Here is a 144,179-nt window from a genome sequence, read left to right as displayed (position 1 = left end):
ACATGCAATTCCATTATCATTAAACCAGTCTCCAATATTAAGTAATCAAGATTTCCATGCTGCCACATTCAAGAAAAAAAGAGAAAAAAAGACAGTTTCTATAACAGACTATGCATAGTGTAAAATCTGTACATTTTTGCTCTTTTACAGTAAACTAGTATTTGCAATATGAAAGCAGAAGTCTCTACCACACAAACCAGTATTTAAATCCTCCCTCCCTCCCCAACCAACCGACTAACTGACTGACTGACTGCAACAACATCACCCAATCCTACATCTCAACCCTCCTGATGCCTTACAGTCAGAAGCACCAGTATTTATATTCTTGCTAGCCACGCCTTCTATCCTTCATGAACCAATCAGGAGGCAATAGAGGCAAATGCCATTTCCCAAAAGCTACTCATTTCCTCTTGAATTCTGCCACTTAGTGCTACTCATCCCTGCTGTCTGCAACTACTTTTTCTTAAAAGTGTCCAGATGGGAAGCTCCAATTTCAGACAATTTAGGATATTTTTTCTTTCTGGCGAGTGGTGCAGAGCTAGGGTGAAAAGAGGATGGGCCTGAGGACATCTAGAGGTATAGTAATGCTAAGCTGTAAGCCTTATCCTTTTATGAAATCAGTGATAAATTGACCTCACTTTTCTTTCCAGGACAACCATTAATGCAATGTTAGAGTGCTTTTCCCCTGATATTCCTTTAATACCATTTTTCTCTATGATCAAGTTAATTATTTATTAATAGAAACAGAATCCTTAGGAGTACACATTTTAACTGTGGACATCATCTCAAGTAGATTGCTTACAAAATCTGCTGTTTAAACCTACCCTATAGGAATGAAATAACATTTTATCATTTAGTTCCAATTGTTGCTTTCACATTTCCTGTCTAAGATACTTAACTTTGGAAGACTCCATGAGATAACATGTATCTGCCCTTTGTTTGCCTTTCCATTTAATCTCATTAGTACACCAATTGTATTAAATGCTGCTTATAATTATGCATCTAAACATGCTTTAAGTAAACATATTTCTTTGGGTCCATGAAGATTATTAGCATATCATCTGCATTCCTAATTACTGTGGAGGATTTCTTATTAATCTGCACATCTCAAACTGATGTTAATTCTTTACAAACTATCACCAATGGTATTATACAACAGTCCCGAAACTTGACCTCTGAATATGTGGGATTGCTTGATATTTCTATCCCAAAAAGCATTGTTTTTCTGTCCAGTTAGCATGCTAACACCTATACATAGCATCACTTTCTCTTGAAATATATTCATACTGAAAGGGAAGTGTGCTTGTTAGCATAACACCTGAATGAAACTAAGCATCAGACATGCTACTTTGAATCTTCAAAGAATTGGGCTGAATTGTAATTTCATTCCCAGTTCCTTAGTGCTTTTGTACTTGTACCAAATGCTACTTTACAAGGTTATACACAAATTCACATTTTTATGAATTTAAAAGAAATTGTAAATGAACTGTCTGAAAGAAGATAGAATCTAAATATCTGATTAAATTCTTACCAGTAGAAAATACATGGCAAAAAAAAAAAAAATCAGAGTCTCAAATAGAGCCATGGAGATCCTTAGTTAACACTATTATGAGCAAAGAAATACCTCAAAATCTGAATTTTTTAAAGGGGGGCATATGGATTAGTTCATCATGGCTTTCATTAAAATAGCAAATGAATTAAAATTTTTAAATGCTTCAGTTGAGAATATCATTCTTGTCCAAAATCAAATGTCATGAAATGCAATACAGTACTGTACAAATCGATGCCTGGATTACTTAACCAACTACTACTTTTAGGGTGCAAATAGAAGGAGTATGTGATCTTCATGACAATAAAAAATAATTAACATATGGGTAAAAGTTATTCTATTTACCAACCCTGGTACAAAATTGTGTCTACTCTTCAGCTGCTCAATAAAACAAAGCAAAGCAAAGCAGATGATAGTTACGTTCATACATTTTGCTGCAGAGATGTTCTTCAGGGGAAGGTAAAAGGGACAACTTTCATCTCAGGAAAATGTATTTACAAAATTTTTTGGTATTAAGATTACATAATACATAATATTTTTGGTATTAGGACAGTACCTGTTTATCCGTTAAAGTATTTTTGATGAGATAATGAACATCCTTTTCCATATGTAAACTCTTTTAGATTCATGTAAAAGATTCTTAAGTCCTCAAATAGATACTGTTCTCCAGCAGCAAGTTTTCTATCAACTTAATCAGATGTTACAGAAGCCATATTCCAGATGTGTCTGGTAATTTACTAATTACATTTCCATTATTTCAAATAAAAATTAACTCGTATAATGTTATAACTCCATTATATCTAAAACTCATTTGCAAATAACATACATAATCTACAATTTATATTTCAGTAAATTCTAAAGTTTTAAGCTGATGGCTTGCTTACGATGCAAGATATTCAACATAAGTTTCACTGACAGCAGCTGTTGGAAGATATGACTTAAATGATACAAATTTCCCATGGAAAATCCTGTATTAGATTACCAGAAATGTTCCCATTTTATTGCATACACAACATCAGGCTTGCTTGCCCAAGAGATGTTTAAATTGTCCTACAGAAGAACAATAATATTCCTCACAAATCTCTGTCATAAAACCTTTTGGCCATGAAACAGGCTGTCTAATTCCTCCTCTTTTCACTGCTGTTTGAAATGTTATGCTAAGATATCAGATATACATGAAACTGAACACAAAATCCAATGTATTCCATTTTGCAAATTACTTTCCTTATAATCAGTTATGCCATTGTGTATTTACTGAGAACTGATAGTTTGTAGCCTTTGTGTATTTCAAAGCAAGTCCAGTGCTGCTAATTTACTGGAGAGCAAGTGAAGCCGCCACCTCTTCCAAACTTTTCCCACAGGTAGCAAATTATCTTAAGGGTAGCACATCACTGTTAATGGTTTTGGGATCTGGGATGTCAACTGGAAGGAAGGGCAACAGGAATCTCTGCTCTTATGCTTGGATGAACTCCAGCTGTTGCAGCAAACTTTAGGGTCCCCAGGCAGCTGGCAAGAAAGCAGTTCAGAGACTAAACTTAGGACCAGAGTAGCACAAATTCTGATTGAAGCCAACTTCTTTCACAGCCTGCAACTAATTATTTCGACTGCCCACAGCCAGGGACTTTTAAAAGGAAGAGAAAACCTACTGAAGATATCAACTTTCATTTGCCTAAGTTCTGAAAATATGGCTTCTATCCTTCCACTCTCGCCTTAGTTGTGTGGCTTGCCCACATACCACTGATACCATCTCCTCACCTGGGCACTGCTTATGAATGTCAAGTCCATATTTTGATTGTCTCCACCTGCAGCTTACAGGCAAGCAGCCAATTCTTCCATGTGTTTTGAGACCAAGCCAGAGGCTTCTATGCTAATATATATTTGCTTCTGCCTCTGCTGAGCTATATCCTTTGATACTAACACAGTTCTGCATGGACAGCAATGAAGATAAACCACCCTTTGCTGTATTAGCAGGGTGGGGGGAATATTTTCTGTTTCTCCCACTTCTTGAATTATTGGAAGAAAACTGTCCTGAGTCTAAATAGCTGGAAAATGTACCTGTTTTGAGACAGCAAATTGTTGCTTATCTCCATTGTTGCTGCCAGAGGCACATCAATAATAAAGTCTGTGGTCCATCTGGAGCAGTAGTGATGCATTAGTTTTGGCATCACCAATGGGAACCTGTTAAAAATTGAGGGAAGCATAAGGCAATGTGCCTGAGAAGTGGGAGTGAAGTGAGGAGAGCAGAGCAACAGAATACAAATACAGGAGGAGAAGGGGGAGTGCTGAGTGGGAGTGGGAGTGCTCAGAAAGCCAGTTTGGCCAGAAAGCCATCTCCATGCTTCATTGTGAGCCTACGAATACATAATAATTGTCAGTTTTGATTTTTTCTGTTGTGCTCCTCATATACAGATCTCCAAGAAATTGTGGTCCCTTTGCCCAAAGTTGTCTCCCTATTGAGTTAGGCAACACTGCCTACAGGTACAACATCCAGACAAAATACCATCTAAGTACCATCTGGTGTACTTAGAATTCAGCAGAGGCTGATGGCTAGAATGCTAGCCTTCTATATTAGGGAGGAAAACTTGCTTCGGTCTGTTTAACTGCACAAGTTCTTTCATCAAAGTTGTTGGTATGATGACCCAGTTCTAGATTGGTCATCCCATTATTTGTCATTTTTATGCTTCATTTTGGTTATAAGTGCCTGCATTGCATTGGGACAGTGGCTTACATGTGTTTTATTCTGTATTATTCCTGTGCTCTAACTCTATTGGACAGATTATTAAAATATCATAAACGGATCTGTGAGTGACTACAGAGCCCACCACCATTCCACATGTGAGAACCAGATAAACTGACTGGTACTTCAGTACTGGCAGTAGATAAAGCATTTTCATTTGACTTCAAGGTGACATATATAATGAAAGAAATTATATCAGAAGCATTGATTTTTGTTTGCTTTGACATAACTTTGCCAAAGGTATAGGACACCTGGATCATCTCCTCCCCACTACTTTCTTCTTTAGATGTTACAGATACATGACAGGATGGTGGCTGGCCACAACAAATTAGACTAAATTAAAGCAGGAAGCAAGTAGTTGATCACAAACTGTTGCTAGGAAACATGCCTCTATAGGTAGAAAAAAAAATAATTTACACAAGTAGGAGAAGGACAGAGTTCTCAAAACAGAAGTCAAAAAGTAGTTCCATTTGTAGAACAGTAGAGAACCAGTAAGAACTGTCTGAAATAAGTTCTTAGATATCGGAATTAAAAAGGGTCAAAGAAAGAAAGAGAAAGCAGTCATGTGGCCATTTGCATGCTTGTAGCATGGCCACACCTGAAAGAGGTAAATGGATGACTGAGTGAGATGAAGACCAAATTGATGCAGGACATCTGGAAGGAGATATTCTTGGAGACTGACAATCATAGCTGCTAAGAGTGAGTTGTTCAAAGGGGTAGTTTCATAGTGTGGTTCATTGGCAGACATCAATGATAAATATTGGTATCCTGTAGAAGTGATTCCCAGAGTGTAATCTTCTAACAGGTTAAAGTAGTTAATTGTAGGAAGACATTCCCAGAACATAGGACTGACTGATACACCCACAATAAGGGATTTCTAGTGGGTGGGATGACTGTCAGTTCATTCTTCATTCACACCACACCAGACTAAGTTAAAGACACACCCAGTTCCAAGTTGAGCAGGATAGTTTTCACTATTAATATACATACTCCTGGAATCTGCCTCATAATGTCTACACAACAAGATAAAAATAGTTTTTGACATTATTGCTTCTCATTATATTGGTTGATGCTATGGAACCAGAATGTTCACTGGTTTTGGGGGCTTCTTCAGATGATAGCCAAAGTACAGATGATGCAAGGCTAAAAAGAAATGTGAATAAACATCCATGCAAGCATTATGTCATCCCTCCTATATGGCATAGGAAGAGAGATTGGGGGGGGGGGGACTCATATTGCCTCCTCCACTGCATTCTTAGAGTGGTGGTGGTGAAAGAGCCATAAGCTTCAGAACCATTGGTTAGAAGGCATTTTATTGTGGGCATTGCTATTTAAAAACAATGTTTTAAATTTTTTATTTAATTTTATTATCTATTTTTAAAATGTTAACTTAGGAATTTTATGGATTATAACTGGCCTATGATCCTTAGGATAGAGGACAGACTATAAATACTTTAATAATAACCAGACAAATAAAACATGGTAGGGCCAACCTATGAGCATGCATAAAGCAAGACTAGAATAATGATTTGTACATGGGTTTGGTCCTTATCCCATTTTCATGTTTTGGAAAAAAACATGCCTTTTTTGTTAAAGGACCGGGTTTTTTTTTTTTTTGAACATCAATCTCCTGCACTTATTATATACATTGTGCTACATGCATTTCATTCATTCATTCATTCATTCATTCATTCATTCATTCATGCATGCATGCATGCATGCATGCATTCATTCATTCATTCATTCATTCATTCATTCATTCATTCATTCATTCATTCATTCACTCACTCTATATGGCCACCCATCTTATGAAACACAACTGGATGGCTCACAACAATAATAAAAAGCAAATTATTTAGTTTAATAAACAATAGCTGAGAATCAGCTGTTAGCAATCTTCAATATGTCTTGATTAAACACTAGCTTATAGAATCACTTGTGTGCTATGGTTCTTCTTAACTGGGGGCTCAATTCAATTTCTCAACCTACTACTGGGCTATAGAAGGGCTTCTTGTAATGCATCACCGACAGGACTCAAAAAATGTCCTGTTTTTCAATAGTTTTTGAGGTTTGGAGATGGGAGTTTATGGGCAGGAATGGGAGTGTTTTCTCTCCCTAAAACTGCCTGCCACTCCTAATCAACTGAAAATTATTTATTTTGAAAATTAGCCATTTTGCTGCATGATCTTGGAGTGTTTTGGAGGCTTCAGATCAGATGCTGGGAGACCATATCCAGCTATAAGCCATGGATGGGCTACTCATGTATTACAGCTATCATAATGCAGCAGTGCTGAAATTATGAGTGAAAAGAATGTCCTGTCAAGTCATCTGGCACTTGCTTTTCAACATTTTTCAAGTGTAGAACTCCTTGATAGTTATGATAAAAATAAAACTAGTTCCTTTACTCCATGTTGATTTGTGTCTTGCAAATAAACTCTGGGAAATGTTGCAGTTTGGGAGAAGGAGATATTAAAAATAACTTTTCTTTAACATATAGCTAAGATTTCTTAGAACAATTGCTTCCTTTTCAGGCAGAACTTCCACTATTTTTTCAAGTAATGTTTCCCTTACCTTGGGTAAACCAATTTTCATGCATTACTTTCTTCATTGTTTACCCTTTGATTGTAGCAATTAAGTCAAATATGCACAAATGATGTGGCATCAGCAGGGGTGCAAAGAACACAGCTCTTCACCATCAATTTAAGTAATTAATCAGCTTTTATGGAAGGGCCATCTGCATGGCCCAGGAAAATTGTTATCCGCCAACACTATCATGGGAATAAAGGAAATGCTACCTACCTTCCTCTAGTTATTCTTCTCTTAAAGTTATTTGCAACTGTCTTTACAAGACAAGTCCCATCCCATTTTCTGTAATGTGTAGCAGTTCAAAAATTCTAACAATGTCACTACAATGACTTCAATTAATACAAACGATACATTTTTTTATAGCTTTAGGTATTCTAATAATTTCCTGAAATGACAGATGCATTTTTCCCTTCCTTGATGATGAACTGAAAATTTTCCAAAAATAAAACCCCTGATGTACAGTGGTCCAAGGAGTTGTAGGAATAAAATGTTTGGATTTTAAAATTATTATTACTGCAAGGACAATTATAGCATCTGCTTTCTACATCACCTGTAGCACATCCTTGTTCCTTCTAAGTTTAACAATGTGGAAGAGCAGGCTGCTTGAACAACATGGCAGGCCCCTCTGCTCCCTTCCTTCCCTCCCATTTGAGCCTTCTCCCCAGCGTCAGCGTGGCCAGCAGAGTTGCCAATAAACTGCAGGTATGGGAGGAGACGGGTGTTCTGGAGCTCTGCAGCAACCGAATGAAAGAAGGCGTTTTTCCTCCAGAAGGAGCGGATGGTCCAAAGGAGAGGAAAAGGAGTATAAAGGCCCAGCAAGGCAAAGCACAATGTAAAGAAGGTGCAAGAGCTCTACACACTGGCCATTAACAGAAAAAAAAATAAAAAGAAATCTCAGAGACAGAACAGGCTTAAGAAAGAAATGTTGATGCCTACTAGCGACAGTATAGAGCACAGTATATAGGTAATCGTAGTAGAGTAGTACGTAACAGTAATATAGTATATTGAATAGTAATAGTATAGAGTATAATAATGGTCATAGTAATAGTAATTATTATAGTAATAATATGGAGTGTAATAACTGTAATAGTAATTATCCTAGTATTATAGAGAAGGCAATAGAACAGAATATAGGAAGCCCTCACATACCATTTTTATATGTTTGTTTTTACAAAATAAAACATCTCCCCAGAGTCCAGGGTCCAGTGCTTTTGTGTCTCTCAAGTCTGGGTCAATCTAATTGGCTTCGGTTTAAAAAAGAATCTGTGACAAACAGTAATCCTCCCCATAGTTGGGGGGGGGGGATGAGGGGTATGGATCTTCCTAGGAATATCTTTCTTTGCCTCATCTATTCCTATTTAATTTAATTTTAATTGACTAATCAATTTAATTTTAATTGACTAATCAATTGAGAACTATTAGCATTTCAAGAGAGCTAGTCCTAGTGAAGATTAAAAGTGCTAGAATTCCTTGGGGGCATGGCTATGGAGACTAGCAAGGTGAGCACCTTTACTTCATCTATCTATCTATCTATCTATCTATCTATCTATCTATCTATCTATCTATCTATCTATCTATCTATCTATCTATCTATTGCCCTGTGAAAAAGAAAAGAGAAAGAAAGTATACCCTCTTTGAGCAGTTCTCAAAAGTAGGTAAATACAACCTCAGATGAACAACAACACATGACATATTACACCATGTCATCATTTATTTTACAAAAAGAAAGCCAAAATGAAGAAGGACCAGATGATTTTTATTATGTCCTGATACGTAAAACCATAGAACTCAAAGAGGGTGTACTTTCTTTTTCACAAGACTGTATATCTGTATATTAACCTTATATATATATACTGTATATTTCATATATATAAGTACATCTTGACTCCTGGCAACTGCCTGGGCTAGTCCCTGCAGTTTTCTTGGCAAAGTTTTTTCCAAAGTGGCTTGCCCTTCCCTCCTTCCTAGGGCTGAGAGAGAGTGACTGGCCCAAGGTCACCCAGCTGGCTTCGTGCCCAAGGCGGGGCTAGAACTCACCATCTCCCAGTTTCTAGCCTGGTGCCTTAACCACTACACCAAACTGGCTCTCTCACTCCAAAATAAACCATATTATAATTTCCTGAAGCTGGAGACAGTTTATGCTCAGTTTTCAGAAACATTCTTTGAAGCACATAGAAGTACAATGATGAAAATATGGATTTTTTAGGAAGAAGGCAAGGGTTGGGATATGGAATGCCCCAATGTTCATCGAAATCAGGAAGCCCCCACTACTAACAAAAAAGAAATCTACAATTCATGAAACCTTTTGGGAGTTACAGAAATTCACCAGTAACACACTTCCTAAACTACTGTATGTGCTAATTTCATATCTCCAGCCCATTCATTTCACTGTCATTACCATTCATGGAGGTATAAGGCATTTCCAGCTTCCATTATTTCCATTTTTGTGATATCAGTACATTAAATATTACTTGACACTGATAGAATGATCCGAGCTAACTTGCAACGGAATGCAAGTTGGAATGGCCCTGTAATCTGCAAAATGATTTAACAAATCATTTTAGTCATAGTGAATGTGTAGGTGTAGTCCAAAGGTTAGTCTACTGCGCTGATTAACTCTAGGGCTGAAGTCAGGGACTGAGGACGCATGTTTTTTGTATGACTGATATCATTTAAGGAAGGCTGAACAGCACTAACGGAGACACATGCCGAGCGCACTGCGGTAGCTCCCTCTGCTGGCCAAATCAAGAGAAAGACCCTCCAGCAGGAAAATGTACAATCCTGCCTCTATTTAAAATCAGGTCCTATCTCATTTCATGGAGCTGATTTGCCTGTTTTTAAGATCTTTCTGGTTTTATGTTTAGCGCAGTTTTAATCTGTCGTGTGTGTCCATTTCTTTCTGACAGCCTGGAAAAAGAGAATCTCTTACCCAAAACAAAACTGCATTACTTGTCTGTATACCTTTGTGTGAAGGGACATGCCCTATCAGGATATCCTTAAATTGAGCAGAAGTGCCTTGTAAATGGAAAAGATGACCTCATATTTACTTTCCTATTCGTAAATTTTGAGAGCCTGTTTGGTAATAAAATATTTCTATTTCATGACAGTAAAATATTTATATTTAAACAAGGAAGGATACGGTAAACATACTAACCATACAGTTAGAAGGGGTTATTTATGCTAATGCTGGCCACAGCATCTTAAGTCCACCCATCTTAAAGTTGCTGAGGTTGAAAAGCACTGAATTTTAGATTACCGAGTCCAACTCCCTGCTCAGTGCAGAAATCCACGTTAAAACTGGCCAGGCAGATGGTCGTTCAGCTTTGGCTTAAATACAAGCTCCGTCAATGCTTCTGTTGCTGAATTGCTGTTCTGGAACCCCTGAACTAGAATCTACATTTTCTAACTTAAGGTCATGAGCTCACCCTGGCCCAACACAATACAGGTCCTCTGTTTTCTTTGTGTGACACTCGTTCAGGTACTTGTTGGATTTGTCTTTTCTCAGGGGTTAACAGATCCAGTTCCTTTCAATCTTAGTTTAAGTCTCAGCTTCCGATCTTCTGATCTGATCACTTTCTCTACACCTGTTCCAATTTCTCCAAATGTTTCTTAAAACATGTATTTGCCATTTTTTAAACCAGCTGAGTGTACAACAGTACAGACAACTAACGCAGATGCCAGATTCAATGACCGACCTGCAAACAATCCAAAACCAGGAATATAAAGCAACAAGCAATAAGCTCTTTGAGGTATGTATATATATCTCAGTGTGTCTGAGAGAGAAGAGAGTGAGAAAGCAAGATATAGTATAAACGTGATCGTACAGTAAAAAACTGAAATAATTAACTTGTCCTTCTCATTATGAACCAAATTATTCTTATGTTCTTCTCTGAACTGATTGCTCCATCAATTAAAAAAAGGTAGCATCCAATATCTTCTCATGTTAAAGCCAGTACTATTTTATGATCCAGCCCTTCATTTCAAAGGACCTATATCAAAAGAGATGAAATGAACAAAATAGGATGGGGGTGGGGAGCAAAGAGTGGGAGGATGTAGAGAAAAGGCCAGCACTGTTCCCAAGGAGACAAGCGCATTTATTTCCAGATTACTAAATCTAGCCTGCTGTTTCCTTGTTTTCAAATATTGTTTCATTCTCAGAATATTGTGATTAGCATGTTACTCTCTGTATGCATGTCTTCATTAAACCATGGAAATTAGAAAATAACATGACATTTCTCCTGTTCATTTAGTTCGCCAAGCTTTCACTATCAAGGCACATATAAATTCAGCTGTATCTTGCATTCAGCATAATTTCAGAAGTAGTTTTTTGAAACTCCAAATAGCAAAAAGTTGAAGAGTTACAGATGTTGTACCTGGCATGTAGATGTACTTTTGAACCCTGAATCTAGAAATGAGCCTAATCATTTATTGATTAAACATACTGATCATCTTGAGTTCTGAGTCTAGTTTGGGTACATTTTAAGAAGATATACAGACAACCTGGAACAGGTACAAAGAAGGGCAAAGTTGTTAAAGACTGAAAATTCAGTCCTTATAGAGAGATTGAAGGAACTAAATATGTTTGGCCTTGATAAAAGATGGAAGAAGGACAGAAAAGAACTCCTCAAATACCTGAAAGTTTTACTGAATCCTGAACGGTTTTGAGGCTAAGGTAATAACTCAGATCCCTTCTGGGTGTCCTATCTGCTCTGACAAAGGTTGAGGTGGTTTGGTAATGGTCCAGTTGAAATTTCTTTGAGCTATTTTGGCTATATGGCTGTATATCCAACACCATCCAACTGTATATCCAATATCATAATTTGGAGGTGAGGATTATATCAATTCAAGTGAGATCCCAGATTTATGAAACTAATTATTGGTTCAAGTCAATCTTTCCTCAGGAATTGCTGGAGCTTTTACCTCTTCTGGACAACTTCCAGTGCATATAGACATTTCTAAATGAAGATGATTTACTTAAATGTAGGTTTTCTACTCGGTCCTTTTCACTGGGATTTGATAGGCCTAAATTTTGTTTTTGCAAGGATTTAGAGCTACAAAAAGATTGCTGCCTGACCCTTGTTCTCCCATCTGTCCTTAACTTTACTCAAGTTAACTGTAACAGAATGTTTATCTTTACCTGCCTTGTTTTTGAAATGTATTTATGTTGTTGCTGCTTATGTTTTTAGATTTTTCTTTTCTAGGATGAACTTTGTCAAACATTCATCTTAGAATGCAGGATACAAAATAAGGGTCTTATTTATTTATTTTTTTAATCTGTGCTCAGTCGTTACCGACTCTGCAGTGACTGCTTGGACGAGTCCTTTTGCAGTTTTCAAGGCAATTGTTTTTCGGAAGTGGTTTGCCAGAGCCTCCTTCCTAGGGCAGAGCCCAGCAGGCGGGGTTTCCGTTGCTTCACGCCCTTTTCAGGCACGCGCGGTTTTTCGCGCTTACCAGCAACTGCTCCCGACTCCTTTTTGCAAGGCACCGCCAGCATTTTTCCTCCCACCGGAGTGAGAGTCCCCATTTATCTACTCACGTGAGTTTTCGAACTGTTGGGTTTACAGGAACTGGGGAGGAAACAGGAGTTCACCCTGCTAACGCGAAGGCTGGACTCAAACCGCTGAAGTGTCGACCATTTCTGGCCAGCAACTTTCAGCGTCATTAAGCCGCTGCGCCACCGCATCCCCCTAGGGTCTTATTTACTGGAGGGCAGATTCTGTCAGAATGTTAGGAAAACTTTCTAATGGCATGGACAGTTCAATAGTGGAGCCAATGACTGAAAAAGGTGATCAGCCCCCCTTTGCTGGAGCTGCCGGATAAAGGCTGAACCATCATCTGTCAGGAATGCTTTAATCTGGATTCCTGCACTGAGAAAAGGGTAGCCTAGTTAGCATCTTCCAACTGAGTTTATGATAAATATACTAGGAAAAAAAAGACATTAAATGAAAGACCTTCTTCTTAATTTCATTGCTCTGTGTCATGGCATTGGGCTAGCTGAAACTTTGCAAAATAGATCATACAAGAGATTGTAATACTAATGAGGGTTCTGTTGTTTATGAATGACTACCTGCCTAATGTGATCCCCATTTCAGACATTATTTTGAAGCCCAGTAATACAATAATGGTGTGTGTTTGTTTATCACCTTGAAAGGTGGGGGTTATATGAATGCAAATGTCTCCATTTGACCTTGAGTGCAAAATGATTTTTTCCAGATCAGCAGTGCAGGAGCACTGCTAATTTAATGCAATTAAAATATACAGTAAAATTGTGAGAGATTAGAATTAATAGAGTATATCAGTAGCAAGCTGAGAGTTGGATTATGTTTTCAGATTTTCAAAAACATAAAGGATTGGAGAAAATGTCCATTAATAGAATGAAATAGACTATAAAACCCTGTATCGAGTTGAATGTTTAAGTGCAATGGCAGGTGGCTGGTAATTAATCTTGAGATCATACTGCTGAACCTAATTGATAAACTCATCATATTATATGAGTCCATCCAACCTAACAAATTAAATCTCAGAGTCAGCATTAATGAAATATCAGTAGGAAGAAACATTCAGTGGATAGACAGCTTTTAACATAGATTATAATAAGATCTGAATAAGAAGTTATCTGAAAAAAAAATTATAACACAATCCTGTAGACATTTAGTTGGAACAAAATTTAAGCTCTATGGTGCTCACACCCAGAAAAATATGGAACAAAATCTAATGTTTAACAGAACAAAACCTAATGTTACGGAAGTCTATCAAAATCTAATGCTAGCCCTCTGCTAGAGTGATTTCAAACAAAAGAGCCAAACATATGTTTTGAGGTAAGTATATAAATATTAATAATTTTCATTCCATTAATTGTGCTTCAGTTAACTCCTACAGTTGTTAACTAGCCTGAGAGACCCCACTGATACCGTATAATGATTTGTAAATATTCATAGTAATTATTTACCATACATCTAAGCTTAATAATACTGTACCAGGATTACCAATAGAGGTGAATATGTGTAGCTCAGGATTGAACTGTGGAGTCCTTGGGGTTCTCTGAGCTTGGTTCTTTTCTTGCAAATGTTTCATTATCCGGCTAGGTAACATCTTCAGTGCTAAAATGGGATGGGGTTTGCTCTCTATTTATATGCTGTGGCCTGCCTTGCCAGTGCTGGTGGGGGTGGGGGTTTTGTTTTGCTCCTCTGGTTGTTCCTTGATTAGCATATGTTTACTGCTTGATTTTGTGCCTGGTGGTAACCTTTGCTGATCTGGGTGATGATTGCTGGTGATGATTGCTGGTGATTGATTGCTGGCGAGGCGATCTTCTGGTCTTTTGTCTCTTTTGAATAGTATGTAGATGCTGTTAATCTCTATGTGTCTGTTAATTGCTGCCTTGTCTGAATACCAGGCTTCCAAGAATTCTCTTGCATCTTTGGATTTTTTGAATTTTCATCATTCCTTAATCTCACAACACATGGACAGACTTAACCATAGTTTTAACTGGGAAACAGTCAGCATTTTAGACCAAGCTAAATCCAAATATGCAAGAGAATTCTTGGAAGCCTGGTATTCAAAAGAGACAAAAGACCAGAATATGCCTCACCAGCAATCAATCACCAGCAATCATCACCCAAATAAGCAAAGATTACCACCAGGCACACAATCAAGCAGCAAACATATGCCAGTCAAAGAACTACCAGAGGAGCAAAACAAAAAAAACCCACCCCCACCAGCACTGGCAAGGCAGGCCACAGCATATAAATAGAGAGCAAACCCCATCCCATTTTAGCACTGAAGATGTTACCTAGCCGGATAATGAAACATTTGCAAGAAAAGAACCAAGCTCAGAGAACCCCATGTACCAGGACTGTCTGCGCTATGTATCAGTGGAAGGCTCATTTTTAGGGGGATGGATTCCACTGATCCAACCTCCAGGTAGGTATGATAGTGGTCATGGTGTCTCCACGGGAAAGCAAGCAAGAGAAAATCCTGTTTTGGGAGTTAACTCACATAATGTTGTATGGAACTCAGAACATGAATTGTTTACACACTTCGATTTCCTCATGTCAAAAGAATCCTTGATATAAAGCTGTCATTGACAGATAAATACCTGATGAAATGGAGTGTAGTCAATGAACATTTATGACAATATAAATTTGTCTTTAGAATGTTACAATATCCCCCTTACCCTACTGCAACTTTATGGGAACTGAAAACATTGGGCAATTTCCCTCTATATATTGCTACTTCACCCTTCCTCTCTTCTTGTCCATGTGTTGACTGTTGGGTGGAGGGTCCTCGGGGCATCTGCCCATCCTTTTGTACTCCGTAAGATTCCATGTGCAAGGAGGGTGCTATAAGAACAACACATTTGATTGCATGGTTTACCTGCGGCAAAACTTTATTTCATGTGGAGTGGGATAAAATGGCAAACACATACTTTCTGTTCTATGACCTAATTCGTAAACTTTATTTTTCAGGTCCATCATTATCATCATCATCCCGCGTTAATCTACTGCAGGTTATGGATCATAATCTGCTAGTCCAGTGCAGGCTGGTAGATTTAAATTTTTCACCTTCTCAGTCTAGGGCTGAAATTGAGTGACTGGCCCAAAATTACCCAGTGGACTTCAATGCCTAAGAAAGGATAAAAACATGGGTCTCCCCACTCGCAGTCCAGCACCTTAACAACTACACTACACTGGATCTCATATGTATGTATGTATGTGTATGTGTACATACCCACCAAACCCCTCCCCACAGAGTATATATATGAGTGTGTGTGTGTGTGTGTGTGTGTGTGTGTCTATCTATCTATCTATCTATCTATCTATCTATCTATCTATCTATCTATCTATCATCCATCCATCCATCCATCCATCCATCCATCCATCTCTATTCCTTGTTCTATAACATCTTCTACAGCATCCTTTAATAGCTATGGTCAGCCTTTAATATTCTTTTATAGTTATCATCAGTTTAGGTATGACAGTGACTGACTGGCCCAAAATCACTTAGCTGGCTTCTGTGCCTAAGGGAGGACCAGAACCGGATCTCTCGCTCCTAGTCTAGCACCTTTAGCCGCTATATCATAGTGGCTCTCATATATCTAGTATATATACATTAAGTATATCAATCTCATTTCCAAATGGTTATAAGTCATAAAAGACAAGGAATACTATCTTTGCTATGGCTAACATCAAAAGCAGATAGTTGTTCAACTTTATAAACATGCATCTATGTTTTAGTACTTTCTGTTTTTCTTCATTATTTTTAAAGGACATTTAGAAATTGTTATTGTAGTTCAGAACAGAACTTCCTATTTTGTTATCTCTATATTTTAAAGAATTACCAGCAGCAGGATCTCTGGTGGGGCATCAAAATCAGCCATATGATGGATAGAGTGTCACAATGCAAGTCCTGCCCTTTGTGAATGTGAGTTGATGTCATATGAATATCCAAAAGGGGCTGAATTTGCATCTCAATGTTCTGTCTGCCATTTTGCAGATTTTGACCCTCTCCCTAAGGACACCATTGACTGTAGATCAGTAATTATATTTCCTATATTAAATGTTTCACAAGAGGAGTCCTGAGGCAATTTTTTGCCAAAAAGATTCTGCTAAATTTTTCCTTCAGAGAAAATGGGGAAAGCCACAGTACCAGTCTGCAAACTGGAGGAATACATAGGATTAAAAATAGGTGAAATATCATTTTTCTTTGCAGTGCTAATCCTGCCGTTTCTAGCTAAATATGGTATTTGAGAAAACTATTGCCCTGTTCGCCACTGAATTTAGAAAATAAACATCTTTGTTGGGATGCTTTTGAATTTTTATTATTCTTATTATTATTTTTTTTTGGTGTGGTGGGGGAGGCAGTTCATCTGCTTTATTTTGTATGGATCTCCCAATTTCTTTATTTATTAATCATTGCTTCCTTAAAATGACAAAAAAGTCATCTATGGGTTTTTTTCTTGTATGAATACAAAAATTGCACAATGTGAGGACTATTTTTTGCTAGCCCCTAAAAATGCCACAAGTGTTTTTTCTAATTATGCTACCTTCTAAATCTTTCAGCAGAGAGATACCCACACTTAAAAGTTGAGTTTTCCTTTTGTCTCTGGTACTGTTGCTAATGCTAATGCAAATCACAACTGTTTGCAAATCTCTGGCCTGGGGAAAGCCTACTATCTTAATCAAAAATGCAAACCCAGAGACAGCAGTGTGTATTGCAACCAAGGTTATATTCTAGGGACACTACCAAGAGTAAGAAAGCATGAATAAAACAAGGCAAAATACAAAACAGAAGAAGCAATACACATGAAATACCCAGCTAGGAATATTTTTTAAAAGTCAGGAATAATGGGAAATGAATAAACAATTAAAGGTGTGAGCTCATTCATTATCCGGTCAGAGAAAAGAAAATTTAAATTATCTTCAACCAAACTACTTCTGGGATATGTGGTTCAGGAAATACTAACTCCAGAAGCAACAAGACCCCTAAGCTAATTCCCCATCTCTCTCAACCTGACATAATCTAATTTAAATGAAAGGCACAATCTACCCTAAATTCACATTTTGGTGTGGCTTGACTTAAGTTTGAATGAGCTTTCACCTAAAATGTTAGACTACAGAATGTATTTATTAAGCCTCCCATTCGTTTAAAACATTTTGTTGGTCAATTCCTGTCGCAACCAATGGATCAACGTTCGGTTGATTCAAAAAAAAAAAAAAAAGACCTTGTACCTGTGGGAAAAATGCTAGGAAGAAAAAAAAAAACCTCACCTCTCTGTAATTCATTCAAAATGAGGAGAAAACTCCCTCCCAATTTTCACCTAGAGGCATGGGATATTAATTTCATTAGGCAGGATGTTGGATCAATTTCAGAGGTATGCTTGTGCAAATTGAAGTCCTCTTGTACAGGTGGAAAGGCTTCTTTCAATTGGGCATGGGGTTCTTGGATAAGAGAAAACTGAAGTCCAAGAGTTTGCCAGAAATGTTGACTTCAGTTTCCACAGAGTATAGAAACTGAGGCCTAATATGTCTCAAGACCCTCAATTATAGATTGTTCAGATGTGCTGTATCACAAAGCATTGTGAATTATTTGAGGAAGGGTATGAACAATGTCTGTTGAAAGAAAGTATTGTGTAATCTCTTCCAAGTGTCAAGATATTTGCTTGAAATATCTTTTAATAATAATAATAATAATAATAATAATAATAATAGTAATAAAACAACAACATCTGCCTATCCCAGGTCCTTGGGATAGTGCACAGGTGGAAAAAATGCCAAATCCAGCCTAAACATCTGGCTGACTGTGCAACCAACCATCATCATCATCATCATCATCATCATCATCATCATCGGGAACTAAGAGCTGGAAATGAGACGGGGTTAGGGATTCAAGACATTTTTATATGAAAACACAAATAGATCAATCTGCTGTTTTACAGTTTGATGCAGGTAGTTTCTCCCCACCACAAAATTGTTCTAATTATTATGTGAACTCTAATCTGATCTTCAACAAAATGTGTACTAAATGGTTCCAGTATTATAAAGTTAAACTTTGAGGTTAATGTTTGATCTAGAAGACTAAGATATAAATAATTCCTTTTGTTCTAAAAAATAGTTTAGAATAGCAACACTAAGTGCAGATCCATAATATTTAACATTATGTTCAGTTATGAATATACTAACACAAGTCAAAATCTTTTGGGGAGAGTTTTATTTTACTGTATTGCTAAATCATGGTAAAAATAATAATCTGAAAGCACATTTTACTGAGCAGATACAAAAATCATAACAAAACCAGTGAAAATCAGGCCTGTCAATGCTTAGTTTAACATGTATTTAGTGTCATTGATGAAGTAAACCAAGCATGTATCTCACATAGAGTCACTTGTGCGAGGTGGCTGGCTATATAAATGTGATGAATGAATGAATGAATGAATGAATGAATGAATGAATGAATAAATAAATAAATAAATAAATAAAATGTGTTTGAACCTCCCTCCCCCCAATAGCAATTCTGCTATAGAACAGTCAAAGAATGGAAGGGGCCATCAATATGTTATTAAAAATAATAGAATGAGAAAAAATAAATTAAGGATTTACAAAGTGTAAAAATTGCATTAAAATTCACAAAATATTAAAAGAAACCTTTTATTCCACATGTTGGGCTCTAGAATAAGATAGAACATTTTTGGCCTTCTGTATGACAACTGTTCCAGTATTTGACAGGTGCTATCTATCTTTCCCCAGCTGTCTTTCTAGACTAAACCTACCAGCTATTTCTATCTCTATTCATAGGATTTGGTTTCCCTGATGATATTTTTGTCCTTCTCTGACCCTGTTTCAATTTCTGTAATCCTCATTAAAATTACTGCCCATAATGGACATAGTATTTGAGGTAAGGTCTAATCAAAACAGAATAGAATGGAATGATCCTGTGATCAGTCAGTTTTGGAAAGTATACTTTTTTTGATGCAGCCTAAAATCAAATTTGCCTTCTTTGCAACCATATTGCACTGTTTTCTCATATTCAATTTACAATTAACTGTTCCAAGATTTTGATTCTAAGTACTGTTACCAAGCCAGGTATCTAACATCCTGTACCTGCGTATCTAATTTCTGTTCTCTAAATGAAGAACTTTGTACTTCCCTAGGTTAAACTTCATTCATTTACTTTCAGCCCATTTATCCAACCTAACAACATTGTCTTGATTTTTATTTCTGTCTTTAATAGTATTATTGTCCTATCTCATCCAATTTTATATCATCTACATATCTGATAAACATTCCCTCTACTTATTAATCCAAATCATTAATAAAAATATTGAAGAATAGAGAACCCAAGAGAGACCCTTGTGAGGCACCCACTCAAACATCACCAATCTGATGAGGAACCATTGATGAACACTCTTTGAGAAAGATTTTTGAGCCAGATATGTATCAGCATAATTGTTGTACCATTGAGCGCAACTTAACTAACTTCCTAAACAGCATTTGCTGAAGTCAAGTTATATGTTTATAGAATTCCCACAATCTATTAGGTGCTTACAGATGATCTATTTATAATCTGTTCTAGGGTCTTCCAGTATTGATGTCAAGTCAAGTCTGTGGTTTGCTGGAGCTTCCTTTTCCCCATTTTTGAAGGCAGCAACATTTACTATGAAGACATAATTTAGGCAGCAGCTATAATTTAACCATGTTTAACTGCCATTCTCAATCAAACAGCGACACATTAATCATTATTGTGTGCTTGTTTTTCACTGTCTGATACATTGGTAGCATTATTATTTCAGCTCTAATGGCAAATGCATGCAGCTGCTCTGCTGGGCTTCCCTCCCATGCCAAAGCCAGCAGGGTATGATGCCACTCTAAATCTTGCTGCCTGCACAGCAGGGCATGTACCTGGAGCAGATCTGTGTGGTGCTGCTGTCCATAGCTTTAGTACCTGCTATTCCAAGGGCTCAGAAAGGCTATGAAACCCATAACTCAATTAAGCAGAGCAAACAAGCTGATTATAAATGATCAAAAATCTAAAGTGCTGGTATTTTCAAGGAAAGCAAAGCAATTTAGTTAGATAATAAATGGAAATAAAATCAAGCAGGTGCTCACTTTAAATATCTGGGAGTGATTTTCCATGGTCAGGGGACCCGGAAAGCCCGTGAGGAACCCTCAAAGTCCTCCACAGCTATCAAGAGAGTGTCTTACTCCAGAAGAAGGAATTAATAGCAATAGCCTTAAAACTGTTCAAGGCTAAAACCCTTACCCAAATTTTATACAGAGCCCAGGTAAGACTTTACATGAAGAAAAACATATTTGAGCTTTTACAAGCAAAATTTTTAAGGTCCTGTCATGGTATGTGGGAATGACCTTGGAGACAGGAAGAAGAGCTGCAGACTAGGTGATGGTCAGATAAGGGGCAGCTGAGCCCACAGAAGGAAAGGGAGGGGGTGGCAAATGTCTCAGAAGGGACCCTCCCTAGTTTCTTGGACTGTAAAGGTGAGGGGGAAGAGATGTACTTTCAGATTTGCAAGATTCTGTTAATGTAACCTTACAATAAAGATAGAGCTATTCCTCCTGGGTGTGCTTCTTGTCTGGACTACCTCTCAAAGCTGACAAGTCCCTTCATGTAGCCCCAAGGAGTGTCCTCAATGCAGCCCTCAAGCTCGAAATGGGAATGTCCAAAAGAGAAGGAAGGGCATGGAGTTTAGTCTTGATATATTGACTGAAGTATACACTCTTCCCTAATGGCCTGGTTCTGCAAATATTCTTGGACAACCACCCATCTGCATAGTTATCAGCAGTGAACCAGAAACAGAGGTGCTTTGGGCTTGTCATGGATTTGCTCTTAGCATCTGTTTTTGACCAGGCAAGAAAGACAATACTACAAAGGCTGAATGACATCAGGTATCAATCTGAAGGTAGATAAGGTAGCACCCTCTCCCAGGGATCCAGCTTCTGCAGTCAGAGTGGGAGGGGAAATTAGCTCAAGCTTCCTTCAGTTGCCCCAGGTTTTTTCCCAAAGCAGCTAATCTACTTACCCCCAAATCCAAGTACAAGCATGAACACTGTCTCTTCATACCGAATGGTTGTTATAGTGGAGCCCCCAGCAGCAGCAGCAGCAGAACCCTGATTGCACAATGAAACAAACAAGCAAAGGAAACTCCAGAGGAAGCACAAGACCTTACTCTTTCCATTGTATGTAGAAATGGGGCAAGATTGTTCATTTTAGAGATGCGTGATGTTTATGTGGACAAGTTGTCTGCTTGACAAACCTGTATAAAACATGAAGTGAAAGTGGTCGAAGGAGCTTGGGATCCGGTCTCCTTCACAGCCAAAAGAGGACTAAAGGGTGGGAGAAAAGGTCCAGGATTGGAGAGAAGAGGACAATCCCACAGGAAACGTACAGAACCAACTCGAGCCACAACATTATTGACATGAAACATGTCCTTTCAGGTTACCTCTCCAAAGTGCATCAATGTTCATTACCCTACCTGCAGGGAGAGTCTTGAGGCAGGATAACAGAGATGCACAAGATCTGTCTTTCAATTGCCCAGCTATGGGTTGCCTTTGAAACACAGGTGGAGGCAGGGAACCAGTGGGTGGGACATGCTTGCAGTGGCTAAGGGGAGTGTGGCCGAGTGGAAGTTGAACAAATTCATTTTCCTCAAGTAATTTAATCATTTTATTGGAGAATGCCTAGGAATGGTTGCAGTGTTGCCAAGGGCCAATTATAATCAGTTTGAAAGGAAATCAAAAGCACAGAAGCACTCACTGTGCACCTTTTTTTTTTTTTTTGGCACAAAGTAACACCTATTTCTTTTTAAAGTTTTTGTGTGAAATTTGAAAAAAAAATGCTGTATGACTCAGAATCATATATATATATATATATATATATATAGAGAGAGAGAGAGAGAGAGAGAGAGAGAAGATATTCAAAAATATATATATATATATATATATATATATATATATATATATATATTCAAATATTTTTCAAAATCACTATGCATAATATTTAATATAAAATAATTGAAGTGGACAAAACAAGATACAATCAAAGGGCTTTTTGAATTAACAATCTATATTTTGTTTTGTTTTTTGTACCCAGAGGTTCCACTCTATAGGGGTTAGCAGTCTTCACCTCAGAAATTTCTCCAATAAAGCTGTTGGCTTTGATCTTAAGTACAGTGGGGCAAAAAAGTATTTAGTCAGCCACCAATTGTGCAAGTTCTCCCACTTAAAAAGATGAGAGAGGCCTGTAATTTTCATCATAGGTATACCTCAACTATGAGAGACAAAATGAGGAAAAAAATCCAGAAAATCACATTGTCTGATTTTTAAAGAATTGATTTGCAAATCATGGTGGAAAATAAGTATTTGGTCACCTACAAACAAGCAAGATGTCTGGATCTCACAGACGTGTAACTACTTCTTTAAGAGACTCCTCTGTCCTCCACTCGTTACCTGTAGCAATGGCACCTGTTTGACCTTGTTATCAGTATAAAAGACACCTGTCCACAACCTCAAACAGTCACACTCCAAACTCCACTATGGCCAAGACCAAAGAGCTGTCGAAGGACACCAGAAACAAAATTGTAGACCTGCACCAGGCTGGGAAGACTGAATCTGCAATAGGCAAGCAGCTTGGTGTGAAGAAATCAACTGTGGGAGCAAGAATTAGAAAATGGAAGACATACAAGACTACTGATAATCTCCCTCGATCTGGGGCTCCATGCAAGATCTCACCCTGTGGGGTCAAAATGATCACAAGAATGGTGAGCAAAAATCCCAGAACCACATGGGGGGACCTAGTGAATGACCTGCAGAGAGCTGGGACCAAAGTAACAAAGGCTACCATCAGTAACACACTACACTGCCAGGGACTCAAATCCTGCAGTGCCAGACGTGTCCCCCTGCTTAAGCCAGTACATGTCCGGGCCCGTCTGAAGTTTGCTAGAGAGCATTTGGATGATCCAGAAGAGGATTGGGAGAATGTCATATGGTCAGATGAAACCAAAGTAGAATGTTTTGGTCTAAACTCAACTCGTTGTGTTTGGAGGAGAGAGAATGCTGAGTTGCATCCAAAGAACACCATACCTACTGTGAAGCATGGGGGTGGAAACATCATGCTTTGGGGCTGTTTTTCTGCAAAGGGACCAGGACGACTGATCCGTGTAAAGGAAAGAATGAATGGGGCCATGTATCGTGAGATTTTGAGTGAACACCTCCTTCCATCAGCAAGGGCATTGAAGATGAAACGTGGCTGGGTCTTTCAGCATGACAATGATCCCAAACACACCGCCAAGGCAACGAAGGAGTGGCTTCGTAAGAAGCATTTCTAGGTCCTGGAGTGGCCTAGCCAGTCTCCAGATCACAACCCCATGGAAAACCTTTGGAGGGAGTTGAAAGTCCGTGTTGCCCAGCAACAGCCCCAAAACATCACTGCTCTAGAGGAGATCTGCATGGAGGTGTGTGAAAACCTTGTGAAGACTTACAGAAAACGTTTGACCTCTGTCATTGCCAACAAAGGATATATAACAAAGTATTGAGATGAACTTTTGATATGGACCAAATACTTATTTTCCATCATGATTTGCAAATAAATTCTTTAAAAATCAGACAATGTGATTTTCTGGATTTTTTCCCCATTTTGTCTCTCATAGTTGAGGCATACCTATGATGAAAATTACAGGCCTCTCTCATCTTTTTAAGTGGGAGAACTTGCACAATTGGTGGCTGACTAAATATTTTTTTGCCCCACTGTATCTAGGAGAATAATTCCATCCACAGGATGTTTCCATTGGCAGAAGGATGGGATAATTTTAGATTTCCCTCTTTATCCTAAAATAAGTCTAGTGGAACTACAGAATCCTCTTGGACAGTGGAGACAGTACTGACAACCCTGGCAGAAATAATCTTTTCTTTCTATTGGTAAGTTCATCCAACAGAGAGTATTCCCTTCCACTTGAAGTTAATGAATTTTAAGGATTATAGACAGCCACTTCCTGATTTCTAAAATATGAAGGCACACTGTCTTTGTGTCTCCAACATTAACTCAGTGTAAATAAATACAGGTAGTCCTCAAGTTATGATGGTAATCGGGATCAGAATTTCCATAGCTAAGCAATGCAGTCATAAAGTGTGACATCACATGACCCATCGCTTAGTGATGGCAATCCTGGCACTCCCTGTTGCCATCGTTAACTGAATCCCACTGCTTGTTAGGCGAGGACCCACCCTGATCCAAGTCACTCCTGGCTTGATCCCTCCTAGCTCCTAGCCTTGGTAAGGTAAGGGACTCCCTGCATCTCTGCCCTTTAGGCTGCCTTGCACTCCTCTGCCGGCCTTGCCACCCTGTGCTCCGCTCATCCTGACCCTGCCGCTGAGAGTACTGCTGTGCAGGGCAGCCAAAAAGGCAGAGATGGGGGGGAGATAGGCAGGTGGGGGGAGCTGAAGCACCCCTATGGTTGTAATTGTGGGTGGGCTGCCAAGCGCCCAAATTTTCATCATGTGACTGCAGGGGCACTGCAACAGCTGTAACTTTGCGGACCAGGCCTAAGTACCATTCGCTCAGCACTGCCATAACTTCAAACAGTTGCTAAGTGAATGATCATAACTCAAAGACTACCTGTAAACAGTACCTCAGAATATAGTTAGTGTGAAAGTATTTCCTGAAGAGCTCAACATTATTTTAGCATCATCATCTTGCATATGCAGAGCATCTTATATTCAGAAGATGCACTATATTCAGTAAAAGTCATATAAAAGTTTGATCCCTATGGATGTGATCTTTTTGCAAGTGGAAGGACTCTTTGGCATCCAGAAGGCCTTTTATCAAAGAGTACTGATTGGGAAGAACAGGAAATCCAGAGGTGTGCTTCCATTTCCATCTTCCATTTCCATAATGATATGCAGAATGTTGTAGTTCATCATGTAACATGAAAAGTTCTGGCTGAAATCAAAGACTCTCCTAACCCAGCATACTATTTCTCCAGTTCCTGCTGTAGCCAGAATATAAAGGAAATAAACAGGTGTTACCAACTCCCTGTGCCACCTCAACCCTCAAGCTGGTTTAATGCCCTTATTTGTAATATACGTAGTCCTCATTTAGCAACTGCCATGTTTAGCAACTGTTCAGTTATGATGTGATGAAAAAGTAACTTCACCACCAATCCTCGCATTTATGACCTTTGCAGGTCTGTAAAGGAAAGCTGAAGTAAGATCATAAGCAGAGTCACAGTTTCATTTACCAATGTTTAACGACTGAGTTGCCAGTCTCAATTGTGGTTGCTAAATGAGAACTACCTGTAACAGAACTTATGCTAATGCTCATAAAATTTTATGATAGAATTTTTTTCTGCTAGTGAATCTATACATTGAGTTTTGACTCTCTTTTCCTGTTACATCCAATCCTTGCCCTTTCTCACACTGAAATAACTCATTAATATATATTACAATTCAGTATGAAACAGAATCACCATTCTGGTATAGTACACTCAGATTCATCTATTCAAAAGCACACATTAAAACAATGCATTGTTTCTATGCAGATAAAACTCTATTCACATTTGCAACTTGTCCCAACTGAATGGTCTATACCTACTTTCCTATTTTAAAGTAGTCACACTTATTCTTTGAAAAAAGCTTCTGTAGTTGTTAAGGGACAGCTTTGTTCTTTCCCTCTTTCAATCATCAGTAGTCCGAGTTATGTCCATTCACTCAGCAACCATTCAAAGTGGCACTGAAAAAAATGAACTTATAACTAGTCCTCAACGTTCTGGCCATAGCAGTGCACCTGCAGTCACGTGATCAAAATTTGGGCTGGCCCGCATTTACGACCACTTCCCCTGCTGCTGCCCCATCCCCCTCGAGTTGTCTTGCTGCGCAGGAAGCCCTTGGCCAAGTAGCTGCCACGAATTGCCACCAGGCGTCTCAGCCATGTGTGGGGAGGTACTCCTGAAACATCCCTGCCTTTGCTGACGGGAGGATTGCCCTGGCCAGCACTGGTGTACAGCACAGAGGACTTGTAGCCCCAGCCCCTTCCCAATGGGGTAACAGCACCCAGCTGCCTGCCTGCCCACACTCCCTAACATCTGCGGCACTCATCTGCCCACACTCCTTAGCACCTGCCTGCGGCACCCTCTCCCATCCACGCTCCCTAGCGCCTGCTCACTCATGCTCCCTAGCACCCTCCCGCGGCACCTGCCCGGGTCTCCTACCTCTTCCCATGTCACAGTCACGTGAGGTCCTCACTTAATGACCTGCACAGTACTGGGGTTATGATGACATCCGGTACTGCCGGGATTGCTGTCGCTAAGTGATGCGGTCACATGATACTGCACTTTACGACCACATTGTGTAGCAACAGAAACTCTGGTTCCAATTGTCATAATAACTCGAGGACTACCTGTATTTTTTACTTTTAAACTTTTTCCTAAAAGTAATAAAGCTGATTTACAAATTGCCTGAATTAAACATGTTTCTATCATTATATCATGGCATCTTGAGTAGATGGCTTTGCCCTGAAATATCCAATGTGCAATTATCTGGTTCTAGATTTCAGGTCTTTGCATTGAATCACACAATTTTCAGCCATGTATCATTAGCCTATACTCTATGCAGATGCAGAATTGATATATGTTGCATCCTGCCCAAAAATCTATTGTTTTCAATGGAATAAGGAATAATTTGATTTAAAATATGTAAAATGTCTTTGAAGAAAATAGTAACATATTATGAAGGACTTTTATCTACAAAAGTGATACTTGTAATTATCTTTGTACTTTTTTTTAAATCTTGAATTTATTAGGACATAATAGATATCACAAGGCACCCAAATGATTTACCAACGCTTTCATATATATGAAGATATGTATAGTGTTTGAAAGCCACAATAACTTCTGCAATAATAAAGTTATTCAATAAATTGATTTTTTTTCATTATTCAAGTAGAGTTTATACATCACAAAATGATAATTCGTACCTATTACAGGTAAACTGGTGTTTTATATCTTTCCATTTGAAAATTTGTACAAAATTATGACTTTTTACAGAAGATGAAAAGTATTCGTAAAAATATCCAGCACTCAACAAAAATATGAATGTTTTCTTTTTTAAAAGAAAATCACTAGAACAGCATTCTGTTTGATTTGTCAAGTAATTTCACCAGCTGAGTTCTATAAGGCAAGCTGGTTTCGTAAAAGGACTGGCATTCCTCTTTTAAAGTAGCTCTTTAATAAAACTGGTTAAATATTGGGAACTGAAAAAGAATGTATATATTTTTAAGTTTCAAAAGAACTGAAACATTTAAAGATTCAGAAGAGGTACTGAAACATGATTCCATAAGGACTTTCCAAGTGATTGTCTCTTCGCTGAGTTATCATGACATCTTACACTATAAAAAAATGGGAAAACATATCATTAATACTCTTATACTATATTATACATTCTTTGATAGGATATTCAAATCTATCTTAATTAATGTTGTTACTGATGATTAACTGATTCCAAGGGTGCAAGTGTGTACCATCTTGCTCAGTGTTTGAGTTCATAAAAAGGACTGTGGTATCTTGAAAATGAAGGTACTTTTTTGTCATATGACTTTACTTGCACCAGGTGGACTAACATATTTGGCATGGTTATTTAGAACTCTAATGAGCAATTATTGCATTTTCTTTTTACTTAATTATAAAACTGTTGTAGTAAGATGTTCATCAAAGTTAAACATACTGTTTATGAGTCCTCTAAAATGGTGCTGGGAAGTACTAGCCTTCAGCTAGACTTGAAATAAAGGAATGGGACGCATTCCAGTTCAATAAATGAACATGCTTCTCTGTTAGCACAGAATGAAGCTAATTTACAGTTACATACCTGTTGTCTAAGAACAGCCACATTCTCCATCTTCTTGGGAAACATTATGAACTGCAATGAGACTTTCACACTGCTCGCTTTCTTCTGATGTTCTGTAAGATGTTACAGACTTGTGAAAATGTTAAAATATATCCATAATATCATGTTATAAAAACATATCTATATCAATGGGATGAACATTACTTTACATGTCCCATAAGAAATTGTTCAGAACAAACAACACTGGACTTAAAATTCTGTATCAGAGTAATTTTGAGAGCCTCTGTCCTCTCATGTTAGTTATTCAAGTAGGTTCTTTTGAATGACTAAAATCAGAACTCTCCAGACAAAGTGGATGGGAAAGAAGCAAGTAAATTACCCTACCTCTGAATACGATGTTTTCGGCAGATAAATACAAAAACTCTTCTAATTCCCACCATTACTGGATCCCAGTTGTTGTAGTGACATAAAAGTGTTGCAATAAAAAAGGAAAAAAATACAGGGATTGCCCCTGCAAAAAATAACCAAGAAAACTGGACCTGAAATTACAAGAAAGATCAATATGATATTTTATCAAGAGAAAAAGTAGAATAATGGAAAGACAAATATCCTACAAGTTTGGTCAGGAAACAGCTATTTGGAGGGGAGTGGGGGCTATAGGAAAGGAGAAGGGAATGTGAGGGGAATATTTAGCCAGAATTTATTTAGCCAGAATCTTAAGTAAATCTTGGTTATTGGAGTCTACCAATCTGGACTCCAAGTCCCATAATGACATCAGCCTTGGCCATGGTTGATGCTTGTTAGTCACATGCTTCCCCACTCCTCATGCCCTGTTGCTAGGAGAAGAGTGGAAGCATTTTTCATCAGCGTGATGTTGAATTCAGCAAAGAATGGTTTCTCTCAGCTATTTAAAACTCTTTGCAGCTGTATCAGAAGAGCTGAAAGAGTGTAGAAGCATATGGCTCTCCGGTGTGTTTCTGTAATGATGAAATATGGTGTTCATTCAAATGAAATCAAATGCGGAAAACGATGGGGCTGCTTTCCACAAAGGGGGCAACATTTCTTTGATGGTTCTTCTTCTTGATTAGTTACAAATTTCAAGTTCCTAAGCAGCTACACAGATCTTTACAGCTAGAAGTGGCCTGTTTGGCAGTTCATAAACTTTACAGCTTGGATGGGGAAAGGAAAGTGGTAGAAGAGAATAAAGCCCACAAGGTAAAATAATCTCATACCTGGGATGAGAAACATTTCAGGAAGGAACACAATATAAAGTGTGAATTCTTTAATTTAAGAGACAGAACTGTGCGAGTAACTTAAACATCAACCAAGGTTACAGCTGACAGTTAAAACTGGCAGCTGCATTAAATGTTAATATCACACTATATATGAAATCTCTCACTTTAGAGTGAAAATGTCACAATGAGGGCAAATTTTACTAACTTAGAAATAAATACAGAGAACAGATGACATTTCTACTGTTACTGGTAAGATACTTCACTGATCAAGTAATTAAGGCTTTGCTAATTTGTTTTCCTATAGAGTTCCTGGGAACACTCCTAAGGGTGTTGAGGAAATTTTCTCTTTCAAAACACATTCCTATCTAATCATAATTTTTATTTGAAAAGAAAAATCTAAATTCAGTAAAATCTCCCCTACTCTACAAGTATATTTTAAATTCATTTTCATGATGTAACAATTACTGGCTTAAATGAATGGCAACTTCAAATTAGCACTCAAATGACTGTATCTACCATTACACCCTGTTTTATTCTGACCCCTGAAGCAAAATATTGCAAGAGGGGATAACAGTCTATTTAGAAAACTACTTCACTTGAGGAACTTACAATGAACAGCATGAACCTCGATTTGAGGCTTTCTGAAAACAGCGTGCTTGTGTTGCAATGCTTTTGTCACTTGCCCCTTCTTGACCCACCTGCACACACCTGTGCTTTATGAATGGGGAGACAGTTTGGTGTAGTGGTTAAGATGTTGGCCCAAAACCAGGAGACTGAGTTCTAGGCCTCCTGTAAGTATGAAAGCTGGCTGGGTGACTTTGGGCCAGTCATTCTGTCTCAGTCCAAGCCATCTCCCAGGGTTGTTGATGTGGGAAAAATGGGAGGCAGGAGTATTAAGTATGTTCACCACCTTGAGTTATACATAAAAAGGTGGGATAAAATAATAACAATAACAGCATTAAAAGCAATTGATGGACAAGCAAATCCTATTGTCTGCAATTAAATATAATTATTTCCTTTTGTCATAGTATTAGAACCCTTTTTTGTTCATGAAGATTCCATTAGGAATTTTTAAGATTTTTAATTTTAAAATTTTAACTTATTTTAATTTAAAAAAACAGAATTTTTAAAATTTCCATTGAGATTTTTAGTAGTATATACCACTGTCTTCAATAAAATTTACATTACCTTTTGCATGCATATGTCGGCAATTATGGATAGAGGTATTGTAAGGCTCAGGGCAAGTGTTCCTATCAGTGATGAGGTAAGAAAGCAGCCCCTGGAAAAATGTTAAATACAAAGACATGAGTTTAAAAAAAATTAGAGGCACAGAAGCAATTTTCACAAGTGTATACCAGAGTTTGGCAGAATTTATAGGATACTTTGGCTTATTCACACTGGTTAATTTACTGAACAGATCTTTCTAGCCTTACCATGTATTTCTGTTTATCCATTACATATTAACTTAATTTGCATACCACACTAAGCCACAAATATGTCACATCATGGCTTAGTGCAATCTCTCAAAGAAGTCAAAGGACAACCACCCCCTCCATTAAACCTCAAGATTTTCAGATTCAATTAATGAAGTCTAATGTTACACATCTAGAATAACTGATTCCAAAAAAATGTATTTGCTGTCTGTAAGTACTGTTAATATGCATTGCCAGGTTTCAATGCAGGTAGTCCTCATTTAGGGACCACAACTGGACCAGCAACTCGGTTGTTAAATGAAGTGGTCGCTAAGTGAAACCATGACTATGCTTATGATCTTATTTCAGCTTTCCTTTGATTTACAGACCTGCAGAGGTCACAAATGCAAGTATTGGTCATAAAGTTACTTTTTCATCACCATCGTAACTGCAAATGGTTGCTAAATGAGGCAATCGCTAATGAGGGTTACTTGTATATGTATTGCTCATTTGGCTCTATGACGGAAATCCAGGGTCGTGAGAAATAACCATCTTTTGTGCATATTTCTCTACTCTCAATAGTAGGTGGAAAGACCTCCTGATTTATACTTCGATGGGACATGGATAAAGCATTTATCGCCCGCTAGGAAATTAACTTCGTGGTTAGATAGCCATAAGCCTTTGTATTAGGTGAGAGTGTGGGAAAGAGCCTTGGTTTGTATCCCAAACTGTAACTATTGTAAACTCTGTTAAGTTAATCAGGGTGGGATGCTAAATTGTTAACACCTGTGGAGAGGGGTGGAGGCTGATTCTGAAAGGGTATTTAAGATTAGCCCTGGAGGAGAGTAAAGGGGGTGCTGGAGAAGCAAAGTTGACCATGAATTGCTGCTGCTCTGCATCACAACAGATTTCTGGAGAAGCTACAGTTTTAAGTCTTGCCTTGGCTGCAGGAGGGGGGACTTGCTTGTCTTGTCCTCTCGCCGATGAGACATGTTTACGTAAGGCTACTCAGGCAAAGAGGGCTTATACTCCTGCCTTTGTTTTTATATTGACTGTTGGCCCGCATGGGAGGACTTTTAATTTGCAGCTTATTTTATCTAACCCTTTTGGAGCATTGAGTAAAGCCTTGGTCGAAAATGTACTGCTTGCCTCTTGAGTTACTCTGTTGTCACGCTTGCACATAACCAGAAAGAAAAGAACCCAGAGAGAAAACCGGGGGAAATCCGTCATAGGCTCTGAAAAATGTTCTTCAGACTCTATCTCAGGTATGCCAAATTTATACTGTTCTTGTCATTATAGCAATTCGTGTATGAAGATTTTCACCACTTAGTGATTAAATGACAACCTGGTGAAAGACTAAGTCATCTACATGCACAGATAGCAATGTTTATATAGCCTGCTCCTCCAATTGTGGATATCCATAATTTGATTTTAAGGAATTAATTGAAACTAATTAGAAAGTGTTTGTAAGATATGTCTAGATATAACGGATCTGATTAAAAACCATGCACGTGCAGATAGAACACTGGTATTTCCCCTTTCAACTACTCGTCCATAAAGTTCTCCTTCTCTTCTGTTGCCATTCAGCTATGGCCAACTATCTTCTCCCAGCAAAGAATTGGCAAAAGCTGCACATATTAAGCTGATGCAATTTGGCTTCACTTGTGATATGTCTACAGTCTTAGGTTTATTTTCTTATGACTACAAGAGAATGAATGGGGAAAGCACACATTTCATGATCTTACACTAGCATTCTAAGGTAAATTCCAAATGATCACCTAAAATTAATAGCCACTAAGTCTGGGCAAACAGCTAAATGACATGTTGTGCTGGCTACTGAAACCAATGCAATTCACACTGTGCTAAGCAGTGCACTAATCTTTGATGTGTGAACTCAGCCTTAATGGCTTGTAAACCATATTATACCATAATATGTGGATCCAACGGTAAGAGCTTTTTAAAATATGATTTAGCATGATATGTGAAACCACATTCTAGCTTTTAATATTTAATAAGCAACATTGGTTTTGGGGGATGGCAACAGAGGATGAAGGGAATAATGCTCTTCAATGCACAGTACTGTATCGAAATCAATACTTGCTAAACATAGCCTTATTAGTTACATTATGGAAAACCAACTTCATCTATTGGTCCTATAATACCAGACCTATAATACCATGTTAAGAAATCTAATAATCAAAGCAAACAACATACCACAACCAGAGGAATTCAGACAGAACAGTTCCAACAAGCCCATTAATGACTATGCACATTAGGGTTAATTTATTGGGAAATTCAAAGACCTCAAATCCAGTATAATGGAGTAGGAAGAAGCCTGGCCAAAGCAACAGCAAGTTAAACAAGCCAACAAATCCTGCAGAAACAGAATAAACAAACAGATCACATAACAAACGGTTAGTCTTATATCACAAAAGTATATAACTGTAACTGTTTGCAAAACTTAAATTAACAGGTTCAAGATTCAATCCTAGGTTATTTTTTTAAAAAATCTGTTCTTACCAAAAAACATTGGAATATCAAGCTTATCTTCTCTGTCAACTCTTCGTTTGATCATAACTATATAGATTGCATACAGCACAGCTCCCATTAGAGACCAGAGGGACCCTGTAAATAAGAAAGCAAGCCCATAAGGTATTAAGTAAGTCTTCATCACTGTATTAATTAAATGTAATCCATTTGTTTAACAGGCTGTTAAGGTGTATTATTTCACTCAAATAAATCATGTTAAGCAAAAGGAGAAAATTGGTAGCATCTTGCAGCAAATTACTTTACTTTTTTAAAAAAAATATGATTCCTTCCAAATGTGTATTCTTCTGTAATACATTTATTTATACAGAGGAATTTTTGCCTCTCACTCCCTTAAGAGCTCATAATGGCATACAAATGTCACTATAGATTCAGCTATGAAAATTAAATTTATTTTCTACTCATTATGTATTTTTGTCATTGAGTCAAAAATATACAATAGTATGTCCGCAAGCATTTTAATTTATTGTGAAGAATTTTGGAAAACAAATACCTATTGTATCTCTTCCAGCGGATTTCTCAGACCCAGACAAATTCACAAGAACAACACCTCCAATGCTATTTTAAAAATAAAGTGTTATATTCAAGTTAACTTAGTCAAACAGTTTGCATGGAAAGAGTTAACAGTAAAGTTTGATTATAGTTGTCTCAATACCATGTATTGCTTTATTTGAATGATTCTCAAGATTATATAATAAATTAGGAATACGTTTTAAAAAACTCAGGATAAATGATAGCAAGCTTTCTTAAAATTACAAAAAAAAAAAAAGGAAAAGAAAGGAAACAGAACAACACTTTTTACATTATCTTTGTAAGTATAATGCCCTGGAAAGGTAGAAAAGAAGATTATAAATTAGCAAAAGCCATCCCCAAACCCATAATGCCAACAGAAGAAGAAAAAATGTTTTTTTTTCCCTACATGAATATTTCCCATAAATAACAAAATAGGCCTGGGCACAGTCACTTCTGAGGGAGTTCATATAGCATGTGAAACTAACAATGGTTTATTTGAATAGACCATACACCATAAGCCATAAACCATGGTATATGAACCAAAATGACCATAAATTTAAGAGCTGAAGGCTGAACTTAGTTGTTTTGGTTCTGTTTCTATGTGCCACAGAGGACACTGCTCTGGTACTTATTCTGGGGCAGTTTTTTCCTGCTTTGGGGAGGAAACAAAGTAGGAAATAGATATGTTAAGCCTTATATATCCACAATGGGTGCACCTTATTAGTAAGGTTATCACTTCCTTCCACAGCTGCTTATATGAGAGGTCAAACACACAGAACAGAGCTGTGCAAATTTCTGAAGGACTGTTTTCCTTCAATGAAGGTTCAACTGGGACCTGCTTTGCAAACTAATGTGGCCCCCTCCCTTCTAAGAGCCAAGCAAAACTACCATATTGCTTCCCTCTGCTCTGCTTAACAGACCTGCCTCAGCACAGCATTTGCACAGAAGACTCCTCCGGCTTTGAGCAGCCTTTACAAAGCTGGAAGAGCCATACTGCACAGGTACACCAGGGAGTACAGGAAAACACCCAGGTCACACAAAATGCCTCGCTGAAGCAAATTGCATGGTCTCTCTGCTTCCATGAAGAGAATCATATCACCTGCAGGCCAGGAAGCACTGAAGTTTGCCCAACCTAATTTAAAATAAAGTAGAACAAATCTATCTTTTCCCTCACCACTTCTGATAGGTGCCCATCAGTAGATTTAGTGCAAATATGGGGTGAAGGTGAAATGGAGTGAGGTGGAATGTTCCTGGTTGCAAAGTTTCATCTCCTTTGATTCGCTAGAGATTACTGTCCTCAATAAATAACGCCTAGGGTGGGGTGGGGGGTAACATTAATCTATGCTAATGTAAATGCTGCACAAACAAGCCTAGGATTATGCACTCTGCTCCTCTACATTCCTCTTCTGGTGAGATCATGAGGAAGAGATTGGAAGTATTTGCTTTTGCTCCCTGGGACTGGATTCACACCTCATTTTAAATCAATGCAATGGTTTAACATGTTTGTAGCTTAAGTGTGATGGGTAAATCAATTCATTATAGTTTAGCATTGTTTAAATAAGGTCACTGTTGCTTGTCCAACAAGCCATAGTTTTAAAAGTCTGGTTTAGTATGTTTTGTAATGTAATGTAATGCCTACAACCATTATGTCCAAACTGAGATAATGTGTGGTTAGCTTTAACTATGGCTTTTCAGTACACAAGCTAACTTTTGTGTACTGCAATTTGTGTACTGCAATCCTGGCTTGTTTTGGTATAGTTGATAATTCAGTCTAATCATATCCTTGGTTTGGACATGGATACAAAAGGATGTTCGTTGAAAAGAGAAGCAATCACCTCATGGCTAAGCCAAAAAAGAAAGAAATATTACAGAAATATAAAACCATATTCCCATAATGCTAAATTATTATGTTATAATATAAATAATTATATTATTATCCTAACATAATGCTTTGCCAATATTTCACAGACTACAACAGAAATTTGACTATTCCATTTAAAGTGTGCAAAATAGTAAGTGGAGATATTTGCACAAGATAAGAAAAATCACTGTCAGTTTATTAAGTGAAGATATCTATATGACTCTCTCAGTTATGTCTTCAATCAGTTACAAGTATTCTCTCAACATCCAGCTTAACAAAGGTCACAGGGCAGTTTCACTGAATCTGGGTTATAAACATGTAACAGATTAGTCAAACAAACAAACTTGGACCTTAAAGTCAGTTTTGATTCCTGGCAACTGCCTGGACTAGTCCCTGCAGCTTTCTTGGCAAGATTTTCAGAAGTGGCTTGCCCTTGCCTGCTTCCTAGGGCTGAGAGAGAGTGATTGGCCAAGGTCACCCAGCTGGCTTCATGCCTAAGGCAGGACCAGAGCTCATGGTCTTCTGGTTTCTACCCCAGTGCCTTAACCAGTACACCAAACTGGTTCAATTTTTTTACAGACTAGAAACTGACCAAAATATACTTCTATAGAATGAACCCAATGTCAGATTTAAGAAGTTAGATTTTATGGCTAAACTCACATTTCATGTTAAACCAAAACTGAATAGCAAGATGTGAGATCCTAGCCATTATAGCTTGCTTAAAACAAACCATACTTAGGGTGATATGCATGAATGTGATACTGAACGCTTGCAACCAACAAAAATTCATTTAAGTACACATAGATACCTAATTCATGGCCTTCTTTGCACATGATACCAAGCCATATTGTGGTTTACAGACAGTCCTTGCTTATCAACAGCTCATTCAGCGACCATTCAGTGTTATGATGGTGCTGAAAAAAGGAAATTTACGACAGGTCCTTGAAATTGTGGCTGTTGTAGCAACTCCATGGTCACATGATTGCAATTTGAGTGCTTGGCAACTGGTGCACATTTACAATGATTGCAGTGTCCCATGGTCACGTGATTGCCATTTGTGACCTTTGCAGCCGGCTTCCAACAAGCAAAGTCAATGGGGAAGCCAGTGGGAAATCACGAATCATGGTCATTGAGGCGCTTAACAACTGTGGGTGATTCACTTAATTACTGCAGCTGGAAGTGATGTAAGTTGGCACGGTCATCTGATGCTTCATTTTATGGCTGCGTCACTTAGCGATGGGGTTGCTGTTCCCAGTTGTGGTTGGTAAGTAAGGATTACTTGTATTTGGTCTTTATTTGTATATTGTGTGAATTCAACCATCATAGTTTATTCCATAAAACATGGTTAGCATGTTTTGCTATGATAAACCATGGTTTAATATATGTGAATTTATCTGTGATGCCACAGAATAATCTGATTTAAGAAGTTCACTTCGTTATATTAAACTAAGTAGCTTAGGTTGCTCGTAATACAACTGAGACATAGTCCCTTTACTAAAGCAGTGACAACGCAGAAGCGATGTTTCTAGCACTCATTCAGTAAATTACTTCCAGTAATTTTTTCATGTAGCTGTACATGACTAGCTGCATCTAAAAATAGTAACAAAGTCTCCACCACTAAATCCAACTATCTAGAACAACAAGAAAACTCAGGCCTGAGGGGGAGAAGAAAATTGAGGATTAAGGAGTCTATATTCCTACCTTAAAATGACAGCTAACAATTTTGAAAGGGTAAATCTATCTCCACTATTACTTGGAAACACTGCAGCAAGGATTAAGGTAAATAATCCTGTGAAAAGAAAAAATTTAAACTGTTATTTTATTACAAAGTATATCATATGAAGAAAGAATACACTGTGTATGGTCAAATGAAAAATTTAAGACTGAAGATATAATAGTCAAAAGATAATGGATTAGATCCGGACTAAATTAATCTTGGGCCCAACTGAAATTAAAGTGAAAAGTTGGTTACAATTAACATATCTCATTGGATTAAGTAGAATTTAAAAACATTAACAGTGTATAATTTTATTATCAATTAAAATGAAAAACTAATAACATTTCTTTAATCTTAAAATATGTAAAAAAATTGAATGTCTCAGATTTATATGTATTTATTGCAAAAAGAAATGAAGTTAACTTTTATTTAACAAAGCTTTTATATTATGAACATAAATGAAAGATGTTGGCTTTTGAAAAAGTAGTGAAGACTATATTCTTCCAGAATACCTTCTGGAGATTTGTTGAGTGACATCTGGAACTGGATTTGATTTGTTAATTGTTTAACTATTATTTGTTAACAGTTTAATTGTTAATTATTTAATTAATTCATATTTACTGAAATTTATTTTGATCTGCTGATACTGTACTGGTTTGGCTTTATTTTATTGTAGACCACCACGAGTTGATTACAATTTAGCAGCATATAAATCTGATAAATAAACAAACAAACATAATTCTATATATATCTATATGCATTTAACCAGAAATAAATTCCAATTCAATAACACTTAATTCTTGTTAGGCGCATGTATTACTCCACCTTAATATACAACTTTATATAATATACTAATATGTCCAAATTTATGTAAAACAGCAATGTTTTCTTACTATATTGCCGTGTTTCTGTTTCCCAACACTTACTCAACAAAACCAAATACTGCAGAAAATGTAACACGCTACTGAGTATTATACACACACACTACTTTATTACTACTACTACTGTCACAATATGGGAACCAATGTTCAGTAATAATAATCAGTGTCGCTTTTAAATAATACCACTGATGAGCTACTGAATAAGCCTCTACAGTTCTGCTTGTTTAACTTGAACTCTTAATAATGACATGTGCTACCTTACCCCATAGCTGCCTTTTTAAAAAAGAAACCCTTCAACATCACTCTCTCCCTCATTAGAAGTGAAACAAAATAGATAACTGTATTTTTCTTAAATATGCAAAGAGGCAATTTGAATGAAGTATGACAACAGTCTTGGAATACATCTTCATTTCTTACCAGAGGTTGATGACAGAATATTAACTATTGCCACTTGAGTGTCTGAAAGTGCTTCTTGATAAGAGAAATTTGCCAAGAACCACTAGAACATTAAACAGTAGATATTAGTATAAAATTCTATTTCTTATTTGAATAACTGCTTTGAAAGTTAGAAAAAAGCCTAATAAAACATTAAAAAAGATTGTTTAAACAATTTGGCTATAAGAACATACCCACAATAAAATCTACCTATATTAAAAAAGTAGTAGCTGAGCTTACGGTAAAGTACTCTTCTGGTTCCAGAAAGATAAACCCTGCAGAAAGGGTTAACTCTACCTCTTCTGATTAGAAGATAGGACTTAAGACTTCTTCCTGTCCCATGAAGGAAACCCTTCCTTTCATTCACATTGGAGCACTGACTTCAGCTGTTTATAATTCAACTTTTTTTTTTTTTTTTACTACATAATTCCTGCATTGGCATAAGAGTTTGCAACTGACAAGAGGAATGTGAGAAATACAGGAAAGAACCATGTTCATCAGTTATCACATCCTGGTAGTAAACTGTACACTGGTAGTGAGTAACCTTTTAGTTGTTTGTACTGATTCGGTCCCCTTTTGCAGGATGGGACTGTTGGATCCATTTTTCAGTGTCCTGAAGAATAATTTGCAGTTAAGTCCAACAACACTTTCAGTCACCAAAGACGGAGCAGACAGCAAAAGGATATATGTAGCAATATTCTCAGGGAGGAAGAGTAGAAAGTAAAGCACCATCTGTAGAGCCATGTGACCAAAGGTAGCATCTGTTGAGGCAAACTAGTCTATCTGCTAATGTCTAATGAATGTCTAGACTAAAGATTCTCAATTATTCTGTCACTATCCTAACACTGTGAAGAAGGAATACCAACTCATGTGTTTTTACTGCTGCTGCCAGCTTTTCTTGGTGTTATGAGGCTTCCAGCTGTTATGGAGGTTGTTGCTGCTGGTGCTGCTTAGTCCAGGTCCAGCTGCCAAAAGATAATCTCTGTAAGCATCTCCTGGCGATGCCTTAAAACACTGCAATTGATGCTGCCCAGTGCCTTGTTCAATGGGAGGGTGGAAGAGGGTCACTGCAATTGGTGTTATCTGGTGCTTCAAGTTCTGCTTACTTGTGTTCCTCTTTGTTCACAATGCTGCAGGAGGTGGAGAGGGGCCCTCTGTTACTTGGCATCCTCTTTGCTTCTTTCATATTCTTAAATATTCAAGGCCTTTCGGTTATTTGCCTTAAGGAGCATGGGGAGATCTTTAATGCCACTCTGGAGCTCTGCATTTTCCTGGATGCCATCAGTTCTGGTATGTTTCCTGCGCCTGGCTCACAGCCCAGTTGGGTACCTATATGCTTGTGCTGACATCCACTCAGTTGCAATGGTCCTCACCATCTCTTATAGCAGCTGTGAAGAATTCCTTCCTTCCTTCCTTCCTTCCTTCCTTCCTTCCTTCCTTCCTTCCTTCCTTCCTTCCTTCCTTCCTTCCTTCCTTCCTCCCTCCCTCCCTCCCTCCCTCCCTCCCTCCCTCCCTCCCTCCCTCCGCCACTGATTGAAATTGAGAGGAAAAGCCATTTGCTTTTTCTAGGCAAACATTCTGGAAGAACGGAAGGGGTTTCTTTTATGGGATGTCTTTTAACTAGAAGAGGTGGAATAAAGCCTTTCTGATCAACTTCCTCTTCAGTGACTTCGAATGAAAGGATTAGGCAATTATAACACAAACAGTAATATCTGGCTAAGCCTCCCAGCCATGGTGCCCAGGGGGCATGAGTATACCTACTGACACCTGTCTTGGCACTTCTAGCCTCCCTGCCCTTTGTAACTTGTTTTCAATTACATTTTTTTAAAAAAATAGGAAACTGGCATGTGGTGAGCAAAACACCAACCTCCAGCATCATCTTTATTTGCATGTACACTTCTTGGCCCTAAAGGGTCCTGAGAAAATAGGCATCCTTTGAAAATAAGGACAGGTAGCTGCAGCTCATTGCTTTCTTTGTTAGGATGCTGTCCTGCTCAGAAAAATGACAAAGGCAAGGATTGGTAATAAGAAGCGTTAGGAGGCAGAGGAGCTAGAAGGGGTGGCAGTAGCTTTATGCTGAATTGTTATAATGTTGTTTTGTTCCCCATTTGTGAATGGGGAAACTTTCCCTCCACCCCCCAGATATTTTATGGAAATACTAACAATATGTCTACATGGCTGGGAATGCCTGCTGTAAAGTAATGGTAATTGTAAATATACATCTAGATTAGACAGCTATTTTGCTGCTTTTCTGTGAAATGCCCTGAATCATAGCAACCATAAACTGTCTGGAACATGAAAATGCCTACATGTTGGCTTCAAATCAGAGAAAGTTAATTACACATTTCTACAACTGTTCAGTTAAAGTCCAATTAATGGAGTTCAAACCTTTACAACAAATGGGACAAGTTAATCATGGCCAATTTAACAGAAATTAACTTTTTCCCTGGATTAAAGCCACTAAATTTTCATTACATAAAAGATGAAATGTAACTGTTGGAAAACTTAATTTCTCAAGAACTGGAAAAAACACCTGTTCCTTTTTGCAAACTGCTAGACAAATCTTCTGACATCAGAATGAATTTATAGGCAACTTAAATCTGCAGATATATATCACAATTCTAAAATATAGTTATATGGATATTGGGATTATTGAAATTAATGGAATGTACATGCATATCAGTGCCAAATGAATTCTAAAACCTAGAAATATAATAAAGAAATATAATAAATAAAAAAAGAAATTAAAAAATAACCTGACTCAAAATGCCATGCAAGTATAAATGAAAGTAGATCACTTTCTGATAATTAATCTTGGAATTTTGTCACTTTTGTACTAGTGGAGGCAGGGAAATATACCTCCAGGTTTTAATGCCTGATTGATACTAGGAAATTTAAAGCAATGGAATCACGAGTGAATAACAAATAACAAATACTTATTAGTTGAAGTGTTTTTTGTTCTGGGGAATTATTGCAATAGGAGTGAAAACATAAGAGATAGCTGTCTTTTCCCACAATGAATAGAAGCTTTTGCTCATTAAATTGTCACTTCAATTAATTGTCTTTAAACCAATTAGGGGATAACTCTCAAAATTATGCAGTTCCCTAAATGATATGAACAAGGTTAAACAGTTAATTCAATACTGCAAATGATCTATCCTACATTAAACAAATATACTAGAGTTAAAAGACTCTATTTATACCCTGCAACAATTAAAAACAGATGACATACCACAAAGCAAAAGAAAAAGCTGATTTTGGCTACTTGAGGTGCAGTAAGTTTCCCTACAGCTTTTAATATTGAATCCTGCTCTTTAACTGTTGGGTAAGACATACGAGACAGCTTTGCTTCCAATGCATGACTTGCTGGGAGTTGTCGAATCTCCATAATGTTACTGAATCTTACACGAGGTTTTTTGGGAGCTTTAGGTGGGAAAAAAATGGTGCAGGTCATTTTGTGTATTATACTGGAACAGAAAAACAATCAGCAAAGATAAGGCCCAGAGTTCCTCCCCATGTTTCAACAGTTTATATCAGCAGCATGAATTACCTATTATGCAGAAAAGATAATCCGGGACTACAAATTTCACCTTAAGAGGTTTCTGTTTCTACTGATTGTACTTATTATATTTAAAAAACAATCCAGAATTCCTTAATTTTAGAGCAATGGATTTGCTTTCCAACAAGAATGTATTTTTTCATAAATTCGGTCTTTAAAACCTGAATTCATGTATTTAACGTTATATCTTTAATTTTAAGTATGGCATGGTTTCTACACCATCTTGTGGTTAATTCAACACAAGGCTTAGATAACTCACTAAATATATCAAATCTGAAAAATGCTCTTTCTAATTCTAGATTCTTATTTTCTAAAGAAATAGTAGTAGAGCAACAAAGCTTATTTCAGTTTCATGTATATATTCAAATTTAATTCCTTTAAGACAGATAAATAAATATAAAAACCAAAGGTGTCAAATCCATATTGTAATGCCTATGTTATTTAATGGCAATAATGTGTTATGAATGTTTGCACAAATAAAGAAAAGTATTGTTTTGTCAAGTCACCTTGTAATAAATACAAATTGAACTATATTACAGAAATCTATATCTTGCTTTTTCATCAAAAGCAAGCATTTTAAAAGGCTAGCAGTGTAAGCTGCACTATGTTACAGTATTCTCAGTGTATTGTATGCAAAATATTCTGAATTCAAATAATTTCAAATTAGAAATGTTCCATTTGAAATCAAAATAGTTATTCCGCATACAAAACAATCACCTGCAACAGGTACCCCAGATCATTCTAGAAAATGATTATTTTGTATCCAAAATAGTCTTTTGAACTCAAACATTTCCAAACTGGTCAAAAAAGCTCATTTGAACATTAACTTGAAATGGAGTATTTCAGTTCATCAGAGTTTGATTTTAAATGTTTTACATACTCTAGTCCTAAACATCTTCAGAATTACTGTTTCTTCTTAGAATTTCACTAAAGTTTCATTGAAACTTTGGAAGTTGAATTTAGGAACTATTTTGCATATTTCCTATTTCATGAATGTGGCTATCAGTTCCTTATTTCATCATTTGCCTTGTGCAAAAATTAATGTGGTTTCACTATTTGAACTAACATGTCTATTTTTGGTTAAAGCCATTATTTTATTTTTGAATTTATAAGAGATTTCTCATAGTTTACTGCTTATCTGGTTCTTATACTGTTGTATTTAGAATATATATAGGGGCACAAAGTATTTATGTATAAGACAAAAGGCAAATAATTATGGATTTTCATACTTCCAGTATTACATGGACATACAACAGGTGATATAAAAATATAAAATTGTTCTTGAAATTCTGAAATATGTACTTACTTTTTTCAGCATCACTATTAATGCTACTTTTTTCACTTGGCAAATCATGAAACTTTACAGGAACATACAAAGGTTCACTCTGAAATGCAATGTAACAAATTCCCAGTCACGTATCACAGTTATCAAAATAAAATCAAGAGCTCTGTGCAATGTTATGAACAAAAATGTACCCAAGGCTATACAGAAATAAACAAAATTAAAATCCCACTGTTTAAATCAGATGTTTTGGTAAGCATACCCAGAATTTCAAGCACAGCCTTCTCATTTCTATAGTATGCCCCTAGGAGATCCTTCAAGTAGAAAATATGACCTTGTGGTTCTTTATGTAAATTGATAAACTTCCTTGCATGCACAGATACATTTTATGACCATGCAATTGATTATTTAATCCTGGTATGAATATCTTTTTAGAAACAAAATAAATTTATTTTTGGACAATAACATCAAATTGGTATTTAATGTTTTGATTACTACCTTCAGGCTAAATGCAAAAACAGTACCTGTTCACTGAATTAAAAAAACAAAAACAAAAACTTCACTTTTACTAATTGTTTATAAATACTGGGTAGCACCCAGTCATTTCTTAGCAGAAAGTGCTTCTGGTTGTGCAAGATAAGGCAAAGTTTTTTTCTGATCCCCATATATCTACCCAACTCTTTGTGCAAGACCCCACTCTATTCCATAAGAGCCCCCAACTCTCAGTGGCAAGTTGTAAAGAGAAAGGGGATGCAATGAGAGTAGGGAGATTATCCAAAATCAGGTGGTATTAAACTGACAAAAAGGAAAGTTACTACCACTGGATACTACCCATTGAAAAGTTGCAAATTGGGTTTTTTATATTTCTTAATAATCTCTCCTACTGAGTTTCTAAAAATTATTAGATAACATGCATATCAAAGCAGCAATCTCATAACCATTTACCTGGGAGTAAGTACCAATTGAACCCCAGTGGAATTCACTTGAAGCAAGTAATGTATAGATTGCCTTCTCAGTATTTCAAATTAATCTTACATCAGAAGGGCACCATTAACCTGCCCCTGTAGAAGGTCCCTATGCAACCCACCATGGGTTGTATATTCATTCCTATAAGATCCAAGGCAACCTGTAAGAGGATGGAAGGATCACCTTTGGGAAGGTAGATATTATTCCTTTCAGTCCAGGAAAGGGATCAACAATAACAAAGTTACTGTCAGCCCCTTCACTGGAAGGAAAAAGGAGTTTAAAAGCATGGGAGGAAGCTGTATATATATATTTTTTTAAACTATGTGTTTGTGTCTATGTGTGTGAGGAAAAGATACCTGCACTCACATGTGCATAGGCCACCTAGCACATGATGTAACTCTCAGGCTCCAATAGGTTTTGCATCCCTGCCTTAACATAGTCCCTTTCTGGATTTTCAGGCACAGTTAAATAAGAATGTGATAATTAACATAAATTTCAGTGCAAGACAATCCAAAAACAACAACAAAACTCCCAAACACTCCCTATTGAATAAACTTCCACTTTGGTGATATTGGCTGAAGGAGGTAAGGCTAACTATATTAAAACTTCTATTTTGCATTATAAGATGGCATTTCAGCCTACCACCACATTTAACAATAACCAAAATAGCATTATGCAAACAAATGACTGTAGAAATGCTGAATGACAAGACTTACTACTGAAAATCAAACATAATATACCTTTGCAAATCAGAAATGTTTATCATGCCTAATCCACTTTTGTTTAAAACTACAAAATGTCTTATTTCGATCTATTATTATTTTAGTATTAATTTGAAAAAGAAATGAATGGATATTGCCATATGGTAATATAATGCTTAAATGAGAAAACTTACCAAAGAACTATTCACAGTATTGTCAGTTGTACAAGCGGCAAAATAGCTTTCAGCATCTGCAAACTAAGCAGAAATTTAATACCACAAATTCTATTAAAACAATATATCCAGTGCTTTGATTTAAAAAGTATGTTTATGTCAGAGAATATTATCATCATCTTGTACAGCCTTCCTGCTTATCTCTAGCTATTTGGGTGCCAGGTCACTTCACAGCAAAGGATAATCTGAATAATCTGAATAAAATACACATTTATTTTAAGTTGCAAAGTAGAGAGACTAAAGAGGAAGGGAAATTGCCATTTATAGAAAATTCAGTGTAATGTGTGAAAATCTACCTATTCTTCTGACTGAGTTCACAGAGCATAAAGGAGTATAGTTATGGAGCCCCTCCTTGTTTTCATACATAACCAAGATTTGTCAAGAAACTATTTTCTAACTGAGAAAGTTGAGAGAGAGAGCGGGAGGGAGGGAGGGAGGGAGGAAAAAAAACCCCTGAATGAATTATCAGCTTTCACTTTCTCATGGGATATTATGATTAGCACAAGATTGGGTTTACTATATTTTATCAACAGAACTACAAGCATCTTTATAAAGAAAACAACTTTGACAAAATAGTTTTTTAAAAAGACTTTTAGCGTGACATATTTGTAATGGACTAATATCATTTTGAATGGAGGCAGAATATCACAAAAAATATAAACCACATGCCAGCTACTGATTCCAAGGACAGACAGAAAGATAGATATTTCATATCAGTTCCACTAAGAAGCATTACTGCTACTTTTGTTTATGTAATGATTCACTTCAAAATGCTAGACTTATGAAAGCATTATTGCACACACTGAACATTTGGAAGTGATCTTATATTAGTTTATGCAGGCTTTTGTCTCCATTTTGCACTTCGATTTTTTGTATAAAAAACCCACAATACTGATAAAATTGATAAACAGAAAAATACTTACAAAAGCTGCATGCCTTCCACGAAACCCACGTGTGCACTGTTGCCTCCATGGTTTCCAGATGATAAATCCCAAGAGGTAAAGGACAAACATGGATGTTTTTGCAAATGTACTGAAGAATGGTTTTTTATACATAGTAAAAACATACTGCAGAGAAAAGAAGAAAAAAGGCTATCACTGATAAGCAATGTTGCCCTTCGGACATGGAAAAGTGATTTTACAAATGCAGCATTCCTGGATTTGTATTCAGTCTCATTCATGGCAAGGATTTGTGTTGCTCTTCTCCATTCTATAAATTATTAGCATACTTCTGGGCTGGCAAAAATAGATGTATAGATTTATTAAAGATTCTAACATACGATGGTATGCAGTTTTGCTACTTATCCTTTGCAAGGTTATCTGTTGTAGTTGAAATTCAAAGAGAGTGGACAAACCTGATGGATCACATTTTATGACAGCCTCTTGAATAGGTGAAACATCTTGCAGGACAACTGATAGGACACCTTATTCCTAGTACATGGACTTGGGAAGAAATTATTGTGGATAACCCATTTATCTATGTGATCACTAAGAGTGGACAATGACTTGAAGGCACATAATCAATCAATCAATCAATCAATTGGTAAACAGGGAAAGAATTTGCATTCTGCTGCCAAAATGTTAAAAAAATAAAATAAAATAAAATAAAATAACTTGGAATATTTTCCCTATCATGGGAGGGGAAAGTGTGGCTTTTTTTTAGGACAGGAGGAACTTACCCTCTATCTAGAGATGGATGCACTAGCATGAAAATTGCTTTTACTTCAACAATAGCTGAACACTTTCAGTTTCATTAAAAGGAAGCAGGCACAACAATAACTTGCTATCTAGTTTTGTGAAAAGGTTTTTATTTATCAAACTTGTATGCTGTCTGACTCCCAATGCCTCTGGGTGGTTCACAACAATCAAAACAAGGAAATTACAATAAAACCAATTAAAAGGGAGATGAAACAATGGCAAGAACCACAGACTGAGTGGAAACCAAGGAAGACATCTCGCTCTCTCTTGCCAAAGGTCTGGGTGAAGACCTAGGGCTTCAAGGCTCTTCTAGACAACAGGAGAGTGGAGACAATCCAGATCTCAGGGGAAACCTCATTCCAGAGGGCAGGCACTGCTACAGAGAAGGCACACTTCTGGGGTCCTGATAGATGCCATTGTTTAATCAAAGGAACCCAGAGTGCATGAATCCTGCAAGATCAAATCAGCCATTGTTGAACTAGTAAAAGTCAGTAATCTGTAGATAACAGACTGGTACACTTGGATGGGACAAAAACTAGTTTAAATGTAGGTCACTAAAAATCTTGGGCCTATCTCTTCTGCAAACTAATTGACTTCAGAAGATCATTCTGAAGGTAAGATGTAATAAGGTCATGTATGGTTACCTACTCTCCTATAGACACAGACAACATGATCATATACAGTAGATCATAATAATGTGTTTTCTACAGTTACTGAGATCTAAAATGGAGTTTATACATTCCAGATTCAAATCCAATTTGTCTTGTTTTAGTAGGACGTGCAATTTCTTTTTTAAAAATCAAATACTGCTAAGTATAGTAGGCAAATATAACATTGGAATCCACTTTGAAAAGTAGTTCAGGACTCAGTTTCTTAGATTCTTCTGGAATCAAACCCTCAGGTTCCATGATTATGTAGGCTATAGTCATGTGAAAAAGTAAGTATGCCTCATGTAATTTTTTTTTAACATACGTGGACTTATCAATATTTTAACAGTATATAATGGTGCTATAATTGAGCAAAAAAACTTTGAAAAATTGACTTTGTAATAATTTATTCAACAAAAAATTAACAGATATGCCACTTCCTTGAGTAGAAAAATGAAGTATACCCTTGGCTTTAATACCTGGTATTGTCTTCTTTGGCAGAAACAACCTCAAGTAGGCATTTCTTATAACTGTCTACCAGTTCTGAAATCGACTGAAAGAAAAATTGTCCCACTCCTCCATGCAGATTTTTTTCAGCTGTGTGATATTTGAAGAGTTTTTGGCATGTACAACCCCTTTCAAATCACTCCATGGTATCTCGATGAGATTTAGATCTGGGCTTTGACTTGGCTGTTCCAGAACCCACCCACCCTCCCCCAGCCATTCCTTGGTGGATTTACTGGAATGTTTAAGGTTATTGTCTTGTTGCAAGATCTACTTTTAGTTGAGCTTCAATCTTCTGAAAGATGGTATTGCATTAACCTCATGCACCCCCTGGTACAATGAAGAATTCATAGTGGATTCTATGATGGTGAGCTGCTCAGGCCCTGATGCAGCAAAGCAGCCCCAGCCAAAAAAATTCCACCACCATGCTTTACAGTTGGTATCAGGTTCTGCTGGTGAAATGGTGTCTTTGGTTTTTGCCAAACATGTCTTCTGGTACTGTGGCCAAATAACTCTAACTTTGCCTCATTCGTCCAGAGCACATTATTCCAGAACTCCTGGTCTTTTCCTACGTGTTCATGAGTAAACTTTAGTCTTGCCTTGATGTTATTTCTGGACAGCAAAATTTTCCTCCTGGCACACCTCCCATGTAGAACTCATTTGTGCAGCTTCTTTCTAATGGTAGACTCATAGAGTTTGGCATCAATAGTGGTGAAAGCTACCTGTAGGTCACATGATGAATTTCTGGGATTCTTAGAGACTTCTTTCAGCATTTTGTGTTCTGCTCTCAGGCTGAACCTTCTGGGACAGGCTGGTCTTGTAAAAGATCTTCCAGACAGTGGAATGATTGAAGTCGAATTGTTTGGCAATCTTTTTAAATCCCTTCCCAAACTCAGATGACATCTATAACCTTCTTCCTGAAGGCCTCAGAGAGCTCTTTCAGTCTAGGTGTGGTTATACCACCCACTTCAACAATAAATGTCTGAGGTTTCAATAAGACAGGTTTCCCCCCAGATCCTTTCTAACAATGTTCTAATCATTTGCACCTGATCAGGTGCACCTGATTCTAATTTGAGGTATTTGCAGTATTGATAAATGTAGGGGCATACTTACCTTTTCCACATGCACAATTTGCATTTATTATTATTTAAATTACACAATGGATTACAAAAATAACTGGTGCATGATATTTGTTATATCTGTATGTTTCGATAAGTTGAAACGTTTCAACGGGATGTACTTATTTTTTCACATGACTGTATATCCTAAGGGTAGTTTGGAAAACTTTACCAATCCCACTTTTAGAATAATTAGTTTAGCAAACAGTGGTAATCCCAATCTATAAGAACAACTTCAACCTAGTGTTGTCATAAACATTACTGATTTCCATTTAGGTAAAAAAAAATTAAGATCACAATATTGTGACATTATAGCACAATACTTACCGATGTGAGTTCAGAAGAAGCAACCCATATGACATCAACCAGAAGAAGAATGACAATTCCAAGAGCCATTCGCCTACGCTGACTAGGAGAACTGCTTTGCGGGTTCATCCGATTCATGATAAAAATCCAAACCATTTGTAGCTTGTCCCACAACAGCAGTGAAAATGAGTTTTTAAACTGAACTGCAACAGGCTTTATCCTCCAGGAACTGGGTGGGACAGGCATTCAAATATTAAAGTACAGCAAAAATGTAAACCAATGATCAATCTGCATGGTGTGAAACAAAATTGGAAATAGTTAACTTATTCCATAAACAGAATATTAAAATTCCTTTATTTTTTCCCAGCTATTATCTGCATTGGCAGAGAAATCACAAAAATATTATTTTGTATCGGTATTGATCTCAAAGAGTTCTATATGATATCATTTAATTTCTCTGTCTCTTTAGCATGATGAGGGCATCTAAAGGATGGTATACAGAGTTTGCACAGGAGCAGATGTTCTTTTAGAAGACGTCTTAGAAACTGGCCTATTCCAGTTTTGGAGCAAGAGGAACTCATGTGATGAATTTTGAAACCTGTGACATAAATTTGGCCAGGAGTATAAAACTGGAGTCTTTTTCTAAGAGGAGCTGTTGCAAGGTTCAGCTTCTCACATCACCATCTTAACTAGAAGTAAATTTTGAGTCAATATGATATGGTAGCTGATAGATGCATTTCAATATTATACAAATGTAACAGATAGAATTGAATCAGACAAATATCTGATTAGATACAGTAGTCATATATTCACACGATTAGAGTTCAAAATGTTCAAATAAGGTGTTGTAATTAAAAAAAAATCCTGCTTAACTATGTTTGCAAACCAGGTTACTTATAAAGAAAACTTTCAGTTAAGGCAGTAATATTGATTTTTATTTATTTTCTATATTTATACCTCATGTTTCTAACAAAAGTTAAAGTGGACCACTTCCTCAGGCATAACAGAATCAAACTCAGTCCAGGTAACATTGCCACAAAACTGTGCTCTGAGTAGCTCACTTGGACTTGCCCAGTCAGAATCCAACTCCAAGCGAATCTAAGTGACTTTGTCTGCCAGATAGCATGAATATTCCTCACCACAGCCCTGCAGATGATCCTGTGGCCCAGTCCCTCTACCCCAATAGGGAATGGGTGACCCTAAGCAGGGCCGCTGGGAGGCTATTGGTAGACGCAATAAGGGCAGAGAAATAGCAATGTTTTGCCGTCCTTATTGCCACAATGTAAGCCCAAATATGAGTTCTTACTCGTGTTTGGTCAGGTTCACTCTTTGTCTTACACTCTAGGGGTTGCTTCTGGCATTTCATCTCCTGGAGCTCTTTGGAGAACCAAGATCGGTGTACAAAGAGAGGCTGCATAGGAGTAATGTGGTCCAGGGCCTCCATCATATGCCTATTCCAGGCTGCAGCCAAGGCCTTGGCCGAACTGCTTGACAGGTCCTCAGGAAAAACTCCAAGCTTCCTCTGGAACCCAATAGGGTCTGTCAATAACCTGGCCTAGGCCTAGGTCTAATAGGCCTAGAACATGAGCAGGTACAGGTGGTGGGAAATCTCGGTGGGTCTGCTAACAGCAGCAGAGCCTAAATGAGCAGGCTATACCACTAGCATTCTGAGGCCTCTTGTGCTGAGCAATGCTGCTGTCCAGGAACCCTCACGCACACTGTTGCAGGCAATCCTTTTCGGTGGCCCTAATCTCTCTGAACATTGGTAGTATAAAGATCATTTCTGGCCTGTTAGCATGAGCTGGGAAAACAGGGCTGCCCAAGGGAGAGGAGGAGGAATCAGGTGAGAAGGAGGCTACATCTGGCTGCTTAGTTGTCAGGATTCCTCTGCTAGGCAAGGAGTGTGAAAAACAGTAAGTAAGCAAGTAAGTACTACTAGGCAAAGGAAGCAAGGAGAAAGAAAAGGAAGGAAAGGAGTGAGAAAAAGAAGGAAAGAAAAATCTCTCTGCTCAGCAAGGAGAGGAAAGAAAAATAAAAAGGATTTGGGCAGCTCCTATTGATATGGGTTTCTTAGATTATATTATCCTAAATATGATCATGAAAAAATATCATATTCCAATCCAGTAATAAAACCAATTATTGTATTTTGCTTAATGAAAAACATGTCCAGCTACGTGGCCAGAGTGAAATGGTTGTTTTGCAGATGTTTCACAAGCAGCTCTGTTTTGTAATAAAGGTTTTTGGCTAATAAATTTAAGTTTATTGGTGTATTGTGACACTTTTTTTCATTTCTGACTCCATAGAGACTTCTGTGCCACTGTATTAAAAGATTTCAGTGCTTCAGACTTTGGGTTAATAAATAGTCTTCATATGGCTATTGCGATGTGGCCTTTGTCATGGTCTGAATTTGAGACCTTTGGATTAAAAGCATGCATAACGGAGACAAAATCTGATTTCTCTAAAAAATCAACTCCCCTTCCCAAAAGATGAAGCTGACAGAAAGCACTTCTGAAATGTAAATGCTTTAAAGACAGCACAACAGCACAAACCAACTCCTTTATCACTTGCAACTGTCTTATCACAATAAGCTTTAATTTGTTCCTTTTCATTCAAATAAAGCCAGAATTGAGACCAAGTAGTTGTTTGATGATTCAAATATGAAAGGGGTGTCACCTGCATGTTGATGACACCAAGATCTCTGGATATAACAAACTTTATTTGGTGCCTTGGAACAGAATACAAAGCTGCTGTGAGCCTCAGAGCTAAACAACTGCTAGCACGTTAGTCTGTGAGACTGAAACACCCTCACAGTGTTCAGGTTTGCAGCCCAAACATACTTATCTTATTAAGTAGCTAAGGAGCAAATTAGATATCAATAGCAGAAACGTGAAGTATAAAAGGAACTAAACAGATTATCCTGAATTTAACTGGGGAAAACGTATATGTAAGACAAATAACACACTACTAAAGTTTGGATTAAAATTGGAGCCCCAAACACAGAAAATAAAAGAAACACACTGCATACGTATTTTGTACCGCTTTGATCTAAATGACTCAATCTTCTTATACTTCATTCTAATAGCCTTACATTTGGATAAGCAAACTTGGGATGCCAGTTATTTCACAGGGTTATTTTCATACCTGTTCTGTAACCTTTTAAGAATAAAATAATGACTGGACTTTGATGAGATTCATGGCATCATGTAAAGATGAATAGTATTTCCTAAAAAAAAAAAAAAGAACAAGAAATAAAGGGTGTTAATTGCCTACAGAATACTAGGCTTTTATGACTTTCCACCAGGTCTTAATCTGCCATTTCACCTATTGTGCAATCCAAGCATCCCACTTTGAAAACACAAAGAAATGATATGCACTATGCACATGCATATATGGGGGTGGGGGTGTAATTGACAAAACATCTGTTATGACATCCTGATGCAATTCTACCTGTTATGTATTTCCATGCAATGTTGCAGTGCAAGAAGGGAAGTGCTTGCACTGTAATATCATAACGAAAGTTTGTTTATTTTGGCAGATTGTAGCTAGCTGTGGATGCCTATAGCTATGTGCAATAATAATATGATAACAGCCCCCCCCCCAACTCCCAGCTGGGCATTAATCAGAAACTACAGCTTAAATAAAGCAGTAGGATAAACATCAACATTAAATATGTAATTTCAGTCAGAGATATACAGTACTAGTTTATCAACCGCAAAGACACATAATATGTGTCAAGTATACCTAGTATGCAACAGAGTTATTAGAAGGCATACAATCAGAAATATTTGCAATTTTTCCATAGAAGCATGCCAAAATGAACATGATTTCCATGGAAGCATGCCAAATCTGAGGTCAAACTCATAGATAAAACAGAAGTAATAGCAGAATTCAAGCTTAACTTAAGACTTAAAATTATTTTCTGTTAATAAAGTATCCTTTGTAAATTGTGTATAAAGCAGGATCAGCTACATTAGTGCAACCAGACAAAAAGATATAAACCAAGTTAATTAAATGTATACTCTGCTGCGATCTGATGATTCTCAGCAGCTTAAAGTGCATACAGTGTGATTATAGTTGAAACATCCCTCACTTCCCAGAAATGTGGGACTTCAAGCAGCTTTTCCCTATAAGATCTAGTTGTCAGGACAATTCTGGTTACAGCAGGTAGTCCTGCAAGTATTTGGGAACTGAGCCACGAAGGGCTTTATAGGTCAATATAAGAAACATAAATTATAGCTGGAAACCAATCAGCAGTCAGTGCAAGGCTCACAGAATCATAATTCATGCCCCCAATGCCAGAAGCCAGTAAAAATGCAGGCTAGCTGGCACATTCTGGACTAGTTGCAGTTTCTAAGTGTTCTTTAAGGGCAGCCCCACATAAAGCACATTGCAATAGTCCAACTAGGGGATGAATTACTACATCCAGGTTCTCCTGTAACAAATGGTGGATCAGCCGAAGCTGGGCAAAGGCTCCTTTAGCCATGACCTCCACCTGCTATTCTGTGAGCCCAGAACAACACCCAAACTGCAAATCTTCAGGGGTAGTGCTTGCCCATCCAGAGACAACACTGATGTTGACAAATAACCCTGATATATAAATAATAACTCCATTTTATTTGGATTCAACTTCAGCCTGTTCTCTTCCATCTAGATCTTTACAGTCTCCAGGCACTGGGACAAGACTTCAACAACATCTCCGTTACAGTCCAGGGTGGTGATATAAAGTCAGGTATCATCAGCATACTAATGAGACCATATCCCAAAATGTCAGATGATCTCACCTAATGGCTTCATACAGATGTTAAAGAGCATGGGAGAGAAGATTGACGCCTGTGATACCCCACATATCTGAGGCTGTTAGGATGACTTTTCATCACCGCTCCATCTGAAACTGCCCACTGAGAAAGGAGTGGAACCACTGCAAAACACAGCTTCCAAATCTCAGCTCCCATATGTCCAGTAAGATACCATAGTTGAAGGTATCAACAACCACTGAGAGATCCAAAAGTATAAGGAAGAGCTCACAACTTCCATCCAGGTCCTGACTCAGGCCATTATGAAAGAGACCAATACTGTTACTGTCCTATACCAGGCCAGAAACCCAACTGAAAAGGGTCCAGATAATCCATTTCTTCTGCCATCACTGTCTCAACTATCTTCTCTGAAAAGGGAGGCTGGAGACCTGACAGAAGTTACCCCAAACTCCTGGATCCAAGAATAGCTTCTTCAGAAGTGGATACACCACAACCTACTTCAAGATTGCTGACAATTCCTCCTCCAGCAAGACTATCACCCAGATCCAGGTGGTTACTTCTGCATCCAAAGTGCTTTTAATGTGATCATCATTATATTTTTCCTAATACCGCTACATTCTGATAGTCATATTGGGTGTGTTTTCAGTGACAAGCCATAAGCATGGCATATCAGCAAACACAACTTCTACAGGCCTCCAAAAGCAGTTACTAAATTGTTATTTCTGACACAAGGGTAAAATTACTAAACACATGACTGGACAGTAGTCCGTCCATCCGTCCGTCTGTCCATCCCTCCCGCCCTCTGTCCCTCCTGCTTTTTAGACTGCTGATACTAACTTGCCAATTGTGATCCTTAGTCAGAAGAAAGCCGCATTACTGTGCCATATATGGACATTATTGATTAGTTGTACAAGGTTATAATCTTTAGACTACATGGGAAGGAGAAGTCCTAAGCTGGCTAGAATTAGAAGAGTTGTTTCAGTAATAATTTTATTTTTGTCAGAGCCCACAAATTGTATGTGCGAGCAAAATACTGTTTTCATAGTCCCTAGGAGAAATGACAAAGAGAATAAAGGATCTCCCTTCTCTTGTCATCCCTTATTGTGCTATATAGAATGATGGTGATCATAGGGAGAGTAGCGGAATTGGCATACATTAGGAAAGAGATAGAAAACCCTCCTCCAAATGGGGGAAAAAACTAAATCAAAACAACACAAACACTATTATATATTACTCAGTATCATCAACATTTGCATTACAGTAGTTTCATCACCAACATATCACATTAATTTAAACAGCTGTGAGCCAATACTATAATTCTTTATAAACAATTATGTAGATGCCTATTTATTTTCCTCATGCTAATTATATAAAATGCATTTTGGAGGCTGGATTAAGCTCCTGAAAAGTTTAGTTTGTATGGTAGAACTGAAACAAGCAAAACAGGGCTAACTGGCCATGTGTGTCTTCTAAAGAATTATCAGCTACAGTTCTAACTACCCTTTCCAAATAAATCAGTTGTTTCAGTTTCAGTAAGGAAATAATACATCAACATAAATAATTTTTTGTTGTCAATCATAGGTAACTGATGAACTCTCAAGTAAGTCTCAAGCAAAATTAGCTAAGAAATAATTAACTGTTATTGGATGAAAAGAGAAACCAATTACTATATGCTGATATTTTATTTTTTTGAACTGTAGAGTTTAACAAGTTAATTATTCAAGAAATACAATGCACAGTTAAAAACAGATTTATATTTATTTTGTTATTTATATTTATTGCATATGGCATGATACAGTTTTCCTTACCTTCTAGATTTTTATAAGTATCACACAGACATATCCCACGGAACATTTTTTTATCTATATCCTTGAGCATTTTCTGCAAAAATTCAAGAAGAAATAAGTCCTTAGCACTGTCGCTGCTTACCAATGTTCATTGTTCTATCTCTTATCAAAATAATATTTTAGAATAGATAGATTCCCTCTCGATAGATACACTTCAATAGATGGCTTTTATATAATTATTCAAATATGTGAAGATACTTCAATTTTGTATCAAGGATTGATAAGTTTCATTTTTAGAGTAAAAATATATTACACAAAGAATATCACTTTAAAGTGAAAATCTTTAGTTTAATTACAGCATAGATTTTTCTTTACTTTTATCAGATTAGTAACTATCACAAAGCATGCCCACCATAAATTGGCACAACTGAAAACTAAAGTTTTTAACTCCATTCCACATATTCACTTCTACAGAATGTAAATGATACCTTAGGTTTAATCAACTAAACATAGATGTTGACCTCAAATACCGATAGAGTTGGCCCACAACCTTGAGACTGTGCAGAAATTGACTCATTTTTGCCACCAATCCTTCCTGATATAGCAGTGACTTCACAAAAGTGGAATGTTCAAAAGTCACTTCCATAGCAACTGGTTAAAAATTCTGCAGCTTTTTGCATATGGTACATTTAAAGAAACCCTTATTAATTCATATTTGGCAAGATAGGTCACTCAATATTGTCTGAAAAACATTTGTGTTTCCCAAGCTATAATTTCTCAAGATTAAAGCAAGAACGAAGGACACTTTATTTTACCTTTTAATGAGAAAGCCAAGAAAGTAAATTCTGTACAAAGATAAGAATTTGAAAGATTAACCTGAAGAACCAAGTAATAGGTTTGTTATACAGTGGCAATTCTGTCTTTTTCCTACTGATGGTGCAGCCCACATTTATAACTGATGATTATCTTTCTAATTAAGAGACATACAGATATACCGTTCCAAAGGCACCACTATTAGAACTCAACTCTTTCATCTGCATTTTATTAAAAGTTTAAAAAATTCTCAAAGCCTTAAACCATGTCATAATTGCCCAGATAAAAATCAGAAAACACGGTGCATTGATTAAAAATATAATGTGTCTTTAAAAATCACTCTTTGATTCTTACCAGGATATTTTGTTGCCATGGCACTAGCAGGTTTGCAATACTACTTGGTGTAACTACTTTCAAATGTCTAAAAAAGAATAAGATGAAGACTTGATATTATTTCTGAAACAGCACTCAAATTGAACTTCAAATTTCTCTAATTTTTAATAACTATTACATACTTCAATTATCTTATAGTTGACATTACCATGTAGTTAAATGAAATAAAGTATTTACAGTATAAATCATCACACACTTCTACATACACTTGATCAAAGGTCACTCACAGGATGGTTTATCAAGATGAACAGCAAAAAGAAAGTTTTTACTTACTGCCCACCCTCTAATTAAGCAAGCTGAAAGTATAGCCACATCTCGTTCCCCCAAAGTACAACCTTCAGATTCCAGAGAGTAAGTAAAATATATTACTGCTGAACCAGAAGGTTCACTTATGTGAGCTGGGCCTAGTCCTAGGGCTTGTGGTTGCTTATGAAGATATGAATATTAAAAAATACTGTTTTTATTTCTTCTAATCTTGGAGGTGACTTAGAAGAACAATTGGACTCAAGGTTTATACAAAATGCCTACAATCGAACCACCAAGTAAGAATGGGTTTTGCTGCTATCATCATGGTGTTGTTATACAATAGTACATTTTTTTTTACAGAGGTATGAAAGCTATTCAATTATATAGAGCGAAGCAAAATGTTTTACTACATGACAGCATGTAGCTTGGAAGCTAAGCAGGAACTGGCCTGGTTAGTACTTGGATGGGAGAATTTGGAAAATATAAGGGATACACACTAGACTTGGGAATAAGGCAATGGCAAACTACTTCTGTGCTGCTGCAAAGAAAACTGCATGGATGCATCCATGTAATCAACAAAAAGTCAAGCTTAACATGAAGAAGACTTTACTTTTTATAGTCATATAGACAACTCGGGCTAGGACTAAGCTTGAAAACTGCAGTCAGTAAATATCCAAACTGTTTTATGTCTATTGTCCCATTCTAGAACCTAACAAATATGAGATCAAGTTTTGGAAACTGGTTTTTCTTTCAATAGCAATGAGTAGGATATACACTCTGAAGCAAGAAACAATTACAATAGCTATAAACTTAAATTCCCAGGGATGGGATAAGATTTTAAGGCTGGATTGTCTGCAATCCATGTTATTTGTAGTACATCAATAAGACTTCTGACTTACAAACTGTTTAACAGCTGCAAAAACAAATGCAAGTAAAAAGAATTATTTTCTATGGCTGGGATTCTTTGTTATTTCCAATCATGCAAATTGTAGCTTTAACACATCTAGAGGCATTAGCTCAGACTAAACTGGACTAGGTCTTGGTGTAATTCTGTTAGTCAGTTCAATGCCAGGTTAGAATTCCTGATCCTCATAACTTTGATCTCTTTCTCAGGGTCATACTAGCCTGCATTCTTCCAGTCCTTGAGTTGGCAGAAAAGTACATTGACGTAACTATGCTGCCTGAACAGCTTTGTTAACAAGTCTGGCACACAACAGTGCCCTTGCAGTTTTGATGTGGGACAAGTTAAGGAAAGTGATTGGTGGATTATCCAGGTGTTTTCTTTTTCTTTCCCAACATCACCTAAATATGGGAAAAGCGGTCACTAATTACTCTCCCTGCTGTGTGGTGATGTGGGGTTGAGTGAATAAATGGGATGGAGGGTTTATCACTTTTCAAGTTGCTCAAGTGACAGGTCACTGGGCCAAAAGTGCTCTGCATTGGTACCTGTCAGTTGGGTTATTTCTAAACAAGGGTCTAGTGGTGTCCTGGAAGAATGCTAGATATGTTTGTTTAAACACATATTGCCACTCTTCTGGAATAGAACTATATCTTTGTCCAAAAAACAATTGGTTGAAATTTAGCAGAAGGATTCTACAGAACATTGGAATAACTTTCTTCCACTTCAATCCATGCCCTTGGCTGCAACCATCACCTATCACTTGGCTAAAAGGGAGAACAAGCACACCTCTTGTCAATTTACCCCACATCCCATATATTCCAAACCATTAAGGGCTACAAGGAATGACAGTATCAGCAATGAGCAGCCAAGGGCTGCAGCACCTGGAAGTACAGGTAATCCTCACTTAATGATGGTAATTAGGACCAGCAACTCAGTCACAGATGTAAAGCATGATGTCACATGACCATGCTGACTTACAATGGTAGTTGCGGCAGTTTCAGTTGTTATTGTTAGGAGAATCTGTGTGGTCCCAGCATCCCACGGTCATGTGATTGTCATTTGCAATCTCCTTTCAGCTTCCCTATTGACTTTCCTGGTCACATGACTGTGGGATGCTGCAGCATCACAATTGGAAGTCAGTTGCCAAATGGCCAAATTGTGATCATGTGACTGTGGGGAAGCTGCGATGGCTGCAACTATGAGGAATGGTTGTAAGTCCCCTCATTCAGTGCCATTGTAACTTTGAATGGTTGCTGAATGAAAACTACCTGTACGCAAAATGGCAATGGAGTTGGCAAAAATGGCATCCCCCAAACTAATAAAACCAGCAGAAAGCATGGCCATGTGAAGCTTATTTTTTGTAGAAGCAGCAGAAAAATCAGCTGGTAGAAACAGCATCTCTTAAAGACAGGTCTAGCACTCTTCTTAAAGACTGTTGAACGAAGGTTTTAAGAAAACAGTTCCCATGTTCTTGCAGAACTGCACTTCTATTTTATTAAGGAACCCATACAACATATACCAAACACTTTGAAATTGGGATCAGGCATAACGTTGAAGCTAGATGTCTGGTCTCTCCTTCAGCCCAAGCTAAAATGGCCACTGAATGCAATATCAAGCTACTAGAGAAAAATGCCCACAGTAGCTGGGCAAATCCCAGACCATAACTGACAACATTGTTAGTGAGTTATTGCAGATCATTCATACCACAAGAGTTGTATCAAAGGAAAAGGGAAAACACAACTTTAATATCAGAACAACTATAACTGTTTCTGCCTCTGGTGATGAGATAAAAGTGACATGCCCTTTAAAAATGGCTAGTGAAGTATTTTAATTCTGTGGTCAACAAGATGCAAGGATGAGTTTTTTAGATGTGTCAATGGGTCACCCCCTCCTCCATCCTGTTGTGCTGCCTCATCATGGTGTGGAATATTCCTGGGAGGGGTAAGCAAAGAAGCCTGGGAGTATTTGCCAAGAATATATATATTTCCAGCAGGGCCACCAAAGGCGTGAGGTCATCCCAGCTGCCCTGCTAAAGCAAGTAGGCACCTATATTAGGCAACAACAATATAGGAAGATGCTGGAGGTGGATGATCACTTTAATGACAATGGCAAAGGCATCAATTCACACCACACAGGAAAAGGCAATGGTAAACCATTCCTCTATTTTTAGCAAGAAAACCACATTGATAGAAAATATAAAATGATTGATTATATAGTGCTGGATGATGGGCCCCTCAGGTCAGATGACACTCAACATATTACTGAGGAAGAGGTGAGTACTAATGGTGTTTATGACGTGGCTAAATTAAAGCCTTCAGGATGTCTATTTTCTGAAGTTGCCATACAGGAAAAGAAAATATGAAGCTGCAAAGACAGAATTACTAGGAACATGGAATGTAAGACACACGAACACAGGAAAATTCAACACATTGAAACACGAAATGAAAGAACTACAAATTAATATCTAAGGCATCAGTGAATTGAGATGGACTGGGATTGGACACTTTCAGTCAGAAGATTACACTGTTTACTGCTCAGGATATGAAAAACAAAGAAGGAACAGCATTGTTTTTGTAGTTAGGAAGGGTATAGCAAGAAAAATATTTGGCTACAATGCAATCAATGATTGAATAATATCAGACTTCATGGACAACATGAATTTCATATGCTAGCAAAATAATGCTTAGGATCATCCAATGCAGATTAGAGTCTACATGGAAAAAGAGATGCCAGATGTTCAAGCTGGCTTTAGAAAAGCTGGAGGAACACAAGACATTATAATTAAGAAAGCTAAAAAATACCAAGAAGTCACTATATGCTTCATTGATTATAGAAAGGCCTTAGATCGTGTCAATCACATCAAACCGTGGAATGTGTTTAGAAAAACAGAAATTGCAGAACAACTCATTGTCCTCATGCAAAACCTATACACAGATTGGGAAGCCACAGTATGGACAGAACATGGTGAAACAGACTGACTCCAAGTTGTCAAAGGAGAAAAGGCTGCACACTCTTCCCTTATATATTCAACCCATATGGTGAATATATATTAAGGGAAGCTGTATTGGAAGAAAATAAGTATGGGTTTAAAACTGAAGGAAGAAACATCAATAACCTGCACTATGTTGATGACACTACTGTATTCTGATAGCCAAAAATGCAAAGGATCTGCAAACTCTAGTAATAAAAGTCAAGGAATAGAGTGAAACAATGGGATGAAAATTAAACATAAAGAAGATCAAACTATTGATAACAGGTACAACAACCAGCCTTAGAACTATCAATGAAGATATGGAAGTGATTGATGGCTTCTATTTTTTAGGATCAACCATCAGCAGTAAATGAACAAGCAGTCAAGAAATACACTGCAGACTAGCACTGGGTAGAGTAGCCATGAAGGCCTTGGAAAAGATATTCAGATGTCTGACATGTCTATACCTACAAAAATCAGAATAGTACAGACAATGGTATTCCCTGTGACACTCTATGGAAGCAAAAGTTGAACTTTGAAAAAGCAGGATAGAAAGAATATTGATGCTTTTGAAATTTGATCTTGAAGAAAACTCCTGAGAATACCGTGGACAGCCAAGAAAACAAACAAATGGATCATTGAACAAATCAACCCAGAGTTCTCACTCAAAGCACAAATGACCAGGCTCAAATTATCCTACTTTTGGTTAAAGTTTTGCAAGATATGGCTTGGAATATCCTAGAATTGTACCATATAGGGCTTTAAATTTTGAAGCAGTTTGAACTGGGCCCAGAAGCCCAATGGCAATCAGTCAGTAATTTCAAAATAGGTGTTATCCTAGCTTGTCAGGGTTGTCCTGTCAGAAGTCTAGCCAACTGTAGCTTTTGGATCATCTCCAAAGGTAGCTCCACAATCAACTGGTGGTAAAGAGATGGATTACCATCACCAAGACACCAATAAAAATCGCACCAGCCAGATTTGGGCAAAGGTTGCCTGATTTCCACCTGCTGTTTAAGCAGGAACCAAGAATCTAGACAAATTCCCAAACTGCAAACCAGCTTCTTAGAGTTTTCTTTATCTCTCTGCTAACAATGAGTGGTTACCTAGATTTTTGTAGCCCAGATATGGAGGCTCTCTTCAGAGGAATCAAACTTGCAAGATGTACTCCTATTCCTTCAACCAACATTTTGTAACTATTTTCTCTTACAGTGCCTTAACTTTCCACTGGCCTAGTTATCAGATTTTGAGTCTGTTGTTCTTTTTTTAAAAAAACAACAACCCAACAAGCCAAAAGTCTGCTGTCCGCCTCTGCTTTGAGATATTTAACACGAGGAAAGAGATTGTGACTTCTCCCACCCACACGCTCTTCGCGGCCAAAGAGGAAGTGCAGATAGACTTCACACACACACACACCTAAACGTCAAACCGAGCTAGTCTCTGACCCCTCCACGGGACACCTTGCAACACAGAAACCCAAACAAAGTGCGCTGGGGCGTGCACTGTTGTTTGACAGAACTCGGAGAATAATACTAGTGAGTGTGTGCAAAGTTCGTCTGCTCAGCTCCCTTGAGGTTCGCGGAGGGGTACCGCCACCTTTCCTGTCTGTTTCCTTCCACCCTCGCCGTAGCCCGGCTGCAACAGCCGCAGCTCCAAAGAGAGGAGGCGAGGCGCTTCGAGACGGGTGGCTTTCCTGCCAAAACACCGGTGGGAGCTTGACAGGAAAGCAGCTGGAAAGACTCCAGCGCTGATTTGACGCTCCGGAGACCGCACCACAATGCACAGCCCAAGTTTGACCCAGCAAAGTACCTGCGTCCTGTGTGCTCGCTCGCTCGCTCGCCCGCCTGAGCGCGACCGGAGCCCCGTTCCCCAAAGATGGTGGCGACCCCTCAGTTCTGCTCTCGCCGTCCCAGCTGACTCGGCCGAAGACTCGGCTCGCTTGGGCCGAAGTGAATCGACGGCCGAAAGGAGCCGCTCGCTCCGGTCGTCATCGATTCGCTCGGAGCTCTACTCGCAGCTCTGGCCCTGCCGCCTCCGCCCCCTCTGTCTTCTCGCGCTCCTGCGCGCACGCGTTCCTCCGCTGCTTACCTCTCCCGTGGAGAGCAATAATAGGGAGTTTGGACGGGAAGAGGCGTGACGGGGAAGAGCGTGGCTGGTAGGAGGGAAGGTGCTGTCTTTTGGAGGAATCCTTGAATTTTCCAAATTAGGAATGACGGCCGTGGGGGAAAATTAGAGCTACTATCTCTAGGCTGCAAAAATCCGGATAATCACTAGGTGGCGGCATAGAAACTCAGGAAGGTCTATTCCTTTGCTGCTGCTAGAGTAGGCCAGATATAGTAGTCCTGCACTGAATAACGTGAGGTTGCGATCCGTTACGGACTTCATTGGGAGTCCCTCCGTTGGAACCGATTGGTTCATCAGATCAGCAAGCTTACATGGGATCTGGGCTGGGTTCACACAAGGCACTATGCTACAATGTGATTGGCTGCTTAGTGTGTTTCGCAGACAGTCATTGGAAGGGATCTGTATTCACAGCAATTATGAAGTTTAAAGGAGCTTTTAGGAAGGCCGCACAAAGCTTCAGAAGGCTGATTTGCTTCAGTAATATCTTAAGTGAACACTCCTTTGAATCTGTTTCACAGTGCCCCTTGCTATGCTAAAGAATAAAGCACAGCTGCCAGGTTGCTTCGTCTTGTGTCAGATACATTGCTGAAGTCAAGGTATGCTATGTCCACCACATTCCCATCACCAACTAAACTAGTTATGCTGGCCCAAAAAGGAGATCCGTTGGTTTGCCAAGATTTATGTCTTGGATAGCCCCACACTGATTCCTGCTAGCCAGTGCATTGTTTCCAAGTGATCACAAACATTGCTTAAGCACTTGTTGACTTCTATTGTCTTCCACTATTATCCTTTTTGAAATTGTTTGTAATTGAGCTTTCAGTATCTTCTTTAGGAACTCTGGCTATATTTGAAACTTTTCCCCATTATGTTTCTCCTGAATAGAATCCCACACTGCATTGTTCTGGGTTTATCAAAATCTATTTTTCAAGGTATGCATTTGAGTACACTCATCTTTAGTTTCCTTTAAAATCAAGTAATCCAGCATTAAATGGTCACTCAACCTCAAACTTCTTACCATGTCCATCACTTACTAAGGCTTACCTGGTTGTGATAAAGTCAGAAAGCTGATCCTCCTGTGCCAACTTCTCTGTGAAGGAGAAAGTTGTCAGCAAGGCAAGTAAGTCCTGGAAGAACCATGCTTGACAAAGTTTGGCTTCCACAAGTTGTTGAAGAAATAAGACTTAGCCTATATATTATTCATAATGATTTTAAAAGTCTGCCTAAGTTTTCCTGTTATATGCAATGAAATAAGACACAATTTGCTGCCACTGATGCACCTCCACTGTAAAAATACAGCTTACATAGCTATTGCCTATGTATTTCATTTGAAAGAAAAAAAAAACCCTATTCTTGCAAAAACTACCAGAAAATTTTAATGCTGCTAGTGGGTTGTACTCACTCTCAAGCAGTAAAAATGATCAGTCATGGAATTCAATTACAATGAAATGAAGTGTTAGAAAAATACACACCATACTGCTTATAAACCTGTGAGGCAACAAGAAATTCAGTCTGTTTCATTTATCATCACTAGTGCTGTCAATTGCTGTCAACTATGCATGAAAAGAGTAACTTTTATGCATGACAATAATTTTGCATAATTTCAAAAGCATCTTGGATATAGCTCCTCTTGAGAAGACTAATAAGTTAATAAACATGACTCATTTTGAAAAAGCAAACCAATTAATATATATGTTATAGTAATAGAATCAAATATGTTAGTCCTAAATGTTTTGGAAATATGCCTTTAACTCCAAGCCCTACCAATGAAAATTAATCATTGTCAGATTCATTTATTTATGTTATTATTTATTTGGTTTATCCTGCCTTTATTTACTGATTGATTGATTAAATTCAAGACAGTTTACATGTCTAATGCTCCCACCACCTATTTTCCCCACAACAACCACCTTTTGAGGTGGATTGGGCTGAGAGAGAGTAACTGGCCGAAAGTCACCCAGCTTTGTATGCCTGAGAAGTTGACATTCTAGGACATTTTATAAAATATGCATTGTAGCCTAGATTGGCAGAAGAATATAGTAGCAGAGAAGAGGGAGGGAGAGGATGGTACCCGGAATGTCAGGGTGATCAGTTGGGCTGGTGAATACACTGAGTAAGAATGTTGGCAGCTGTGATAGCTGTGGGAAGGGAAAGTGGTTGGAAGATTGGGGTGGGGGGTGGGATATGCAATGCCTATAACTACTCAGTGGAGAAGGGGAGAAAGGGTGAGACATATGCCAGTTGTGTCCTACTAGCCCCATAAAATCCCTCTGAGATTCTTCCAGATTCTGTTTTGTCTGAAGCCCAGAACACCAAAGCATTCTGAGTTTTGTTCTGGGTTTGAAACAAAGTGTATTTTCTGTTTGTGTATACTCCAAGTTTTTGGGTTAATCTTAATCTTCTGTTAAGATATTTTAAAAATAAAAGCAAACATCTTCTTGAATAAAAGAAGATTGTAAAACAAAAACAGTAATTTTGACAAGTTGAATTTACCTGCACTTGTGCACTTGAAAATATCAGTCTGAATATGTTTTTGAGGAGTGTTGAAAGCAATGGAGAAGATGCTGACTGAATGCAAATTGAATTAGGTTTAGAGATACAGTTTTTAAACCACACTACTAGGGATTTCTGTTCTTTTTCAAAGGCTAAAGTGAGTCATTGCAAAGTTGCAAATGTGAGAAGCCAAGTCTCAGTAGCCAGTTCAGCAGCAAAACAAGGCAGAGCCATGACTCACCATCCCATGATTCTGTTCACTAGTAGCTTGTGTTTTCCCAACTTCTGACAGCTGACACACTTTGTTCCCAGTTGAAATTGGAGACAGATGTCATCCTTACATCCAAAAGATTGTGAAAAAAATACAATTAGATGGAGCTCAAAGCTAAATTGGGTAATACCTTTATTATTGCATAATTTTTTCTAGGCTAGAGGTCACATTCCGCCTTTGAATGGTGTGCCACTCCCAAAAGTGGGTAGGACAGGACTAAAACTGATTTAATTTAATTTAATTTAATTTAATTTTCATTACAATATAGTTCATCAAAGTTAATATAGTCAATACCAATCATGCACTTAATGACTTTCCTCATCTCTTTCATTACAATCTGGTGAGAATTTCTGGAAGGCCTCTTGGGGCATAAGCAGGTAAAATTATGCATGGAGTGGATGGTGAGAAAACTTTCTTGTGTGCTCATCATATTTGAACCCAGGATCATCCAGTGAAGCCAGTAGTGGATCATCTCAAAATACAAAAATGTCATTTGAATGTTGTGTTTTAAAATGTTGGTTTTTACTGTTATATTTAATGGGTGTTACTTTTTTAAAGAAGGAAGATGTTTTAAATATTATTTAAACAAAATGTAAGCATACAGGTCAGATGAAAGGAAGTACTGCACTGTGAACAGAGGGGAGGGGGCAAATGGCCACACTTGTATTGCAACATCATCATACCATTGGCATATTTATGTATTTGTGTCACATGTCATGACACAATTATATTATTGGATCATTTGTGTGAGGAAGTCACAACATACATTATTATTTTGACATCATTGTGATTTGTTGCTGATGCCTGTGTGGCCTGAAACAGTTTGCAGCCCTTGGCCTTCTAAAAAAATGTGAGGTGCTGCTCTTGGGTGCCAAAAAATTGCCCACCATTACCGCTGTTTTCACAAACCAGAGTAGATGGATTTACATAATGCTCTAACCCAAACCTATTATGATCTAACATACTGTATGTGCCAGGCCAGAAGTCAGATGAAGTAACCAACATTTGCTTTTTTCTGATTTGCCAGATGTTGATTTTGGAGGAGCTCTCAGTCATCCCCAACAGCAGGAAATTATTTTTCTCACCATAATTTGACATCCCTGCAAACAGTGGTGATACTCATGCTATAGTGCCAAATTTTCATCTACTCCAGAATGAGATATTAAAATGTGATTATGGTGTCTGAAAGAAATGGCTTAGTGGGATAATAACCCTAAGTGATGGCTTTAGAAGAAACACCCTTTGAAGTATAATAAGATTTAGACTCTCTTTTGGGGTTGTGTTGACCTCTATTCTGCACCACACGTTATGATACCCAACTTTGTCTCAGAGGGTAATCTCACACCGGATTTGCATTAAAATATATTCCTCCTATTTTGAGATATATAAGGATGACTGCAGTTTCAGAAGTGTAGTACAAACCATGACACTATGTTCCTGAAATTAAAAAAAGTTATCACTTTTTTATGCATTTATATTAGAAAAACTTCCATTGGAATGCAAAGAACAAACTGAAAGAAAAGAAATTGCCAAGATTCTTAAAAGTCATATTATTTAGGAAGCATTTGTGAGCCTACTGCAGGTCTTAGTGTATTTTTTGTTTATTTTTATTTTTTCCTAAGTGTTCACCAAAACACAATTCTTATCTTTTCATGTACGCTTTTAACTCTTTCACCATAAGTGGAATGATGTAAGGCATTTGTAATAAAAGAAATAAACTTTTTTTTTTTAATTTCAAAAAGATGAGATTAAGGATAGATTTTTTCCCCCTCACCCATCAAGGGCAACAATTTAGTTAATTGTTAGTTTAGCTATTCTTAATTTAGTTAAAAATTAAGAATAGATAAACTGCAGCTTGTTTTTACTGGTATCCTTTGAAAAATCAAGCTGTAGTTACTGCTTAATATTTCAGAACAGTACTCTAGAGATAGAGGATAGAGTACTTTGTTTAGCTTTGAGTTATCCTAGAGAAAGTTAGTTCTTATCATGAATCTTTTCTGAGCATTGTGTGAACCTGCCTGCTCGTAGTCTATTGACACACTTTGGAGTTCTGTGCAGCGTGACCTGAAGCAACCAGTCCTTATGCATGTTTACTCAACGAGTAAGCTGTGGTGACTGCACCCTATGAATGAATCTCTCTGATCCCAGAGGGTCTTCTGAGAAATCATGCTGTGTCATGCCATAAAGTTGCAATTATGTACACACGTACTTAGAACAATGAGACTTACTTCTGAGCAGATATGTAGGATTGCACTGGAAATAGAGCTCTCTGATCTGGGCTGCACATATAGGGATGGCCACTAGATGGAAGCAAAGAAGTACAGAAAACCTGACCTCTTTGTTGCCACAGTATGGTCATCCTGAGTTTGGCTACCCAGATTTGGTAGCCTATTGTCGATCACCGTAAGAAACAGTGAACAGCCATCTACAGACAATGATCAATCTAGCCTGTTATTTTTCACTCTTGACTTTTTATTTGGATCACTGTATTATCTCAAGTAGCAGCTAAGTAAAAGGTATAGATTACAGGTTCCAGGTACACAACTCAGACAGCCAGAAGGACACTGGTTACTTTTCTGACATTGGCCTTTATTACTTTACTAGTTAGCTAAATAATATTTCTGACACTGACTATTTTCACAGATTCCATAAATACACGAACATTTCAGATGTGTTTTCCAGAGTTTTGTACAGTTTTTATTTTTAAGCATTCTTTCCTGGGGTTGGGGCAAAAATGCTTTGAGAGCAACTTACAAAAGTCAACCCTATCTGCAACCTTGCAATTTAAAAGACAGGATTCAGGAAAAAAGGGGGAGGGGAGGGAAAGGGGGGGAAGTAAACTTAGATAATCAGCTTTCAGAATTAAATTGTAGTTTTTCACGTGACAGTCAGATACAATGGCACATGAGAAAGAGCCTGCGGTACTGCCTTTTCAGCCGGGCTGCTGGGATGGTGCTTGCTTTTCATCCTCAGTTGCTCTCCTGTGTAGAATCTCACTTATCCCTCAAGTGCCCAGATAATGGAATTACCAGATGGGGAAACTGTAGAATCAATGTCTGGAGTCACATCTTATGCTAAGTGACAATGTGGCCTCTTTGTTTTTCGTTTAGCACTGCTCCTTAGCTTTGTCTTATGCCTGAACTAAATCATAATGGCTTATTTTTAAATTTAAGGCTTACAGTACCTGGATCCAGCTGTTGACACTCATTGGGAGCCAGAAAGATTTGCCAGGCTGAACGCCGCCTGCAAATTTAAAATTATTTGCTTCTTGAGCAGTCCCTGGATTATTGGAGGAAGACACCAGGCAAAGTTCCCAAGAATCTGGAGAAGGTAAAGCGTACGCATAGATATATAATTTGGATAAAAAAAGAACTATCTATCATTTCGGATCAATCTGCTAATTAGCAATGAGACCGGAACAGCAAATCAACCAAACTGGATTGACCTGATGAATCAAGAAACCTGCAAACCAGGTCCACCCTCTTTCTCCTCCAATCTTTCTCCTTAAACAGGGCTGTTGTCCATCAGTGGCCTGACACCTGAAGAATGTTTTACACCTCTAGCTGAGAACCTTCATTGTTTCTCTGGCTTCTTCACCCTTGCCTTGCCAGCTTTTAATGAATAGTATGGCTGCTGTAATTATTTCCTCCTGCTCTTCATTTCCCTGAAGAAAATCTAGCACAACAGGAAGTGAATAACAGCACTAGAGGACAGTTTACACACGGTGCTTTAGTTGAGCCATTTCCCCCTTGGCTTTCATATTTTAAGCCTGCCTTTAATATTTTATACAGTATATTGTATGCACGTGGCTGATTACATAAATCTCTGTAATCACCAGGATTAGTTTAGCTAGTGATTAACTTCCTTTTCATATTTCACTGTTTCATTTTGTACTTAAGATAATGTGCTTCTGTATTTACTATTATCATTGTCTATATGTTAATATATTCTGGATGAGGCTGACTAAACCTGTATAGGATGTCAGTGTCACTGGCTGGTCTAACCTAGGCCTTGTCGAATAATAGCAGTCTTCCATGACTATCATTTTCTAACAGCAGGCTCTGTCATCAGAACCCCATTCCCTGTTAAGTTTCCTTATTTACATTGGCTTGATATTTTTCCTTTCCTGTTTTCATTAGGTTTTTTTTTTTTAGCCAGTTCTAAAAACTTGGTTAAGAGAGCAATTCTATCTTCAAAGCCACTGAGTCTACCTGCAAAGCCCATTCAGTCTGCTGCAAACCCTAAATAATTTGTAATGATGTACATCTTTCCTATACTTCAGTTGCAATATTAATATTTAAAACAGCATCTTCATCCAATTTTGGACACATTTCTCCCTCCCTGAGCCACTGCCTATATACAGTTGAGGTGGTCTGATCTTCATTGGGTCCCCCAACCTTCAAGAAAAGTTTTTAGGAGATATAGGGGAGGGGAGAAGAGGTGAGAAGAACCCCTTCGACTGATATGCATGCAAAGCTAATTTTACGATTCACTTCAACTATTTATAGACCACAACATGATCATGATTCTATTGGAAGAAGGAAGTACAGTCCATCTTCTCTTAGACTTTCTTTTCATTGGAATGATAAAAATAGATTTACAGTGGGGCAAAAAAGTATTTAGTCAGCCACCAATTGTGAAAGTTCTCCCACTTAAAAAGATGAGAGAGGCCTGTAATTTTCATCATAGGTATACCTCAACTATGAGAGACAAAATGAGAAAAAAAATCCAGAAAATCACATTGTCTGATTTTTAAAGAATGTATTTGCAAATCATGGTGGAAAATAAGTATTTGGTCACCTACAAACAAGCAAGATGTCTGGCTCTCACAGACCTGTAACTACTTCTTTAAGAGGCTCCTCTGTCCTCCACTTGTTACCTGTAGTAATGGCACCTGTTTGACCTTGTTATCAGTATAAAAGACACCTGTCCACAACCTCAAACAGTCACACTCCAAACTCCACTATGGCGAAGACCAAAGAGCTGTTGAAGGACACCAGAAACAAAATTGTAGACCTGCACCAGGCTGGGAAGACTGAATCTGCAATAGGCAAGCAGCTTGGTGTGAAGAAATCAACTGTGGAGGCAATAATTAGAAAATGGAAGACATACAAGACCACTGATAATCTCCCTTGATCTGGGGCTCCATGCAAGATCTCACCCCGTGGGGTCAAAATGATCACAAGAATGGTGAGCAAAAATCCCAGAACCACACGGGGGGACCTAGTGAATGACCTGCAGAGACTGGGACCAAAGTAACAAAGGCTACCATCAATAACACACTATGCCGCCAGGGACTCAAATCCTGCAGTGCCAGACGTGTCCCCCTGCTTAAGCCAGTACATGTCCGGGCCTGTCTGAAGTTTGCTAGAAAGCATTTGGATGATCCAGAAGAGGATTGGGAGAATGTCATATGGTCAGATGAAACCAAAGTAGAACGTTTTGGTCTAAACTCAACTCGTTGTGTTTGGAGGAGAGAGAATGCTGAGTTGCATCCAAAGAACACCATACCTACTGTGAAGCATGGGGGTGGAAACATCATGCTTTGGGGCTGTTTTTCTGCAAAGGGACCAGGACGACTGATCCGTGTAAAGGAAAGAATGAATGGGGCCATGTATCGTGAGATTTTGAGTGAACACCTCCTTCCATCAGCAAGGGCATTGAAGATGAAACGTGGCTGGGTCTTTCAGCATGACAATGATCCCAAACACACCGCCCGGGCAACGAAGGAGTGGCTTCGTAAGAAGCATTTCAAGGTCCTGGAGTGGCCTAGCCAGTCTCCAGATCTCAACCCCATGGAAAACCTTTGGAGGGAGTTGAAAGTCCATGTTGCCCAGCGACAGCCCCAAAACATCACTGCTCTAGAGGAGATCTGCATGGAGGAATGGGCCAAAATACCAGCAACAGTGTGTGAAAACCTTGTGAAGACTTACAGAAAACGTTTGACCTCTGTCATTGCCAACAAAGGATATATAACAAAGTATTGAGATGAACTTTTGATATTGACCAAATACTTATTTTCCACCATGATTTGCAAATAAATTCTTTAAAAATCAGACAATGTGATTTTCTGGATTTTTTTCCCATTTTGTCTCTCATAGTTGAGGTATACCTATGATGAAAATTACAGGCCTCTCTCATCTTTTTAAGTGGGAGAACTTGCACAATTGGTGGCTGACTAAATACTTTTTTGCCCCACTGTATGTCAGGATTCAGGAAGGATATAGGCCCATAAATTCTTGCTCTAAAATCTAATATATTTTTTTAAATATTGAAGGAATTGTTTTAAATACAGTATGGTATTCAGACATGCATCATTTTCAGAATGACTCTATATGCTTATTCTTCACAAATCATTAATCATTAATTACCTCTGCCCAATTCATTGTTCTGAATACCAGAATAAAGATTAAACTACTTTATATTTTATCTACCTATATCAATGGCACAAATCTTTTGACTGTTAATACAACATGGTATTCATTTCGTACAGAAACCCCTTTGCTAAAAACTGAAGTGGGCATGCTTTTTTGCACAAAGGTCTTTGTTTTGATGAAGGGTGTCCATCCTTTATTATAAAAGATAAAATAAATAGATGCTCTTAATTCTTAATCATAGGCATGAGCGCTTTAATAAAAACCTCTCTTTTCTTCGCTTTCCCAAAGTTTTTCCGGAAAAAAGTGCTGATTTTCTGCCCATAGCTTTAATTCTGAACATGTCTGTAGATGACTTCTCCTCCTTGTGTAAACCAGCAGTGACTTTGTCCTTGGTTCTGCTCTATTATGAAGTAATAAACAACTCTGCTGCTTTGACTGGGATGTGAGCCAGCAGGCAACTTTGCCCAGGAATGAAGAAGCAATTACTGCAAGCCATCACAAGATGGCAGCATAAAAGTAAAATCCTTTTCATTTAATAAATGGAATAAAGGATGGTTCCATTTAGGATTAATTACATTTCTTCACATGGGTGAATTTCATGCTTGTCCAGAGCAGTCAGGGAAACCTCCTCTTCCTCTTTTGATTAGTTATTTGCTAAATGTTTAAACATTTAACTGCTGTGGGAGGTTAAGGTGACTTTTGTTTAAAGAAAACAAGTGTAAACATTGAGTACTCTGCACATGGACTTCCAAAAGAGCCTTTGAGGCTGCAGTCTATCCATACTTTAGAAGTAAGTCTCACTGACTAGCCTATAGGTGTAGGATTACACCATAGACTTCTTGTTCTCAGTCTTCTGTCATTATCTGGTAGAGAGAATTATTCCCATAAATAAAAAAGATGGCAATTCATTTCTTGTTCCTGAAGTTTGTGAACTACAGATCAGTACATCACTCACCATTGGTCATGTGGCTGGTATTGCTGGGAGTTGTATTTCAGGTTCTCCACCGCTGTGATTGATATACTGTAGGTGGCTTATTCCGTAATAGCCTTATTGGTAAGAAAAAAAGAAAAGGAAAACCCAAATAGAATAAGAGGTGTACTTAGAGCAACAATTACATGGACCAACAGCTGTATTCTTGCTTCCTGTGTGGGAACCTCATGCTTGGGCCAGGGAAACCTTAGAGATCTGTTTCTTGAATAGGATGTGAGAGACACCAGTGTGGTACAGTCATCAAAGTTTTCATTCTGATACCTTCCCCAAGTATCTGGTTAATATTACCGGTCCTCCACTGAGGAAGTTTTCCACTTATAACTTATGCCTTCTGCATTTCTCAAAGGGAGACTTTCAAATGCCCAAGGGAACAGTATGTCCCTCCCTCTGGTGCTGGCCAGGTAGAGGACATCATTCAATATGTCTTCTTTTGCCTAGCTATGATGAGATTAGGGGGAAAACATTGATGATAGGTAAATTTAAGGGGATAAATTCAGAATGATGGAATTATCTTTTGGCAGATGTGATTCTGCTTGTTAGCAGTCAGGTTGCTACTTTTGCTATGCTCTCTTTGAAATGCAGAAATGCATTTTTATGTTCTAAATTGTAGCTTTGGTTTCTTGTTATACATGTTGCATTTCTTTTTATTACTTTAATTTTAACTTCCTTTTTATGTCATCTGTGGTCACAACAATAAACTTAGTACTTAGTAACAGTTACATTAAAAAACAAACAAACCAAGATTTATGACCTTTAGTTACCTGGAATGTGTTCCTTTTGATTCCTTCCCCGATATGGCAATTCTATATAATTATCTTCATATAATTCCCATACTTGAATAAATAATTTACTTATTCAGGCCAATCTGTCACATTGCAACCAACAATAATTAAATCTGTTTCCTTGCTTGTTTGTGAAGTTAAAGGACTATATTTTAATATCACCATAAGTAAGTGGATATATTTATTATGAGCTGTGATATGACATTAATATAGCAAATGAACAAATAGCTACTGATGCCAAGGGTATTTTTATGTATTTATTTTTAAATTTTCTAGGTTGTATTTTTGAGGAAACCTGTATAAAACCTGCATACTCAATAATAATTTTTTAAAAATCAATATTTTTTATAACACCACCCATTCTGTAAAAGCGTAACAGTAAAGTTACTCCTGGTGATTACATTCCTTTTCAAGGTCTTCTCCCCCCCCCCGTTTTCCAGTCTAGGTATAACCTTTGGATTTCTTGGTGGTCTCCCACCCAAGTTCTAAAAAGATTTGATCCTACATATCTTTGTGTGTGTGTGTGTGTGTGTGTGTGTGGTTGTTTTAATCAGCTACAGTTGGTTTGAGAGCCAGTTTGGTGTAGTGGTTTAAAGCACCAGGCTAGAAGCCAGAAGACTTTGAGTTCTAGCTCTGCTTTGAGCACAATGCCAGCTGGGTGACCTTGGGCCAGTAGCTCTCTCTCAGCCTTAGGAAGAAGCAGGCAAGGGCAAATTACGTCTGAAATCTTGCCAAGAAATCTGTAGGGACTTGTCCAGGCAGTCACCAGGAGTCAACACTGCCTTGAAGGCACACAAAAAACAAGGTTAGTTTAGTGATGCCACCTGCTCAAGTGAGGAGCAAAGAGAAAATTATTAAAGGTAGGGGGAGTAATCATATTAATTGAATATCATATTAATTAAAATAATTCTTTTTTTTTTTTGTCCTGGACTCATTTAGTTTTTGAGCTATTGACCCTGGCCACATGCAGGGCTTAATCCAAAGAAGCCTACACATTCTATCTGAAAGAGATCTTTGCTAATTCTTCTCCCTTTGCAGCCCCCATATTCCAAAGAGATCAACAAGCATCCAAAGAACATTTCTGAGGAAGAAAGAGGAGTGCAAGGATCTTCTCCTTCCCCATTCCACTAACAGAAGCAGTCTATTGAATTGGTACCCTTCCGCAGACAGAAGTTCCTGGATCCAAGTTTAGAGGTGGCAATCAGAATGTGGCAGCCAGATTGTTAACTGGCTGACTGTCAAGAACATCATGCTAGCTGTTGAAATTTCTCTGAGAGGTACCAGTTTGGTCCTGAATTCAGCTTTCTATCCTGGACTTGTTATCCTCCAAACAGCCTGAGATTAGGCAATGGTAGTCACTGGAGAGATGGACCTTTTCTGTAATAGCATTCCAGGTTATGGACCCTTTTGCCTAGATATATGCACCTATTTGTTTCTTTACCATCTTTTAGGTTCCAGGCAAATCTAAAGTTTTTGTTATTTGTATTTATATAGTTTTAACAATATTTTATTAGTTTGGGGGTAAGGGAATCCCCAACATATATATATAGCTAGCAAATGGCTTGCTAGCCTCTGCTTAGATAGAAGCAATGCTGTTTGGCAAATCATTCAATGCTCCACCAGTGTGATAAGCATAGCAGATACACTGGGGAATGCATTGATGGCAAATCTATTTCACAGGAAAAGACACACTAGGAAAATGACTGAAAGAGGTTGGGGCCATGGTTGCATAGAAACAGTACAAGTAAGATCATACCTATCTTCTGTTCCTTTAATCAGTGTCAAAACCAACTGAAGCAGCTTTACAAGAACACCAGATTTGGTGCAAATAACCCTCCCCCCTTCTCAACAATGGGATGGGGGAATAAAAAATAGCTACCCTGTGAATAATATCCTAACTTTGTTAATGCTACAACAGAGCATAGATGTAATGGGCGTCTCAGAGTCTTGGAAAGAAGATAGTGGTTTGCAAAAGATTGCAAGCAGAGAACATCACTTTCTTCCATCCTCATCTGTCTCCAACAACAGTGGGGAACACCAGTGGGCTTATTGCCAGGTGTGCTATTGGGGCTGTTGGAATCATCCATGACTGCTGTGGTGATACGAGGGTATATGGTGGTAATGGACAGCACATCTGTCATGACTTCCTTGACTCACTTCAGGTGTGAATAGCATCTTTCCCCAGTCTGGGCACAGGTTGTCCTTTCTGGGAAACTGGGAGTCTGTCTGAAGTTTGTGGTCTGTCCACCTGGGTTTTTCTTTTTCTGGTTCTGTTTTTGTATTTCTACCATTAGTGTTCTCATTGACACTTCATTTTGTGTTTCTGCTTTTGTGATTTTCTGTTGCTTCTCTATTCAGTGCCCATTCAACTGACATATTTCTACTGGTGTTATGCCAGGATAAGATTGTTAACTGCCGTTAGCTGCTGTTATTTTTCATTGGGGGTTCTCATATCTTGTAATCTTTTATTTTGTGACTGTAAGGCAGAGTAAAAAAACAACAACACTGAGAATCAGAAATAAATTTGTGCTTTTCAGTACAAATTTAGCTTGAATGGGTATTGGTTGTGTTTTAACTACAGAAGTAGCTAGTTCTAGAATAAATGTGGGAATATGGAGAAAAGTTCTTTTAACAGCTCTCCCAGGTTGCTAAGGTTGTTTCCAATCAGACATTTTAGCATGTAATCATGGTTCATCAACAGCAATTTCATGGAGCATCCAGATAGCATCTTTGTTCTTTAGTTATTAGTCTACAAATTTCCCTTTCATGTTTTTTTTCCTTTATTGAATTGGGATATCCTAACCCCTGAACATTTGAGGAGTTCTACATACCTGCGTGCATATTTCTTTTTAACAATTTTTTAAATATTAGAATTCCGGAATTGCAGAATTCCAAATGAGTGTGCTTGAGGTTTTGAAATTATCTCTGTACCTCTCCCAGTGGTTGAATTTGTGCAGGTTTTCAGCAGTGCTAGAGAAGGAGTTGGCTACCTTCTGAGATGATGTCCAATTTCTGGGTCTAGCCTAAACCCCAGAATTTCCCAGTGACCTCCAATTTAATGCTTAACCTGCATAACTGTTTAAGATGAGTCAAGGTCTGCTGGGTTACCAGGTATAAATTAGTATTGTGTAGTGGTTAAGGTGCCAGGCTAGAAACCAGGAGACCATGAGTTCTAGACTTGCTTTAGGCACAAAGCCAGCTGGGTGACCTTAGGCCAGTCACTCTCTTTCAACCCTAGGAGGAAAGCAAGGGCAAACCACTTCTGAAACCTTGCCAAGGAAATTGCAGGGACTTGTCCAGGCGGTCGCCAGGAGTCAACACTGCCTTGAAGCGACCAAAAAAAGCCCCAAACCTATATGGAAGAAAAAGATACAGGATAGAGTCTAATTATCTATTTAAGCAGCAGAAAGAAACAATAGGGGTCCGCAAAATCAGCTTGGAGAAACTGTCAACTTTCCAAAGTGGAACTGGCAGACTTGGAAGCTTTGGGGATAGGAGAGGATGGAAGCATTCTATAGGAGCCAAAGTCATCTTGTCAGTAGTGGGTGCCACCAAAAGTATTTGTGATGTCATAATCAACCATACCCTGATATTTTATACTTCTGGAATTCCAAAGCTTAAAAAAATGATCCTAGATGCCAAGGTAGCTATGTGTAAAACAACTGCACACATGTTCATAATTATCCCTGTGTTATGGGGAATTACAATAGCAGTGGACAGGGATTGAAGAAATGCCAAGTGTGAATTTCCTTGAAATATTTAGAACAGGAACAATTTGTATAAACTGCACATTGCCGTTTTGAAAGCAACAAAAATGGAAAATTTACAGCATGATGCAAAAGAAGGCACAGCGCAGGAAAGCTGTTAAGGAGGAAGTCATAGTTATGTACTATATCCTGTGATGTTATTCTGTATTCATATTGTAGGAACCCTGTAACAACAAAATAAATGTTAGGCAACATTATATATATTTTTTAAACTGATACTGAGAATCAAAGTTATGATGACCAGAATTTTGTAATGAAAATTAATCATTATTCTAAGTTTTTGCCCATTTGTAGTTCCTAAATTGTATTTATGCAAGAGACTTAGCTATCAAGTAGTCACCCAGAATCTATAACTTTTTTTGAATCTTCAGTAATACATCAGACTGCAAGATCTGGTTCACTAACTACCTGATGTGCAACAATCAAGCTCCTATGGCACTACTTTCAAGGAGAAATGGACAAATCATGATAAGCTAATAATTCTCTAGCAGGTTTGAAGTAGATATTTAAGAATCTCCAGCTTTCAACTGTTAGACAAGAACAAAGTATAACTCACTTCCTGTTCGAAATTATACAGCTGAAATGTTGAATGTATGGGGTAACAGGATTATTTTGGTGTCTGTGAGTTCTACTCATTTTGGTACTTAGTAAATTCCTGGCTTCTGGATGATTTCCTTCTGGCTCTGGTTGATGGATCTTGAGATGCTAGTAAAAACAAAGTAGATTGTGCAAGCCTGAAGTCTGCCTACCTTGGTATAAAATAGCACTGAAAAATATTTCTTTTGTTTTGCTTCTCTAAAATGTCCAAAAACCTCATATTGGCCATTATGGATAGAAGACTTTCCCGTGCTTGTATGTGTCCTTTTTTTCCTTAGGCACTGAAACAACTGATTTGTTTATCAACAAGCAAAATCCTTCATGTGTTTACTCAAGTATGCCTTTTGGGTTCAGTACGGTTTATTCCCTTATGAAAGTGTTTGCTAGGGTCTCCTTTTGTACAAAATATTTGCTGTGGTTTCCTGAGTAAATAAGCTGTGCACCAAAATGTGAGCTAGCTATCAGAGCTACAGGAAAATAGTGGGTGGAGTACGAAGTCGAGCAGCTAGCATTTAATAAAAGTCTGTAATGAGTTTTGAGGCCATTTATAAAAGTTGCTCAGTTATACTGCCTAGAGACATGGCCCAAGTGTTGCAGCTACTTCACAGTCTACTTCCTTCAAAATTTGTGACTCATTTTTCTTTTCTTCTGGCTCAGAGTGATTTTGCTTTGTTGATTATTAGAAGCTCATAAATGTTAGGCTAACCCACAGCACACCCTTGTGTAAATTGTTATGTACACTGGCCAGGATACAAAGAACTGTGAAACTAGTTCCACAAGGCCTTGCACACTTTGGACTTACAACAGAACAGAGGATCAGAATTGCCATGTTCTAGCCATCTTAGGAATTGAAGAATGAAATGGGATTTAGATTCTAACCTTCTTCCCCTCCACCTCCAGCTGCCCAGATCCATCCTATAGAGGTTGAAGCTACAGTGGGTGCTTAAGTTCTCTAGTTACTACAGTATCTGATCTTTTTCCTGAGAACTCCTTGAAGGAGGAGGTTATGAAGACGGTTGCTGACAACTCTGTTACAGAAGTGAAAGAGAAATTGTCAACAATAACTTCCTTTAGAATCAGAGTTTTTAACAGTCAATCATTTGACCATTTATATTAAGACCATTAAGTTAGGTTACACTGCTTACATTATGGTTTTGGGTTGGGGGCAGGTTTGAAGATTGTGGATTAAACAGAAAGGTGAGCAGCAATGCGTAGAAACAGGGAACCAACACCAACAGGCACTGCCATCCTCAAATCATGATCAACAGTACATCCAAATGTGAAGAAGGGAGTTACATGGGCTAAGCCTGCCTCATGATGCATCCACTAATCATCCATTTGGCAACTAAGAAAAATGGTAGCTGTGGTTGATGCAAATATACTAAGACGTGCACAAGGAGATGACGATATGGAGAAGATGTCTACCCTCAATTGCCAAATGGGTGGCTGGAAGGCACATGAAGGGGGGAGGCAGAAACTAGCCTACAATGCCCACAGCTATTTCATGCTTTTAACATGCAAAGGAGAGGCATTGTATACCAAGGTCATCAGGGAATACAGGCAAAGTCTTTAGTACAGTGTATTTATTTGATATTCACTTAGATCTAAGAGCTGCCCCATCCAGTCCCATGGCAACAGCCTGAGATAGGTTGGGCTGAGAATGACTGTCAGCCTTGTAAGGTAGCTCAGACAAGAAGCACGCGCAGGAAGAATAGCTTTATCTTTATTGTAAGGTTACATTAACAGAATCTTGCAAGTCCAAAAGTACATCTCTCTCTCCTTGCCTTTACAGTCCAAGAAACTAGGGAGGGTCCTTCTGAGATGTTTGCCACCCCCCTCCACCATTTCTTTTGCAGGCTCAGCTGCCTCTTATCTGACTGTTGCCTAGTCCAAGGATCTTCCTCCTGTCTCCTAATGTCATTCACACATTCCATTACAATGACTGGCCCCAAATCACCAAGGGAGCTGGTGGTTGCAGGTGGACTAGAACCTGGGTTTTCCTCTTCCTCGTCCAACACATTAACCTCTACATCACTTTGGCTCTCTATTAAAGGCATACATTCTGCAGCGATGTCAGTCTACCCAGTGTACGTGCCTTCTCACCTACACCAAAAGAACCTTCTGCTCCTGACAGTCCTTCTCCAGCTCAGTGTTCCCTAATCTAGTGCCTTCAGAATTTGTTGGGACCACAGTTTCCAAAACTGCCAACCCCCTTGGCCAGTTCTCCAAAGTCTTAGCGAGGGCCCATGTTGATTGGGAACTGTGGGAATTGTAGTCCCAACCCAGCTGCAACCCACTGATTTGGGAAAGTTCGGCTAGCTGATGGGAGGAAAAATAGTTGATACCTGAAGCCAAGCTTTCCAGCCTTCTGCTCAGGGAGCTGGATCCCCTGCAGCTGAAATACAGCCAGCAGTAGCAAAACAGGAAGAGTAGTAGCTGTCTGAAAACAAAATTTGGCCGGGCAAAAAGCCAGAGGCAGCTAGGAAAATAAGGGCTGCTGCTTTGATTAAATGAGCCAGTCAGCTTCTTAGCTCACAGGATAGGATGAAGCCCCCATGTTGAAGACAAATGGATAGTTAGATAGATGAGAAATTACAACATGTTAGAAGTAGGACAATAAGACATCTAGCAGAATTAAATGCCTGGGTGAAAAAAAATATGTTTTTAAGTGAGAGGCAAATGTTTACAAGGCTTGGGGCCAGCCAAAACGGTTCAAGGAAAGATTGCCAAAATTGCGGCATCTGTCTCAGATTGCTATTCAGTGAATCACTAGGATGGTATATAAAGGAGAAGACTGCTAGATTCTAAGCCATATAGAGCGTTATATGTCACCCTTTATACCTTCATTTAATACCTGGAAAGAAAGATGCTGTTAGCCCAGCCTTTGATTCTACAGATCTCCTGACCTGGCCTAGTTGAGCATTGGAATCTGTTAAAGGGGAGCATAATATCATATAGGTGTGCAGGTTTCCCCTTTGCAGACACTCCTGTTCAGAGTGCAAATATCAGGGAGAAAACTAGAGAACTCTGTGATTGAGGACAAGACCAGAATATTTAGCTCACTGCATATAATACAGTTGTATTACATTAAATATTTGTTTAAGATAAATGTAGGAGCAGTACATAAGAGAGCTGTGTGAATGTATTTAAAATGGTTTTGAAAATCACATATTAAACAAAACATAGAATTTTCTAGGATATTATATTCATGTTTGGTATAATTGGTATAATTGCAATGGGAATCTATGTAGGGATTAAGGCAATAGCTCTGCTGTCAAGGAAAATCTGGAAGATGTTACAGAATTTTTTAAAAAATCACAGACATGAACAAATCAGAGAGGATCCGTCAAATAACCTAGTCCCATGCCATCTAGGACCTTAAATGTCAAAACCAGCACCTTGAATTGGACATGGAAACAGACTGGTAACCAGTGCAGTGCAGCTTGTGGAGCAGAGGTGTAACGTGTGTTCTACAAACAGACATAACTGCCTGTGCCACTGCATTCTGCACCAGTTGAAGCTTCCAGATACTTTTCAAGGGCAGCCCCATGTAGAGCGCATTACAGTAATCCAATCAGGAAGTGACTAGGGCATGAGTGACCATGAGTAGAGCCCCTTGACCTAGGAACAGGCACAACTGGTGCACAATATGAAGTTGAGCAAAGGCCCTCCTAGCCACGACTGCCAGTTGCTCTTCAAGCAGGAGTCATGAGCCTAGGAGAACCCCCAGATTGCGCACGGGGTCTATGCGCAAGATGGTATAGTCCTAGAACTGGTGGGCCCCAAAACCCAAAGCCACTCAGTCTTGCCAGGGTTCAGCTGAAGCCTGTTGTTCCCCATCCAGACCCTCATAGCATCCAGGCACAGGGATAAGACGTCCACAGCATCGCTTACTGTACCAGGGGCAGAGATGTATAATTGGGTATCATCAGCATACTGAGGTGCAGAGAGAGCACCAACCCCCATGGCACCCCACACAGTAGGGGCCAAGGGCGGGATCTCTCCTCCCTGATCACCACCGACTGGAATAGACCTTGGAGAAAGGAGGCAAACCAGCACAGCACCCTGCCCCCCCCCCCAATCCTCCGAGTCGATCCAGAAGGATATTCATGTCATTAGTGAATATTCATGTTAGAAGCCACATGATAATTGCTCACCAAAGGCCTATAACGTGAGATGGAGAAAGAAGACCTATACTTTCATTGCTGTCACTTGGAACACACTGGCTCTCAGTGTTAGAAGAACATTGCTCCCCATCACTGACCTCAAGAGCACTTACACTAATGCAGTTTATGGAAAATGTCCAATAGACATTCTTTGTTGGCCAACCGTTTTCAAACATTTAGAGTCCAAAGGTGAAGAAAAAATATATCTTGTGGTTTGCGAAGAGGTATGCAAACAGAAAAACAATTTCAACAGCTTATTGGTTATTTTTATTTGCAAGTCAATGTCAGAATGAAAGTATTGGACCTATCAAAACCATTTTTTAAATGAAAAAAAAACCACCCTTCATATACTTTACTGGGAAGCATGCACATTGATATATATCTCTAAGGACTGACCTTAGTATTAGGCACTAGCCCATATCTACCTAGGTTATTGTTTGTAAAGGCCAGCATTTTTGCTGCAGTACCAGATTTTTTTTTTTTTAATTGCCATGCTGTTTAGTTCACATCCTTCTGCCCCTTAGAAACAGGCCTAAATCCCAACATGGAATGACCTCAAAGCCCCAAAAGAAGATGCAGAGACCTGTGATCAAGGGTGAGAGTGACAGCAACTGTTCATTTGAACCCAAGGTATATTGTGAGGAGGTGTGTTCAAGCAAGCAAGAGGGCACTCTGTGCCTTAAAGGAGATGTTAGTACCATACGCTGAACCACAAACTAAACAACCACATTTTGGCCTACCGTGTTGTGAGCAACTAGCTAGTGTGGTTAGTTTATGGTCCAGATGTAAACTGAATCAGAAAAATTGAGGCATTAAGTAAATCATAGTTCAGTGAATCATTGATACACATTTGTGGAAGCACAAGCCAGTTTTATGGTTGGTAATGACACTGTTCTCAGATGATCTGTTCTACCTGTTAATCTCATACACATCCTCAATATTCATTTATAAACAAGGTGAAGATTATAAAATTGAATCTGGTGCTCCCTGGCTCTGAAATGTACCTTAGAGAAATTGAATTTGGTCTCTCTGTCTTTAGAAGAGCAATCAAGACACGTTCCTTTTGTAATGCTTAATGAATTATTGTGATATATTTCATTTACTGTTTTTATATTTTTGCTTTATTTTTATTATTGTATTTATATTTTTAAATTTCATTTATTTAATTTCATCTTCTTTACAGTTGGCAAGCTTCAGTACTCAGGCTATTTATATGGGGTATAAATCAAGTAGATAAATAATAGCTCATTCAGGAAAAAGACATGTAAAGGCTGCAAGAATTTTTTAGTATGTTAACCAAAAGGTAATCTAACAAACGTAGCTTTGAGGTACCTGTATGGTTTTTATATGGAAATAGTAGTAACTAAATAGCACCTAGCTGACTTAGGCTGTACTCAAAAAAATATACAGGGTCTTGTATGATTAAATGGGCACAGGATTTAGGACATAACATTATGATGGAAAGGTGGGAAATATGGTGGGAAAGATATAAAATTTACAGTATGTCAAGATATAAGAGAAAATAGTTACAAAATGATGTACAGGTGGTACCTGACCCCAAATAAATTGGAAAAAATGTATTAAAAAATAGAGGTTAAATGTTGGAAATGTGGGGAGAAGGGTGCCTCCTTTTTTCACATGTGGTGGAGCTGTAAGGAAGTGAAAAAAATTATGGGATATTATACATAAACATATAGCAAAGATGATTGGAATGAACTTTGTTAAAAAGCCAGAATATTATTTGTTGGGGATGCTTGATGAAAAAATTAAGAAAAAGTCGTGGAATTGTATTATGTATGCAACAGCAGCCGCAAGAATGATTATTGCTCAACATTGGAAGTCTGAGAAGATTGAGAATTGGGAACTACAATGGAAGAAGAAATTGAACCACTTCAAGCAAATGGCAAAGATAACAGCGTGGATTAAAGATAAGACTTTGGAGAAATAGAAAGAAGATTGGATGGAATATGAACACTGGATGAGAAAACAGAACTGAACCCTAGATAAATTCCCCAAAGAATGCTAATTAAAAAATTACTTTGGTGTTTAATAATTTAAGAAGTAGAACAGAAATAGCAGCTTATTTACGTATATATTTGTTTTTACTGTTATGATACTGGAAGTCAAATCTGTCTATTATGTAATAATAAAAATTTATACTAAATATACACACACACACACACACAGAGGGTCAAATCTGATTAGTCCTTGGATGGGAGACCACAAGGAAATCCCAGGGTTTTTATTTACATTGGACTGTAAGACAAAAAAAAATCTCAGAAGATTGAAATTGAAATAATTTTCTAAGAAGAAACTTTATGGAACTCCCCCCCCCCTTTACTTTTATTTGTACTTGGTTGAATATGTCACCGCCTTCCCCATCCATTCACGTGTATCCTGGGCCTTTCAGTCTGAGATGGTTTAGAGAAATGGATGGAATTGCCGGGCCAAGTCGAAAGAGCATCTGAGGAAGCATTTCCTGTCGCTGCCCCTCTCTGGCTCTGAAAAACGCGTGCGAGCTCTGCCTGGCATGCAAGTGTTAAGGCTACCGCAGCTCTGCAGAACGCCTGCCTTTGATAACCTTCGGGCTTCTGAAGGCAGCCAGTTAGGATGGCGGTCAAAGAAAGTGGATTCCATCACGTGCTGAGTGCCATAAAATTAAACCATGGCCTCCTAACATGCCCATCTCTGTCACCGGATAGACTGACGAAGGCGCGGAGGACGGCTCAAGGCAGCGAGTGTCCCTGACCCTCGAGCGGCTCTCCCAACAAAGTGAAAGAAGAAAGCACGCGGGGAACAGAGCCCGCCCGCACCTCTTTTCCGCCCCCGCTCGCTTCCCGAACAGCGCAGGTCCCCGAAGGCCTCGGTTTGACGCGCCCGCCCGCTCTCCCTTTCCTCCTCCGCGGCGCCCCTCCCTCGCCCGCGTTCCGGCTGGGAGGGAGGGAGCGACGGAAGAGGCGGCCATCTTGGGCTCCCTCGCCGGGGCTGTGCGTGTGCGAGCGGGGGGGCGGGAGGCAGCCAGCAAAGGCTGGGGCAGGGAGTGACTCGCTCCTTTGCGGAAGTGGTGCCTTCACTCCCCCAGAGTGGAAGAAGGAGAGAGAGGCCCGCGGGGTCGTCCGCACCTTTCCCCAGCGCCGTCTCAACCCGTGGAGGATGGCAGGGCGGCTCCCGGCCTGCGTGGTGGACTGTGGCACCGGGTGAGCCGAGAGGGATGAATGGGCGACGGGGCGCGCGGCGGCGGCGGCGGCGGCTGACAGTTGGCTTCCAGCGCTGGAGAGGGCGGGGAAGGGAAGCGGCCGGGCTGCCGCTGCCGTTCATTGGGGCGCGTGGACGGGGGCTCGCCCCTGGAGCGAGGAGGGATTCCTCCGGCATTTCTTCTCCAGCGCGGAGCATGGCAGGGCTCCCTGCCCCTGGGCGCCCACCCACACCCCTTCCCCTTTATCGATGCAACTTGGGGGCAGGTGGGGGTGCATGTGAAGTGCGTTCCACCGCCCGGGCCGGTTGGCTCCTTGACGGCAGCCGCTCGCCCAGCCACTCTTTCTCTGCCTTTCGGCGTCCGCCGTCAAAAATGAGGCTTTGTGGGAGGAACGGCGAGTCACGCCCTAAACTGCCCCGGTTCAAACCCTCACCTACCCGTTTTAAATATTCCCGAGAGGCTTCGGCCTCTGCAGAAGGAGGGCTTCATTGTCTTCTCCTGATAAAGTCAGTGAGGTTTGCCGCTGCCAGCGGTCTTATTCATTGTGTGCTTGTGGGGATGACAGAGCACCTTCCAGGGCTGGGAAGGAGACCCGTGGCCCACTAAGACTAGCGTTTCCTCTCCGCCTTGCCGATAACTTGTTTTTTCTCCCAAGGGAAGGTTGCAGGAGAGACAGTTGGATTTTTGTTGTTCCATTGGTCCAGAAATTTCCCTGCATTGCTCTGTCAGGGAGCAGTTTTTGAAAGGAACATCTGCAGCCTTAATTTCATTTATGAAATGGCATTCTCAAGGGACAAAATCAGCACCAGCCTTTCCCAGGTCAAACTGGCCTGTATATAATTTTTAACTAAGTTCAGTTTTACTGGCAAGAGAGATACTTCAGATTGGTAGCTTCCTTTTGCAGTGCCATGATTTGTCCATATGTGCCATTTATTCAGCACTACTTCTCTCTGTGTGGGTGAAAAAAAAAAAGTCTGCCCTGCCTAACGAGCAAGCGCAGAGGAACTTCCTTAGTTTTGTCAAAGGCACTTCCTCCTTTCAGGCTTTTATACCTTATAAGGCAGTTTTCAGTGTCAAACCTGAACCAAATCCTTTTTAGAAACCACTTTTCTTATTTTGTAATTGCTAGTTTATGTGAAGAAAAGGCATTCAACATTGTTACTTTCTAACATATTTCTTATAGAAAAGAGTTTTAATGATATTCTTTCTGTGAACAGCAGGCATGGAGCACAGTACTGGAGGTATATCTAGGAAGCAACGGCTTCCTGGTAGGTACTTTGTATCACTCATTGCAGTTTCTTAAGGAACTGGTTTGAGGCAACTTCATTTTGTGCCTCATTTTGCTTCATGCTAATAAAGATGAATTTGGCAGAAAATTCTGCATGCAGTTGGTCTTTGCAGCAATAGCTTAATATAATTGCAGATAAAACACTTCTAACTAATCAGTTGCCAGCTTTGGTTTTCTGTTTAAAAATGGTTAATTACATTTTAAAAATATTTTGAGAAGTGTGTCATCAAACATTTTTTGGAAAATGTGACCTTTCGTTTCTGTTTGAAAAACAAACCAAAACCTAAACATATATACATAAGAAATATGATTGGGGTAGTTCACTTAAATGGAGCACAAAATATGCAGTTGGTTATAAAACTGCAGTAAATTACAACTCGTACTCGTTGCTTTTCTGCTGCCCACAATAACTTAGAAGATATGTGTCTGTACATTGAACTTACAGTGTTCAATGTAATACAGTATTTAAAGAAGCATATCATGTCCTTTTTTTCATATGAAGCTCATTTTGCATATGTGTGAGAGGCTATTGTACCAATAGGGATCTCTGGGGACGTGTTTCATTTGTAAAGTTAAACTTCTGCATAGTGAAAATCATAGAAATAACCACCAGAAAGAAAGGGATTTAATTTTAGATTCTGCAAAGGGGACTATCAGTGAATACACAGCCACTGGTTTTCAAAACACAGCGTTTTTTAATTAGTAGCTATGATTATACACTTACTAAATTGCAATGTGTCAGTGGCCCTGAAAAATCTGGACTCTTAGATGATAAGCCGTAAAACAATAGATCTGAGCATTAAAGAATTAGAATCCCACTTGTGTTTTAGAAATGTATGTGTTTTAGTAATCTGTTTTAGAACCAATATATAGTGACACTCTTTACTTTTCTGTTTGAGGAGGTAACTATATATCCTAATGCTTTATGTACACATATAAATTTGTGCAAGTTTCCACTGTATTCTGCTAATCTTACTTACGTATTGGTATACTCTTGGACTCTACCTAGAAAATATAAGAGGAACAGATTGGAATATTTAAAGGGGAAGTGGCTGGACATTTAGCCTGTTTTGCTAATGTAGTGTGCAATATTAAAATGTTCTAAACCTACTTTAGAAAATTTGCCATATACATTTATACCTTAGTAACTTTGGGTATAGCTATAAAATTTGAATAATTAGTAGTTCCACTGTTGCTTAAAATGTTTCATTATAACAGTATTGTATACTTCTTGCAAATGTGTTATTATGTTAATGATCGTTGTAGTCCACAGTAAAAACTACAAAGGAGAAAGAAATATTGGCTTCCAGTAAAGCAGAGGGCATATATATGGTTTTGTAACATTTGCTTTATGTCCAAGAGATGTATTGGAGAACAGCAAAACTAGAATACCAGTTGCTAGTGCATCAGGAATGTATTTTCCTAGATTGAGTGCATGTGAAGCTTCCTCTAGAATAGAAGTCTTAAAATGTGACACAGTGTCCATTGAAGTAAAAAATTAGAATGTGATTGGCTTGACTGTCATGTTGAAAAGTATATTAGTATAGCTTAATTCAATAATTACATTAAATCAGATTTACTTTATGAGTTTAAATATGGGCTAAATAACTGTTAGTCTGGTCTGCTTTAATATGGGGTCCTGCATTGAGCAGGGGATCAGACTTGATGACATAAATGTCCATCTATGATTCTGTGATTGCAAGATTCTGTTTGTTTTTGTTGAATGTTTGTGAATTATTTGAATATGTACATAAAATGTGCTTATTAAATTACTTTTATTTAGAGAAGACTAACATCCCTGAATCTACCACATCATATAAATACTTAAGCAGGATATCTTCTTTTGCAAACATGTTTAAGTTAATGTTTATGCTGGGTTGTTGTTTAATATTTTGAATTACTTTAGAAATGGAACATCCTGATACATTACTAAGTGTAGTTAAGTCTGTAGCTGCATTAAATGATTGAGAAAACATATATTGCATATGCATTTACTTATCAATACACTTTATAAAATTTGTGCAGCTGAGCTTATGCACAATTTCCACCAATTTAGTGCTTCTCAAATCTAGACCAAGCATAGAATTGTGGTTTTATTGTTATACATGATAAAAATATATTTTTGCTGCAGAAAAATGGAATTTGTGTAAGCATAGCTCAAAAGTCTTATAAGTTTGTATCTTTAGGCCAAGGTGCACAAGTTCTGTTAGCTCTAGAGCTTCCAGACATTGCATTGCATGCTGAAGGCCACACTCCAGAAGTAAATGGTCAGGACCCCAATATGGTAAAGGGTATTTCAGGGTTTTCAGTGAGGAAAATAGTGCATTAAGGTTTTCTAAGACTTATCAAAAGTAACATATTTTGCCTCTTGAATTCTCCACTATGGAAAAAATGTTTCAATTTCTTTGGCTTCATCTACTCTGGGAATCATAAAATGGTGCTGGTAGGTTAAACTCATCAGTAAGGGCACACTTTTTCCACTCCTGCTTTAGGCTTCAGAACTTTTTCAAGAGGCCATATAAATATGCCATACTTAAAGCTATACATGTATTCCCAGTAGATAATATGGAGTGACTAAGATAAGATTGAAAGAGAAGTTATTGAGTGAAATTGTCTGGGCTTGCTAATAAATCTCAGTTCTTCCCAATAGTCTCTACAAGTGTGCTCTGGTTTTGAGAACTGGACTTGGGATGATTTTAGGGATACTGTACACAGAAAAGCAAGGAGAAGACAGAAGACATGGAAGTTCATTGTGTGTCTGGAAATCCTCCCATACAATATTTTATGTAGACCAGTGTGCTGATCCCTAGACAGAAATAGTTTTCCCCATGTTGCTACTAAACATGGTTAAGTATGAATTGTTATGCTTGAGCAATTATAACTTAACAATTACTGCCAAAAATGTGCTTTATTTTAGTAAGATACCCAGAACTTTAGATAGCATAAATTATACAAATCTCTTGCCCAATTGCCCTTTCTGAACATTGTTCATTCTATAATGAAAATATTTAAAATATCCCTCTATTTATATCTTTATGGTGAAGAGTTTCCCAAGAAATGCTGCATATGTGAGAGAACCTTTTGTTAAATGGATTTTGACTGTGACTTTTGTACCTGTAATAAAACTTCTATCTGTACTGAATAGCATTCTGCTCTGTAATAACATCTGACCCACTGCTGAACTCTTTATTTCTAAATGTTTGTTATCAATGAATAACTATTCAAATCTATGCCAGATTTTTATTAATGGAATTCCCATGATAGTTAGCCTGATAAAAACATTAGGACACTTGTGTGGTATGCTAGATTTGATCATTTGTAAATTGTCTTAAGCACTACATGAGATAAGAATAGTCTGAACATTTTGTAAATAAAGTAAAATATCATTCTTTTATTATGTCAGTTTGTTCAGATTTTCTGACAATCACTCCAAAACAGGCTGCATGGTTAAATATAGCATTTTCACATGATTTAAATTACTTTAAAGCAGGTGGGTAATTTGTGGTCTTCCAGAAGTTGATGATCTTGAATGCTAAATAGCCCCAATTGGCGGGGAGGCCTGGTTCTGGAGGTCTACAGGCTGAGCGACCATCACTTATTTTTATGTATGTATGTATGTATATATGTATATATATAAATTTATTTTTATTTATATTTCAAAGTTAGATACCGCCCAACTCACAAAAAGTGCATACATACACACACACACACTCCATGTTCCTCTTTGCCCATGGATAATAGTAATTACATGGTGTACTATTCAGCCCACAAGATGTACAATTCCTTGGTAGGATTATCTTATTATTTATATTCATAATTCTTAATTTAATCTTTCTGAGTGTGATTAGTTTAATATTGAATAAATCTTTAGTTTTGATTAGGAACTTTAAACTGGTATTTACAATTTATGTATGTCCTGTGTTTGCTTTTTAAATAACTTGTGAAACAGTAAAAACTAGACTTTGAAATTTCTCCTATGGGAAATTATTCAAATGTGTACACATCTGGACACCCCAAATCTCATTGTGGGAAATAAAGTCACATGTCAAAAATAGGAAATATACCTCACTGGGTGACTTTGAGCCAGTTACTCCTCAGCCCAACCTACCTCACAGAGTGATTGTGGGGAAAAATGGAGGAAGGTGTTCTTGTATGCTGCCTTGAGTGTTTGGAGGAAGTTGGGATATAAATCTAACAAACTTATTTCCTCTCTTTTATGCAATACAATGAAATCTTTATTTAACAGCCCCCCCATTTAGTGGATGTAGTGGATGATATTTATGTACAGGGATTCCCCCCAAAATATCAGCCACGTCTGTTGCTTCAAAGTTGTCTAAGTTGAATCAGGCAGTTAAATGTATGTTAATGTTATGTTAATTTTGCATAATTTGTGGCTATTTATATCATTTGTAGTAAAGATGTCACACAGATAATGTAATTTGTGGCAATTTATGTTGTTTTATGCCAATAACACAAATCATGAATGAAATCTTTTTCATAATGTCTTTATAGAAATAACAAATCACTGCAAAAAGTGTAATTTACTATTTAAAAGACATTTGGATTAAAGTCACCCCTTTTCTCCAATAATTAGTTTATTTAACCAACTTTGGATCTAGAGTGAAGGATTTATACGATTTGAAGAGAAACCAGAGTATTTTGGATCTAGAGCAAAAGATAAAAGTAATGCAGAACCAGCTCGATCTACTGGAAGTCTATTAAACCAGAGTTCTAATTTGCACAGAAATAGGAAAGATAGTTCTACTTTGACTTCTGTTTTATCAAGTTTATTTTTACTTCATTCTGTTCCTTTTTTTAAAAAAAAATGATTTGTAGTTGACAGCTCAACAGCAATAAATCTAATAACCATCAGTAGCTAAAGCCTAAAATCCTATCAGTAAGAATACAGTGACAGAGATTGTGGGGTTGTCATCATAGTGAAGTTGGCAAATAACGTGAATTTCAAGAGAGAGATTGATAATCCTCTACAGAACCAAGAAAGAATCAAGATTAATGGTCATGCATTATTTACCAGAATAGATGACTCCTACCTATAATGATATGTAGTTAGAGTGTATGAAAGCATACCTGGCTAGAAAGTAAGGAGCATTAACACAGTGGAATGTTGATCATTATTACAGAGGCATTCTAAGCCTATTATAGTACCTTACAGACACAATTTTGCTTATATAAACGTGAAGTCATTTTTTCCTTCATATTTATTTACAGCTTACATGGAAAAGAAGCATTTATTCTTAAATGAAAAATTAAAATTAATGTATAGACTGTATAAGATTTTTCAGTGGCTAAATAAGGTACTTAATTTGGAGAGTCTATCAATATATTTGAATTACTGACATTAATTAGTCTGCTGGCCATTTCATATTATAGAAGTGAGCAGTCAGTCACCTGCATGCACCACCACCCCAAGCCCAGTTTCGCAACTCCAGGTTCAGCAAAATGTGAATTATGCAGTGATGTGATTTGCAACTTTAAAAGACAACTGTCAAAATAGGTGTGTAAAGCCTCTTGATTAGGCTATCATATATGGACTCAAAACATCCAGACAATTACTAGATAACAGCAAAAGACACAGTAGGCTAACAATTTTGCCATAGAAGCTGGTCATCCAGATGATTGCAGACCAGATCTGATAGCCTTACTCTTGGTAAATTTAATGCACTTTATTAGTCACACACATATATAGCTGTTGCCAAAAATTTGGTTCCAGTAGTTTCTGGTGACATCATCAGCAAACAGTATCTATTGTTCCCTTTGAGATCATCATCATCATCATCATCATCATCATCATCATCATCATCATCCATGGATTGATAATTATTGTCCATCTCTGTTGGGAATAATATTAAGGATAGTTTTAATTGAATTTGTAGCCATCCATTTGGTAAATAGGGACTTCTAAAAAAAATAATATCAAAATGCTATCAAGTTGACATAGCATTGCTTTAAGAATAATTTCTGAAGACATTGAATATGTTTAAATATAGATAAAACAAAAGTTTTTGTTTTATCTATATTTAAACAATTAACCAATTAGCGATAAGTGTGTGCTGTGCTGCAGTAAGTACATAATATTACAATTTTCACATTTATCCTGCTGTTCTAATAAGAATTGTTATTGGTCACCATTTTATCACATAGCAATATTACAAAGCACAATTGACTATAACTTGGCATTTCCAGATATATTGAGAAGGGGCATCCTTGGTGGGGTGGTCAAAAAGTCAAGATGGTGGCCCCCGCAGATGCCCCTGATGTTGGGACTATTGTTCCCATAATTCTGAAGTCAAGGGCATTTCCAGTGCATCTGAAAAAAGATTGGGGAAGATTGCATTATATAATCCATAAATGTAAATGATAATGACATTAGTGATCCTTTAAAGATTTTGTATATTTAGAAGGTATAATGATTTTACCAGTTTACTGTTTGTCAGGTCAACCAGCAATAAATGATAGTTTTAGACATAAATTTCTTTGATCATTATTTAAATTATGCAAACAATAGTTTCCCTAGCAGTGGGAAACGGGACTATGTAAGAATTGTGCAAAACCTTTGAAATAGATGCTTTGCTATACATGAGAGCCTGTATAAACTACTCTTTTTGAATCATTAAAGCAGCTGTGTTTGCAGGTTTGCTAGGAACAAACCAAAGTGCCTATGTGTGTACATGCACGTGGAATCAACCAGGAGTATCTTTTGAAGCAACTGCATAAGCCTTTGAAACAACTGCTTTGTCAATACAGTACTACTTGCCAACAAATAATACTTATTAACACCCTGCACAATTGGCTTGTTGTGTTAAAACTCCTTCTAGCTGTTCTAAAAACTGATATAATTGGAACTTACAGTGCAGTATATGAGATCAAGTAAAACTTATTATAGGGTGAATAATCCTAATAAAAAGTGTTCAGTAAATGAAGCATCTTGCAAAAATCCTCAGTTCATTTGTGAGCTTACATCCATCCCTTCTTCAACAGTACAGTAATCCATGTGAACTCAGTTCTGGTACAACATTACATGGGCTCTACTTGGAAGACTTCTATGTCTGTAACCCACTGTTCCCTATGAACCAATTCCAGTTTGCTAGCTAAGAATGTGAAAGTTGTAGTCCAGCAGCAGGTTGGGAAGATTTTAAAATGTGTCAGGCTGGAGAAAGTCATCCAGATGAACCCCAACAGGTACAGAAGTGAATAGGTCTGTATTGTTGTTTAGCAATCGCCTCATTACTGGTATGTGTTTAGTTTGTGATAGATTGACAGAGGGAAGGAGTATGGCATGCATTATAGCATGCAGATTTTCTCCTGCACCAGTGATGCATTATTTTTTTTCTCCCTCATAAAACAGAACTTTGTGCTTTAGACAGTTGAATTTCATTTGGTTATTTTTACCTGAGTTTTCCATTCTGTCAACGCAATTTGGAATGTTGTTCCTGTTTCCCAGTTTTGTATTTGATAAAGATTCTTTTCTGCTCCTTCACAGAAGGCATTGGTAACAAAAATACCCAATGATACCTAACTCTGAATTCTATTAGTTTTGTAATTCTTTAGGAAAACGTTGAGTGTTGTTTTGAGTAATATAATATATATGTATGCTTGCATTAACAAATTGAGATTTGTTTAGAATACAAAGGAGAAATCCCACAACATTATTTTCTTCCTTGAAACTTTATAGATGGTAGTGAAAAATCAGTGCCTCCCTCATATCTTATCCTAGTCTGTTCATTCTTAGTTTTATTCTATCAGGATTTTAGCTAAATGTTTTTTGTTTTTTTAATGAGGCAAATTTTTACACTCATTATTATGAGTGCTAATAAAGGGTCCTATAGAAGATAATTTCAATACATATAAATGATTGCATGTACAGGCAGTCCTTGTTTAATATCCATTCATTCAATAACTCTTCTAAGTTAGGAACCACAGGCCAGCAGGTGAGAGCTACAAGTGGGTGGGTGTGTGCCACTGCCCCGCCAGGAATGGAAGGGGCTGGAGCCCTGCTGGCTGGGGTGATCCTTTGCGCTGCGCCTTGCCACACGCCATTGCCAGCCAGGACAATCTTTCGCTTGCAGGGCTGGAGCTTCTTGCCATGCTGGGGCACATTTTTTTCTATTCCCTCTGCCCTAATTGCACACCAGTGACATCAGGCCAGGGTGGAGGGACACCCTAGTAGTGAGGCTCTTGGAAGACTGCTCCTGCAGTGGCGGAGTCATAGGCGAGATGGGCCCAGGCAAGTGGTGTGGGGCACTTCTCATTGGGGTGTGGGAGGAGATGGGCTTCAAAACAGGAGCTGCTCTGGGGCTTGCTGTGCCACAGCTCTGGGGCTGCTTCCCACACTGTGGCTCTGGGACTTCTTGCTGTGCCGCGGCTCTTCAGCTTCTTGCTGCGCCGTGGCTCTGGGACTGCTTGCACCCTCACACACCTTCCCTCACCCGGCAGCAGCCACCCACTGCGCCTCACTGGCCACCCGTGCACCCTTGTGCAGCCATCCCCGCTGCACCTCGCTGGCCACCAATGCAACCTTTACCATCCCTGGTGCACTCGCACCTCACCAGCCACCCACACACCCTCGCACACCCTCTCCCTCCCAGTAGCAGCCACTTATGTACCTGCCAGCCTGCTTGCAAGCCACCTGGGATTTGCAACTTCCTGCTGGCTTTCCTACTGACTTTGGTTGTTGGAAACAAGCAGGAAGTTGCGAGGAGGTCCTCGCTTAACGACCTGTGATCCTCTCTTAATCATGGCAACGAGGACTTTAGGGATTGCTGTTACTAAACAATGCAATCACGTGATGTCACATTTTACAACTGCATCGCTTAGCGATGGAAATTCTGGTCCCAGTTACCATTCTTAACCAAGGACTACCTGTAACCAAAATGTCTCTAGCTATAGTGTGAACGGGCATTGTATCAGTTCTATGGATCTTGGAACTAAAAAATATATAGCAGAGTTATAGTGGATCCTTTGTCAGTTCCTAATTCCAATGAAATTTCATAGGCTGAAAATATAATTTTTGTGGCTTCCTTTTTATTATTCCCCCCACCCCACCTCCTCCTGCTTCAGCGTCAGACTGAGTTATTGTTCAGAGGAACTGAGCTGACTGATTTGCAAGGATACCAGATCTGGACTCCAAAAACCCAGGAGATCACTAAATGGCACTCCAGATCTGGTAATGCTACCCTTTGCTAGCCATAAAAATTGATCAGTGACAGCCAGAGGAGACATTGATAAGAAATTTAGTGCTAGTGCTACAATTGTTCCACACAAGCATACATACACTGGGCTATAAGCTTGTGTGTAAATATTATTTGAAAAGACTAATATTTGTTGCAGCAGTAATTATTGAACTGAGTGAGCTGGTCTGTGGATTGTCTGCATAGTATTTCCTCTATTCCTTCTTCCTTTTTATAAATTAACAAAGGATTATTTGTCTGCAACCTTGAAGTATCAGTTTCTTCCTCCAGCTTCACAGACTACTGACAAATGGCAGTTAAAGAGTTGTTCCTTATTTTAAATCACTATAGTTTAAATATTTACTCAACTAAGAAAAAAAAATGCAGACCAAATATGCATAGCCAATGATTACTTGAAAAACATTTTTTTTGGCTGAAAGTTCTAAAGCAAAACCTACTTTTTAATAGATGAAGTAGATGTTGCTTGTATTGTTTATATGGATCTCACATTTACCTAAATTAATTTTTAACTGATTGAGTTACACCAGCTGTCCTGTATATGAATAACTTCAGAGCAGGTATTTATTAGTTACTATTTAGCAATACGTGAATAATATTTGAATTCTAAACATGTTATTTTTTCAATATAACTTACTTAACTGTAATATGTCCATTAAATTTTTATTAACTGGTTATATTTGATAATATTTATGTATTTTTTATACTTACGTACCACAATATCTTATGACTCCAAACAGTTTATAATAGTAAACTATTAATAAAATAAAGTATTATTAAGAACCATAGCAAATAATAACAAAAAAATAAAAGCGATAATAAATAGCTACATATTACCACTGGTGCCAACTCAAGAATCAAACGAAACTAACTTTTGAAAGCCCAGTGGAGAAGTTCTGTCTTAAAAGCTTTAAAAAAGATGCAAGGGTTGACACCAACTGGATCTCTGTAGAAGTGAGGCTGTTCCAGGAGGTGCAGCCCACCACAGAGAAACACCTTCTCCAGTCCTCTACAGTTATCATTTCTTGCATCTGGGAAACATCCAATATTCCCTGTTGGGATGAGCATACTGGACAGGTAAGTTCTATTTGGAGGAGATGTTCCTGCAGATACCTGGGAGCCAAGCAGTGTAGGGCTTTTAAGGTTAATAACAGCATTTTGAATTCTACCTGAAAACTTACTCAAAGCCAGTGCAATTCTCCAGTATCAGTGTTACATGCTTGCAGGTGCTCTCATCTGCTAAGATGCAGACAGGTTCATTCTGTACCAATTGCACTTTCCAAATAGTTCTCAAAGGGTAAAACACATTGTAGTAGTCTCTTGTGATGATAAGGCTTGAATAAGCATCACCAGGGCCTCCTGCACCAGGTAGTTCTGAAACTGATGCACCGGACATAGTTGGTTTGTTCATTAGATTTATATCCTGGTGTGATCAAGCAATTCTAAGTGGCTAGAAAAAAAGTTTAAAACATCCACAGTAGGAATAAAATCAGCATTGAAAAAGGTAACTTTGAGTTTGGCCACCTGCTTTCTAGATCCATGCCCCTCCTGGCCAACTAAAGCTCCCCAAGGGGTGTCATGTGAGTGGGTTCTAGGCATGGTGAATTCCTCCTTGGGTAAAAATTTTCATCCAGTATCTAACCTCCCCTTTCTGGGGAAGGTGGTTGAGAAGATGGTTGTGCAGCAGCTTCAGGGGACCCTGGATGAAGTGGATTATCTGGATACCTTTCAGTCTGGATTCAGGCCTGGGTATGGGACAGAAATGGCGTTGGTCACGTTTTTAGATGATCTCTGGTGAAAGCAGGATGTGGATTGTGCATCCATCCTTGTTCTGTTTGATCTCTCAGCAGCCTTCAATACCATCGACATGGTATTGTTCTGGACCAGCTCTGGGGACTGGGGGTGGGTGGCACTGTATTGTGCTGGTTCTCCTCCCTTCTCTGGGATTGATTTGCCCTCAGCCCCTACTGTGTGGGGTGCTGCAGGATTCAGTTCTTCCTCTACTTCTGTTTAACATCTACATGAAGCTGCTGTGTGAGCTTATCTGTTGCCATGAGGTGAGGTATCATCAGTACACTGATGATTCTCAGTTATATATCTCTGCCCCCGGCAAATTAAGCAATGCTGTTGATTTGCACAACAGCAAAATCCTGGTGTGTGGAAGCTGTGGGGATCTGGATGGAGAACAACATGTTTCAACTGAACCCTGGTAAGACAGTGGCTCTGGGTTTTGGGGCCTTGTTCTGAGACTATGCCATTGTTGGTACTAAATGGGGTTGCACTGCCTCAGACAGACTGGGTGCCCAACTTGGGGTCCTCCTAGACTCACAATTCCTGCTTGAAGAGCAGGTGGCAGTCGTAGCTAGGAGGGCTTTTGCACAGCTTTGTGTTGTGCACCAGTTGCTCCTGTTCCTGGATCTGAGAGCTCTGCTCACTGTCACCTCCTGGGTGGACTACTATAATGTGCTCTACATGGGGCTGCTCTTGAAGAGTATTTGGAAGCTTCAGCTGGTGCAGAATGCAGCGGCATGGACAGTTATATGTGTCCCTAGAACGGCACATGTTACACCTCTGCTCCGTGAGCTGTATTAGTTGCCAGATTGCTTCTGGGTCCAATTCAGGATGCTGGTTTTCACCTTTAAAGTACTCCATGGCATGGGGCCAGGTTATTTGGGGGACTGACTCTTCCCAATTAACTCTGCCTGTTCCATCAGGTCTGGCAAAAGAGGTATGTTGCAGGTCCCGTCTGCTAAGGACATATATCTGGCGGGACCCAGGAGACAGGCCTTTTCTGCTATGGCACACGCCCTGTGGAATGTCATCCCCCCCAAGGTGAGACTGGCCCCATCTTTGATGTCCTTCCACAAGTCCCTCAAAACCTGGTTGTGTCAACAGGCTTGGGTGGATTTCGAGGAAATGGCTATCCTATAACATCTAATGCTCTATCCTAGCCCTTTAGTCTGATGATGATGATGATGATGATGATGATGATTTTTTAAATATTATTTACTTTATGGTTTTTATTGTATGCCATCCAGAGTCACATTTTGTGAGATGGGTGGTATATGAATATGATAAATAAATAAAAATAATGGTTAAAAACAAATCAAACACAGATGGCTCAGTCTGATTAGAAAGAACAGAGTTCTGTTTTCAGCATCTTTCTGAATGTGATCAGGGAGGGGGCTAGCCTGATTTCCACAAGGAAGCTATTCCTCAAAAATGGTGTTGCTACTGAGAAGCAGCGCATCCTGGAGAAACAGCAACACTGTTTGTTCAACCTCAGCTCTCTCCTGTCCCATCCAGACTTCCACTGCCTCCAAGCTTTGTGTCAAAAGTTCCACAGCATCTGTGGTCTGACCTAGAATGCATACTGATGATATCTTACCATGAACTGACAGATAATCTCTCCCAGTGGTCTTGTGTGTTTGTTAAAAAGTAGTAGAGAGAAGAATAATTCCCAGTAGAATAGTGGCTATTTAATTATTTGTTCAGTGTGGTTGCTCTGTATTGAACTGGAAAGAATAGGAATATTTTAAAGTTTATCCTTTCTTCACACATATGGCATGATTCGGTTCTTTAACCTTAAGAATCTACTAGGAAGATAAACAGGAATAGATAACTGTGATTCTGCAAAAAGACATTGGAATACTCTTGAAATGCTGAATCATAGATATAAGAATTTACTATGGGTAAATCTACTACTAAGTTGTAGATTAATTATTACATATACTACTAATATGAGATTATAATATATTGCCAGTACCAGGGTCTGCCAAATAATTAAGACTAGTTTGTTATTGAACTGGAAATAGAAAAGTGTCTCATTGTGATTCCTCAAAGAATTATGCATTTTGCTTTTCATGATTTATGCAATTCCATTAAAATAATGGGTTGAGATTAGAAAAATCCTTAAGTATATTTGATTCAGTGCAGCCTTTTTGGAAAAAAAAATCTAGATCAGTTTATAGCTGAGTATCAATATTTCTCCTATTCTACTTGTCCATTTTTTTGTTTCACAATATAACTTGATAGCCATCTTACTATTCTGAATGAGAAATTACTCTATTTAAAATGAACTTTAGATCTTTGAACAATAAAGTAGTAAAACTGCAAAGAGTTTGACTTAGTATTAGGTGTCCTGAGTGTCTGCCAATAGCCATGTTTATTTTTGTGATTCATTCTTCTGCATTTTTGCTAGAATAGCTATGAATATTTTTAGATATGCTGAGCTGTGCAAAGTATAGGCTTTACTGGAAATACATCTTAACATTTTTCTTCTAATCCTTAAAAATAGTATGTAGAAGATCATTTCCGGCATAAGATACTAAGCAGTCTTTTATATTGTGAATGGTGTTCTGTTTTATTTTCCTGAGTTTACCATTTCTGAGTTTTGGAGTATTGCTTAACCTATGTTCTTTTATTGAAACTTCCTTCTCTTGCATTAACAATCTGATCTTGAGTGTCTTTCCTCAAAGTAACTCCTGCTTAGTTTAGTAGTATTATGCTACTGTGCAAATGACCAAGTATAGGACAGAATCCTAAATTTTCAGTTTCAAAACTTATTTCAAAACTTATTAGTACAGGTAGTCCTCAGTTAATGACTGCCCTGTTTAGCAACTGTTCAAAATTACGGCAGCACTGAAAAAGTAATTTTATGACCAGTTCTCGGACTTACAGTTGTTGCAGTGTCCCCACAGTCACATAATCGCGATTTGGGCAGTTCTCAACCAGTGCGTATTTATGACTGTTGCAGCATCCTGCAATCACATGATTGTGATTTGAGAGCTTCACAGCTGGCTTCCGACAAGCAAAGACAATGGAGACACCAGCAGTAAAATCGCAAGTCACAATCAAATGATGTCTCACTTAATGACCATGGGTGATTTGCTTAACCGCAGTGGAACTGACATAAGTCTGGCATGGTCACATGATGTTTCAATTAATGACAGTATCGCTTAGTGACGGAGTTGCCGGTCATAAGTACAACTTATGCTGTACTTCTTAGCATAAGGTTTCTCATCTTCATCTTTACATATGATCAAAAGTTGTGCATTTGGCAGCATGCCTGCATTTACCACTGCTGCTGGAAGGAAGGTGGCAAGGGTAGGTGGCAGCGGTGGAGTGCAGGGCACCCAAAAGGGCAGAGATGAGGTGGAGATGGGTGGGGGGAATTGAAGCAAAGGCGAGGATGGCAGAGCATTTATCTGCCAAAGGGAGCTCGTTGGGCCCAGCCAGGGAGGAGGCAGTGGGACAAAACTGGAAGTTCATGCAGGGCAGGAGAAGTGTGAGGTCCTCACCTAATGAAGGCGCAGTCCTCACCTAATGACTGCAACCGGGACTACCGGGACTGCCGTTACTAAGCAGTGTGGTCATGTGATGTTTTGCCTAATGACTGCTTCACTTAGTGACAGAAATTGTGGTCCCAATTAGGGTCATTAAGTGAGGACTACCTATATACAAACACCCCTGGCTCCCCCCATAGATACATCTCTTATTTTAAGTTATTTGATCCTTGTAGCCAAGGTGTAGATAGTCTGATGCCCTCCAGATGTTTTGAGAGATGTAAAAACCTTAAACCAGTTTGAAGTGTTGAATGAGATTGGGTACTTTGAATCAATTTGGACATTTAGAAAACCTTTGCACATGTGTGAAAACATGGTTTTCTGAATCAACTCAGAAGTTGCTATCCAAATTGGATTCCTGATACAAATCAGATCAACTCTAATTTGTACACCCTCAATACGGAATACAATACATTTTCAAATGTTATGCAAGCATAGTAGTATTTTGTAATATTGTTATTTGGCTATTTCCATTTTATTTTTCATAGTAGTATGTCAAATTTTGGTCATTTACCAGAGATGAATTTAAAGCCCAGGTATATGTTCAGTTGGGCATGCCTTAGTCTGTTACTGATTTCCCTGGACTTTGATACAGTTAATCCTATGTATGGTGTTGCTTCCTTTAAACTTTCCTCATTAATTTGATAGCACAGAGAACTTGTTTTGTAATCTGCATTGTTTTAAACAAATGTAAATATAAAATGCATGTCATAGTATTACTTACCTTTAAATAGTGCCACCAAGAAATAGTTTTGTTTGTACTGGCAGAATTTGTGTTTAATATCTACCATGGATAGATATATAAATCTAGGCAAATACATAGAAATAATAATTTGATGATGGTGATTTGGAAAATGGACCAAATAAACCAATCAACCAATCTATAAAGTATAATCATTTTGTATTAATAACTAATAATAGTTATTTGCAGTTTATAAATATAGTATTGTATTCTGTTCAATTATATCTTTCTACTTAAAATTGAGTTTTAAAAATTGCTGAACTTAAATAAGTGCTTAATTTGTCTGGGTGAGTCATCATGCAAGGTTTATTATGCAAATGAGACTGACTACATCATTATTGTATTGAGAAGCCACTGGTGCATATTATCTGAAGAATGTGAAAGACAGTATTAAAATACCAAAGCCTCTGAATATTATTTCACTTAGAAGAAAAAATATATGTGATTTAGTGACAAAACATTTTACTTCTCCATTACTGAGATGCAACCCTACTCTTCAGGCTGACATACAACTGTTTTGTTAATACTCAGTGCTAGGGCACTAACAAAATCACTGCCATAGGAGAAGCTTGTCTTTTCACAAAACAGCTATCATTTTGGATATAGTAGTCACAAAGTGCCCACACACTGTAAGACAAACTGATGAATTTATTCTCTGATATTCTCTCACTCTTCTGTCATCATAACTTAACTTTCTTTTTTCCTTGGGCAAATAAATCATCGGACTGTGGCTATTTACCAGTTTTATTTTCCAACAACATGTTTGGGGAGCTCAGAGACATTCTCTTAAATAGAGATGATATCAAAACCTGGTTCTTTGGTTTCTAGAATGCCAGCTTCTCAATTAATATTTTAAAATAAGCTTTTAAATTTTTTTAAAAAATCATATGGGGCAGGGATCCTGACAAGCACTAAGAGTGTCCATGGTTACCATAGAAACATATTGCTTGTTTCCTTTAAATATGGTTCACAAAGTGTCTTTTTAGGAAGGGATGTAATAGTATTGTACTTGCATGGCATTATTATTTGAATGACTAAAGACTACATGACATACAAATAATAACCTTAACCCTCTTTTATGACTGATCTTTAAAAATGTCAGGTACAGGAAAAAGAGAAGGAGGCAAGTTATTCAGACCCAAAATACATACACTTCATTGAATGCCAGATGGTGAGAGCAAATTGGATTCTGAAAAATAACAAGCAGAAAGGCATTTCAAAAATCTCTATGAAAAGCTTCTGCTTTTAATTAGGAAATATGCCACATGCGAGAAGGAAGAACAATCAATGGTACAACTATTGCAAAAGAAAAACATGAGCTATTTACAGAGAAAGGTGAGAGTTGATGCAGAGAACAAAGACAGAGGACAAATGAACTGTTAAGTGTATGGATGGACAACAAAGCTGGAGCCAGGCATAGGTTTGCTAGGTTCTGTAGGACTGAGTATGACTGCTTCAGTCTGAGTGCACGTAGTGGCTAGGTACATTGCTTATGGACATATGTTGAGGATTTTTGGCATTATAGCATGTAAAGTTAAATCTCAAGCAAGCCTGGAAACAATTATTTAAATTCTCAGCCTTCTCTCAGCAAAAGATAATATTTGTTTGTTTACTTACTGCATTTATATCTCACTTTTTCTCTGGGACAAAGGCACAAAGATAGGGTTTTTTTCCTCATTTTATCACTACATCAACGATCCTGTGAGGAAAGTTGAGCTAAATAATTGACCCATAGTCTTTCCACAAACTCCATAGTTGAATGGGAAGTTTCACTGGAATGGCATTTAATAATGACATAGAAGATGATGAGAGTAATAACTGAAACTGAATTCGATTTCTGTAATGGAATAATGATTCCTCTATTTTCTAGGGAGCAAATATTTATCTTTTTTTTTTTTCCCCCTTAACATCCTAGATATACTATGGTGGTGGCAGAAATAAAAACTGGGCAAGTCTTGAGAGGGATGGATTTTATTTATTTATTTACTTCCTTCCTTCCTTACAGGATTTGTATGGCCACCTATCTCATACGATGACTAGGCAGCTCACAATAATCCATAAGAGAGGGGGTTTAATCATATGGCTCATCAGGCTAGTGGGTTCTAAATGGAAAAGCTTCCTTTTTCAGCTAGAATGTTCAGCTGCAGTGAAGCTTTAAACATCACTGGCTGGGCATGCCTTATTACTTCTGTATCTGGCTCCCATATTTCATGAGGAGTTCTTTAACAGCTACAGCCAGTGCCAATGCAATAAGGCAGTTCAGCAACCATAGCTACCCTTGTTCCCTAATTCCAGTCATTAAGGTATACAACAACAAAATAGTTCCAGTGATTACACATGATCAGAACTGTGGGGATATATAAATGCTCCCTTATTAAAACAGACGTAGCCCACTTTTCTGAAATGCATCTTGTGGGGTGGATAAATCCACAGCAACTCCAGCAGTAAGGACAGAGATGGGTATATCCCCCATTCGTAGTCATCTAGCAATTAAAGTATTCAACTATTGGGTGAAGATTTTATTTATGGACCCAGATAGATAGATTACCCAAGCTGTGTTTCAGAGAGCACACTGAATATGTTTCCTTGGACTTGGGCTGCCCAACTTTCAAATAATATTTCACAATATGGATTCTTTGTCCAATTCCCAGTCCAATCGGATCTGAAGGCCAAGAAAAGTTTCAAACAAAGGGTCTTGAACATTGCTGCCCAAGATGATATCACATATTTCAAAAATCAGCCTCCCAGATAGAAAAGCATTTACAACTTACATGCCCCAATATCTTAGAAGAGCTTTCAGTAGAGCACATTTTGAACAACTAGATTCTGTGATAAGATATGGGAGGTTCCATAGAGTTCCATTCAAAGAAAGACTGTCTGATTGCAAACTGTATTCTATGGAAAGGACCATTTACTTAGATCCTTACTTAAAAACTAAAAAAATATTGGGACACCCAGGAGAAACAGTCTTACTTCTTGCAGGAAACAAACCTGCATATCGCTAGCAAGACTTCAATTTTTATATCAAAGACTATTTTGAAGAGGATAGACTACCTAGAACAGATTGGGGTTGACCTCAGGGGTGACAATTTATTATAAATATGCCCTGCTGTTTTCTCTCTATTGCTTTTATAACTTTTGATATGGTCAGACGACTAACCAATACAATTTACTGTATTATTGTATTACTTCTGTATCTGCATTTAATATACCTTAGGATTGTCACTTGGAACAAAAGTATTATCTTGTGCTGCCTGTCTTCACAGTTCTTACAGGCCATGTGTTGAAAGATGTATAGTTGGCATCAGCATTATCTTTTCAATAAAGTCCTGAAAGATTTAGGCTAATGGCTTTCAGGGAGGAGACTGTGTTGCTACTTAATATTTTTGTGCATCAGTATTTCTTCATGTGACACTGATTTGTAAATACTGCTGTTTTGCTGATCACTTTTAAGGTAACTTGTTTATGTTGCTTGGTCTTTATAGGTATACCAAACTGGGATATGCTGGTAATACAGAACCACAGTTCATCATTCCCTCATGTAAGTGTTTTTGGGCATAGTGTTGTGGTTTTTAAGGATGTAACTACATCATCACTTAATTTAGCCCACAGTCTTAAGATTACCAATACTTTTGAAATCCCATTTAAATGAAGTCTTACATTGTATGTGATAGATTTCTTTTTGAAACTACTTTATGTGTTTTCAGAATAATAGGTACCCTTAGGATTTACATTAATATGTGAATTTATAAGGGGGCAAATGAATGTTTTGATCATTGTATTTATAATTTGTTTAATGGAGAATCATGAAGAAACATGTAACAGATTAGTACTGAGTTTATGTTCAGGCCCTTTTTTGCTATTTTATCAAATTGTGTCTTTTAACTAAAGTTATTCTGATTAGGATGTAGAACAGAATTAACTTGCTGTTGGAAATTTTCATCCTTTTTGGTAGTTTGGCATTGGACAAATGATTAGTTGAGTCTTGCTGCAGCGGACAATTCATTTCACTGACTAATAAGTAGAAACAAGTGCAATTAGACCAAAAGAAGATTAAAAGAGGAAGTTTAATTAATTGTCAGGACAATTGCAACCTTGGGTCTTATATTGATCCAGGATTTTACCATCTTTTTTGGGGGGGGAGTGCTTGGCTATTCTGGATGAGTAACAGCAGTATTCTACTATAGAAAGCCAGCTGGTATTGAATTGCTGGTTTATTTTGCCTTGTATGACTCACTTCCCTTATCTGTTTAGCAGTTTTTCCTTGGAAGCCTTTCCTGGTTCTGCCTTTCCAAATGCTTATATCCACTTTCTGTTGCACTGCATGAATTGATGAAATTAATTTTTTTTTTTTTTGGTCCTTGAGGACAAATTCAGGAATAATGCTAATTTCAATTGCTTATTGTATTCTCTCATTCAGAATACAACTAGTTAACATCTAGCTCCTTTAAAATTCCCATACTTCCAGTGAAGTTATATTACTTTCAGTCCTCCTCTGTTTTAAATGCTTCACATGGCATTCCTTATTCAATATTTCCTCATTTTTTTCCTATAAATACACTACCCTACTATGACCATCAACAGATATTCTATATGGTTTGTTAATCACAGTTTAATTTAACCTAACCTTGGTTATTAAAAATGTCAAAACAAATGTAACAATAACTGTGACTAGTTCCCAAAAAATAAAATGAAGAAAACATGTATGAGAAGTAAGAGGAAGGGCAGTGTCATCTCATGGTTAGAAGGATAAATAGTATTCTCCCTGACGGTGACCTGAAGTAGTTAAGTGCAGATAGAAATCAGAATGTGGCCATTGGTGAACAAGAGAGAGAAATCAGTAGGCTGAAGTAAAAGATGCAGGAGTTCAAAAGATTAAGATGAATGTAGACCATCCCAAAACAAATCAGTAAACAAAATAAAAAACAAAGTGAGAATTGAACATGATCAGTGCTTCCAGAAACTGTGGGATGTTTGAAAATGAGAACTGGGGTGATTATGGGGAATGACTTTGCCTGGTTGAACTCCTTAGTACTTACAGTGTCCTACATGAAAGAATATTTGGTCTAAAAGTATCATTCTTGATATGGGGTAAGGATAGCTTGCAGTATTTTGTGGCAGATCCTACCATGTCTAGAAAGTGATGTATTGTGATGCTTTAATTTGGATACTTGAACTGAGCAGAGGATTGGACTTCATGGCCCTTCTGTCTCTGTGACTCATTGTAACATATGTACTAATTTTTCATAAATTATATAGTTTTTCATAATGCTTTGCATAAATAGCACAGCAAGTGGCAACCCAAAACCCACTTTCACTGATTTTATTAAATCTAAACATGGTTGGACCTAGTTGATATTTGAAGGAGAAAGCCTCTGAAAATCTCATAACCGGGGAGCTGTAAAAAACACTGGAAAAAGGCAGTAACAAACCACTCCCATGTTGTTGCCTATGAGTCAATATGGACATCTTTATGCAATCACCAGGTAAAGTCATTTGGGAGAGACTTTACCTTTTGCCTTACAAAAGGGTATACAGTGGGGCAAAAAAGTATTTAGTCAGCCACCAATTGTGCAAGTTCTCCCACTTAAAAAGATGAGAGAGGCCTGTAATTTTCATCATAGGTATACCTCAACTATGAGAGACAAAATGAGGAAAAAAATCCAGAAAATCACATTGTCTGATTTTTAAAGAATTTATCTGCAAATCATGGTGGAAAATAAGTATTTGGTCACCTACAAACAAGCAAGATGTCTGGCTCTCACAGACCTGTAACTACTTCTTTAAGAGGCTCCTCTGTCCTCCACTCGTTACCTGTAGTAATGGCACCTGTTTGACCTTGTTATCAGTATAAAAGACACCTGTCCACAACCTCAAACAGTCACACTCCAAACTCTACTATGGCCAAGACCAAAGAGCTGTTGAAGGACACCAGAAACAAAATTGTAGACCTGTACCAGGCTGGGAAGACTGAATCTGCAATAGGCAAGCAGCTTGGTGTGAAGAAATCAACTGTGGGAGCAAGAATTAGAAAATGGAAGACATACAAGACCACTGATAATCTCCCTTGATCTGGGGCTCCATGCAAGATCTCACCCTGTGGGGTCAAAATGATCACAAGAATGGTGAGCAAAAATCCCAGAACCACACGGGGGGACCTTGTGAATGACCTGCAGAGACTGGGACCAAAGTAACAAAGGCTACCATCAGTAACACACTATGCCGCCAGGGACTCAAATCCTGCAGTGCCAGACGTGTCCCCCTGCTTAAGCCAGTACATGTCCGGGCCCGTCTGAAGTTTGCTAGAAAGTATTTGGATGATCCAGAAGAGGATTGGGAAAATGTCATATGGTCAGATGAAACCAAAGTAGAACGTTTTGGTCTAAACTCAACTCGTTGTGTTTGGAGGAGAGAGAATGCTGAGTTGCATCCAAAGAACACCATGCCTACTGTGAAGCATGGGGGTGGAAACATCATGCTTTGGGGCTGTTTTTCTGCAAAGGGACCAGGACGACTGATCCGTGTAAAGGAAAGAATGAATGGGGCCATGTATCGTGAGATTTTGAGTGAACACCTCCTTCCATCAGCAAGGGCATTGAAGATGAAACGTGGCTGGCTCTTTCAGCATGACAACGATCCCAAACACACCGCCTGGGCAACGAAGGAGTGGCTTTGTAAGAAGCATTTCAAGGTCCTGGAGTGGCCTAGCCAGTCTCCAGATCTCAACCCCATGGAAAACCTTTGGAGGGAGTTGAAAGTCCGTGTTGCCCAGCGACAGCCCCAAAACATCACTGCTCTAGAGGAGATCTGCATGGAGGAATGGGCCAAAATACCAGCAACAGTGTGTGAAAACCTTGTGAAGACTTACAGAAAACGTTTGACCTCTGTCATTGCCAACAAAGGATATATAACAAAGTATTGAGATGAACTTTTGATATTGACCAAATACTTATTTTCCACCATGATTTGCAAATAAATTCTTTAAAAATCAGACAATGTGATTTTCTGGATTTTTTTCCCCATTTTGTCTCTCATAGTTGAGGTATACCTATGATGAAAATTACAGGCCTCTCTCATCTTTTTAAGTGGGAGAACTTGCACAATTGGTGGCTGACTAAATACTTTTTTGCCCCACTGTATATTTTACTGCAAAAACAGGGTATTAGTTAAAAAGAAAATTTAAAGGTTTCTAGAATATTTTTTAAAAATCTATGTTATGAATAGTTTCCTTTGCTAATGTCATATTTGCAGTAATTTTTCTCCCTTAGTTTATGACATTTCAATATGGCTAAAAATGCCAATTTATTTTTATTCACAACACTGAGCATTTATAGATTGTGAAACCACTGGTAATGTATGTAGTCTTCTGTACATTTTAACATACTTTAATAAGCTTCCATTACATTTTACTAGTTATCTTTTGGAGGTTGAAGTAGTGCTCAAAATATAATCTTATATTTGTTTTAGAGCTTTTTAAAATTCTCATGCAGCATAAATCCAAGGCAGTCATTTTATATTGCAGGAATAACTCCTCTCTTTAAACACCATGGTAACCTATTTTAAAAAAAAAATCTATCCAGATATAATTTTCAGTTCATAGTGTCAGATGCATTGTTTTTTTTCCAGTGCTATTTTTCCTTTTTATATTTTAACTAGCCAAAGATTTAGCAGCAACGTTTTATATCTTATATATGATAGCTTGTTATTTTTGTAATCCAGAATCAGAAAATATACAAATAGATGAGTGTTATTAGTAGTGCACTTGAGTAATAAAATTAGGTAATGTCTTTCAGCAAGTGTAACAGCATTGGTAGAGTTGATTTCCCCTCCTATCCTCAGAAATATCCTTTGGGAGGGGGCCTTCTAGCAGCCTAAGAATAACCAATTGACCACTATGCATTATTAGATGTTCTTTCCCAGATGTATCTTCTAGACTATAAAGGAAGACAAACAATAATGTTATACATTTTCACAAATTCAGCTGCCACCAGTTCATAGTGGGACTTTATCTCAGGTATTTTTTTTGTTTTTCTTTGAACCACCAATAACCAGGCTGACCTAAATTCAATAGGCACAAAGCGTTGGAATTTTAGATGGAATTTTGTGTCTCCCTTCAATGGCTGGGGGGAGACTTTTATTTTACAAAAAAGAAAAGCTTACAAATAAAAAGGAACTGTAAATGTCTTCAACTAGTTCAGAAGTAAATCTCAGTAATAAAACTATTTTCTATTTTAGCTTGCCATTTTCTATAAGCTCTTTATCTACACTAAATACTTTAAAGTCCAATTTCACTATATTCTCATATCTTTCTGTTCTGTATCTCTTAATATTTTTGTTTATTGCTGATCTCTATACTCCTGTTGCTTAATCCCTGTATATCTCTATTGTCACTCTCTAAAGAGTTATACTCCTTTTTCTACAGAGTTTGATCTGTCTTTTATCGTTTTTTAGTTAATGCAGAGCTCCCAGGCAGCCATCTTTTCTTCCTTTTCCTCCCCTGCCTCCTCGCAGTGCTGCTGTTTCATTGGCAGCTTGGTCATCCTGATGATGGGGGAGGGCAGAGAAGGGAGGGGGAGGAAGGAGCACAGGGTTTATACTCTGCTCAGGCAGTCTGTCCTTCTGCAGACTTTATCACTTATAAAGTGTTGTGATCACTTGATTATTTCCAAAGTCCAGGGTCTGTGCTCTGTCAATTGCAGAGTAATATTTGTTATGCAGACTTTTTGCATCTTCTAATGAGGAGTTTTATGCTCTGAGTTAAAGACGAAAGTTTTATCTGGTTAAAGTGATTAATTGATTATGTACCATCAAGTTGTTGTAGACTCTTAGTGACCTTTTTTTTAAAAAAAAAAATCATCATAATTGGCCCAGTACTTTTTGGTTTATAATTCTGCATTATTATGCATATTTAGAATCTAAACTGAACATTTTTGTCAAATAGAGCATGGGTAATAAATATTTGTTAAACAAAAGAACGCTAAGAAGTAAGAAGAAAGCTCTGTGACATAACATTCCAGGAGTTTATTGCATAATAAATGGTACCATATAAATGTGATAAGATTGTGTTTCTAGTATAATGCTTTTTGCTTGACATGAAAAATAATTTAATTCCCACTTTATTTATATAGCTGAAGCACACTGTACTTAAGCCCTTTTCACTAAATCAGAAATAGTAAAATCTCAATTTGAATGACTTCTATTTAATAGACTTTGAATGTACAGAACCATTTTTTCCTTTTTTTCTTCTCTTTTTTCTCTCTCTTTGCATTTTTCTTTCTCTTTCCTTCATGTTTTATAATTTTCGTAGTTTGCAAGTGCTCTATCTCTCAACTCTGCTTGATCGCCAACACACATTGGGGATCCCAGATCTCAGACTGTCTTCAGCATTCTACCCATATCTACAAACTCTATTGTTGATGTTGAGTTGAAATTTGGGCAGTGTGACATGTTATATTGATCCTCCACTGATATTGAAGTCCGGCCTTATTATCCTTACTTATAGGTTCTACAGGAGATAATCATCAGTTAAAATGGAATATTTTCTTCAGGTCAAGTGGAAGAACTAAGCAAAGTTCTTTTAGTAAAACTGTTTCAGTAAAGCTGTTTTGTGTGTTCCAAATGTAAATATTAGAACACATTTTCTTTTTTTCATGTACTGAATATTGTGAACAAATACAATTAACTCTTTTTCTTTTCTTTTCTTTTCTTTTCTGTTGAAAAAACAACATTCAGATTTAAGTGACATTTGGATTTAACACCCAAATGCATTAAATGCTTCCAGTGGTGCATTAAATAGAGGGTTCACTTCTATTTGAAATTTATTTTTTCTAGAAAACTGGATAAATATACCAACAGTAATATCCTTCAGAGTTGTAAGTCTTTGCAAAGGAATCAATATTTATTGAAAATTTAGGATATAATTCTGTCTGTAATTTGTCCTTTTTTTCTTACAATAAAGGTATTGCCATTAAGGAATCTGCCAAAGTTGTTGATCAGGCACAAAGAAGGGTTATGAAAGGTGTGGATGACTTAGACTTCTTTATTGGGGATGAAGCAATAGAAAAACCCACATATGCAACAAAGGTATTTAAAATAAAAGGTGGCATTTTTTTCTCTTTTTTTAAGCAAAGTATTATATCCTATATATTTATTCTTTAGTCATAGGAGAGCAAAATATTCACTAGAAGCCATGAAAGAGAGACTTGTCTAACTTTCAGAGATTACTAGGATATTTGAATTTAATTTTCCTTATACAAAATTAATGTTTTAAGTACTGTATCATATAATTTATTATAAACAGCAGTTTGTTAATATTTCAGGTTATGATATAAAATTTTAAGATGGTTACTAGTATAAGTTATGACAAATAATTTAAAGTAAAAAAAAAGAAGAGCAGTATCATAAAATATACAAACAATACACAAAACATTGTACAAATAAGCCAGAGCAAAGTTAAAGGCCTTGTTCTATATTTATTCATATCTATGTGATTCTACCATAACTTTAAAACAGCTAATTTTTTTTTAATGTGCATATTTTGAACAGTGGCCCATTCGCCATGGCATAGTTGAAGATTGGGACTTGATGGAGAGATTTATGGAACAAGTTATCTTTAAATATTTAAGGGCAGAACCTGAAGACCATTATTTTCTTTTGGTGAGTATAAAATCTCCTGATTTGTAGTATTGGTGACTTAGGATACTGATCATTCAAAATAGAACAAACCCTTCAATTTGTAAGGAACAAGTGTAACATATAATTGATCAAAAACTGAAATGTGATATTTCTGATATATGTCACAAAAATATGATAAATAATAAATACAAAATTACATTGTAATAAAAAGTGCAGTACAGAGGTAAAATAAAACAACAAGGTGGTTGTCTGGATCACAGCTATAACACTGAGAACACTTTTTAAAACAAAAACAAGAACCATAAAACAGATACCAGGTGAGTAATTCTTTGGGGAGAATAATTCTTTGGGGAAACTGTTATTAAGACGTTTCTAATCATAAGAACAGTTTAACAAACAAACCCAGTTCAAGGAGCTTTTCTTTGCTGGATATATTCAAGCAGAAGTTTGGTAGGTAATTGTCAAGGGTGGATTCCTTTACTTATCAGAGAATTTGGATTCCTTCAATTTAGGAGGGAGTTGGACTCAATAGTCCAATTGTTCCCTTCCGTATCTATATATTAATTATTGTGACAACAACCAACATAAAATACTCCTCTAAAATGCTTCTGGATTTTATAGCTTTAAAAACATAAAAGTCCCTGAAGCCAGATAAGAGAAGAAAGTTGGGGCTCAGCTGTAAAATGACTGAGATTTTTTTCCAGAGGTGGTGGTGGTGGTAACAACAACATGCAATATATGAAAGGTCATGTAAACTGCTGACCTCATTTAGCGCACTGAAGAATTTGATTTTTAAGCCAAAATGTTCATGAAACTATGTAAGATACATGGTCTTCCTATTAAATCTTCTCCTCATTCATTGACATTAATAGTGTTTCCAATTTCTATTTAGGGTTCCTTAACTGGGTAGTTGTTTGAGAAGGAAATGTCTGGGAATGATGGAACAACAATGCACTTATTTCTAGGCACTACGTTCTTTTTGTGGGGGAAAAATAAGTAAGCATATTTAGGAAGTTAAAGAAGTTCTTAAACTATATTTAAGCAAAATATAATATAGAGAGAACTTACAGTTCTTTTGGTAAGAACTCAGTTCATTCTATTGTGTTAGATATATTAGATCCTGTAAAGCTATTGAAACAGGTATATTGAAGCATAATTATTCAGCTAAAAATATAACATGGCCTATAGAAAGGAGATATAGATTGAATTGGATGGTTGCTTTTTTTTTTTTACAGACTGAACCTCCTCTAAATACTCCAGAAAACAGGGAATATACTGCTGAAATCATGTTTGAATCCTTCAATGTTCCTGGGCTTTACATTGCTGTTCAGGTGAGACTTCATTTGACACAGAATTCTAATTTTTTAAGTAATACTCCTTAAGAAAATATGTGGATTCTGCATCAGTTGCATTAGAGTTAGGCTGTTCTGCATCAGCTGCACTTAGAGCTTTTCTTCTGGCATCTGATCTAAATGATGGTAATTTTGTGGGAACTACTTTCCTGCTATGTACCAGCTGGCCTACTGAGATTTTTGCAAACAGTGATCCAGGCAGTGAGTTGGGGTGTGAGGCCTTTCTCACGAAACTCATGCATTTGGAAGTGTTCCAAATATATTCTGAAGTGTAGTTTTGTAATTTACAAGTTTTGTAAAGTCTAGTTTTGTAAAGTACTAAAATGCACTTCTTTCTCATCTTTGTTTCTTCTGACTGCTATGGAGGTGTTAATTGGGTATATATAAAACTCTGTTCCAGGTATGGAACATTTGGTCCTGTCTTTTTCCTGTCATTGGGTAACATGCATAACTAAACAAACTATGAGTACTAGTGGTGCTGCTTGGGAGGTGGGGCTAATAGCTTCTGTAGATACAAAATGCACTAACTGTCTCTCATGCTTAAGTGTGATTTGCAAATACTACCAGTGTGCAAATCACACTAATGTAGAATTTGATTAAATTAATATGAAGTACACAGTAAATAAACTTTCTATCAAATTGAGATAATAGCAGAATCATCACATAAAGTATAGTTGTCTGTGTCTTGTGGGATTTATAATTGCCTGTGAAATAAAGAGCACTCTGCTTCTTGGAGGAAAGGATAATCATGATTTATTAACTATAGTGATTGCCATGTAAGTTTTCATTCAGAATTTCTGGAAATGCTAGACTTTTCTGCCTACTTTCAGGATGTAGAGCACCTTAGAATAAGTGCTTATTGGATGAAAGGACAGCATAATACCTATGGTTTTATTGTTTCTATGTTTAACTTTTCCATATTGCATCCATGGTTTTCCACTACACTACTTATTTTGGTAATACTTTGCAGTACTGGTTGAAGATAATATTTTTATTGTAAGTCATAATTCTGAGTTAGTTATTTATTGAATATGTATATCACACTTCTTCTCAAAGGAGTGGTAATATCTGTGGTTCCTATATTGGAAAGGTAACATAATAAGACACTTGTAGTGATACAGTAAACAGTACAAGTAGGAAAGGATGTTCTTAGTACACTACTATGCTGAGAAGTTCTTCTTACATACCTGAAGTCATCATATTGCAATTACTTTCATGCCAGAAAGATAACATGAGAAAGAATCTTGGATTTTCAGCCAGTTTAAATTAGTGCAGCTTCAGTGGGATAGTGCTAGTATCTATCAATATCTTACCTACTGAGATTGTTCAGTGCTTGAGTGTGAATTACAACAGAGTTCTAGTTTTCTATAGTGCTGCTGCAGTTATTCAAAACTTAACAAAGTGTATCTGTTCTTATATGGTCTTCATTTCCTTTTGCACTTTGTTCTTTTAATGTTGATTGTTTTCTTGGGTTACATAGTGCAATATAAATACATTGTATGATTTTGTCTCATGTGGCGCTCATTTTTGATGAACAGACTTTTTGGGGATTATGAAACACTTATGCTCAAACTGTTTCTTTGGTAGGCTGTACTTGCTTTAGCTGCATCTTGGACATCAAGGCAAGTAGGTGAACGGACACTGACTGGAACAGTTATAGATAGCGGGGATGGTGTCACTCATGTCATTCCTGTGGTAAGATACAATAACACAGTTTCACTTATTAAACTACAGAAGTCCAATTCCTAATACTATAATTATTATGGAAAGCACAATCTGTTGTTTTCAGCCTTTCTCCCATGACTTAAGTGCTATAAACATGCCCTATACATTATGCAAAAGATTAAAACTTTTATTATTTTTTAACTAACGTTAAGGAAAGATGTTTTTTGGTTTAGCAACTATAAGACAATTAACAGCCTATTTATTTTATTTAAAATTAATGCAGTGATAGCTAACCTGGTGTCTTCAAGATATTTTCATTAACAACTCCTAAAATTCCATACTTGTGACTGAGTTAAGTCTAAAAAATCAGGAAGATACCATTTGGTATTCCTGCTGAAAAGTTGTGATCTGCAAAGATTTCATGACATAGAAAATGCTAACACTGAAATACTTGTTTTGGTTCTCTCACTCTTGAGAAACTGATATTAGATGTTGTTATTAGACCATTCTGTAGGCTGCCTTGAAAGTTATATGAACAGAAAGTCAGGATTTAAATGTATTACAGAAATGCCGTACAAGTAGTCTGTAGCCTGGGAAAATGCAAGTCTTGCTACTTTTGTCAACTCTGAATATAAAGGGGGTGGGGGTGGGGGGAGAAATTATATAGATGAGCAGAATTTCATCTTCTCATCTGCTTAATGTGACATCATCAGAATTGCTTCTGATGAGGTACAAAGGTTAAGTATTTTCCTGCCCAGCTTGGGAAGCTTCAGTGGAAAGCAGTTCAAAGGTAGTCTTTATGATTTTCCCTGAGGGCATTTCTTTTATTTCCAGGCTGAAGGTTATGTGATTGGTAGCTGTATCAAACATATTCCAATAGCTGGACGAGATATAACTTACTTTATTCAGCAGCTGCTAAGAGAGCGAGAAGTAGGAATCCCTCCTGAGCAATCATTGGAAACTGCTAAAGCAGTCAAGGTAATAATTTTGTTAAAGTAAATGAATATATCAGCAATACTCTTCAAGGGGAAAATGGGTATTTATTTATTAAAACCCATTTATTTATTAAAACCCGTGCCATCACAGGTTGTGCCAAACTGCAATGAAGCCCAAAATGACAACCCATACTAAAATTATGTACTTGCATCAGGATTTTGTATGTGCATCAGAAATGGCTATCCCCAGTCTGGTGCTCTTTGACTTTGACTTCAGCTTCCATAATCCAGAGCCTCAAAATGGACATCTAGTCTTTTTTGTATAGCTTTTGCTGAAGGTTCACTATTTCTAGCATAAGCAGAAAGTAATGAAATTGAAGGAAAGTGGCAAAGAGATAATCAATAGTTGAAAAGAGTTTCTCACTGTAATAAATAAAGCCAATAGCAACAGAGAGGAAGGTATCAGAAGAGCCAGGAACAACAGTCTGGGAACAACTTGGTCTTTGTCTAGCTCTTCACAGTCCTGTATAATTTGGATTGCTGAATATTTTCAAGGCATTTGCATCCCCGTTGGAAAATTCCCTTCATACATGGGGGTATTTTACAGCATTCTAAATAGGGCTGCCTTTGGAGAGTGGAAACTTTAGTAGGTTCAGGATCCTCATCCAGAATGATGACTGGACCATTGTATGACTCTAGGTTACAAAAGTTTATACTGACTACCAGTCAATTTCTGGCCCATTTGGGAACACAATTCAAAAATGCTGGATTATATTATATAGTATTGAGGACCTTAAGACCAGTTTGTTTCCCATATAATCCAACCTAGGTGTTGGAACTTTTCTAGAAAAGCCATCGTCTGTCCATGTATAGCTAGCATGTATTGAGCAGAAACTTGAGAAAATACCGTCTCTGTGGCTACTTCTAGACTTTGGTTCTCCTGAGGGAGGTTTTTGTGGGCCTTTGATTAGGTCTTTTACTGGCATGCCAGAAGCTATATAATAAACATTCAGATTTAGCTTTCCTGTTGCTTTGAGTTTAATCCTGTATCGTAACTTAATGATGACTTCATATCATTAAGCTAATTTTAATTATTTGTCACCTGATAGATATTATGGCTAACCTGTGAATAAATGTGAACATAATTAATATTAGGAACTGAGATGATAACTAGCCAGCAACTTAATTTTTCTTCTCTATGGGAGAGATGTTGTAATGCTAAATAGACTTTTGGTTCTACATTGTGAAGACCCATACATAATTCCTTTCCTTGAAGTTCTTTGTCTATATTTTTCCATGAACACATCTATTATTACTGATAGATTTTTGGTTATATGATTGTATAGTATGTTACTATAGCAACAGTAGGTATGAGTGCATTTTTCCATTACTGTTGTGCCGCTGAAAGAACTCCTAAAACAGTTTGGGCTCTCTGGATTCTAAAATTTTTGACAAGTGGGGCATAAAAATGTATCTGTACTAACACCAAATATTAATTATCTAAATATAGGTGGTTAATGTTAATTTTGTCATCCTTCCATTTATACCAGTCTGTGTCTTGAGTTCTCAAAGAACCTTTTAGTCCTGTTACATTTAAAAAATGATCAGATAGAAAACTTGAATATTTAGTTATTTTGATAACTCTTTGTACTTTTTTCCCAGGAACGTTTTAGTTATGTCTGCCCTGATTTAGTGAAAGAATTTAATAAATATGATGCAGATGGTACCAAGTGGATTAAACAATATACTGGAATCAATGCTATCTCAAAGAAAGAATTTACCATTGATGTTGGCTATGAGAGATTCTTAGGGCCAGAAATCTTCTTTCATCCTGAGGTAAATTGAAGCATGGTGTGTGTGTGTTTGTGTTTGTGTGTGTGTGTGTGTGTTTACTTCCGAAATAATATTTGAAATAAAAGAGAAGGGATAGTTGCTACATTTTAAACCTACGCCAATGGTGTATCTCTCTTCCCACTGTGAATTAGATGCCACCAGTGTAGTTTTTAAGGTGAGCTGCAGGAATAAATGTTTCTTCCAGCTGATATCTTTTTTTTCATATTGAATTGAACTGCTTGATTCATTGCTTAGCATGTGAGATGTGTAGGTGGACTCTGAATTGTTCTGCATAAGACAACAGCAGGCAAAATAGAAAGAGCAAAGTGATCAGATGACATGAGTTCTCCTTAATTCTGGCTTTCAGTGGGCTGTATCTGGCCTTTGCAAGTGCACTTTTTCTCTCAGAACAAATGTTTCCTATTCTATTTTCCCTCTATAGCTCTATGTGGCCCTGGGATCCACCTCTGTGTGCGTGCTTAAGCATATTGCACCCATTTATCTATATCACAAAGCTGAAATAGTTTGCTTTAAATCATAATGATGCTGTTTTCTTAGTCACTTTGATGTGGTATGATTGAAGGGATGAATTGCATCCTCCTAGATTGAGATCAATTTATCTGAAGTGTTATATGTTTGAAAAACCCTACCTCTACATTCATATATATCTCAGGGATGGGTAACTGGATACCCTAGGACTTTGAATTCCCACAGTTGCTGAAAATTGGTGGCATGGTTTCTGTCATTTTGAGGTGGGAAAGCAGTAGTTCACAATTGTTTTCCCTAAGCCCTAAAATTCCTTAGCATAGCTTTAAAAATCGGAAGGAAATGCCTAAACTTTCCTTCATAACCCAAAACGCTTCCTGCGGAAAATCCTGTCACTGTGTATTTTCTATCAATACCGCACCACTGTGGTCCTAGACGCCTACAAACGTGTTAGATACAGTCATAAAAAACTTGTCCAGTCCTGTTATACAGAATAAAGGGGGCAGAACGGTGTGGGTGTTTGTTTTGCTTCACTTTTCCAACTTCATTTTAATTTTAGTTAGGAATAATTCTTCCCTAAATCATGTCATCTTTAATATAAAACTTCCGGTCATATCACAATTTCTTTTCATACATTGCTTCCCATTTAATTTGTGAGTTAATTATCTCTACTTCTTAAATTTATTCTATCTTTCTTCTGGCTTATTTTCTTGAGGTTGCTAGAATAATCTATACTTATCCAGTCCATTCAATGTTTAAAAACATCAGTGGTGTAGTGGTTAAGGCACTGGCCTAGAAACCAGGAAACTATAAGTTCTAGGCCTGCTTTAGGCATGAAAACTAGTTGGGTGACTTTGGGCCAGTCCCTCTCTCTCAGCCCAACCCACCTCCCAGGGTTGTTATTGGGAAAATAGGAGGCAGGCGTATTAGGTAGTGATACATGAGAGAGACAGAGAGATATGTAGCAGGATAAAAATATAACAACAACAATAACAACAATATACACTTCTGTTTTCAGTTTGCTAATCCAGACTTCACACAGCCCATCTCAGAAGTAGTAGATGAAGTTATTCAGAACTGTCCTATTGATGTTAGACGCCCACTGTATAAGGTTAGTGAAGCCAGAGAAGGTAAGAGTGTATGTATGTAAAAAGGTGTTGATAGACGCACAGCATCTATTCATTTCTATTTCCTAACAATCTCTCTCTTTCCCTCTCTCTTTTAGATGAAAGGAGAGTAATAAAAAGTGTTGATATAGATAACTATAGAAGTAACATTAGAGAGGATGGGGCTGTATTTATCATTTGATATCAGTGTTGGGATAATAACATTTCAGTACGATATTAGCTGGTTGTGCTTATTGCTCCACTTGTGCAGTCTTCCACTACCTGATCACTAGGTCTGATGGGATTTGTACCTGTTTTGATGCAGTACAGCATATTGATGTGAGGAATTAACATTTTGGGCAATTGACTTCATTTCAAAATCAGCCTTACTCACTTTGGCTCTGGAAGAGTTTTTCTTTGATTTTCCATTATGCTGAAATCAGTTGTTACGTGATCATCAGGCTAGTCTAGTTTGTGAAGCTGAGAAAGAGTTGTGGCCTTCTCTGGATTCTGAGCCTCCCAGAATAAATGTCTCCTCAGAGACCTATGCACAGGCATACCCTGGGTCTTGGGGATAACTATGCTAGCCTGCTGTGGAGTTGCTTTCTGTCAACAAAAGGTCATTTTATCTCAGCTGAGTCCTCTCAGTTGCTGTGTGGCTTTAAGATTTGCTTTTATTCTGTAAATTGGTTTGGTTCAAATTTATTAAATTTTGTATGGCTTGGTGAAAGCGTATTTGGACAATGCTAGTCTCCTTTCTTGGGGTGCTCAATATGTTACTTAGTTTAAAGGCATAACAATGTCCTTCCAACTTATGAAAAAAAGTCTTTGAACAGGTCACATATATTGAAATTGCAACTATCCTGCTCTCTCTTATGACTAAATTCCTAACTTCAGAAGTGAGTATCTAATTTTCAGGGCTGCATAAGTGATTTAATTTTATGTGTGCAATTTTAATTCAGAATATTGTCCTTTCTGGAGGCTCAACAATGTTCAGGGATTTTGGACGGCGTTTGCAGCGAGACTTGAAAAGGACTGTGGATGCTAGACTGAAACTCAGTGAAGAACTGAGTGGTGGCAGACTGAAGGTTTGTTTCCTAGATAATACGGTGCATTGGTGTGGATGGCGAATGCTCTGGTTTGTATGTCTGCTTGGAATGGAGGCCTTTAATGACATCCTTATACTACTGAATAGAATAACATTAGTCTGATTTTCCTTGCTATCTTTGTAACTTTTTTATTATTGCAGAAAGTACTCTAACCTGTGCTTTTGAAATGAACAGTCGTGACGAAGAGGCAGTCTTTGCCACCTAATGCAGCCAGCTGAGTACTTGAGGTTTTAGAAATACATAGGCAGTTGATCTGTCTCATAGTGCTTTGTGCCCTTTGTCTCCCCTCTGTACTCTTGCAGCTGGCTGTTTCATTTTTACCTCATTCTTTGACAGTATTTATTTTATTTAATTACTATATTTTTCATCTGCCCTATAATATGGGTGATATAGTTACTAAAAACATTAAAAGCAGAAAAGCATTTATTAATACTCCTTTTAGTATTATTCAGCAGTTGCAATTCAGCATCACATGGGTCCTGCAGGTATTAGTGAATTAATACTGGCAATAACCAGCCATGGTGATACAGACTCTCTAGGCTTGGCAAGGCAACAATCCATTTTATTCGTCTGCTTAAGGAAAAGGCTTCATTCTGTATTGTGAAAGAACCAGCCTTAGAACTATCCTCTAATGCTGTTCTCTATGAAGCAATCATCTCAGAAATTATTTAATAAGGTTTGATTTAAAGCATCTCAATTTTGCATCCCCCAAATTTATAATGTTTTGTACATTCTGAAAGTGTTTCAAGCTTGAAAACCAGCTAGAAATGCTTTGAAACAATCCCTTCCTTGCTCAAAATGGCCTTTTCAGAGTTAAAACAAGGTTCCAATAGTTCAGATTGAAATCTTTTGCACACCCCTAATTTTAAGAATCTTTTTCTTGTTTAAAAGATTCATTTTGGTCTTTACTAACAAGTTATTAAACCAGGCACTATGTTTGCTTCAACTCTGGATGTTTCTCTGAGTCATGCATCACATTAGGAATAACAAGTACTATAATTTAATAATATTTTCTTATGAATAGTGATTGCAATGAAAACTGGTGAACTTAAGTTTTTTTTTAGAATTTAAAAAAGATGGCTTGGTACTTTGCTAAATAAATAATTGCTAAAGTATTTTTACTGGTTTACCATGGAAATCCATTGGAATTAAGGCAAATGTTCACAATGAGAGAATAGAATGTATTAATATTAATTTTGAGATAAGACATTGGAAGCTTATTTATACTAATATGGACTATTTCCCAGTAAGGTTTTTGCTAAAAGCTAGTCTCATTCTCTTTAGATGAAAATGCCAGGAATTAAATGTAGTAATTACACATTCAAAGCATATTTTTCTCCTAAGATTTCTATCAACTATATTTTGAGTGTTATTTCTTGAAGCTGTTCAGCTATGAGGCTATATGAGAATTGGGTTACAAATTATCAGTCAGAGTTAATCTTCCTCCTCTCTAGGGCTAAGCAGATCATACTAATGAGTCAAGTGATTCTTACACTACACAAAAAATAATTATTTCAGTTAAAGTTGTCCAAATCTATTCTTAATACAGTGGTGGAAAACAGTGATTGTGTTCTAATCTTTTTTGTATGCACTGTATGTTGTTTTATTCTTTGGAATAATGTTAAAGCACAGATATTTATACATAGTAATATAGTAAAGTATGTATATGCAGACTTGTATATTATGTAGAATTTATAATGTTATACTGATTTTGTTTTCCATTATAGCCCAAACCTATTGATGTACAAGTTATTACTCATCATATGCAAAGATATGCTGTTTGGTTTGGAGGATCAATGTTGGCTTCTACAGTAAGTTGACAAAAATGGAAAAGAAATCTGAAGAGATTGTTCACTATAACAACTGTTGTAATATATATTACAATAGGAAATAGTTATTGTTATAGGTAATAGGCATTAAAACAAATGTTGTAAAAACATTCACAAAGAAATTTCCTCAAGATTTTGGTAAATAGAATAGGATTATCACAGGCCCAGTCATAACTGCACAAGTGTCTCTATCTCTTCCTGCTCCAGATGCTGCTTTGAAGTTATAGAACAGGGGTAGGTAGCCCTTTTATCTAGGGTAAACCATAAGATTTGTGAATTTGTAGAAGCTTAAGTCATCCCTTTCTCAAAAAGGAAAAAGTGCTGAACCCTTTGGGTAGGTTCATAATTTTTAATAGGAGTAGTAAGTGCTTCAAGCCATTTCAGATGGCTTCCTCAGAATACAAGAAAAGACTTTAAAAGTTCAGGTCCATCCACTCAAGAGCTACATGCACCCAGTCTCCAAATATACACTAAAAACTGAACACAAGAAGATGCCATTTTTATTTATTATTTATTTATTAAGCAAATTTATATAGCCGCCCATCTCACTGAAGTCACTCTGGGTGGCGTACAATTTTTTGTTTTTTCTGGTCTACTGCTTACATCTTCCTTTCAAAGATGAGAAACATTTATTTTTATAGGTGAACTGTATCTTTTGCTTTATTTGTAATATGAGGCAAAAGTAAAGTCTTTTTTATGGAAATTATTTGTCCTTTTTCCCCCCCAAAATGTTTTATTTATTTTAAGGAATATAAAATTCCGATATGATCCAGTACATTAGTTTAATTTTCCCTTTTGTTTTCTTTTTCAGCCTGAGTTCTACCAAGTATGCCACACCAAAAAAGATTATGAAGAAATTGGTCCTAGCATCTGTCGTCACAACCCAGTTTTTGGAGTTATGTCTTAAATCTGACATTTAATGAATTGCGTTTAGGGAGGCAAGGAAATGGTCTTTCTCAGTGCTTGTTTGTCTGGATGGTCGGTATTAAGAAACATGACTTGAAAAAAAAAAAAGACCAAACACAATTAAACAGGAATATTTTAATAAGTGTCTCAACATGCTGATATAGTGGGAAGCCAAAACAATTCAAAGTGTTTTTTCTTTTGACTGAATATTTGAAGCTGTGCATAAACAAAACAAAAGAAGTTGGTCTTTGTTCTTTTTGTGCCCTAATATTTTGTATATTAATGGAATATCCAAGATTTGATGGGATTTGATGGTATGTAGATAGTCAGCTCTATAATTCTTCTATTGTACTCTTAATTGTGTACAATGCAAGAGCCTGTTTATATTTCATACTTTTTTATACATTGAGAAAAAATATCAATGACTGAAAGTAATGTTAATATTTGACAAGAAAAATGCCAGTGATCAATTGGAGGGGAATTTGAAAATTAATAATGCCCACATGGAGCTTCATCATGTGAATCTCTAATAATGTCAAATTATGACCAATCTTCAACTTGCATTCCATACACAATGCAACATGGCAAATGCTTTTGGAACTGAGGGACTAGTATCTTGGATTAAGTGATGCCTGCTAGTGCTTTCTGATTATTCGGTGCATTTTCATTCTATTTCTTGCTTGGGGAAGGGGCGGGAAAGTAAAGACAAGACTGTTGGACAAGTATTGCAGTTCTGTAGTGTCATTTCTAATTGCAACCAAATATTCCAATTATGAAAATGGGTGTATTCCACCATTCCAATAAAGACACAAACATTCTTTTTTAATATTCATGTGAGGCCTTTCAGTCTCGTTGTTTAATCATTTGTGAAGGTCCTTCTAATCTGCAATTACAATTTTTCACTCCACAATTTGGAAAAGATGAAAGGGGATACATGTATGCAAGTGGTGTGTTATCTATTTAATAGCATATGCAGTTTTAGAAGCGTAATTCTAATTAAATATATGTTTTTCATGAGATTTTGGTAAATAAAGCTATTGCATTCTTGCGTCTTGTGTCACAGATTTGATACTGTAAGTCAAGAGAATCAAATATAAGAACTACATTCATGGTGTATTTGGTGAGAAGTAGACTTGGTGGGACTGAGTACCAAGTATGTAGAGTGTTTACCTAGAAATGGAAATATTGCCATGTTTAACTGAATGTCATGACCATGCTCTGCTTGATTGGAAGCCTTGAGTAGAGAAAATTTCTGATCATTCAGAATGAAATAAATTTCCACCTTAGACCTTTTGGGTAAGTGTAGGGTGGTCATAACAGGAGGGTGGGACTTAAAGTGCATCCTGGTTGTGATCCATCTTTACAAATGTTGAATGTCTGCACAGAACTATAACCTAGTATGACATCTGGGTCTAGAATTTTATTACGTATGCTCACACAATGCAGGATAATAAGCTTGCTATGAACTAGGGTTTATTAAGGGCTTACAAATCCATCTGAAATCCAAATTTGGATGTCCCATGAAACTATCACCATCCTGGTTGGTTTACCTGCTGATGTGAAGAAAAGAGTAAAGCAGAAATAGGAAGCTGCATACATGAGTTCATTCAAAAGTCAGGATTCCTGATGTCTCACTATTTACAAAAGCTCCAAACAGCCCATAACTAACTTGTATCTCATAAAGAATAGTCAGGGATTTCTTTGCAGTATCATAGACTGAACTACATATAGCCTGAAGCAAAGTGTCATATATGATACCATTATCTATTTTGTGGATTTCCTCTTGGAATTAGCAAGTTGCCATAGATTTGTGCCAGAAGATGCCATTCTATATCTTACTATGATTATCAAATAAACTTATCAGAAAGGAGTTGCTGTGCTTCTATATATTTAAGATTCAATTAGTTATTTTTTTAATTGAGTTTAGTTCAAAAGTTAAGGGTATTTATATAAAATCTTCATTTTAAGGACCAATTATGGGAAAAGGATGTCCATTAAATCTGTGTTTACCTAAGTGATGTCATTTATGTCATTTGCATGATTATGGAAGAGATATAATTACATAATTTGCAGCAATTATGCAGAACAAGTAAATTGCATCAATTACATAATTATGGAACTTGACATAAATAACATTACTTGTCTGAACTGCTTTGGAAACAATGGACATTGTCCATTTTGGAGGGCTGAGTTCTGAGTTGACTTTGCATCTGAAGTCTGCTGAAAAGGGGTTCATATCAAACAGAATGGTGATTCACTTCTCATGGAGAAACGGTATTTTACTTCAGGAGCTGCCAGCTCTTGATTTTGGAAAATGCAACCCCAGTCCTATACAGATTTGCACAGAACTAAGTTCTGTGTTACACAGTAATTCAGTAGGACGTACATGGAATTCATTGTGGTCAGGTTTGCTGTCCTGCTCCTCAAGTAAGTGATCTTGCTTATTCTTGCATTGTAGAGATAATGCCAAATATAGACCAGTTTCCCACTCCAATTCTTCAGATTTTGTGCTACAATCCTGGTTTGTAAAATGGTTCCATTTAGTTGCCAGCTGATATGATTAGCTGGTATAGTGACCTGTGAGTATACGAATTAAAATTATTTAAATGCCTATTGAAGAAATAAGAAATTTAAAATAGGAAGGTTTTTCTTCTTGGTGACTTCCATCAGTCCATCCTGTGTGTGTCAATAAGTACAAGTTAATGGTAAGAATTTACTTACCCCCAAGTAATTTGTAAAGAAACTGGATAATTACATGTTTTTGTAGCAACTGGAATGCATTAAAAGAAACTTTTTTAAAAAAAATCAAATTTCAATGATATAATATTACTTATAGATGAAAGCCACTGTTCAGTACTTAATAAAATTAAGGAAAATGTATGGATTTTCTATTTAAAATGAAATTTAATGAATTATACGAAAATCCTGTGTAATAATAAAGAATTGGCATTGCAAGAAAATTGTGAAAGACTATTTTGAAAATAATATATTGCATGCAGCTGCTAAATATTAGATCACATACATAATATGTACTGTTGAAACCTTTAATAAAAGCTTTTGCTGTCTTCTAGAAAGCTGACAGCGGAGAAAGAATTCTGCACAAAATATTGGTTCTTATCAAACTTCAGCATTTAAAACATAACGATTGGCTTGTTGAACTATTCTGTCAGTTTGCATCTGGAGAACTTTTAAAAAGTAATGCATAGTTTTATTTAAGTAGAATTGTAATATTAGGATTTCTCTTGGTGTACCTATATCAGAACCTGTCTTTCTCCCATAACACTATTGCATAGAGAGGACTAATGTTATATGTTCTCTGAAATAGGCTAAGCCTGCGATGATCATGAAACAAACTGGTATGTTTGATTCCTAAGTCAATACCAGTGTAAGTTTGGGCATTGTAACTTGCTTTCAGGACTCGTTGCATGCAAAAATACAGAGCCTTCAAAACTAGGATAGGTGTTTTCTAGGTAATTTGAGTCCACATATAAAATTAAAATGTATTCTTCTCCCCCCCCCCCCGCCCCCATGATTGTGCCTTCCTATACTGATATACCTAAACAACTAAGGTAAAATTTCTTGAAGTTAGAACTTCTGATATGTCAACATGCTTACAGAAATGCAACATTGCACACTTCTGTTAGAGCAATGGGGATTTTCTGATTAAATGGTGCCTTTCATTTTCTTTCTAATTGACTTTGTCCATTAGTCAAACCATTGGAGGAGGAAATGCTTTGCCAAATTATGGCTGTCTGGTTTTACAGCCTTATATTAATGCAGCAGGCCTAGATTCTTCTATATGTTTGTCCTGTTGATTCATCACTGATCCAGTAATGCAGCATGAAGTCTTGACAGCTAGATAAACGCGTTGTGAAATTTATTTAAAGTGATACACTGATGTTACTTTAACAAAGAATATGTTGATTCCCTCCCCAGTTCAGCTGTAACGTATTTCATAATCTGTTTTAAAGAAAGTTTAAGAGAAACTCTGAAGCACTTATGTTAATTTTGAAAGCTGTTTTTAATTGGAGAATGAGATCTAGAGATCTTGCATAGCCATATTTGGCCCCCAAATCTGTAAATGAGAAGCCACTCTCATTCAGATTATGTGTGGGGTTAATTTTTGAATATCATGTAGAGAGGCCTTGTTCTGCATCTGTCTGTTTTTCTACCTCTGTTACCAGTTTGGTATATAAGCAAAAGGATGCATGTATATGAAGGTACAGTATCCTTAGTACTGAAAACAAATTCCTATTAAAAATACTCTTATTGCATCTAACCTGCAGTTTCAAGTCCAAAACAAATAATATAAAATTATAATTTGTTTCCTTGACTATAATGGTTCCCCCTTTTTTCAGTTTTTAAAGTAGTTGCATTGCACTGGAATTTAATATTGTATGGTAATACTGTAGTGTATATACACACGCATGTGTGTTTTCCATCTTAAACTTTTCTGTAGGTATTTATTGAACAGCAGAAATGTGTTAATTGCTTTTAGATAGCTATTAAAATTAAAAGGTAGACATTGATATTATGGTATTAAACTCTGTAATAATTGACAGTATGATAGAGTCCTGACATAGAACTTGATAGACTTTTTATTTCATATGTCCAAAATCACCTTCAGCGTCTCTAAGGAATACAGCATTTCTAAGTACTGAAACACCTATTCTAAAGTCTTATTAATTGAAACACTTTATTAGACAAAAACTAAATCCATGGTGATGTCTCTCTTCTTTTGAACCAAATACTGATCTTTATACTAGCTACAATCAGTATTTCTTATTTCAATATTATTACAAAATGACTTCAGACTTGAAGTAGCAGACAAAAATCAGTAGCATTATTAAATCAGGAGTAGTTGTGATTTCCATCAGTCTTTGGAGCCAACTCTCTGCTTATATTTGGAACATTATGCACTTCTGTTACAGCAATGTATATTTTCTAATATCTGTTCTGACTTTATAATGAAACTGGAATCTAAGTACACTTGTCTATTACTATAGTAACAACAACAATAAGCCTCTTAAAGCATGCTTCCAAGATTAGGCTAGAAAATGCAGAGCTCCAGTCAGTCCAAGTTGGTTATACTTGTAGATAATTATTAGTCATGAATTTTTAGAATGTGCATATCTTCAAAGCTACCCCATATGTCAATAGCAGCAACCATCTGATAAATGTGCTGTCATTGTTGGCTGACATTTTAACAGCTCACAAAGAGAAACTGAATAGGTCTTCCATTTCTGAAGAGGCTTAATATGTTGGAAAGAAATTGAAGCCAATGCTCTATAATTGCAAGCATGAATCATTTAATAAATATCATGGCACTGCAGACCCTATATGTTACTCTTTATCCTGATAAAATTCCTAAATGTATATACCATTGAGTAGTAAATATGTGGTTGGCTCCCCATTCAACTGATTGGGGAGCAAGTGCATTAATGTGAAAGGACAGAAGAGAAGAAGACTCCATCTCTTGAGCAGTTTTCTGTTTGGCTTGTCACTTGATCACCTATACAGCCTGGATTTTAAATAAGTATAAACATAGAACTGTGAGAGGCTCATTTGGTTTTTGTTTGTTCTGGTTTACTTTGGGATCATAATTTGGTTTATTGTTCACTATGGGGGCTGACCCTTTGGCGCGCTCTCAATTGCATTTTATGTCTTAATTTGCTTTTCTGTACAACTTCTAAGATACAGTTACTGTGTAAAGCTCTCTTGTTATTCCAAACCTAAGTTGCCTATCTTCCAATAAAAGTATAATATATAATTCTGGAATACAAGCCAATATGATCTAATGTGTGTATAGCCCTGGTTTGTTTGTTTGTCCCTCTTTCAATGTTTATTTTCCACAAAAGAATAATCCAGCTAATCATGTATACTGATATACATGATTTATGTTTTTAGAAAAGAAATACAAGTACAAAGTGCTCCACAATATTTACCCTTTGAGAAAAACAAAAACTTCAAACTACCGACTTGTTTAAAACTGTCTACTATACTGGGTGTAGGTCTGTGTAGTCCTCATCCCACCTGCCTTCAAGAGAGTCTTGGAAGACCTGGCTCTTTCCTCAGGCACTCGGGTAGGATGCTATGTGTACCCGCTGTTGAGGCTGAGTTGTGAAAATTTTCTTTCCCCAATATGGCTGTTTTGTTCCTGTTTTAATTGTTATATTGTTTTTAACCTTTATTAGCCAGTCAGAGTTGTGTATGAATGGGCAGCCATAGAAATGAGAGAGAGAGAGAGATCGTATTATATTATTTAGGCAAGACTAATACTCTTGTGCCAGAGAATGAACAACTACCGTGGCAGTACTGGGGAAGGCCCAATTCAAAGTGCTATCTTTCATTCCCCAATTTCCTGAAGCATTATACTTTGAATCTGTCCTGAATTTCCCAATTTCATTGGATGACTCTGGCATCAATATGAGAGAATATTTTCCTTTTTCACCTCTCCATACCACATATAATTTGTACCTACCTTTGTCAAATCAATTCGGTACTCTTTTTGTACTTCAAAAGCCCATTCAACACAAGGAGGTTGCTCTAGGTAACTTTGGTTACCTAGCGATGGCCGATTTCCAGCTGTATTAAGTCTTTTTGATGGGGAGTAATAGGCAATGCATGGTGTTATTTGTCATTCACCACCATTCCAAGATTTCCTTCCTGATCAATTGCTGCATGCCAGCTGAGATTTCTTCAGAGTAGATTGTCAGCACGTTACCTTTGCTTGCTTTGAGGTGCATTTATTAACGCCCAATCCCACAATCTGGAGAGATCCTTTCAGAGATTTTTGTTTGGACCAGTCTGGATAATGTTGTGTCATCAGCAAACTTGGTCGCTTTGCTGTTTGTCCTAATTGTTAAATGCTGATGAACAACTTAAAACATGCTGATCCCCACATTCTTTTCCACTGTACTTACAGTGCATCTTTCCCAATCTGTTCTTCAGTGAATGAGTTATAAGAGACTGGTAACTTCTCAACAGCAGGCAGTCCTAGAAGAATCTTTGATAATCTCATCCTACTCAAACTGGCTTCAGGGTGAATGAGCTGTGGGGATCATTGGGGGGCATATGACTGATGGTTCTTTTTTACCTCAGCAATTTTCAAAGCCATCAAATGTGGTGTCCTTCTGAATCTTTAGAGAGAGCTGGGAAGAGATGCTACTGCTTCTCTTAATTATTTGGAAACAATCATTTCTTTAAACAGAAATGTCAGGGCTCTGGAATATCTCCAATGCTTTTCAGTATCTACATGAAACTGCTGGGAGAGAACCTCAGGACATTTAGGGCTATTTCTCTGAAATCTCCACCGAATGGTATACTTCTCATGAATTTCTGCTCGTACTCAGTAATGAGTTAGAGAATGAATGATTCTTCCCTCCTTGTGAGAATCACAATTCCAGAGAAGAAGTATATCTTTCCGAGGATAGTTTCCCAGAAGGAGAAGATAGTGGTTTGTGGTGCTTTAGGATCCAAATCTCTCTGGTTTTCCTGATGGAGGCAACAGGCAAGACTGCTTTGTGTTAGGTTTGATACACCAACCACATCCCTTTTTGGAAGAAAATGACTTTAATACTGTATATGTGCTAGTCTTCTCTAGGCTTTGCTAGTATAATGAACTCTATGTGGGGCTTCTGTGCATCTAGAGTGGAAAATTCAGTTGGTACAGAACTAGGCAGATAAGATGGTTTCTGGGAGAACCAAGATTTAGGATTAACTGTGCTAAAAACATTGCACTAGCTGCCAATTTGTTTTCTGGATAAAGTTCAGATAAAACGTGTGTGATCCAAGGTATCTACAGCAACCTGTTCAATCTTAAAAAATGCAATATTGAGAAAAATAAAATTAGCAGAACTAGAAAACATATACACATAATGATGTATCATTAAGCCCAAATTCAGTGGAAGACCAACATCTATAGGGTCTACTTAAAGGCATGTCCTGAGGGGCTCAGGTCAAATGTCATCTGCAACAGAACTCCTCAGATAGGGAGGGCTGCCTTTCCTGTAGGTCTTATGATGGTGGTCATCAAGGAGAAGCAGGTTGGTGAAGGGAAAAGTGGTCTTTCTGGTTACCTCATCTCATTTTAAATCAGGTCCAGAAATTCACTGGTAACCAGAGCTACCATTATCATATAGACCTTGCATGGTCTAGGACTTGAGTGGCCACCTTCTGCATAACCTGAGTTTTTGGAATCAGTTTTAAAATTGGTATTACCAGAGTAAAGATGCAAAGGAATTTTCTCAGTAAAAGAATGGATAGCTAGCAGCATTCAGAACAGGATTTCCACTTGAAGGAGCCTGAGAGGCCAACCCACCACATACCTATGCACATTCATACAAGCACGTGTTCTATTACAAGTGTATTATGTAACCACAGTCTTTGTTTATTTTCTCTAACATCAGCTCATCAGCTATGTGGAAGCACTGATAAAACAGAATGGCACCCTATTGCATAAGGCTGCCTTTTTTTCACTATTGATTTAAAACTGCTTTCTGTAATTAAATTTTGAGCAAATTGCTGGGAATTTGTGCCTTGGATCTGACATTGTATCCTTGCCTGTTTTCATTTTGGGCATTCAGAAGGACTAAATTTTCTAAATATTTAAATTAAGGATTCAGTTCTATAAATGTTAAAATCTCTAAGGAACTCTCCAGAATCAAATACAAGTAGCATGTCAGGAGGAGGAGTGAATAACTTAGCATGAGCTATTTAAATATAGCACTGGAAAGTATTACAAAAGCAGCATGTTCTGGAATAATAATTAGTCTGAAGAGCTAATGCACAGGCTCCAGCTTTTCAACTATGCCTTTAAAATGCAGCATTTAACTCTATTACAGTACTGAAATTGCACTCACCATATTTTAGAATAAACTAGGTCTTTATATTCTGTGACCACCATAGGTACCTTCCCCCCAAATCTAAAACAGTAAAATTAAAAATTTTACAAAACAGTAAAATTAAAACTGTATCCATTAGCTTTTGTACTGCTCTCTACAGCAAAGCTATACACTCTTGTGTTGTAGCAACACTATGTAATTGGCTCAAGTTATTGTTATTATTTACATCTATAATGACCAGTTTGAGTGATTATGTACCATCAAGTTGGTGCCGACTCTTAGCAACCACATAGGTTTTTTCCATGATGATCTGTCCCTAGCCTGATCTTTCAGTTTTCCAATGGTGCCCCATCACCACTGTAACTGAATCCATCCACCTTGCTGCTGGTTTCCCTCTTCTTTTCTTTCCTTCCACCTTTCCCAGCATTGGAGCCTTCTCCAGAGAGCTGGGTCTTCTCATAATGTGTCTGAAGTAGGATAATCTGAGCCTTGTCAGTTTTGCCTTTAGTGACAACTCTGAGTTGATTTGTTCAATGATCAATTGGTTTGGTTTTTTTGGCTGCCACGGGATTCTTCTCCAACACCAAATTCAAAGGCATCAATACTCTTCCTATCCTGCTTCTTCAAAGTCCAACTTTTGCTTCCATAGACTGTCACAGAGAATACTATGGCTTGCACGATTCTGATCTTTGTAAGTACAGACACATCACGGCATCTGAATATCTTTTTCATGGTCCTCAGCACTTCATGCCACCACTAGTTGCTGGCAGATTTCTTGGCTGCTTGTTCCTTTACTGTTGATGGTTGATCTTAAAAGGCAGAAACTACCCACCACTTTGATATCTTCATTGCCTATTCTAAAGCTGGCTGTTCTATCTGTTGTCATTAATTTGGTCTTCCTTATATTTAATTTTAGATCTTTTTTTTTTCACTATGCTTCTTGACTTTTATTACTGGACCTTGCAGATCCTTTTGCATTTTTGGCTAATAGAGTAGTGTCATCAGCATAGTGCAGCTTATTCCACTTTAGGGGAAGCAATGGGGGACCGAAGACAGCTCTGTGGAGGGCAGAGCCAATGGCCACAGTGGAAGGAGGACCCAGTGAACAGATCCTCAGAACTCCTCTCAGGATCAAGGAGAGGACTAGGATCACCTACAAGTTTGTTCCATATAGAGGGTCCCCTTGAAGGGATTGTAAAATAGTGGCCTCTGGCAGATTTTAGAGCTCTGGGAGCTGGGGGGAAAATCGTCTTGCCTAAGCTGTGGTTCAGTACCTTCAAATGGATACTGGGTTTGTCCACTTCCTCTCTTAATCACCTTAGGAAATTGCTTGCTGTTGACTTTTAGGCTGTTAAGAACCTTCTGAAGGGCAAGTTTCATTATGCTGGGAGTTTCCTTCTATCCTTGATGAAAGAAGTTTCATGTAAGTTTAAGGATTAAAATGAAAATTTTTTATTTTTGAAAAACAGCAAAAGGGAAACTAGAACACTGATTTTGGAAAGTTAAGGGGCCAGATGGACTTGAAAAAGTATTTAATGATAAGAGGGGACTTTGAAGGTTGACTAGAGGGAACCACAGAGAAATAAAGATTACAATTAAAGGAGAAGAGATCTATTAAAACAATGGAGCAATATTATTTGACTATAGAAGAAATCAAGAATATTTGGGAACAATGTACCCAGAAATAGTCTTAAGATTTTCTGCCACTGTAAAAATGGATTTACATTTTTAATGTAAGAAGTTAAGAAGTTACAGAAGAGGAACAGATTTTACTGGACAAAATAGAGACTAAGGCTGATCTGAATGTGGATCTGAAAATGGACTTTATTGATAAGACATGAGATATGGGAAGAATTTTTTTTTAAATTGCAATATTAGAGTAGGTGTTAAGTTATTGAAATTGTTTATACTTGTCTGGAGGGAGAGGGGAGTCATTTCTTTATATGTCTTTTTTTAAAAAAAAATATTATTTTTTCTTTTTTTTTACATCTTTTATTTTTTACTTTTAATATTCTTCTTAGTTTGTATTAGTTTTTTATCTTTGTATTTGTAAACTTTAATAAAAATTATTATTAAGAAAAAGCATAGTGCAGATTACTGAAGTTTCTTCCTCCAGTTTTAAAACCACGCTTATCTTCTTCCAATCCAGCTTTCCTTATTCAGCATATACTGAAGGTTGAATGAAAAAGGGGAGAGTATACAGCCTTTTCACACTCCTTTGCCAACCGGAAGCCAGTCTGTTTCTCCATGTTCTGTCTATACTGTGGCTTCTGGACCTGTATATAGGTTTCTCAGGAGGACAATAAGACGTTCTGGGATTCCCATTTTTTGACATGATTGACACAATCAAAGAACTTTCTATAATCAATGAATCACATAGTGACTTATTTTTTGTATTCTTTGGCTTTCTCAATTATCCAGCATGCATCAGCCATTATGTCTCATGTTCTTCTGCCTTTTCTGAAGCCAGGTTGAACATCTGATATCTCTTTTTTCATGAGGGCTCTAATCTACATTGCATTATTTTACTAGTATGTGAAATTAATGATATTGTAGATAGTTTGCACACTGTTAAGTCTTTTTTTTTTTGTAGATCGATCTCTTTCATTCTGTTGGACGTTTTGTGTAATTCTTCAGATTTGCTGGCATAGCTTGGTTAGAACCTTAACTGATTCTTCTTCTGTTGCTCATCATATTTCTGTTGGTATTCCATCAGTTTCTATAGCCTTTGACTTGTTAATGACCAGAGTGCTGATCTGACTTCATCTTCTAAATGATCAGTTTAGGAATGTAATATTAAATAAGATTAACTTATTATAAGCCTTTGTCAGCTCTTCCTTATTTCACAGGAAATCCAGAAACCACCACAAAGCCTCTTCCAAATCTTTTAATTTTCACTTACATGTTTGCAAAGCAATTAGAATGAGAGATACTGAAAATATTTTTCCATCTTGACGTCAGAGAATTCAGTGCTCCTATTTCCATTTTCTTGAGATATATTTTTGCTGCAACTCATGCACACCAGAATTTGGCATGCACTTTGAAGCGTGGCTGTATATTTCCTAATCTGTAATAGTGGATCATAGTGAGTGTCAGTCATATGGCTGATAAACATATATGAACAGTTTAAAATGGCAAAACCTCTGTATGTAGCAATATCATGCAAAGCTTGTTCATGCTGTGAGTGTGCATGAAGAAATTTACATTTTGATTGGAACTCAGGCTGTACCACAAACATACATTTTTATGATGTACAATATAGATGAATTATTTAGCTTGCTATGTGAAGCTGTTTTGCTATATCAGATACACTGATTGTCTATGTTGTTTTTTAAAATCTGCGCAATAGGGGAAAAGTGTAATGTGCAATATAGAAAAACAAATCTGGAAATTCTTGTGCTTAAAAACTGGACAAGAGTAAGTCCTGAAGTTAATTATTATTTCTTCTTGAAACACTGTGCATGAAAGTCTAACTTTGTTCCTGTGTAGGCATGAAAATGTTGCTAATCAGTGAAATAATCTTGTTATATCTGAGGTTTTTCAACACCACCTTGGGGTACAGTATTTTGCCTGACCAGGGAATGTATCAACTTGTAGCAGTTACAACAAACATGGTTGTTAGAAGCACCGAGAATGGTAAGGTTTTATTAACAGTTATTAACATGCTTAAAACGTGGACAATCCTCTTCATTGTTAACCTGCCAGATGCCACTCCCACCAGCACATGTTTCAGGGCTCTGGAGCTGCTTATAGCATCAAATGATATCTTTCTTCTGAAACAAGGATACACAGTTTTGGAAGAGTGTGAGGAGTGTATTCAAGTTGCATTCTGGGAGCTGTATTCTGAAAAGTAGGCATGGGCAGGATAAAAATTAAAAATCATTTAATTTAATTTAAATGAAGGAAAGACAATTAACATGATTCCCAGTGTATTTAATCATTTTCCATTTGTGTTACGAACAATTGCAATCATACTTCAAGGGATGCTTAAAACTTAAAAGAGCTCTGGAAGCCGCATATGGCCCTATGGCTTTAGGTTGGGACACCTCTGTTCTAAACCACCTTGAAGCTCTATTTATTATTATTATTACAGAATTTTGTCTGTGGACTCAGCTGTATAAGCCAGAGGATATGTGTTCTCTTAACAAGCTCCTTTCTTGCCTTTTCAAGAAAGCATAGCACAATTGTACCATTACTGCTCATAGAATGGCATATTCCTGGACAGGCAATAGGCAATTGGTATGTGCAATAATGCTTAAGTTCTGGCACTGTATTTTCTAATCAGTTGTTTATGTTATACTAGAATAAGATTGAATTCAGCTTAAGAAAGTTCCCAAAGTTCTTGTGATGCCTATTTCACAGCCTAGAGTCTTTCAGTACCATGGACATTTCAATGAGAGTCAGCTTGTCAGTTACTTCCTGAAGAGTAGAGAAATGACATTATACAGCCACATACAGAAAATGCTAATAATGGTCCCTACTTCATGCAATAGTTATTTTCCAATTAGTATTGTATGATTTGATTCTAAATGGAAAAGCCCTTCCATTTATAGTGCGACTAAGGTCCAGTGAAGGGGTTCCCCACCTTCCTGAAACAAGTTTTAGGGTGTAAAAAAAGCTTCAGGGGGAAGCAGAAAGGCTGAATAAGGCTGAAATGTCTGTGATTGGAACTCTGCTCAGAAATTGCACTAATCAGTGAAAGCTAACTCAGGATCTTGGCTAGTATTTATCCCAAGGGTTGGCAATTCCCTCAAGCTCATTTCATTGACCATTCTGGTTGAGTTGATGGGAATCAAAGTCCAAAACATTCAGAAGATTTCTGACTTTTGAGGAATGCACTGAAACAAAAAGGTTTCCTGCCATATAGCAGGAATAAACAGCCATTGGCTGTCCACCCTTGGTAATGTGGAGCTGAATATATTTATAATATACGTACCACTCTTTTTTATCAGATGTATAATTTCTTGAAAATGTTAGCCATGATTTAGTCAAAGTAAAGTATTCTGAAATATGGTTTCAGTTCTCAATACTTGCTTAGTTCTTTGATTTAAATCACAACTACAAAATTTTGAAATAAATTTGTTCTTCATGTAAGGCAGGAAGATTGATGTCTAACAATTGTTGCCTACTCTGATTAATTAACTGTTCCTTTTAGTAACTTCGCTAATCTTACAGCTAATTGTGTAGTCAACAAGTATCCATGTTCTATTTTACCACCACAAACTGGATCTTCTAAAGAAGCATGGGAACTATTTGAGTGATTGAGCATTCTTTATTAGATGTTCTTAACCCCATTTTCAGAAGGACTGAGGGTCCTTTTGTAAAAGCAAATTGAGCCAAGAAGGAAGACATTCTAAAGAATTTTAGAGAGAGAGACATTTAAGTTGTTGTAATGTAACTTCCTGTTGATCCCAACAGAATTGCTTGAACAGTTTGAATCCTATTTATGGTGATTTTCTTTGGACTAGTCAGTAGCTGGAAAAAAAAGTAGATGACACAATTTAGCATATACTAGAATAGATGTTCAGAACTACTTCACTTTACCTTAAAGAGTAGAAAATAAAATTGTAATCTAATAGTTCAAAATGCACAAAATCTGTCGAAATGTGGATATTCAGTTATATTCACTTTTATAGAAGTTCCTTTGTGTCTGTCATTAGTACTGCTAGTTGTTGGCTAGTCTGGAACTATGTTACAAAAACTGCATTTCTAAATTAAGGGAATTTGCGTTTAATCTAAGGTTGTTAGAAGAAGAAAGAAGAAAAAATCTAATACTGGAGTCTATGTTTTTATAGTTATAGTATTTTTATTAACTCACCAAGCTAAATGTGAGTAGCCTCCAGTCAGGGCTGGATTAAGGCCAACTGATCCCTAAACACAGCCCAACAATGGTGCTCCTTGACGGAAGAGAAACTCTCATGGCATGAGACAGAAACAAATGTGATATCTCACAACACCTTCAAACCAAACTTTTAAACTTTACTTGCCATACCATACCATACCATAACCATACCATACATACATACATAAATAAATAAAATGCAGATTAAAGCTGAACATGGCAGATAAGGATAATTACATAAAATTAATCTAAAGTTCAGTGTACAGTAAAAGTGTTAATGGCATGACAGCAAGGGAAAAAGGTCTGTAGTGCTCCCTTCCTCTTGGTGCTCTAAGCATGTGCTTATTTTAATTAATGGTTAATCCAGGGCTGCCTCCAGTGCATGTGAGTTGATGGATTTTTATCATATTTTTGATGTTTTTTACCCTTTATTAGCCACTGAGAGTCACAAAGTGAGTGGCCAAATAAATAAAAACAAACAAACAAATATCTGGTTGTAAATAAAATCCCAACATGGTGTATTAGAGATTGGCCATGGGTCTCAATGAACATCTCCCATCTTCACTATCTCAGCTAACTTTACTTTTTATATTCTTTGAATTAAGAGAGAGAGAGAGAGAGAGAGGGAGAGAGGAGAGATGCTGCAGTATTCAACATGCTTCAGTATTCAACATCATCTTTATGTTCAAAAATACTTCTAGATCCTATGTAGATGGGATGGGCATTTTTAGGAAGTGAACTTGTTAAATGGCTGCAGCCTGGTGCCTTGCTTGGCAGTGTGCCCAGTTGCCCAGATTTAAAAAAGGCTGCATTAATCACTTGGAGGCAGCATGTGACCAATTTCATCCTTATGAGCAATCATCAGATGTACATAGACAAATCTTATTTTATGGAGTTCCTCTACCAGAATTAAACTCAAGGACCTTTGCACATTAGATGACTATATATAGTGCATTAGCCTTAGGAGGTATCCAAATCCTGACACTCAATAGTGTTGCAGGAATTGATATATAGAATATATCAGAATAGTATATACAACCCACCTTCCCTTACTGTCATAGTTCCACTCCATCTTGAGGCCAATCATTTGGGAAGGATGGCATAATGTAATGGCAAATATTTTTCTCCATTAATGATAATGGAAGGACACTATACTAAAAAAGGTAGCTGTTCAATCTTACCCATAAAAAAAAAAAAAAAAAAAGCAGAGGAGAACATTCTGTTCTTTGTTTAAGGGACAACCTTCAACTTCTGTAGGAAAAGCTCAATGCATTTTTAACATTTTGGTCAGAGAATTAACAATTAAAGTAATGGGCTGGATTACTGCTTCAGGACATTATCACCCCAGTTTGTGTAATGCATGTGTAAATGTGGCCCGGGTCACAGCTGAATTAAATAAATGGTTAAATTAAATTAAATTAAATAATTGTTTTAATGTAAACTAAGTGCTATTAGCTGGATTGGGCCACAGAGCCTGTTGTACTTACTGAAAAACCTTCATCTACAGTATTTCAGTAATCTTTACAATGATGCTGTGTGATTGGCAATTCTCTTACTATATCTAAAACACCAGCACAAGGAAATTAATCGCATGACTTTCTGTCTAATTAACATATGTATCATTACATGATAATCAAGTTGGGGAGAACAGCACGCACACATACACAAAAGGAAAATTGGGGTCTATCTGTCAAAAGTTAGAAAGCTTTAATCATTAGCATAACATAATTTGTAGCATCCTGCAGCACTTGAAATTGCAGCAGGTAGGAGTGACTAATTAACACAGCATGAATTAGTTGAATTCTTTCCATTGATTGCTTCAAGTTATTTATGAAATATGAACTATAATGGAGATATTGTTTGAGAAATGAATTCCTTATTGGTCTCCATTGTGAGTGAACATGTTAAAAAATATACTTCATACCAAGGTTATCCATGTTCATATATATCTGGTATCTTTTTTAAAAAAACTCAATTATAGTATCATCATCATCATCTTTATTAGGTGCTTTCCTTCAGGAGCTCAAGGCAGCAAACAGAATACTCTTGCCTTCTAGCAACAACTCTGTGAGGTAGATTGGGCTAAGAGAGGGTGATTGACCCAGAATCACTCAAGTGAGCTTTCATGGCTGAGGGTGGATTTGAATTGGGGTCTCCCTGCTCCTAGTCCAACACCTTAGCCACCATACCACACTGGATCTCATATATATAAATATAAATTTAACATAGGGAAGTTTGAAGTCTTTCTCATTGTTCTATTTTTTTTTAACTTTAGCTAAATCACTAGGCATTAGAACATGAAATGACTATTTAATATTTCATTGTCAGTATTGAATTCCCTATCTCATCCTCAGCTATGAGTAAACTCTTGAATATTTTGCTAGGTGCTCTTGAAATATACTATCCTACAGGTATTACCAGGAGTGTTCCTCACAAGCTGTATCTGCTGGGGCTGTTAGAAATTGCATTTAATTTCATCTCTCATCTTTGTGAAAGACAAATGGAAACTTCTGGCAAATCACCCCCTCCATCCTTCAGAGTGTGTAGGAAGGATTCATTAAAGGTTGACAGTTAACGTTTGCAAAATAGCTACTCCACTTATTCCTGAACCCCCTATGCTAGAATTATCTTCTTTCCATGATTTGAATTTAATGCATAAGTGAAAAAAGCATATTTTATATTGTGGTTTTGCAGAATGGACCAAAAAGGAAGGAATGTCCTCTCCAAACTTCCCAAGGGAGAGTGGATAGAATTCTTCCTAGGGGCGTCATGAATAGAAGCCATAGAAAAATACATTACAAATTATTTCTTCAAGCTTTGAAAACAAAACCTCGAAGACAAACTTCAATGGGCACTAGAATGGAAAGGTATTTTAAATTTGTAGAAAGGGTTAAAAAAGGAGGAGACAATTTCCCCTCTTGCTCTTTAATCCTTTGCCCCTCCATTTTTCTGGAGTTTTAAAATAGGTTCCCAGGAGACATTCATGGGATGAAGGAATCATCAAAAACAACTTTGCCTTTTCCTTCAGTGCTCTGGTATTTGTTGCTTGGATCTGGATGACATTTTTTTGTAATCAATAACAAAACTGATACCCATTTGGATATAAAAAAATTAATTATAAGAATAAACTTGAATAAAAATTTTAAAAGCGCATTCACTTAACTAATATCTCCAATTAATTATATTTTTTTTAATTTTTTTTTTTTTACTGCTTTTCTTTCCAAAGCAGCTTTTGCAAAAATGAACTGTATTGTGGAGGTCAGAAGCAGAGTGGATGACAATGACATTACAGAGAAAGAGTTTGGGTCTTGGGTTGCTGTGGACGAACTCCACTCAGGGATGTTCCCACTGGAAGGAATGAGAGAGGTATTTCTTGCTCATTTCCCATTCTAGTATCTAGTCTTTCACAGATATCTGTTCTAAAGAATTCAGCAGCTTCTGAAACAATATGTATTTATTTTATTTATATCAATATATTTTTGCCTTGCTTTTCTCCTTATGTACCACTGAAAATGTTTTGTTTTTTTCATTAGGAAAAGTAGAAAGTTTTCCTTGGGGAGGGTGTTTCAGAAGTAGGAGGAAAACACGCTTCCTTCCCACTCTATGGGTGCAGTTTTCTGCTGGTTCAGAGGTCTTCAATTGGGGTCCACCGTTTTCGCACTGAAAAATAAGAGGAGACATTACAGAAATGGACTTTTAGCAAAAACGGATCTGTGGGATGTAATTACCCACAATGCCTTGATGTAGCACCACAGCACTGTGGGAAATTTAAACTGGCTTTTTTGCCACTCAGTAAGCCTGGGGTCAACCAAGGGGGCTGACTTTAACTTAAAGAAGTCTTTAACTATTCAGCCAGCAAGGCCAGCTGCTTTTTAATAACAACGCCTGCCACTCATAACTTTATTCCTATTTCAGAAGGAATGCCATCATTTTTATGGCATTTCCCAAGTTAATATGTGCAAAGCATTCAAAACAGGGACTTCGCAACTTTGCTTTGAATTGCTAAGGCAGCCACATCTTTCGCATGACTTGCCTGCTTGCTTCGACGTTTGTTCCTGGTCGCCTGCACAACAACCTTTCTGCTGGGACCATTTGCAAAAGAATGTAACTGTGCACACCCATGTGGGTGGAGATAGCCATGGACAATTTTGAAGCAACTGTCTGAGTCTTGCCAGAAGCGTGGCTACTTGAATAAGTCAAAGAGCAGTGCTAGAGTGAATTGTGAAAAATCTTTGCATAACCCAATCCGTAGGGGAAGGGATCAGCTGAAGGCATCTACAGAGCATTGCAGTTTACAAACGTTCCACTAGATGGTACTTTCCTACAAGGAATTAACGTTTATACACCAGTCTTGTAAAACTTCATGCAGCAATTTTCTGTTCCTGCAACCTTAAATGAAAGGAAATACTGTACTTCTGAATATTGACCCTAAATGAGAATATTATTTAAAACGAACAAAAAATTCTGCTGAAGTGAACAGCAACAACAGCCTACGTGTTTTTTTTTTTAAAAAGGTCGAACGGCAGACAGTTCGTTAGCAAATTCGTTCAATTAATTGTCTCAATGCCGTTGTAATTAATGCTTCAGAAATTTCATATCTACAATTT

The 144,179-nt window shown here is 37.5% G+C and overlaps 2 protein-coding genes and 1 long non-coding RNA gene across 5 annotated transcripts; 2 read left to right on the top strand and 1 right to left on the bottom strand.

Annotated features, from left to right (window-relative positions):
* Positions 1–24,102: 24,102 nt before the first annotated feature.
* SLC35F5 (solute carrier family 35 member F5) lies at positions 24,103–63,638 on the bottom strand. Of its 2 annotated transcripts, XM_088146484.1 has the most exons (19): positions 63,499–63,638; positions 57,536–57,602; positions 57,184–57,213; positions 56,390–56,462; positions 52,969–53,050; positions 49,849–50,115; positions 46,479–46,622; positions 45,517–45,579; positions 43,680–43,758; positions 42,047–42,237; positions 38,797–38,878; positions 37,483–37,570; positions 33,901–33,965; positions 33,381–33,485; positions 33,075–33,234; positions 30,637–30,727; positions 28,598–28,752; positions 28,235–28,326; positions 24,103–27,758 (listed from the first exon to the last, which is right to left on the bottom strand). In XM_088146484.1, the coding sequence occupies exons 6-18, from the start codon at positions 50,071–50,073 to the stop codon at positions 28,242–28,244; spliced, it is 1,533 nt and encodes a 510-aa protein (XP_088002610.1). In that variant the 5' UTR covers positions 50,074–50,115; positions 52,969–53,050; positions 56,390–56,462; positions 57,184–57,213; positions 57,536–57,602; positions 63,499–63,638; the 3' UTR covers positions 24,103–27,758; positions 28,235–28,241. The 2 variants fall into 2 exon arrangements, with proteins under 2 accessions (XP_088002610.1, XP_007421881.1); XM_007421819.4 differs by lacking the exon at positions 57,184–57,213.
* Positions 63,639–63,741: 103 nt separating this feature from the next.
* Positions 63,742–79,442, top strand: LOC112542204 (uncharacterized). Of its 2 annotated transcripts, XR_003086039.2 has the most exons (4): positions 63,742–63,856; positions 64,332–64,409; positions 69,748–69,904; positions 75,763–79,442. It is a non-coding gene; the product is annotated as an uncharacterized LOC112542204 (long non-coding RNA). The 2 variants fall into 2 exon arrangements; XR_015797190.1 differs by lacking the exon at positions 75,763–79,442 and having other exon boundaries at positions 69,748–71,222.
* A 6,755-nt stretch (positions 79,443–86,197) lies between these two features.
* Positions 86,198–125,935, top strand: ACTR3 (actin related protein 3). The gene is made up of 12 exons (XM_007421820.3): positions 86,198–86,451; positions 106,517–106,572; positions 112,990–113,114; positions 113,577–113,687; positions 114,902–114,997; positions 116,606–116,713; positions 117,518–117,661; positions 119,281–119,454; positions 120,956–121,048; positions 122,006–122,131; positions 123,880–123,963; positions 124,793–125,935. Exons 1-12 carry the CDS (start codon positions 86,408–86,410, stop codon positions 124,886–124,888), a joined length of 1,257 nt encoding a protein of 418 aa, XP_007421882.1. The 5' UTR covers positions 86,198–86,407; the 3' UTR covers positions 124,889–125,935.
* The last annotated feature ends 18,244 nt before the right edge of the window (positions 125,936–144,179 follow it).

The sequence above is a fragment of the Python bivittatus genome, unplaced genomic scaffold (assembly GCF_059951505.1).
Source record: "Python bivittatus isolate LINGU-HERP-01145 unplaced genomic scaffold, Pbiv_v1 ctg000480_np1212, whole genome shotgun sequence".
In the NCBI taxonomy this organism is placed as follows: domain Eukaryota; kingdom Metazoa; phylum Chordata; class Lepidosauria; order Squamata; family Pythonidae; genus Python; species Python bivittatus.
Note: the sequence above shows the minus strand (reverse complement) of the source record. Positions and strands in the feature narration are given on the sequence as shown.

Coding starts and splice junctions, on each gene's coding strand:
- ACTR3 (XM_007421820.3), top strand. CDS start 86,408: ATGGCAGGGCGGCTCCCGGCCTGCGTGGTGGACTGTGGCACCGG. Junction 119,455..120,955: donor AAATCTTCTTTCATCCTGAG/GTAAATTGAAGC, acceptor TTCTGTTTTCAG/TTTGCTAATCCAGACTTCAC. Junction 123,964..124,792: donor GATCAATGTTGGCTTCTACA/GTAAGTTGACAA, acceptor TTTCTTTTTCAG/CCTGAGTTCTACCAAGTATG.
- SLC35F5 (XM_088146484.1), bottom strand. CDS start 50,073: ATGCCTGTCCCACCCAGTTCCTGGAGGATAAAGCCTGTTGCAGTTCAG. Junction 43,759..45,516: donor ATACTGTGAATAGTTCTTTG/GTAAGTTTTCTC, acceptor ATTGCATTTCAG/AGTGAACCTTTGTATGTTCC. Junction 42,238..43,679: donor TAATAGTGATGCTGAAAAAA/GTAAGTACATAT, acceptor TCCCACCTAAAG/CTCCCAAAAAACCTCGTGTA.